General features: G+C 47.9%; 6 protein-coding genes and 1 long non-coding RNA gene across 28 annotated transcripts; 5 read left to right on the top strand and 2 right to left on the bottom strand.

The window, feature by feature from the left end:
• Window positions 1–16,239: 16,239 nt before the first annotated feature.
• Window positions 16,240–25,213, bottom strand: SLC38A5 (solute carrier family 38 member 5). Of its 4 annotated transcripts, none has more exons than XM_057538974.1 (16): window positions 25,091–25,213; window positions 23,604–23,657; window positions 23,449–23,524; window positions 22,990–23,174; window positions 22,826–22,899; window positions 22,163–22,255; window positions 21,958–22,036; window positions 20,169–20,251; window positions 19,805–19,863; window positions 19,581–19,703; window positions 19,290–19,369; window positions 18,743–18,843; window positions 18,369–18,484; window positions 17,417–17,561; window positions 17,220–17,323; window positions 16,240–16,720 (listed from the first exon to the last, which is right to left on the bottom strand). In XM_057538974.1, the coding sequence occupies exons 2-16, from the start codon at window positions 23,654–23,656 to the stop codon at window positions 16,619–16,621; spliced, it is 1,473 nt and encodes a 490-aa protein (XP_057394957.1). In that variant the 5' UTR covers window position 23,657; window positions 25,091–25,213; the 3' UTR covers window positions 16,240–16,618. The 4 variants fall into 4 exon arrangements, with proteins under 4 accessions (XP_057394957.1, XP_057394956.1, XP_057394959.1 ...); XM_057538973.1 differs by lacking the exon at window positions 25,091–25,213 and adding an exon at window positions 24,011–24,110; XM_057538976.1 differs by lacking the exon at window positions 25,091–25,213 and adding an exon at window positions 24,011–24,108 and having other exon boundaries at window positions 22,990–23,105.
• Window positions 25,214–31,209: 5,996 nt separating this feature from the next.
• Window positions 31,210–47,006, top strand: FTSJ1 (FtsJ RNA 2'-O-methyltransferase 1). Of its 11 annotated transcripts, none has more exons than XR_450839.2 (15): window positions 31,210–31,477; window positions 33,041–33,210; window positions 33,486–33,555; window positions 33,654–33,744; window positions 34,091–34,169; window positions 35,587–35,639; window positions 35,725–35,778; window positions 35,865–35,967; window positions 36,070–36,153; window positions 36,856–36,959; window positions 37,049–37,246; window positions 37,463–37,504; window positions 42,400–42,453; window positions 46,215–46,367; window positions 46,773–47,006. XR_450839.2 is itself a non-coding variant. In XM_057538831.1 (13 exons), exons 1-12 carry the CDS (start codon window positions 31,338–31,340, stop codon window positions 37,493–37,495), a joined length of 1,179 nt encoding a protein of 392 aa, XP_057394814.1. In that variant the 5' UTR covers window positions 31,210–31,337; the 3' UTR covers window positions 37,496–37,504; window positions 40,022–40,131. The 11 variants fall into 11 exon arrangements, 9 of the variants coding, with proteins under 9 accessions (XP_057394814.1, XP_007180346.2, XP_007180345.2 ...); XR_450837.2 differs by having other exon boundaries at window positions 46,250–46,367; window positions 46,773–47,005; XM_057538831.1 differs by lacking the exons at window positions 42,400–42,453; window positions 46,215–46,367; window positions 46,773–47,006 and adding an exon at window positions 40,022–40,131.
• An 8,655-nt stretch (window positions 47,007–55,661) lies between these two features.
• Window positions 55,662–76,053, bottom strand: LOC130706486 (uncharacterized). The gene is made up of 3 exons (XR_009006711.1): window positions 75,902–76,053; window positions 58,026–58,255; window positions 55,662–57,757 (listed from the first exon to the last, which is right to left on the bottom strand). It is a non-coding gene; the product is annotated as an uncharacterized LOC130706486 (long non-coding RNA).
• Window positions 66,117–76,186, top strand: PORCN (porcupine O-acyltransferase). 4 transcript variants are annotated; one of them, XM_007180293.2, is made up of 15 exons: window positions 66,117–66,262; window positions 66,928–67,100; window positions 68,335–68,527; window positions 68,852–68,895; window positions 69,282–69,463; window positions 69,545–69,675; window positions 69,790–69,807; window positions 71,030–71,044; window positions 71,144–71,269; window positions 71,430–71,530; window positions 72,595–72,671; window positions 72,765–72,828; window positions 72,945–73,030; window positions 74,063–74,173; window positions 76,050–76,186. In XM_007180293.2, exons 2-15 carry the CDS (start codon window positions 66,965–66,967, stop codon window positions 76,149–76,151), a joined length of 1,386 nt encoding a protein of 461 aa, XP_007180355.2. In that variant the 5' UTR covers window positions 66,117–66,262; window positions 66,928–66,964; the 3' UTR covers window positions 76,152–76,186. The 4 variants fall into 4 exon arrangements, with proteins under 4 accessions (XP_007180355.2, XP_057394678.1, XP_007180356.2 ...); XM_057538695.1 differs by lacking the exon at window positions 71,030–71,044; XM_007180294.2 differs by lacking the exon at window positions 69,790–69,807.
• Window positions 76,187–77,440: 1,254 nt separating this feature from the next.
• EBP (EBP cholestenol delta-isomerase) lies at window positions 77,441–81,520 on the top strand. Of its 4 annotated transcripts, none has more exons than XM_057538696.1 (5): window positions 77,441–77,574; window positions 78,465–78,828; window positions 80,142–80,178; window positions 80,304–80,434; window positions 81,062–81,520. In XM_057538696.1, exons 2-5 carry the CDS (start codon window positions 78,528–78,530, stop codon window positions 81,283–81,285), a joined length of 693 nt encoding a protein of 230 aa, XP_057394679.1. In that variant the 5' UTR covers window positions 77,441–77,574; window positions 78,465–78,527; the 3' UTR covers window positions 81,286–81,520. The 4 variants fall into 4 exon arrangements, with proteins under 4 accessions (XP_057394679.1, XP_057394680.1, XP_057394681.1 ...); XM_057538697.1 differs by having other exon boundaries at window positions 77,455–77,574; window positions 78,517–78,828; XM_057538698.1 differs by lacking the exon at window positions 77,441–77,574 and adding an exon at window positions 77,840–77,868.
• Window positions 81,521–84,192: 2,672 nt separating this feature from the next.
• On the top strand, window positions 84,193–97,207 carry TBC1D25 (TBC1 domain family member 25). 2 transcript variants are annotated; one of them, XM_057539129.1, is made up of 6 exons: window positions 84,193–84,421; window positions 86,017–86,126; window positions 87,417–87,571; window positions 94,885–95,012; window positions 95,153–95,341; window positions 95,610–97,207. In XM_057539129.1, exons 1-6 carry the CDS (start codon window positions 84,305–84,307, stop codon window positions 96,969–96,971), a joined length of 2,061 nt encoding a protein of 686 aa, XP_057395112.1. In that variant the 5' UTR covers window positions 84,193–84,304; the 3' UTR covers window positions 96,972–97,207. The 2 variants fall into 2 exon arrangements, with proteins under 2 accessions (XP_057395112.1, XP_057395113.1); XM_057539130.1 differs by lacking the exon at window positions 84,193–84,421 and adding an exon at window positions 84,731–84,889.
• Window positions 97,208–104,885: 7,678 nt separating this feature from the next.
• On the top strand, window positions 104,886–108,512 carry RBM3 (RNA binding motif protein 3). 2 transcript variants are annotated; one of them, XM_007180298.3, is made up of 7 exons: window positions 104,886–105,011; window positions 105,617–105,736; window positions 105,977–106,083; window positions 106,731–106,836; window positions 106,925–107,018; window positions 107,498–107,583; window positions 107,919–108,512. In XM_007180298.3, exons 2-6 carry the CDS (start codon window positions 105,634–105,636, stop codon window positions 107,556–107,558), a joined length of 471 nt encoding a protein of 156 aa, XP_007180360.1. In that variant the 5' UTR covers window positions 104,886–105,011; window positions 105,617–105,633; the 3' UTR covers window positions 107,559–107,583; window positions 107,919–108,512. The 2 variants fall into 2 exon arrangements, with proteins under 2 accessions (XP_007180360.1, XP_028021801.1); XM_028166000.2 differs by having other exon boundaries at window positions 107,501–107,583.
• The last annotated feature ends 6,873 nt before the right edge of the window (window positions 108,513–115,385 follow it).

Here is a 115,385-nt window from a genome sequence, read left to right on the forward strand (position 1 = left end):
AGATTTGAATGAAAGGCGGGAGGAACCGTAAGCCAGCAGATAATGGGCTCCTGGAGAAGGGCAAGAATCAAGTCTCTCCTTGGACTCTGGTCACTGTGACTCAGGTTGGAGCCATGGTTGCTGGGCCAGAATTGGGTCTACCCCCTCCCACAAACACTCTATGATAGCTGCAGGGTCACAGGTTGCTGTCCACACAGCAGCCCTGGGGCCGGGCCTGGGTCTGGGTCTCCTAAAGACCTCAGGAATGGGGGACACTGCCCGAGAGGACCTTGCTCTGGGAGACTGAGAAGAGCCTCAGAGAATCACCACTCTGTGGAGCTCTAGACCTGGGAGTTGGCATCGACTGTGACAGACAGGTGGGAAAGGAGGCGTGGCCAGGGGTATGGACAGATGTGGACACCCGCATAAACCCTCCCTGACCACCATGTTCTGAGGCACAGCCTTCCTCACAGGGGTGACCCTCCCCGCAGAGCCAGCTCCTGGGGGCTGCACGGTGAGGGCATCCCAGTTTACCTGAGTCCCCACCTACTCCTCCAAGAATAATAATGTCTTGCCACTCAGGATCATACCTTTGCATGAGATGGGTCCCAGGCCCAGGAGTCTGCATCCCAGGCCAGGAACAACATCTGCAGGAATGAGGGAGGTGTGGTCCACTGGGGTCTCCCCCTCTCAGCCCACCTTCCATAATAACCATAGAAAGTACAATTAATATTCATCTTATGTTTGCAAAGTGCCTGGGCTGATGCTAAGCATCTCATATGGATTCTCCTGTTTATCTCCACAACCAACCTCTGAGCACAGACACTATCATCATTATGATACTATAGATGTTACATATAGCTAGAGAGAGAGATTGTAATGAGAGACGGAGACACAGACAGACGTCCAGCTTCTTGCCAGAGTTCCTACAGCTGGCATGTGCAGGAAGAGCTGAGTTTGGAACTCACCGTGACTTCAGAGACACTAAGGAAATAGGTATGTATTTGGGGGGTGGAGAGGCTTGAATGAGCTCTGAGTTCTGCCCCAAATCTCAGGGTGAAGAATGTGGAGTCATTTTTCCAAGACAAGGAACCCTAGAGGTGGAGCGTGTCCAGAGGGAGAGGCAGGTTTGGTGGTAGTGAGGGCAGGGGAGGACAGAGATACACAGGGTGGGTGGAATAGGGGCTGGCAGAGAGGCAAGGGAGACCCAGGGCCAAGTGTGGGTTATCACAGCCTTCGGCGGGAGAGGGTGCCAGGAAGGAGGGCATGAGGGGTCAGCTGGCTGGGGTCAGAGGTTCCCCAGAACTGTGAGGACACCCTGCCTGGCGCTGCAGGGAGAGGTGGGTGCTGCCCAGGTCAGTGAGGTCACTCTACCTGTGCATCAGAGGAAACAAATTCTATTTTACCCCAGTACTGTTCTTCTTTACTCAAATTTAATATTCTGCTAATAGACACTGCGTACCTTATTCTCTGTGCAAATACGGAAGAGGACATCCAAAAGAGATACAGAAGGATTTGATTTTTCTTTCTCCCAAGGAAGATGGGATCCACGAGCTGGATTCTTCAGCACAGGAGACGGGTACAGGGAAGGATGGCTTGAAAACACTCTGGGGTCATGACAGGGAGCATTTTCCCTTAGGTTCCCTAGGTAGATACAGCTCCTTCCTTCCTCCCTTCCTTCCTCCCTCCCCTTTTCCCTTCCTCTCCTCCTTCCCCCTGCTCCTCCCCCTCCTCCTCCCCCTCCTCCTCCTCCTCCTCCATGTGACAGATCCAAATTTTGAGATGCAGGGAGACTATGGTTTTGCCCAACCCTAGAAGTCAGCCTGTATGTGGCCCCCAAGTACACCCCCAATCAGCCTCCTCCCCGCATCAAGCCTGGGGCCCAGTGTGGACACACGTGCTCTTATGATGAGGGTCCAAAATGACTTTTTTATTAAATTTCCAGTCTCTGTTTTGTTTCTCTTTCAATAATTTTTAAAACCGGTTCTAAAGCAAAATCCTGGGAATTCCCTGACGGTCCAGTGGTTAGGACTCCGCGCTTTCACTGCTGAGGGCCCAGGTTCAATCCCTGGTTGGGGAACTAAGATCCCACAAGCCGCACAGCGCAGCCAAACAAAAAATCCTATTCATAGTAGAGAACTGGGAAAATGCAAGGACATGTGAGAGAGAAGAGTACATCCATCACAAGAAAACAGTTCTGAGCTTTATTCACCAAGACCCACAGTAAAGAACACATTTTACAAGTGACTCTAATAAAACAAATGCTTCACAGAACAATACTGACCCTTAATATGTGATACTCTCCAATATTTTCTATTCTGTTTTATGATGTGCTATGTTATTTCATTCTAATTCATTTAAAATGTGCAATTCTGGGCTTCCTTGGTGGCGCAGTGGTTAAGAATCCGCCTGCCAATGCAGGGGGACACGGGTTCGAGCCCTGGTCCGGGAAGATCCCACATGCCTCGGAGCAACTAAGCCCGTGCACCACAACTACTGAGCCTGCGCTCTAGAGCCCGCAAGCCAAACTACTGAGCCTGCGCACCACAACTACTGAAGCCTGTGCAACTAGAGCCCGTGCTCTGCAACAAGAGAAGCCACCACAATGAGAAGCCCGCGCACCACAATGAAGAGTAGCCCTTGCTCGCCGCAACTAGAGAAAGCCTGTGCACAGCAACGAAGGCCCAACACAGCCAAAAATAAATAAATAAATAAGTAAATAAAATGTGCAATTCTATTCAGGATCCATAAAATATTTTCTTGACCATGAGTCACAACCTTTGGAAAGTCTTTCTCCAGGGTCCCAGTGTGTGTCCACCAGGTGACTTGCTGCTCCGGGTCCTGCAGGGAAGGTTCAAGGAAGCCTCATGATGTCCCTCTAATCCAGGGTCCCCTGAAAGGTGCTGACCTGGAGGCTTCCTGCTCCCCTGGCACAGGCCTGACCGGGGGAGGGGTGTATGGAGGGGTAGGCCATCCCAGATGTCTGGGAAAAACACTCCTATGTCTCTTTTTTACTCTCACAGTACTACCACACCCACAACACTTCTGGGACGTGTGGGGGTTTTCCCCATACCAAAGCAATTCTCTGTGTCATCAGCTGGGTGTCCTACAATTCAATTCAATCCTGACACTAATGGGAGTTAGCACAGACCCAACAGGTTAAGAGCTCAGTCCCACAAGACTGCCCCTTCCAGCTCAGATGCCAGCTGATAGTCCCAGGTTGTCACCTGTACTTCTGACCAACCAGCTACACATCAGAGGTTCCCATGACCCCCTTCTCGAATTCAGTCATTTGCTAGAATAGCTCACAGAACTCAGGGAAACACTTACTTACATTTACTGGTTTATTATATAATAAAGGACATGATAAAGGATACAGATGAACAGCCAGGTGAAGAAATACCTGGGGCGAGGTCCGGAAGGGTTCAGGGCACAACAGCTTCTGTCCCTGTGGCATTGGGGTGCCCAGTCTTCCAGCATGGATGTGTTCACCAACCTGGAAGCTCCTGGAACTCCATGCTATTGGGATTTTATGGAGGCTTCCTCACATAGGCATGATCAATTATTAACTCCATTTCTAGCCCTTTCCCTTCTCTGGAGGATGGGGGCCTGGGGCTGAAAATTCCAAGCTTGAAATCATAGCTTGGTCTTTCTGGTGACCAGGAGCCCACCCAGAGTCGCCTCATGAGGACAAAAGGTGCTGCTAGTGCTCTTATCACATAGGAAATTATGTGGGTTTTAGGGGCTCTGTGCCAGGAATCAGGGGCAGAGACCAATATATATTTTTTCTGTTATTTCAAAGCAGGCATCATCCTTTTGGTGGGGAGGGATACCAGCTCAGAGTAGATTGGGTTATAAAGAAATGACAGGGCTTCCCTGTTGGCGCAATGGTTGAGAATCTGCCTGCCAATGCAGGGGACATGGGTTTGAGCCCTGGTCCGGGAAGATCCCACATGCCGCGGAGCAACTGGGCCCGTGAGCCACAATTACTGAGCCTGCGCATCTGGAGCCTGTGCTCCGCAACAAGAGAGGCCGCGATAGTGAGAGGCCCGCGCACCGCGATGAAGAGTGGCCCCCGCTCGCCGCAACTAGAGAAAGCCCTCGCACAGAAACGAAGACCCAACACAACCAAAAATAAATAAATAAATAAAACTTTAAAAAAAGAAAAAAAAAGAAATGACAGACAATCAGAGTTTATTTCTCACTCATGCTGCCTGCCCACCGCAGGTAGACTGGGGCTCTTCTCCACATTATCAACACCCTCATGCTAGGTCCCAGGGACACAGAGAAGCCACGTGGGTGGCCCGGCAGAGACAAGAGAGTGGCTAAGCATGAACTGTCTCATCAAATGGTCAAGTCTGACCCTCGAAGGGGTGAGAGAGTGCAGTCCTCTGGGAGCAGAGAGAGCTAGGATATTTGTGAACATTCTAAAGTCAGCCACAAGGTGGGTGTGACATCATAAAAGAGTGTGGTGTGGGAGAACTGCCTAACCCAGTGGTTCTCAATGGGGGAGAGCGGGTGTGGATCTTGTCCCCTAGGGGACATTCGACAACGTCTGGAAACATTTTTGGTTGTCATAACTTGATAGGGGGAAGGTTACTGGCATCTAGTGGGTAGAGGTCAAGGATGCTGCTAAACATCTTACAATGCAGAGGACAGTGTCGTCCCCCACCCCAAGAAAAATTATCCAGCCCCAAATGTCAATGGTGCCAAGGTTGAAACCCCTGGCTAAAGGAATGCTATTTAAATGGAAAGATTTCAGGCATTAGACAGAGGCGATCTCTCAGCGAGGGTAGGCAAGAACGAGAATGGTACAGTTTTTCTCAGTCAATTTATCACAAGGCACTTATTAGGCCTTGACTGTGTACAGAACTCTGTGGGAAAGGCTGACAAGGTAAGAGACGGGTTCCTGTCGTCATCTTAAGGGAGAAAGTTGATGGTGAATGTGTCCTCTTGTTCCCACTGCTCTGAGGGCCATCTCAGCTTAATGTCAAGGGTGTCTGCTTATGGATCTGTTTCTCAGCTCTCTTTTCTGTCCCGCAGTCAATCTGTTGATCCCTGTGCCAGCACCGCCCTATGTCAGGGACCGTAGCCCCACAATATTACTGGCTGTTCAGAAGGCAAGTCCTTCCTCTTTGTCCTTCTTTAGGTCCTTTGCACATACAGGTACATTTTAGAATCTGCCGGTCAAGTTCCAGGATTGAAAAAAAGGGTCCCTGTTGGGATTCTGACTGGAATTTCATTGAATTTGTCGATCAACTTGGGGGTTAATGACATCTTTATGCTGTTGAGTCTTCCCACCTAAGAACCTGGGTTTTGTCTCCATTTTTAAGAACTTTCTTAAGTCTTCCATAAAGTTTTATAATTTATTGCATCCACAGTTCGCACAGTTTTTGTTAGATTTATTTTCTGTTATTGTCTCTATTCAGAGATGTGGCCAGACCCCACTCTCCAGTTCACAACTGAAGGAACTGTAAAAGAGGACAGATTTATTCTTCCATTAGAGACAGAGGGCTTGGGGTGCGCTGCTGGGGGCAGATGCCATTTGCACTGAAAGTCAGCCGACCAACCACACTGTAGAAGAAATTCTATGGGAACCACGGTAATCATATTTCTACTTTCAATGCAACACTAGACTTTAGAAATCTGGAAGGTACTGGGTGGGGGACAGAGGCAGAAAGGAGACTGAGAGACAATGAGAAAACTACACTGGCTTCATAATATTACTTTGGATTTAGTCCAGTTCACTTTATTTTGTTGACTTAATAAATTAAGATTTATTCTCCCTTAGGGAGACACATGGTCTTGTAGGAACACAGTTTTTGAGCCCATGACATAGGCCAATGATGCTTTGGACAACATTTTATGTGTTTTACAGTTTTATCTGAATATTATATTCATAAAATGCATGGATCAAGGTATCACCCGTTCAGACTCTTCATAAGTGGGTAGGACATCTGAGTATCCTGTTGGCTTTGGGGTGATTAGCCATGGAACAAACAGGCTGGAAGCGGTCCCCTCTCTACAAATGTGTTTCTCTCATTATTACTGTGGAGGCTGAAGGTACCTCAGGCTCTAATTTGCTTCTTTCTCAGCATTCCCCACACCTATCCTCGGGGCCCTTCCCAGGTAGCAGGTAGGGATTTCACTGTCATTAGAAGTCATTAAAGTGCCGTCCACCCCGTGTAAGGGTGTCGAGGACCCAACTAGCCCTGTAGTTCTGGGGGTAGTTCTTGCTCTTTCTATCCGTTTACCCTCCACCTACAGTTTCTCTGGATATACTCTTAACCTTCTTAGTTATTTCTGCCCGCTCCTTTTGGCTTCTGGTTCTCTTCACCCTTGTAAATCTTATCTGAACTGCTTTCTCTTTTTAGGAATTCTTCACAATTTCTGGTTCCTGGATGGCACCTTTCTTCTTTTCCAGTACTTTAAGAAATGTTTCCATCATTTCAGTGGAGCAGTGGGGAGGTAGACAAGTTTGCTTGAACAGCCGTCTTCAGATAGTCTTTAAGGGTGTTTTTTAAAGTTCCTAGAGAAAAAGTGGGTTTCGTTTTATTACATTGTGTTCAGAGAATGTCCCTTGTATTCTTCTACATTTTGCCAGGAGTGGTGCTGGTGGTGGTGGAATTTATCAAGATTGTATTTATGGCCTATTATGGGTATTATACAGAAGGTTGGGCAGATTTTTCACTTTCTTTAATGAGCAATTCTTGGAGTTTCATCTTAGAGACGAAAGTGATTGATAACAGCCAATCTGTGAGGTGTGGGAGGGGAGTCTACAAATGAACCTTTAAATTAACTTAACCTGATTATTCTAAGGCCCACTCCTGCTGTTTCTCCCTTTTGATTCTAAGTTTGGAGTTTTTCAGAGGCTTGGTTACAAAGCACAGCTCTTGCCTCTGGTGATTTGAGTTGCGATATCACCTCCTCAGATTTCTCTACAAGTCTGATCCCACCTTCTTTCTATCTCCCAGGAGTGCCTCAGTATTTCTGGTGCCCACAAGCACCGTTTCCTGTTTTCCTGGACTGTTAAGAATTTATCCTTAAAAACACTTTTCCTCTCAAATCAATGGGATGTTGGATGGGATGTGAGGTGGGCATATGAGCTGTGTCTGTCACCTTGCTCCAATTGTCTCTTTTTAGGTGTGTTGTGTCACTATATGAATGTAATTTTTCTCCATTTTATTTTCTAAATGGTTATTATTATTATTATTATTGTTATTATTATTATTATTACCTATAACAAGAAACATTTGATTTGCTCAGGATCCTGTGGGTCAGCTATTTGGGCTGGGCCAGGTGGTTTTTCTGCTGGTCTTGCCTGGGATCACTGATATAACTACAGTCAGCTGGCAGGTGGGTTGAGGCCTCAGCTAGGATGAGTCCTTGCTTCTTGTGGTCTTATCCTCCAACAGGCCAGCCTGGGCTTCTTCACGTAGCAGGCTTAGGTCCTCTGAGACCTGCTGCTTCCCCAGGCTCTGCTCTGCAGGTTCCCTTGCACCAAGTTTGGTGCAGGACTCAATCTGTTTTATTCTCCAAAAAAAAATTCATTTCACAAGGCAATGGTTACAGGATACTTTATTGAAGATTTCATAGGGAAGACTGGTAGAAGTGAAGGAAGTATATATTTTACAAAGCTAAGCAGTTCACTGCAAAAAATCACCTGAACTTCCTTTTTGTCCAAAAATATCACCCTTAGTTATTCTACAGCTGGGTTCTTCTATTGCTTTCCTCTATCCCCAATCCTCAAAATGTCCATTTTCTTATTGGGACAATTTTACTCTCTCCAGACCTGGGTCCTCCACACTCAACACTTAACACTGTCTTAAATGCTCTTGTTTTAGCTCAGGTTCCCAAGGAAACAGCCTTTGGGCCATATAGGACATCTCCAGACAGACTATACATAGAAACCCTGCTTGGAACAGTGCGTGAGAGGGAGGAAGAAAGGAGAATTTAACTGCCTGGCTCACTCCCAGTTTCTTTTCTTATAGATCAAAATGTACTCCATAGCCATTAACTCCCCCACACTTGCATCATCTGGCCACTTGGGCAGCTGTTTGGGAAGCCAGATCTCACACTTTGAGGTGTAGTGTTTCATACAATCCAAAAGTGGTGGGAGGAGCCAAAAGTGGTGGGAGGGGCCAGAAAGTCCAGGCGTGCTGCTCATTTGCTTGGCTTTACAATGGCATTTAAGGGTGAGAGCTAAATACTCCCAGGCAAGTCCTAAATTCACCTGGCAGTTGGAGTAGCCATCTGTGCTAGCTAATTGCCTGTATCCGAAGGAAAGATTAAAACTCCTGTCTCTGAGACTAGCAGGTGCTTACAGCCTGGAGCCAGGCGCCTAGGCTAAACTCTCAGGTGACAGGGAGTCAGGGCGCTTATCTCCCTCAACATCCACATTTCAAAGAGATGGCTCCAAGGCTTTTAAGAAAGACATTCCTGGCTTATGGGCTGGCAAGAGGCTTATTTAGCTTTTAAAAATATGTACATACATATCAAAGGGGAAGAGGAAGTATTCACAAATACTAGGTTTCTCAAGGAAATGCTTGATGAAAAATGAAGGGGAAGTGTCTTTCCCTTTTGACAACAGGGAAAATTCAATTTTGTGTTTATTTACCCTAACAATTTTCCCCTTTGGTTATTCTTTTATAGTTACACTAGTATTCTTTAATTATCTCCATTGCCATTTCTGCCTTTCTCTGGATAGTTTACAGTGCCTAAATATCCAGTAAGTCCACAGCAAGACACAAAGTAAAGCAATCATCAGAAATACAATAGAATGAATTTTAAAGTTTAAGATAATACTCATCTTGGGAGAAAAAAAACCTTAAATATGTCATACAAATGATGAATGGTTAATGCAGATTCTTTATTGAGCAAATGTGCAAAAATTCTCCTTCATCGTACATTAATTGTACTGCTGTGCTGTCTTTAATGCTTGTGCTTTCTCTGTCTTAAACCTTCCGAGACTCTGCGTGCCTGAGACTGTTTTTATTCCGCCTAATATAAAAGTTCCTTTCTTTCAACTCTTTGGAGTTACTACACCACTGTCTCCTTGCCTCCACAGTGGTGTCTGAGAGATCTGATGTCAGTCTAATTATTCTTCCTTTGTAAGTAAGCTACTCTTTCTCTCTGAAAGTTTTAAAAACAATTTTTGCTTATCTTTCATAATTTTACATTTCACTGTGTCTAGGGGTATGTAGAGGGGGGATAGGGGTGGGGCTGTTATTTGTTAGAATTGCCTAGCCCAGTGGGTGGAGGGAGTGCTAGGGAAGGCATGGTTAGTTACCAGTAAGCCTGACTGCACTTATTCTATGAGCTTTCCAACCCCACTATGCCTTGATGTAACCATGCCACTTTGGACTGGCACTGGACCAGCCCAGCCACTTTTCTGCTCTGTGGTGTTTAAAGGACAGGTAATGAGCCTTCTAGAAAATATGAGGAGAAAAAGGGATGCAATTAGAAAACTCCATCTCAGCTTATCCTCCATCTGTGGCCTCTGGCCTTTTCCCACAAACCATCAAGAGTTTTGCTGCTGGGAGCTGTTCTGAAATCCAACCACCTTCTCACCTCTTCAAGGTCACACAGCTGGTAAGTTGCGTGCGAAGCCAGAATTTGAACCCATAAGTTCTGGCTTCAGAGTTTGCACTCTAAAAGGCTAATGCTCTTAATTATTCTATAATTCAACCATTAATTAGCATCTCTATCCATCCCTTAAACAACACAAGAACTTCTCTTTTCTTTCTTGTCCCTCCCCTCATCTTCCATGCTTATATTACCTGAAATTGTAGTTCAAGATTGTAATTTTTTACTTTTCTTATTTTTATTTTTTTTTATTTGTTATTTTTTGGCTTCGTTGGGTCTTCATTGCTGCATGCGGGCTTTCTCTAGTTGCGGCGAGCGGGGGCTACTCTTCGTTGCCGTGCACGGGCTTCTCAATGTGGTGGCTTCTCTTGTTGCAGAGCATGGACTCTAGGCGTGTGGGCTTCAGTAGTTGTGGCACACGGGCTTAGTTACTCCGAGGCATGTGGGATCTTCCTGGACCAGGGATCAAACCCGTGTCCTCTGCACTGGCAGGTGGATTCTTAACCACTGCGCCACCAGGGAAGTCCCAAGATAGTAATTTTTAAAATTTACAATCAAACTTATTTAGATTTTTCAATAAATTTTATTGTTTTCCACATCAGCATTGCTTTACTGGAACCCCCTCCTCCCTCCTAAATCCATTTTTTTTCTTCTTGCTGGATCACATACCTTAATCATACTTTCAGAAAGGGTATGTGTATGATGAACTTTCTGAAATATTTTTGCTCTCGTCTGGAGTATTTTGGCTGAATCTAGAAATCTAGGTTCAAAGTTATTTCTCATCAGCTCTTTGAAGAACTTTTCCATTATATTCTCTCCCTTTTCTCCCTGGAAACTTTCAGGATTTTCCCTTTATCTTCTGGGTTTTTATCTTTAACCTAAAATTTTTATTTCGTGTGTGTATGTGTATGTGTGTGTGTGTTTGAGTCATGGTCAGAATTTAGTGTCTCTTTTCAGTTTGAAGATTCATTTCTCTCTTCAGCTTAGAAAATTCTAGAACATTATTTCTTCATGTATTGCCTTCTCTCCAGTCTTTCTATTCTCTATGTCTGGAACTCCTATTAGATGAATGTTGAAACTTCTGGCATCTATTCTCCATTTCCCTTATTTTTTTTTCCTTTTATACATTCTACTTCTTAATCCATTTGTGCTATACTGTGAAGTAATGCCATTACCCGAACACATTTTTTTCATTGGTTTGCTCCAATTTCTCTTACTGATTTGTAAAAGCTTTGTTATATATTAACGATAGTTGCTTTTAATTTGTTGCATATTGTAGGAGAATAGAATATGCCACCCTAAAATATGCCTCTCTGGCATAAAGATTACTTTAAGCTGATTATTTTGAGAAACAGCGGACACTGGAGAAGTTTTAGAAGGAGAGAAGTTACTCTTTTGTAAGGGAAATTTACATTTATAAAGGAAATCTCCATTTGTAAGACTGTCACCTTCTCTGTGCTAGGAAGAGAAGGATGACTGTAAATCACAAGAAACTCTTATCCATGAAGAAAGCACTGACTTAAATCTGCATAACAAATCTTATCCTTGTTTACCATACTTGCCCTGGTCATTTTCCCATACCTTGCCTCTCAACCGGAAGCCCCAAACCCCTTTTTCCTTTGTTTTAAGCCAAGTTGCTATGTGAATCCAAGCTCTAGCCATCGCTTTGAGTTACTCATCCCTGAGTCTCTCCCATCTGTATACGATTTACACATATTAATAAACTTCCACTTGTTTTTCTCTTATTAATGTCTTTTGTTACAGAGCCCCAACTAAGAACCTAGAATGGTAGAAGGAAAAGATCTTTTTCCTCCCCTACAACGTTTCAACATTTTCCTGCAGATTTGCTTTTCAAATGGTTGTCTATGGTGTCTTTTGACTTAGGTAACACTTTAATTTTTACATCTTAAATATGTCAGATTTGTTGCTCTTACCCTTGGTGTAATGACAAGAAATGCCATGCCACCTCAAGATTTATCATAATATTTTCCTAAATTTTCTTCTAGTTCTTTATGACTTCAAATTTTCACATTTAAATCTCTAATTTTTCTTGAATTTATTATTTTATGTGGTAAAGGTAAGAATTTAATCTTTATTTTTTCCAAATGGATGGACACTTGTCAAACTATCATTTACTATACAATCTGTCTTTTGCCCACTGTTTGGAAATGCATGTTAGAGTTTTGTATATAGGTCAGCTTACTTTATCATCTTTCTATTTTGTTTCACTAATTGTTTCTCTGTGTATTAGTTTTCTCTTGCTGTTATAACAAATCACCACATACTTAGTGGCTTAAAACAACACAAATTTATTATCTTATACCTCTGTAGGTCAGAAATTCAAAATGAGTCTCACAGGGCTAAAATCAAGGTGTTCCCAGGGCTGTGTTCCTTTCTGGAGGCTCCAGAAAAGAAACCATTTTCTGGCTTTTTCCAGCTTCTAGAGGCTGCTCACATTCCTTGACTCATGGCTCCCTTTCCACCATCCATGAAGCCAACACATAACATCTCTCTGACCCTGCTTCTGTCATCACATCTCTTTCTCTGACTCCTGCTTCCATCTTCCACTTATAAAGTCCCTTGTGATTACCTTAGACCCACCCAGATAATCCAGGATAATCTATTTTAAAAGTTTAGCAACCTTAATTCCACCTGCAATTTTAATTCCCCTTTACATATAACAACATATTCACAGGTTCTGGGGATAAGGCTATGGACACCTCTGTAGGAAGAGGTACTATTCCAGGCCCCTTACTGATTTTTAAGTACATCTCAGCATTTGTTAAGGCAAGAATACCCTACTATTCTTTTGCAAGTAAATCTTAGTTATAAAATAAATAAATCCTGGTGATGTAATGTACAGCATGGTGACTATAGTTAATAATACTATATTGTATATTTGAAAGTTGCTAAGAGAATTGATCTTTTTTTTTTAAATAAATTTTATTTATTTATTTATTTTTGGCTGCGTTGGGTCTTCATTGTTGTGCGTGGGGCTTAAGAGAACTGATCTTAAAAGTTCTCATCACAAGAAAAAAAATGTGTAACTATGTGTGGTAATGGATGTTGACTTATTGTGGTGATCATTTCACAGTACATACCAACATTGAATCATTATGTTGTACACCTGAAACTAATATAATGTTATATGTCAATTATATCACAATTAAAAAAAATTCAGGCTTGTACATCTGAGTATTTCCTCAAAAGAATAAATAAAAATGTTTCATAATTGTCTAAACTTCAAATAATTCATAAAAACTAAAAATAATTCTTGGCTGTTCCCATATATTTATTCTTCTGCCACTTGGTTTTCCACTGGCAAACTTTAGAATCAATATGGCATAATCCAAAAAAACCCAGTCATAGTCCAAAGAAAATCCCACCTGGATTTTGTTTAGAAATTGCATTAAGTAGAAAATTGCAGTACATAGAAATTGTATAAAATAGATATCAGAAATGACACCTGGGGACTTCCCTGGTGGTGCAGTCGTTAAGAATCTGCCTGCCAATGCTGGGGACACGGGTTCGAGCCCTAGTCCAGGAGGATCCCACATGCAGTGGAGCAACTAAGCTCGTATGCCACAACTACTGAGCCTGAGCTCTAGAGCCCACGAGCCACAACTACTGAGCCCATGTGCCACAACTACTGAAGCCCGCGTGCCTAGAGCCCGTGCTCTGCAACAAGAGAAGCCACTGCAATGAGAAGCCCACACACCGCAACGAAGAGTAACCCCCGCTCACCACAACTAGAGAAAGCCCGCACAGCAACGAAGACCCAATGCAGCCAAAAATAAATAAATTAATTAATTAACTTTAAAAAAAAAGAAATGATATCTGTACAATATTGAATCTCCTCATCCAGGAATAGAATATTTCTGCAAATTTATTCCTATTTTATTTTCTATTCTTGAGTTCAGTTTTATAGTGTTGTTACTACAGTCATGCATATTTCTGATTCAGTTTATTCTTAGTGAGGTTTTTTTTTACCATTTTATTGTTGTTGTAAATGGAATATTTTCCCCCGTTATAATTTCTATCTGATTATTGCCAAGAGGTAGGAATACAAATTGATTTTTGGATATTTATTTTGTGTCCATGCCAACTTACTGAATTCTGTTTCTAATTCTAATACTTTTGTTGATTTTCTTGGACCTCCTAAGTAGATAATCTCATCATCTGAAAAAAATATTATATTTACCATCATTTCAAAATACTTAACCCCTCTTATTGCACTGGGCATCATGTCCAGATCAATATTGATGAATATTTATTAATAGTGGGAATAGTGGGCAATGAACACATGAGGACTGAGATTTAAAACATAATACCATTTACAATTGCTGCAAAGAAAATGAAATACTTAGGTATAAATCTAATAAAACATGTATAGAACTTGTATGCTGAAAACTACAAAACATTGAGGAAAAGAACCAGAGAAGACTCAACATAGTAAAGGTGTCATTTTCCACGCTTTGATATACAGACTTAATGCAATTCTTATCAAAATTCCAGCAATATTGTAGCTATAGACAAGATTATTCTAAAGTTTATATGGAAAGGCAAAGGAACTAGAATAACTAAAAACAATTTTGAAAAAGAATAAAGTGGAAGGAATCACTCTACCAAATTTCAAGGAATCAGAACTGTGATGTTGGGGAGAAAATAGACACATAGGTCAATGGAACAAAATGGAAAACCCAGAAATAGTTGCACACTGATTTTTTTACAAAATTACAAAAGTAATTCAGTGGAAGAAGGATTGTCTTCTTAAGAAATGGTGCTGGAGCAACTGGATATCCATAGGCTTCCCAAAAAGAACATTAACCTAAACCTCATACCTAATATAAAAATTAATTCAAATGGATCATAGATTTAAATGTAAAACATAAAAATTTAAAACTTAAGTATGATGAAGAGTTCTTAAACATGACACAAAAAGCACAACCCATTCAAAAAAAAAGATAAATTAGACTTCATCAAAATTTAAGTTTCACTCTGCAAGAGACCCTGTTGAGAGGATGATCTCTTTGGGTGGTGTTCAATATGAAGATTTACATTTTTAAGGCCAGGCACTGGAATTTCAAGTTAGCATTTATTATTAAAAAGCAAGCTTGTTGGGCTTCCCTTGTGGCGCAGTGGCTAAGAATCCACCTGCCAATGCAGGAGACATGGGTTCAAGCCCTGGTCCGGGATGATCCCACATGCTGCAGAGCAACTAAGCCCATGAACCACAACTGCTGAGCCTGCGCCCTAGAGCCCGCAAGCCACAACTACTGAGTCCCTGCACCTAGAGCCCATGGTCCACAACGAGAGAAGCCACCGCAATGAGAAGCCCACGCACCGCAACAAAGAGTAACCCCCGCTCGCCACAACGAGAGAAAGCCCGTGCGCAGCAACGAAGACCCAATGCAGTCAAAAAATAAATAAATTTTTAAAATAAATAAATTTTTTTTAAAAAAAGCAAGCTTGTTGTGCTTAACTTCAGTGGCAGTAAGGAAGGAACAGTGAAACAAGGAGTATACAGAAGTAATCAACTCTAGCCAACTGCCCCATTTCTAAATATGGAGAGGAGAAAAAAGATTCTATAACTGTAGTGGCTTATATATGCATAAAAATTATCTGAGAAGACAAATGAATGTCTCTTAAACACTTGAAAACTTCTTTCATAAAGAAACACATGTGAATTTGAACAGCAATACAATTTTCACCTATTGGGGGGCAAAATTCCATGTTTCATAAATTAGGATGTTGGCAAGGCTGTGGTATAATTGGCTGATGGGAGAGCAAAATGGCCACCCTGGCTCCTCCTTGGACCTGTTATGCTTGCTCCTACCTCAGGCCCTCTGCACTTGCTGCTGCCTCTGTCTGGAACTTTGTCTAAATAACCATGGGACTTGCTCCTTCTAGCCAATCGAGGACCCAGCTTCTTGTCCTTTCCTCAGTGAGGTCTCCCTGACTGCCCCCACCCCCCGCCACCGCCCCCGGCATCACTGTCATCACTCATTTTCCTCATAGTGCTTATCTTTATCAGGAATGATTATCTGTTTTCCTCTCTCCTACTAGATCAGAGATCAGCAATTTTTTCCTGAAAAGGGCCAGATAATAAATAGCTTGGGCTTTGTGAGCCCTATGGTCTCTGTTGCAACTCCTCAGTTCTGCTGCTGTAGCACTAAAGAACCATCAACAATGTGTAAATGAATGAGCGTGACTGTGTTTTAATAAAACTTTATTTGCAGACACTGAAATTTAATTTCATATTAATTTTCAAGGGTCACAAATTATTCTTTTTATTTTTTTTCAATCATTTAGAAATGTACAAACCATTCTTAGCTTGGGGGACATACAAGAAGGCAGTGGGCTGAATTTTGCCTGCAGGCAATAGTTTGCCCTTTCTTGTGTTAGAACATCAACTTCAGGGGTTATTGTCTTCTTGATACATTGCTATATCCCCAGCACCTAGAGCAGTGCCTGGCAGCCAGTAGGCTCTCAAGAGATATTTCCTGAGTGAGTAAGTGAACAGATCTATGAGTTGGGTAGCGAGCTACTTAACTGTGGAGATATGGGTGAACAGATGAGAGCTGGCAGTCCTACTCTTGGGGCCTCAATTTACCCCTGTGTGAACCTAGGAAAGGTCCCCCAAGAAGTCCTAGAAAGAGATAAAAAAACTGAAGCCAGAGTTGCAATTCAGCATCTTTATTCTTCCCCTTTAGCTCGAGGGTGATCCTGACAAACAGCTTCTGCCAGGAGGAGGCAGAAAAGACTGGGTTGGGCAGGGGCTCCCCAAGGACCTGGCCTCCCCCTCCTCCCGTGGGGCTGGAGTTGGGGTTAGGGCCATGATCCAAGCTCGGCATCCCCTGGGGAGGAAGGGAGAGGACCACTCTTCAGCCTCTGTAGCCCCCTACCTCCAACAGCCATGTTGATGGGAAACAGCCACGTTGATGGGAACCAGCCACCTCCACACTCCAGGCAGGAGGGACCCGGGAGAGCAGCCCCATCTTACTCCACGTGCACAGGCACATGCACACGGGGGCCCAGGTGGAGCAGGGCTTGGTCAGTGTCCAGATACATGGCTCTGGCCTGTGGCCCAGTTGGCAAACATGAAACCTAGACTGATCGCCATGAAGAGGACCCCCAGGATACCAAAACACAGAGCCTGTGGATGTGAGGGAGAAAAGATGGAGCTGGTTGGGTACCTACACCCAAGCTCCTCCAAAGGATGTTCCTCAAGCCCTCCACCCCCTCCAGAGAGTGCCCCGTTCATTCATGACCCTCCTTTCCTGCTCCCTCTCCTTCCTTAAAACCAGTGCCTTCCTGTGAATCCTCCTTCCATCTTCCTAGAACCCTTCAGGGAGTACTCTCCCACATCCTCCTTGAAAACGTTCCAACCCTCTTCTGAGAGTGCTCCTTCCATCTGTCTGAAGAATGTTTCCACTAAGCCAGCCCCCTTTTGAGTGCTTCCTGTCTTCTTAGACCCTTCTTGTGCTCTGTCTGCTCAGGCCCTTCCTATGACAATCTCCTTCATTCTTCCAGACCATCTGCCCCCCTCCCCACCAAGCCTCCTCTTGAAAATGTTCCTTCAACTTCTAGCCATCCTGGAGTGCTCCCTCCTCAGAATGCTCCCTCTTTCCCCAGCCCTCCCCTGGAATGCTCACCTGGATCTTGGGCCAGGAGTAGAGGGGCTCCACCTCAGAGGGTACAATGCGGAGGTAGAAGACGCTGGGAAGGATGAAAATGAGGCTGGGGGCTGAGGTGGACCCTGAAGGACAAGCAGGAGGGACAGAATCAATGTAAGTTTGGGGTACAAGGTCCATATTAGGTGGGGTCTGGGACTGGGGTTGGGGGTACTGACCGATAACCCCAAAGATATCCCGGATAGTTGGCACGCAGATGACGAGGACATTGACCAAGACAAGGAGGATCAGGGCTATGGCCACATGGCGTGGCCAGCTGAAGGCCTTGCTTGGGAAGAGCAGCTGCTGCAGAGCCCGGCGGATCTGTGACCAGAGTAGGGTAGGACACAGGTCAGGGCTCAAGCACTACCTCCCCTTTCATGTAGTCATCTGTCTTTAACACCGCCCTCAGTCTGAGATCCCTGATTTCCCCTCCATCTGACTGTCTCTCCACCCTGTCTGACCATCCTTCTATGTTTCCACCTTCTGAATGAGCATCCTGACTCCCTTCTGTCTGACAACCCATGACTCTTCCTTCTGTCTGATCATCCATCTATTCCTCCACTCACTGTCTGAAATCTTGTCCTCCTCCTCTATCCAACTATCTCTGCCTCCTCCTGTCTGACCACCCACTTGTGCTTTCACCCTGAGATCCCTGTCCCTCTCTCTCCATCTGACAACCTCCATATCTCCCCCCTCTGTCTAGTCATCCCACCTCTCCGTCTGAGAGCCTTGTCCCTCCTACACCTCACTACTCCTGCCTCCACCCTTTTTCGGGCCATCCCTATTTCTCCATCCTGAATGTCTATCTGTGCCTCTTCCCTGTCTGACCATTCCTGCCTCCCTCTTCTGTCTAGCCAGACATCTGTGCCTCCTCCTTCCAACTGACTGCCCCTGTTCTCCTGATTCTTTCTGCTCTGCCATCTATGTCCACCTTGTGTCTGACCATCTATTTTTGCCCTCTCTGTCCATTTGACAACTCTGCCTTCCCTGTCTGTCCGTCCCAACCTCCTCTATCCATCCATCCATCCACTCCCATCTCTACTGTCCATCCAAACATTCCTGTCTATGCCCCCTACCCATCCATCCATGTCCCTCCGCTCCATGGGCCCACCCTCGCCCCCAACGCACAGGGAACAGCACAACTGGCACAGTGAGAGTCACCGCAAGCAGCACGGCTAGGCGCACACAGAGGATGAGCAGATCCTGCTGGCTGTACATGTGCAGCATCTCCGCCTCCACGCTGCCTGGGACATGGAACATGGGATATGGGATGTGACTGGAGCACCAGGACCAGTGTCCCAGAAACATATATGTGTGTGTGTGCGCGTGCACACACACACACACACACAGACGGTGACAAAATCTCCATGTGTGATGCGTAAAGTCCCTTTTGAAACTGATAGGTCTGAGGGCATGGAGGGAAAGTGCTCAGGTTCCTTCCCAGCAGTCTGCTCAGTCCCCACCCCAGCTCTCTACCCAACCCTGGCCCCAGCCCCACTCACTGTAGAAGGTCAGGTAGCCAAAGGTCGCTGTGAGTGCATACATGCAGAACATGGCCCCAATGGACACGTTGGCCACGGCCTGCATTCTGCGCTTGGAGGGCCTGAGGTATAGAGGTCATAGAACTGTCATGCCCAGACCCCTGGACTTGGTCCAGGCCCCTCAAAACCAGCCCCCATCCTCCAGAGTCCCCTCCTCCCAGAGCTGATGTTCAGCTAGTACACACTGGGATGCCCATCTCTGCCTCCCTTGTACTAGCCACACCTCCCTTCTCTGTCCATCCATCTTACCCCATATGACCATCTTGGCCTATCTCTCCACCCATCTCTGCCTCTCTCTTCCATTAGACTGTCACAGCAAAAATCCCAATTAGTAAACAGTCACTGCCCTGCGTTCCCCAAGGCCTCCTGGCCGCCTCAAACCCCTCCCTTGGCACAATCTAGCCACAATCAAGCTACAGCACAAGGACTGTTGTAGGGCTTATCAGACATTATGACTATCACCCCACCTGCTGCCCCATCACGCATGCCCACTTGCCTGCCCACTCACCGGCAGAGTTCTGTGTAGATGGGCAGCACCTCAGGGTGGCAGACAAAAGCAAAAGCCATAATGGGCACTGTGTAGAACATCTGGGGGAGTGGCCCAAGTACAAGAGATTAGAGCCTGCAGGGTTCAATCCTCTCCTCCCCATCCCCCCAGCCCCACCACTGCCCTCCATATCAGACACATGGAAGCCCCCAGTGTTTGATACCTGGCTCCACTCTGAGCAGAGTGCACTGTGTGACAGAACCAGAGGACCTGAGTGCGGTGCAAGGCATAGACATATGCCTGCACACCAACCTGTGAGTCAGCTGTGAACATCTGGGCCTCACAGCTTGTGTTGAGGCTTGGGGGGCTCTTCCTCTCCACTGCTGTCTCATTGTGGCCTATAGCACAGCCAAGCTGGAACTTCTTATAGATGACCTGAGGGAGGGAGGGTGTGGAAGTGAGGTCATGGGGAAGGCTATGTCCCAATGCCCCAAACTCCCTCCACACTTTTTCATGTCCTTCTCCCTCAGACTCACCGAAATGAGGAAAAATAGCATACAGGTCAGAGAGAGACCACTGGTATACCCCAGGTAGCCTGCAAGGGGCAATATATGGAGCCTCAGAAATCAAGGGACCCCCCCAGAGCAAATATCAACCCCCCAGGCTGGCCTTCAAGGCCCCCTCACCCCAATTTTGCCACACTTTGCACAAACTTCTACTTCTACCTGGACCACCCCCCCACACACACACACACTTAGCAAACTCCTATTCATCTGTTAAAACCCCACACCAAACAAGCTCTCCTCTGGTATTCCATAGCCCTTGAAAGTGGAGATTCTTTGAATCTGGCTCCCCTTCTCTAATTCCACCATCCAATGACCAACGCAGGAAGCCTCTTACCCAAGTGTCTCATGAGGGCCAGTGGCAGGATGATTAACACACTGACAATGATGATGAGGAGGTTTCCCTTCAAGAACCAGTCCCTAAGGAGACAGGTAAACATAGTGACTAGCTGCCTATCAAAGAAAACTGTCAGGCAGACGTTCATAGAAGACAGCTGGACAGAGAGGTTTCTTCATGCAGTCAGGAGAGATGGGCTGACCCTTCAGCTGTGAGAAGTCATCCAGGTGGTTACAGAGACAAATGGCACAAAATGATTGACGGAAACAGCCAGACGGATTATCGGACTGTCAGTCACACACAGTCAGAGGGATATAGCTGGAAACACACACACAGCTGGACAAAACTGTGCCATCAGACCTCAGATGGACATACAAGCAGATGAGCAAACAATACCCCACATCAGCCAGACTCACATAGTCCAACACAAGGTACCAGACACAGAGAGAGTCATGACCCTGGTATGTCTGATAGGTAGAACACCAGTCTGATGATCTGGTAGGCAGGCAACAATGCAGAGTCAGACAAAAAGTCAGAAACACACATGTGTGGTTGTTTGAACAACTCAAGGTTTGTTGAGCACCTGAAAGTGGCTGGGCCGATTTGGCCACACAGTCAAAGATGGAAATAGAGACAGAATCAGCCAGCTGACCACTCAATTGGAACCAAGCTCAAAGAAAGAGCAGGATCTGTACAGAGGTTGGAGGGAGGTGCCCAGGCAAGATAGTCTGTTAATACAGAATTGGCTGAACAACTGCTCATTTATTCAAAAGAATTTTATTAAGTGCTTACTATGCTCCAGGTATTCACACATTCTCTTTCTACCTTAGACACACAGTTACACAGACCTAAACTAACAAAGCACCACTGGTCATATATACAGTGGGAGCTAATTATAATAGTTAGACACACCTAGTCACGTAGACTGTCAGCTACCTGGATGGTTTCAGGATCAAACCAAAGATCTAACAGGATACACAGAATCAGCTATCATATGCAAACAATTGAAAAGATTCAGCCAGCAGATGGATCCAGAATTAAACACACAGTCAGCTGGATACATACTCAGAACAACAGGCAAACATACATGGCTAGAACCATAATACAGAAGGCATATACAGTTGTAGTTGAGGATCACACACAAACAGCCAGAAAGAATTTGCCAGAACGATGGTCATCAAGTTAAACACAGAAAGTTAAACACAAATCACGTATACTTAGCTGGCACCACGGTACACTGCACACACACGTGCACATACTCTCTTGGAGTCAGTGACCATACACTTATAGCTAGACAGATTCAGTCAGCCTAATGGACCCAGAATCAAACAGAATCCACTGGACAGAGAAAGTCAGAGTAAGCAAATGTCAAACACACATGGTTGGAGGCACAGTATACAGGACACAGCTGTAGTCAGCTAGCATACAGATGGCCAGAGAACCTGCCAGTATAAGAGTCACAGAATCAAACCCACGGACAGAGTTTAGGTCAACTGGATAGGTACAGCCACACGGTCAACATCAGAGTACACTGCACACACAGAGTCAGCCAGAACGGTCACAGAAATCAACACATGGTCTTACTGGACTCCTACAGCCAGAGCAACAGTCACACATACTACTGGCATCACAACACACAGGAATCGCAGTCTGAACAAACTGGCCTGCCCAAATGTCTCAAAATGGAAGACCTGGGGGTCAGCTGGACACACAGTTGAAGCTAGTAGCCAGACCTCACGGGCAGAATCAGTGGTCTGTGGGCCAGAGCCAAGGGGTGTTGCACACTCACCCCTCAGGGTCCATGTCCAGGAAAGTGCCGATAACCAGGGGGAGTTCGGATTTGATGATGAACAGGTAACTGGACATGGCTGGTGCAGGTGGGGGGAGGTGTAAGCAGAAGGATCCCTCTCATCTCCCTCCCACCCCAGCCTGGGGAAGCCCACCTCAGCCCACCCTCTTCCCACAAGCTGACCCCCACCTCCCAGAGTCCTCACCCCCAACATTGTGCAGACAGATGACCGCGGCCACCACTACCTTCCCCACAGGCCCCAGCGCCCTCTGTCCCAGCTGTTCATAGGCTCGGATGCCTGGAGGGGAGGGGACCAGAAAGGAACAGGTTGTGGGTCGAGGAGGCCAGGCCAGGGGTGAGTTGGAGGCCAGAGAGTCTGGGAGCTGGGGAGCTGGGGCTTGGGCTAATTGGGCCTCATTGCTGGGAGCTGGAGGTGAGGACTAAGCAGTTGGGGTTGGAGTCTGGTAGGTGGATCTGTGACCAGGGAGAAGGTTGGGGGCCGGATGTGGGTAGTTGGGGTCTTGGGGCAGGATATGGACTGAGGCCATGGCAGGAGTGAAGTCTGAGAGCTGGGGGCTGAGGACCGGCAGTCTCAGGGTTGCGGGGCTGGCTTCCATGGATACGTGTGCTGGAGACTGAGGGGTGGGGGCTAGAAGTGTAGTGGAGTGGTCTGGGGTAGGGGGTCTGGTCTGATGGCCAGACTGAGGGCTGAGGGTTGCGGATTGGGAGCTGGGAATCTGGGAGCCCAGATGAGGTCTGAGGGCCAGGGTGCCCTCTGAGGTCTGGAGCCCAGAGAGCTGAGCGTGGTGTCTGGGGTCCTGGATCCAGGATCTGGGGTCCAAGGTCTAGGTTGAGCTCTGGGTCTCACCTACAACACCAGCACAGGTCAGCAGGAGATGGATGGAGTACGAAGACAGAAGAGCGATGCAGAGCAGCAGGGCCCTGTGGCAGATGGCACTGCTTGGACTTGGCCCCCAGGCCTCCCGCCTGCCCACCACACCCCTCCCCCACCCCAGACTGCCTAGGACTCACAAGAAGAAGAGGACCCCTGTGTGGGCCATGGCATAGGCCAGCCCCAGGATGCCGCTGCCCATGATGGCGTTGCTGAGGTTGAACACTGACATTCCAAACGATGTCTTCCCCTCGAACTGCGGGTAAGGGGCAAGGCCCGGGCACACATGGGGAGGGGGACCAGGGAAGGAGACCAGTGCCGGGGCCTGGGAAAGACTCGGGAAGAAGCGACTGGGGCAGAGGAGAAGCCCAGGAAGGGCCATCAGAGGAAGGAAAAGGATTTGAAGACGAGCAGAGCTGGGAAGGGAAAGGCTAGGTGAGATTTTAGAGGGGAGCAGCTGGAAGTGGAGAGGAACAGGGAAGGGTGGGGCAGCGACCAGAGGCAAAACAGCTGAAGGGAATAACCGGGAAGAGGGAGCAGTAGGGGAGGGGCTGAGCTGGGCAAGGTGCAGCTGGGACAGATCCTGTGGGGTCACTCACATCCATGAACTGGGCTGGCTTCCTCCCAGGAGAAGGACTATGGCTGGGCAGGAAGCCCTCGTGCTCCTGCCTGTAGCTAGAATAGGCAGGGAAATTGAGGCTGATGAGAAGGTAATTCTGATCCCTGACCTCAACCCCTTGGGTCCCCGACTCACTCCACAGCACCCCCAGGGAGGGCTCCGTTCATCTTTGGATCCTGCAGTTCCATCCTGTGGGCAGAGAAATGGGGTGGGGGGCTCAGAGATGGAGCAGGGGGACTTACAAAGTGGGGAGAACTAGATGAAGGGGGTCGGGGGGGGGGTCCGATAGCGACGGACAGATAGATACAGAAACAGAGACACAAAGATGAGGTGAGGGGAACAGGAACAGAGGGATTAGAGAGACGGAGATAAGTGGAGATAATTGGAGACAAGAGGGAGAGGCCGACAAAAAAAGAGATGAGAGAGAGAGAGAGAGAGGGACTCAGGGGAGAGACGCCAACAGTTACTCACTGAGACATGGAGAAAGAGGGCAGCAAGAGATAGAGGGGTAGAGACAGAGACAGAAAGAGAGAGATACCGACCCCTCAGCAGATGAGATGGCCATTTGGAGCTGGGATAGCCTCTCCTCCCAGACCCCAGACTCACTCTCTCTTGCTGTCTGTCTCTTCCCTTCCCCGGTCCCCCGCGCACCCCCCTCTTCCCTCCACCCTCACCGCGTGGTCATGCCTCTCACTCCTTACAGGGACACGTGTCCGCCTGACTGCCCCACCCCTCCTAACGCCCCCTACCCCCCTCCTCCCCGCCTGGGCCGCCAGCCTGAGCCCAGAGCTGATGCAACCTGTTGGAGGGGCTGAGGATGGGAGGCTGGCTCAGCGACCCCAGCCCCCCACCCCCTGGACGCGGCAAACTGCTCTCTGCCACAACTCTGAATATTCTCACTAGAGGCCAAAAGCAATTCCCCAAACTGAACCCCCCTCCAGGGATAGAAGTGACCCAGGGACCCTCATTTAATCCCCCTTCTAGGGACTAGAGAGGTATTTTCTGGGACCCTTGTCAAGTCTTAAACACTCCTATTCCAGTAGAAGTCACTTTAGAGACACTTCCAGACTTGAGATCCTTTCTGGGCTTGGGGTGTCTCAGGAACATGGCCAAGCCCTAATTTCCCCTCCTGAAGAGAAGCTGTCTCTGAGACAATCATCAAAAGCCCCCTCCCAGGGCCTGATGTGTTTCCTGGGGTGGGGTGTCTCTGCAATCCCCACGCAAGCCTGGAGCCTCCCTCTTCTGGATGGAGTGTCTCTGAAGAAGCCCCCAGCCCTGAACTCACTTCCTGGGAATGCCGTATCTCAGAAACCCCCATTCAAGGTCCCCATCATGACTAAAACTCCCTCCAGGAAACCCCCTACCCAAGCCCTGAATCCCCTTCCTGGGTCACGGAAGGTTCTCAAGGAGCCCCATCGTCAGCCATGAGCACCCTCTGGAGCCTCCCACCCACTCCTGAATTCATTTCCTGGGATCAGGGTACCAAAAGGATTCCCCCTCCCATTCAATTTTGCACTAGTGCTAAAAATGCCTCCAGGGAACCCCTGAGCCCTCTCCCAGGACCCCCATTCGTGCCTTGGGGACTCAGGAGCCCCCCTCGATGGCCAGCACCCCCTCCTCACCTCCCTGCTCCTCTCAGCTCCTGAAGCGGCAGCAACTCAGAACTAGGGCTCTGGGACCCCGCCGGGCGGCAGGGCTCCCGCTCAGCCAGACCCTGCCTTCGCCTGCCCTCTGACCAATCAACTCCGCCGGGCTTGCTCGGCGGCTAATCAGCACTGCCCGGGCCCCATCTGGCAGGCGGATTTTTTTTCCTGTAAAGTTTTAACTTTAATTCAGTTTCCCTCTTCTGGTTCTGGGCAGGGGGAAGTCGTGGGGGGGTGTGCCTCCCTTCATCTGAACCCACATGCAGGGAAACAGAGGTTTCGGGGGAGGTGAGGGAGATGGGCTGAAAGATCAAGGGAGTAGATCCACTCCTAGAGAGAGGGACAGACAGACAGAACTGACTCAGGGGTCAGACATACAGTGGGATGGGATGGATGGCAGGAGGAGAGACAGAGATAGGAAGAGAAACAATCCCAAATAGAGACAGGCAGGCAGAAGAAACAGCACAAGGACAGACAACAGGAGGGGACAGAAAGACAGGGTGTGAGGGAGTGGTAGACAGGCAGAGGGGCAGTCAGCGAAGAAAGAGACTCAGAAACGGTGGGCAAGGAGAGGCTCTCGCAAGCTCCTGGATGAATGCAGATGGACAGGTGGACACCGCCAGACACATCCCCAAACAGAGGTTAGGAACAGACACGCTGGCTCAAAGGGACAGAGCAAGTGGCTGAGGCAGAGAGACACACGGAGGGGCAGGTGGCAACAGGCAGAGAAAGTCAGATTCAGGCAGAGGAGCAGACAGACCTGGGGACAGCAGTGGGACAGGTGCAGGGAGAGGCACGGCCAGGCCACCAGAGGCTGACCTCAGACAGACAGCCCAGCCGAGAGAGGACCCTAGATCTTGGGGGGGTCCCCAGAGGGAGGCAGGGAGGGCACTTGTAGTTGGGCGGGGAGTGTGGATACACACTGTCTGCAAACTAGGCACACCCTGAAGTCCTGGACCCCAGCCTAGGCATTGGGTGGAGCCTGTCCACACCCTAACGGAGGAGCCCCACTGTCTGTCTGCCTGTCTCTCTTAAATAGGGGTCTGTCAGTTGACTCCATTCGGGCATGTGACAGGCATGTCTGCGTCTCCTGCAGGAAGTCAGGCGGGGTGGACATGGGGTCCAGGCCCAACTCGACTGGGCTGTTTGAGGCCCAGGTGGACAAGAGGCCTCTGTCCCGGCCCCTCCACCCACCTGCCCGCCCCCCCACAGGGAGCACAGAATTCCCGGAAAGGCCAGGGGCTGGCTGGGACTTCAAAGCTAGCCTGGAGGCTCCCACCCCACTCGCAGTGGGAGGAGGGTGGGATGGGGCGTTCACTTCCGCACAGCAGGAGAGAGACTCCCGCACACTCAGAGATCGCAGCCCCATCCAGGGGCTTAGAGATGGAGGCGGGCTCGCCATCACCCACAGAAGTACAAACTCGCATGCAGACTCCCAGCCACACACAGAGAATACAGGCTGACCAATACGAACACGCGCAGACGGCACACGGAGAGCCCAGGCCATGGGACAGCCACATATAGCCACACAGGGTGACTTAGTCTTATAAGTATCATCACCCACTGAGCCGCACACAGAGATCACAGACGGATGCAAGGATAGGCTCACACTGCTTTACAGCCACTACAGACTCACAGACATCATCACCCACGGACTCACAGCCACACCAAAGAGAACCAACAGGCAAATCACACACAGACTCACAGCCACACACAGAGCCAGAGCACACAGACAAATATGATTCCACAGAGCCGACAACATCATACACAGGCCCAGCATCTCCCACACACACGATTCCAGGTTCAGATGGCCCTGGAGGCCAACGTCCAGGTTCAGCCTCTATCATGATACCTCCGTGCATGTGAATTTGTGTATGAACTTGTGACCACATACAGCTCTGGTCACAGAGAGAGAGGCAACCGCAGGCAGACACGATTGTACAGACAGAGAAGCCGCAGTTACAGACACATGCACAACTGCATTCAAGCAGACAGGTGCACACAGCCGTGTATACACAGCTATTCACACAAATCAAGTCAGGGAAGACATGCACAGGGAAAGCATATATAGGCGCACAAACTGGAAAAACAGGGATGCAGAGAGTACACTTACTATCATTACAAAGACGAAATGCAGAAAATACACCTAAAGCTGCATGAAGAGGAAACAAGGGAACATACACTGCCACCAAAAGAAATGCCCTTAGGGAGCACACACCTGTAGCCACTCACCAAGGAGAGATGCAAACACACAGACATCGGAGACACACACACAGAGGAGAGACAGATTAACACACTTCTCACCCACGAGCATTACAAAGGAGACACATAAGCACCCAAGGAACACACACGCACAGCCCCATGTAGATGAATTGTGCAAGCAGATGGGACCAACACACAGTTGTCAAAAAGGAAACACACGAGTTGGATAGGCAGCGACAGACATAAGACACAACCAGGCAAGTAACATAGTAAGACACACGTGGAACTCACATACGTGTGTTTGTTGCTGGGAACATGTACAGGTAGCTGAGATACCCTCAGGGTATTCATACACAGGCGCGCGGGCGCAAGCCGGCAGGAGCACACACACACACACACGCACACGCACACACACCACTCCCCCGTCTATCCCGGCCTACTCCGTGATCTCTCATCTCTCTCCTCTTCCCCCCTGAGAGCCATTAAACATCTGTGCTCCAGGCCAGCCAGGGAAAGAGACACCTGTCAGCAGAGGCCTTGGCCCAAATGACTAAGGGGCGGGGGGACGGGGACTGGCTAGGCAGGTGTCTAGATTTCAAGAAAAGTTTGAAGTGTCCCATCCAAAGAACTAGTGAAACTTCAACAAAAAACAGATGCCCTCACCCACCACCTCCCAGCAGCAGCTTCCTCTGATCATTGTCTTCCCCTCCAAGGGCCAGCCCTGCCCTCCCGCGTTGCCCAGCACAAGGCCACCTGGGCACACAGCTGGAGGTCAATGAATGCTACTTATCAAGTGTCATATTATCATCATTATTTTTATTTCTGCCGAGTGAACTCTTCTAGGGGAGGGGCAAACCTTCATCCAGCTCTGCACCCCATAGCTCAGCTAAGTTTCAGGGCATTGGAAATAGCAGGTGTTCCACATATGCTGGTAGGAGGAAAAACAAAGGGAAAGTGAAATCTGGCTGCAGAGGCAGCCTGCTTTAGAAGGAACAGATGTCTTTAAGCTTGACCGAAGCCTTGAGGCCGTGCCAGGGATAAGAACGCTTTGTTCGTTCATCAAAGTAGGGCCCTTTCTCAGGGTCATTTAAGGCTTTTGTTGGTTCATTAAAGCAGACCCTCGTGGGACATTTGGGATTCCTGTCGAATCTATTAAAAGTCAGTTTAGGATCTTGTCAGTTCTTCTAAGCAGACCCCTGCTTTTCATTAAAACACTACTCAGCAGTCTTCAGGGGAGGGAGCCACGGAGCAAAGCAGTTAACAGCGCGAGCTTTCCCAGCTCTGCCACTTAGGAGCTGTGTGGCCAGGAGCAAGTTTCGAAACCTCACTGTTTCAGCTTCCCGCAGGGCTTACTACTGCCTAACTCAGGGCCATGGGGAAGATTGAATGAATGAATACAGGTAAAGCACTAAGAACAATGCTTGACATACAGTAATCGCTCAATAACATCTTTGTGAAAGGAATTAATGAACTCTTCTCTGCCAGTGAAGGCATCCCCCCACTGAGCTGGGTTTGGATTCTAATCTCTCCTTTCATGCAAGCTCCCCACGGATAACTCTTCCGTCCCTCAAAGCAGCCCCTGGACTGCAAGGCTTTTTGAGTCACTGTCTGGTCCCCTGCGCCTGGACCACCCCCGTCTTTCCTTCACGTGGTAAGATGCCCTCCGGCACAGGGCCGGCCTGGCAGCTCCCCTCTCCTTGACCTTTTCAGGAGGCTGAGGGGAGGACACCTTTACACTCAGTGGGGTGCTGGGTGGGAGCTGCAGGCGGACACCCCACTTCGGGAAGAGCCTGGGGAGTTCAGAGCCTGGCTCCTGTCCCCCAATCCCCCCAGCCCTGCTGGAGGAAGCAAGTTTCTTTGCAAAAAATTAAACATCCTCTTTGTGAGAGGCAAGAAAACAGGAAGCGTCCCACAGGGTGAACATGGGCCCCCAATGCCTGGCACCCCCTCCTCTCTGTGGAGCAGCGCCCCGTGGCTTGAACCCTTGCTTTCTCACACTTGCTCACCTCTGCAGGGGAGCCATGTTCCCACCGCCCCCCACAATGCCCTTGAACTCCGCTGACAAGCTCTGGCTTCCTCCCTGGCTCTCCAGGGTCTCTGCGCGGCTGTCTACACCTCCTCCCAGGGCCCCACATAAATGCAGAGCACACCACTACGGAAAGAGTGAAGGAACAAAGCAACAAAAGGGTGAATTCAGCAAACATCTATTGAACACCACCTGTGTGCCGGGCCCTACTCTAGGCGCCAGGGAGGCAGCAGTGAACAAAACAACAGAAACCCCTGCCTAGCGAAGCTCACATTTCTAAGGAATGATGAATCTATCGTTCAGTTGTTTGAATACTCGCCAAGCTCATTCCCACTTCAGGGTCTTTGCACTTGGTGTTCCCTCTGCCTGGAATGCTCTTCCTCCAAACATTCCTAGGGTGTGCTCCCCTTCAGGTCTCAGCTCAAATGTCACCTCGTCAGAAAGCCTTCCCTGACCACACTGTCTAAAATAGCAATTCAACGCCTGTTACTCTCCAATCCTTTCACCCTCCTTTATTATCCTTCATAGCTTTTATCACCACCTGACATAACATATTCATATACTTAATAGTATATTTACATTTAGTACTTTAGTAAGTAGATATATATAGATACTAGCAGATTTATATATATATATATATCAGCATATACATTTATATCAGATATGTATATTTTATACATAAACTATACAAAAAAGCATAAATATATATTATATATTTCCACATAATGACATATTTATATTTATTATATTTATTTGCTAATATATAATTTACATACTAGTAAATATTAGACATCACTATATATTTCTATATCATCACATATGCAGTAAATGGCATATGTTTACACATCTAATATATATATATATATTCTCCTTTGTCTCCTTTTCCTCATCTGTAAACTGGGGAAAACACAGCTATTATTAAAAATGAAATTATGTAAACTTATAATTAACTAAATTAGATTTTTAAAGGTGATAAATACTCAAAACTCATCACTTCTTAATTATTATTTTACTACATTTCATTATTTCTATGCTCCTGAGATCATTCATCCCTAGTTTAATTGTACTGTAGAAATAATACACAATGGTGCACTAGTGCATCTCTTCCAGACTCTGTGTTCCGTGACTACACCTTGGTAAGTTGAAATCTGACAAGATGATAGTATGTAAACCATGGAAACTGGCAAATGTTAGAAATCAGGGCTTCCTCTCCCTCTCCACCTAAAGAGCTGATTGTTAACCATTTACCAGCACACCACTGAGAGCACTCAGAAGAGTGCCTGGCACATGGTAAACGCTATAATAAATGTTTCCATTACTATATTTGCTTGTGCACTGGGTCGAGATGCAGTCTTTTTTTCTAGGTCCGAGTTAAAAGTGTTTGAAGAACACAGAATTACAGACAGTGTGCGGAACTACACCTATTTAATCCTGCCAATGACCCTCTGTGGAGTCTGTACTACTTGTTACCCCATTTTACAGAAGAAGAAACCGCAGTTCTGAGACGGTAACAGTCAGAAGGCGCTATCAATTAGCAGAAGTGGGATTTGAAATTGCAGCCGAGCAGCTTCTGCGCGCTCGCGCACTTAATTAACGCACTCTCCTTCCTCTCAAATTCGCTACGCCAGAGGTAATTGCACTTCGCGGCGCGCGAAAAATAAATACGTGCCGCCGTGCGCGTTGTATCTTGGGAAATGTAGTCCACAGGCTCAAGGAATACTGTTGTACAAGAAGGGAGGGGCGGAGAGTACGTCGATTTTCGCCTTGTAACAAAAGAACAAAGTCAGTTTTCGTGCCTCGCGACGTTTCGGCCATGCCTTGCGCGACTTCGGCGGCTTTACTCGCGCCCGTTGCATGCTGGGAACGGCAGTTCGCCCGACCGGCTACGTCGGCGCGAGATGCCGGAACTCACGTGGTACGATCAGGTCGGGTCCCCGCTTCGCGCGAGTCACCGCGTTCCACGATGACAGGCTTTCCACGCTCCGGTCGCCCTTAGGCATGTGCGACAGACATTCGGATCAACTAAGAATACAAACTGAAGCCCTACGACTTCTCACCGGTTTGCGCTCTCGCCGAGGCTCGGGCTGCTGGAGGACCGGCCTCCTTCGTTCCGCTTCTCCCCACTCCGAAAGTTTAAGGTAGGCCCTGGGGCGCGGAGGACTTGGGTCCCGGCCAAGACGGTTGAGGCATGCCTGCGCTGTCCCGCCGGTGAGGGAAGGAGGCAAGTTCGCCCTCGGCGCTGCAGCTGCGTAGTCCGGGCAGCTGGCACCAGGTAGGCTCCAGACCCAAGGTTTGTCTGGAGAAGGGGCCCACTCATGCGGGATGGTCTGGGGGTGGGCGGGGGGCGCAGAGGTCCAGATACCGGCGGAGCCGGTCTTGTGGTCCCAGTGGGGACTTGGGCTTTCAGGTAATGATGAGGAAGGACCGGCGGTGTAGCCAGAGGGCTGTTAATGGGTGGGTGTGGAGGTTTGGTGGGCTGCGTGGGTGTCATAGAGGTCTGGTGGGAGTGTTATTGGGGAATCAGTGAGGGCTAAAAGGCGTGTTTTAGTCGATGTGTTCAAGGGGGCCAGTGGGATGTGTTCGTTAATTAATGAGGGGATGGTAGAGTGGGCAACTAGAAGATAATGGGAGGCAGGTAGGAGTGTGATCCTTGAGGGACTGATGGAGGTATGATATTCAATGGGTTAATAAAGAGTGGTGGGGCATAGTGATTGAAAGGATAATGGTGCGGCTGTGGAGGAAATAATAGAGGCCGGTAAAAGTCATGATCAAGGAACTAATGGGAGTAGTGATCAAAGAAGAGAGAATGAGAGGCTGAAGGGGTGTTGTAATCAAAAGATTTTAGTGGGTGATGATGGTATGATCATTGAAGAATTAATAGGAGCAGAGTGAGCAAAGAGGGGGTAATAGTAAGCTGTTGGGTGTGATCATCAAGTGATTGTTGGGTGGGGAGAAAGGTGGGCAGTGAGGGGAGAATGTGGAACTGATGTATGATTATCAGGGATTAACATGAATGTGTGGTAGGGAAGGGTTACAGGGGGGCTAGTGGTGTGATCTATGAAGGATCAGTTGGAGGGCCAGGTTAATGGGGACTGATAAATCATAGTAATTGAGAGCTCGATGGGGGACTAATAGGCCATGATTCTCCAGGCATTAATGGGGGGGTGGTGATAAAGATGTAGTAATAAAGGAATTATTGGGGGCCTAATCTCTTCAGGGGGGCCTAATCTCTTCAGGGGAGAGAGATGAAGGAGGTGGGGAGTGCAGTGAGGTAGTATGAGGATAATGGGGTGAAAGCAAGGGATTAATGGGGGGCTAGTAGGGCTGTATGACTCTAGGGGTAATGAGGAGAGCTGGGAAGACAGTGAGATGTTATTGGGGATAAGGTGGGCAGAGAAGGGTTGATAGTGGGGTTTAATATGTGGTGTGTGAGTGGGAGGTGGACAGGGTCAGTAATAGGTCATCTATGAGATAAGGGTTGGGTTTGTGGGCTCTTTGGGGGAGATCTGTGGGGTTAGTGATGGAGCCTGAGAGCTCAGTGGTGGGGTCCTTCAGGCTCAGTGAGGTCATTGGGGTTAGTGACTGGGCTCTAGCCTTCCCACCTGTTGAGTGAGCTGTCACACGGGTCAGATGAGCCCGGTTTAGTTTTTGTGGTTCTCGCTGCCCTGCAGAGGTAGGTGATGGCCCACTTACTGATACAGGGCGGCGTCAGCTTGCTGTTGGCAGGTCCCTGGGCAAACAGTGTGTGAGATGGGACGGACGTCAAAGGACAAGCGGGATGTCTACTACCGCCTAGCCAAGGAGAATGGCTGGCGTGCCCGCAGTGCCTTCAAGCTGCTACAACTTGACGAGGAATTCCAACTCTTCCAAGGTCCCCACTTGGCGGGCGAGTCACTGGGGGATGGGGTGGGCGAAGGGAATAGACAAGTGGGCTAGGTCTACAGAGCTCCCTGTGGTAGGTGGGCTGACTTGGAGGGTCTATGGGGCAGGGGCCAGGCAGGAAGATGGGCAGGTACGCGAAAGGAGCTGGGCATCTAGGCAGCAGATAGATACGAGTGCTGCCCAGGGGAAAGGGGTGAACTTTGCAGGGTCCCAGGTTGGAGAGGTGGGTGCAGCTGACCACTACACCTTCCTGTGTGTGCTCAGGTGTGACGCGGGCAGTTGACCTGTGTGCGGCCCCGGGCAGCTGGAGCCAGGTGCTGAGCCAGAAGATTGGGTGAGTGTGGAGTCCCAGATGGGAGGGTGGGAGGGCAGGTTAGATGGAGGGTGGACCAGGAGTGATAACTGGGCTGACATGGACCGTGTTGTCCACAGGGGCCAGGGGTCCGGCCATGTCGTGGCCGTGGATCTTCAGGCTATGGCTCCACTACCAGGTGTGTTACAGATCCAGGGGGATATCACCCAGGTGAGAGCATGGCTTGGGGTGTTGGGGTGTATCCTTGGCAAAGGCCCCCCAACCTGGGGGCTACGGCAAGTGGAAGAGAGAAAGAGAAAGACAAACAGACTGAGAAAGACAGACAGAGATAGAGTAACCGAGAGAACCCAAGAGAGTGTAACAGCAGAGAAACAGAGCCAGCCTGTCGTCATCACAGAGAGACAGCAAAAAATGATCCCAGAGATGGAGCCTGGTCTTAGGCAAAGCCTGAGAATTTGGCTGACCCACGGGCTGCGGGCCAGGGCCAAGGGCAGGTGGGGTTAGAGGGCTGTGGAGGGGGTGCCTTGGGGCCACTCATCCTCCCTCTCTTCCATAGCTGTCCACTGCCAAGGAGATCATCCAGCACTTTGAGGGCTGCCCCGCCGACCTAGTGGTGTGCGACGGGGCTCCTGATGGTAAACAGCAGGGATTGGGGGGCCAGGCGGGGGCCCTATGTGTGTCCTTCTCTGTATGTCCCGCCTCTGTTGGCTTCTTTTACTGCCTCTCCTCTCCACTGTCAGCTGTTCCTACATCTAGCAACTTCTCCCTACTTCTGTTTCCTATTCTCTGCCTCTGTCTTCTCCCTCCCCATACTCTACCATTTGGGTTTTGTCCACCCTTTCATCTTCTTATTGCTCACCTCTCTGCAACTGTCCAATTCCATCTTAGTGTTCACTCTTTTTCTTTTTTTTTTTCAGTCAGTTAGCCATCCATCCATTCAGCACATTTACTGAGCACCTGTTTTGTGTCAGGCACTGTTGTACATGTTGGGAAAATATTTGTGAATAAAATTCTACTAATCTCTGACCTTATAGAGCTGGTGTTCTAGTGGGAGCAGACAGAAGAGAAACAAGTGATTGAGCTATGTAGCCTGTCAAAAGGTGATAGGTACCATGGGGATGTCAATGAAAAGGAGAGGGAAGAGGGGAGTACCTGTAGGAATTTTAAATAAAGCTTGGAAGGCCTCATTGGCTTTAGCACAAAAACCTAAAGGAGTCAAGGGAATGGGCCAGGGGCACGTCTGGAGGAAGAACAATCCAGGTAAAGGAATTGGCCTATGCAAAGGCCCTGAGGTAGGAGGGTGCTTGGCATGTGTGAGGAATAGCGAGATCAGTGTGGCTGGATTGGAGTGAGTGAGCAGGAGAGTTGTAGGAGGTGAGAACAGATCCTTGTGTGGATCTTTCTGGGCCACAGTGGTGACTTTGGCTTCTTCACTGAGATGAGAGCGTGGGGAAAACCATGAGAGGGTTGTGAGCAGAGGAGGGCCGTGCCTGACTTGGGTTGTGACAGGATCCCTCTGGCTGCTGTGAGCAGTGTGAGGGGTGAGACCTGGGGAGGGGAGGCCGCTGCAGTCGTCCAGGTGGAGTTGAGAAGATTTGCTAATGGCTTAAATGTGGGTGTGAGGAGAGAGTGGTGGGTGGGTGTGTGTCAAAGGTAACTCGAAGGTTTTTGGCTTGAACAATTGGAAGGATCAGATGAGATGGGAAAGATGATGGGAGGAGCAGGTTTGGGCAGGAAGATCGGGAGTTTGTTTTTGGATGTATTGAGTCTGAGATGTTCGTTCTGATCTGAGTCTGGAGTTAAGAGGAACAGTCTGCACTGGAGGTAGAAATGATGATAACAGTATTCGCGCCTGAGGTTGTTTTGAGAATGAAAATGAGTGCCTAAGGGTTAGGAGCTCAGAGTACGCATCTAGTTGGCAGATAGTATTTGCATGCAGAACCTTAGCAGTAAGAGAGCCTAGGAAATGTTTTTAGCGCTCTAACCTCTGGGAGGTTAGAATGGGAGCATAGCTAGACTGGATGGCCCCCTAACACTATTCTCTTGCTGCAGTAACCGGCCTCCATGATGTCGATGAGTATATGCAGGCCCAGCTCCTCCTAGCCGTGAGTAACCCTGGCTGCCCCTGCCTCGGTTTGGCCCCCTCCTGGCTGTCTCCACCTCACCCTTAACCACCTGTCCTGCCCATAGGCTCTGAACATTGCTACACATGTCTTGAAGCCAGGGGGCTGCTTTGTGGCCAAGGTAAGGCTCGGGGAACCTGGTAGGGGGTAGAGAGGGGTCTCCAAAGGTCATCTTCATGCCTCCATCTCTGCCTCCCCACCCTGCAGATCTTCCGAGGCCGGGATGTGACACTGATCTACAGTCAGCTGCGTGTCTTCTTCTCCACCGTGCTCTGTGCCAAGCCCAAGAGCAGCCGGAACTCCAGCATTGGTCAGTGGGGTGGAGGGGCCAGGCTGGGGGGTGCGCATCTCAGGGACCCATCCGCACAGGGTGGTGGTGGCAGTCGCCCCTCACTCTACCTTATCCCCACAGAGGCCTTTGCTGTCTGTAAGGGTTATGACCCCCCTGAGGGCTTCCTGCCAGACCTGACCAAACCCCTGCTGGACCACTCTTACGGTGAGAGCCAGAGCCCTGGGCCCCATCCCTGGGGAGAGTCTGTCCACCAATGGAATTTATGTTCCAGGAGGGCCCTCAGCCCCACCCCCTGGTGGAAACTCTGCCCCTTAGGGGAATTCTGTCCCAAAAGGATCCTCAGCCCCACCCTCTGGAAATTCCACCCCTGTATGGATATTTTGTTCCAGGAGGATCTTTAGCCCAGTGGCCTAGTGGTAACTCTTGGACCTGGTGAAAATTCTGTCTTGGGAGGATCCTGCGTCCTACCCCAAGGGAGACTCCACTTGCTTGCGGAGATTCTATACTAAGAAGACTCAGTCACGCCCCAGGTGGAAACCCCACCCCTGTGTGGGAATTTCATCCTGTGAGGGCCTTCAGACTGGCCCCTAGAGGGAGAAAGCACAGAGCGGCTCTTGTGGCAGGCACACTTGAGTGAGACAAAGTCCAGACAGTATATGGCAGGTGGGCATAAGTGCAATCGGAGAAAAGTGGGTTGTGGGGGGTGGTGTGTTTTAGAACAGGTGATCATGGAGGGCTTCCCTGAGGAAGTGATCTGAACCAAATGAAGGATTTCTGATAAAGGAGGGCAAGAGTAGCTGGTGGATATGTTGGGGAGGCCTCGGTACCCATCCTGGGTGCAGCCTGAGTCACGACTGGTCCCAGACACCCCAGCCCTGTCCTGCCTCATCTCTCCCTGCTTGTCAGATCCAGATTTCAACCAATTAGATGGTCCCACCCGCATCATTGTACCATTTGTGACCTGTGGGGACCTGAGCGCCTATGATTCGGACCGCAGTTACCCACTGGATGTAAGCGCCCAGCCAATAGTGGGTGGATGGGGGGTGCTGTCCTAGGTTCCCAGCTCCTCACCACCCGCTGCCGACATGTGTCCCTGCAGCTAGAGGACGGCTCAGAATACAAGTATACTCCGCCCACGCAGCCCCCCATCTCACCACCGTACCAGGAGGCCTGCACCTTGAAGAAGAAGGGGCGGCTGGCCAAGGAGATCCGCCCCCAGGACTGCCCCATCAGCACAGTGGACACGTTGCCCCAGTCCCTGGCCGCCCCACAGCGCCACACCCTGCTGGCCTCTGAGGTCTGGAAACATGGGCCCAGAGCCCTTAATGCCCTTTCTCTGTGCCCACAGTGACCCCCTCCTCGTGTGCCTCCTTCTGCCCCAAATCACATGGTTTCTGGGACAAACTTCTCTTCCCTGCCTCCCAATAGCTATAAAAATCAATGGGTAAAACCAAGTACAGTGAACGGAAAAGCTTAGCCAAGTATCTGAGTCCCTTCTTTTTTTCTTGGGTAGGTGGAAGACAGTGAAATGAACCGTTCGCCTTAAGATGTTAAGGTAAATTTGCCTTTTTGTCTAAGAATTTGAGTAAATGGCACCTTTAAGAAAAAACTGAGTAAAATTTCACCTTTGAAACTTTTACATCAACTGGTAAGATTTCAGTCAGCAAACCTTTACTAAAACACCTGATCTTATGTGCCAGGAACTGCTTTAAGGATTTTACATATTGAGGCACTCGGTAAACATTTATTGAGCACATGCTGTGTGCTGGGCATTGTTCTAGGTTTGAAGATAGAGCGGGGAACAACACAGGCAAATATCCTGGCCCTCAGAGCTTCTAGTTTGGGAAAGAGGTGATAAGCAGTAACACAGTCTAAATGCAGGAGTTTCCACCCACACATACACAAACTATTTATCTTGATCTCTCTATATATGTATACACACACACACACACACACACACACATAAAATGTAAAAGTAATATGGGATATGAAGAAATTTTTAAAGCAGGGTAAAGAGATCAAGAATTCTAGGGGATGGCAGTTTGCAGTTTTTAAAAAGGTTATCATGGAAGGTCTCACTGAGGTAATGTTTGAGCAGAGACCTGAAGAAGATGAAGGAGGGAATCGTGTGTTTATCTAGGGGAAGAGCATTCCAGGGAGAGGAAATAGCAAATACAAAGGCCCTGAGGTGGAACCCTGCCTGGTATGTGAGGGAGCAGTGAGGAGCCAGTTTGCCTGGAACAGTCTGGGCTAAACCTATCAGTGCTGGAGGGCTTCTCATCCTCAGGATACCACATCAGAGGACATCCCTGTCTGGCAATGGCTTTGCAGGTTATTCAGACCAAGTCTTCCATTAAAATAAGAAGTAAAAAAGACATCTTTTAAAAAATGAAATGGCAAATCACAATGGGAAGAGATATTTATAATCCCTATATATAGTATCCTTGATATTTAAAAAACTGCTATAAATCAGTAAGGAAAAGAAAATATGAGAATGGCCAGTAAGCACATGAAAAGCTGCTCATCAGGGAAATGCAGGCTAGAACTAAAAAGATTGACAATACTAAGCGTCTGGAAGGATGTGCAGCAATTGGAACTCTTGAAGACGCCCATGGCAGCATATAATGGTGTAGCCACTGGAAAATTGTGAGGCATTATCTGCTAAAGCTGCATGTGTGCCAGTTGCACTCCTAAGAAGTGAGTACTAGAATGTTCCTAGCCAGCACTATTTGTAGTACCCCCAGACTAGATACAGCCCAAATATCCATCAGCTGTAGAATGGATCGTTAAATCCTGGTTTATTCGCAGTGGAGAGCTACACATCAAAGAGAATGAACGTTATATGTTTTATGCATTTTTCTGTGTGTTATGGTTCACAATGAAAGTAAAGGGAAAAACTTCAAAAAAATGTTAGTAGCTGAGCAAACAATGATTATAGTAGAAGACAGTGGGGAAACATTTTGGTTTAAAACTTCCTTTTACTTTGACCTTTAGTTAGCTGGCAATCTGATAAGGACTCGGAAGCTGTTTGCTGTCAGGAAAACCAGAACTTGAGTTGATGAACTTGTTTTCAAATATCTCATCAACCGGTCCTGAACATACAAGCTCCGAGTGGGAACCTGCAGCAACCACCAGGAACACAGCGAGGAAAGAAGCATCACGGAATGTCCGTCTGCACTGCAGAGGGGATTCTTGAGTGGGGTCTTGCCTCTTCTCTAAATCTTTCCAGCCGTGTCCTGATTATGTCCAGAATTTACCCTGAGAGCGGGGGTTCTTAACCTGGGTAGAAGTCAGGGTTATGTGTGGATTTGATGGAGGGAAACATTACATCTTTATTTTCACTAATATAAGTGAAATTTTAGCTATACTCCCGGATCTGAATGCTGGCATCAAATCACAATAGTAAAAGCAGTGCCTGCAACTTCCACCAATACAGATCACAGTTACTTTTTTATGTTATGTTACAGTCGTTGCAGGCATCTTAAAATATTGTTCACATTGGTCACTACTGTGAATAAGATCTTAAAATTTGATGAATTAATAAAAAAAAGTTCATATAGCATCCCAATGTTGTTTCATTTTAACATGGTAACTATTTTTCTAGTTTTATTGAAATATAATTGATATAATGTATAAGTTGGAAGTGTACAACATAATGATTTGATATATGTGTATATTGCAAGATGACTACCGTGGGTTTAATTAACATCTATCACCTCACATAGTTACAGTTTTTTTTTCTTGTGATGGGAAGTTTTAAGATTTGCTCTCTTAGCAACTTTCAAATATACAATATAATATTGATAAGTATAGTCACTATGCTGTATATTACATCCCCAGAACTTATTTATAACTAGAAGTGTTGTACCTTTTGACCACCTTCACCCATTTTTAGATTCCACATATAAGTGAGATCACACAGTATTTGTGTTTCTCTGACTAATTTCATTTAGCATAATACCCTCAAGGTCTGTCCATGTAGTCACAAATGGCGGGTTTCCTTTTTTATGGCTGAATAATATTCTATCATATGCATATACCGCATTTTCTTTATTCATTCATCTGTCAACAGATCCCTAGGTTGTTTCCACATCTTCGCTATTGTGGATAATACTGCAATGAACATTGGGGTGCAGATAGCTCTTTGAGGCAGTGATTCCATCTCCTTTGGATATATACCCAGAAGTATATATTTGGGATACGGGGAATACTGGATCATATGGTAATTCTATTTAATTTTTTGAGGAACCTCCATGCTGTTTATTTAGTTTCCATAATCCTGTGTATTTGAGTGTATGTGTGTATGTGTGTGTGTGTATGCACATGCACACGCATGCTTTCAAAAATACTCTATGAAGGGGTCCACAGACTTGATCAGATCAGATGCCAAAGGGTTCCCCAGACAAATTTTTTTTTTTTTTAGCTGTGCTGCGTGGCTTGTGGGATCTCAGTTCCCCGATCAGGGATTGAACCCAGACCACGGCAGTGAAAGCCCAGAATCCTAACCACTAGGCCACCAGGGAACTCCCCAGAACAAATTTTACGTTAAGAACCCCTCTCTTAAAGGAATATCAGAAAGTCTGCCATGACTGCAGTCCTGAATTTCTATATTTTAGCAAACAGGAGCTGACAAACACCAGCTACATGGGCAGACCCGGTTTCCACAGCTTACTCGCTTATCTTTAGAAAATCACTGTTCTTTGTCCACACACCATCCATTGACCTCAGGACTACTGACATCCCAGTCTGTGACCCCAGGTGTTTCTGTACCTGACTTTGAGACCCTGGGAGTGTCCATACTGAGTCTAACCCCAGGGGGCCCACACCACAGCTTGTTAACCCAGGAGTCTTATCACCCACGTCAGTATGACCACAGGAATGTCCACACCCCAGTCTGTGTGACTCCAGGAATGTAAAACAGAAGTATCCACACAAAAGGTGGTGTGTCCACACCCATCACCATGTAAATTCAGCAGTGTCCACACTAGAGTCAGTGACGCCCCAGGAGTGTGGACAGCCCAGTTTGTATAATCCCAGGAGTATCCACGTCTCAGTTCCCAGAAGCGTAAACACACCAGCCTTTGGGACCCTGTGGGCATACTCACCTCGGGCTGTGTGTCCCTGGTGTCCACCCCCATCTGTAACGTCAGAAGTATACACCGAAAGTCTCTCTGACAGAGCAGTGTCTAATTCCCAGTCTGTGCAAACCAGTGGAGTCCACACCCCCAAGTCTGTGGCCGAGGAGGGGCCCACCCGGCCTAGGCCTGCTTTCTGAGCTCGGGAGTGCCCACTCTCCACCTGTGTGGCCCTAGTCTTGCGACTCCAGGAGTGTCCACGCCCTCAGTGTGACCCCAGAATTTTGCACGCCAAAGTCAGTTTGTAACCAGAGGTACATCCGTCCCAGCCCGTGTGTCCCCAGTGGGGTACTTACTTTAGTCTGAGTGACTCCTGGAGTGTTTCCACCCCAGTCTGTGATGACAGGAATGTTTATTCTCCAGTCTTTGTGACCCCAGGCTTTCCGCAACACAGCCTGTGTTACCCCCAAAGTGTACACGCCCTGGTCAGATGACTGCAGGTTTGTCAATTGCTAAGACTGTGTAACAACAATGGGTGTCCATTCCCCTATCGCTGTAACCCCCAGGGTTATCACACCTCAGTCATTGTCACCCCCCAAGGGTGTCTGCAGTGTAGTCTGTGTCACCACAGGAGGGTATACACTCCAGTCTGTGTGACACCTGGAGTATTCAAAATATAGTCTGTGTGACCCCATAAGCGTGCATATCCCAAAGCTTCTGACCGCAGTGTTGTAAAAACTCAAGTCTATTTGACCACAGGGGTGCCCACTGCAAAGTATGTCAGTCAGCAGCAGTGCCCACGTCCCAGTCTGGGTGACCTCACCAATGGTATATGTCAGGTTTTGTCACCATAGAAATGTCCACCCCCTCTGTCTGACCCCAGGAGTCTCCAGATGCCAATGTGTGTCCTGAGGGAAGCACACCCCTGGTCTGTGTTGCGAAAGCACTGTTTGTTTACACCCCAGTCTGTCACTGTTGCCTTTCCACCTGCCAGTCAGTGTCCCCTAGGAGTGATCATTCCTCAGCGCTTGAAACACCAGGAGTGTCCACACCCCAGTGTACGTAACCCCAGGAGCACCCACAGTCAGCCTGTGTTTCTCCAGAAGGGTCTACACAATAGTCTGCATGACCCCAGGATGATCAGCTTTCTGTGTGACCACAGGAGTGGCCACCACCCAGTCCACGTGTCCCTAGGACGGTACACCTTTGGCTGTGTGATCAGTGAAGTCTCTATGCTCTGGGTTCTGTGACCACCAGGGTGTCACTCCCCAGCCTGCAACTCCAGAGCTTTCTACCCTGTGTGGGAGCGAGGAGTGTCCCCACCTCAGTCTCTGACCCCACAGGCTCATTTACTACGTCATCCCTGTCACCCTAGGAGTAGCTGAACTCCGGTCTGCGTGATGCCACAAGCGTCCACATCCCAAACAAGGTGAGCAGAGGGGTGTCTACACTTGAGTGCGTGTGACCACAAACATGTCCTCCCCTTGTCTTTGTGACCCCAGATGGGTCCGGTGGGTTTTACCCTGGCTGTGTCCACATCCCAATGCTTGACTACAGAAACGTCCACAGCCCAGCCTTTGTGACCCCCAGGAGTGTCCACCCCACAGTCAGAGTCCAGAAGTGGCAACGGCTTAGTCTGGGTGACTTCGGGAGGTTCCACAGCACAGTCTGAGTGGCACCGTGAGTGTGCTCATCTCAAACTGTGTGATCACAGAGGTGTCCACACTCCAGTCTCCGTGGCCCAGGAATGTCCACACCTAAGTTCCTGTGACAGAAGCAATGTCCAATCTCGAGTGTATGTGACCCAGTATTGTCCAGACCCCACAGTTGCTGGCACAGCGTGTCTGTGCCCAGTGCCTGTGGCCTCAGGAGGGTGTGCTCCCATCAGGGTGACCACAGGAGTATGAAAGTCCCATGCCTGTGACTGCTGGTGGGTCTACACTCCAGTCTGGGTGACCCAGGGGAGGATACCCCCCATCTGTGTGACCAAAGGAGTCTCCACGCTCCAGTGTCTGTGACCCATTCAGTGTGACTAGAGGAATGCCCACAGCAAATTCGGTGTGATCACACCACTGTCCACCCCCATCTGCCTGTCCTGAGAGGCATCTCTGCTGCGGTTGGTGTGATCCCAGCAGAGGGCATACGGCAAGCAGCATGACTACAGAGGTCTCCTTCTGGATAAACACAGGCTGACTGGGGGTCCTCCTGGTGTTCCATACACTGGGGCGTGGACACGCCTGCCTGTGATACTCCAGCAGTGTCCACGCCCCAGTCCTTTGACTACAGTGGCTCCCCAGTGTATGTGTCCTCAGTCATGTCGTTGTCCCAGCCTGTGGTCCACACCCCAAAGTTTGTGACTCTGATGGTGCCCGAAGTTGAGCCTGTGTGAGAAGGTACCAGATCATAGTCCTTGTGACTCCAGGAGTGTCCACCCACCAATCTGTAGGAATCTAGGAGAACACATCCCAGCCCATGAGACTTCAGGAGTGGCCACACCCCATCCTGCGTGACCACACACCAGGCTGTGTGACCCCCTAGAGCCTCCACACCCGAGTGTGTGACCCCAGGAGGTCCACATCCCAATCAGTGTGACCCCAGGATTGCTTACACCCAAATCTAGTGACCTCATGAATGTCTACACTGTCATCTGTTTGATCCCAGGAGTGCCCACACCGCAGGCTATGTGACCCTGGGAGGATCCATACACCAGTCAATGTGACCCCAAGAGGGGTTGCATCTAGAGAAAGTAATCCAGACAAAGGGGAAAAGCCTGTGCAAAGGCCCTGAGGCAGGAGCATACGTGGCACATTTGAGGTGGAGTGAGGAGACCAGTGGAGCGGAATCAGAGTGAGCGAGGCGCAAGTGGCAGGAGGTGAGGTCGGAGAGGTTACGGGGCCTGGTTCTGTAGGGCCTCTCTGGCCACGGGGAGGACTTTGGCTTTTTTTCTGAGAGAGATCTCAGAGCAGGGGTCTGAGCAGAGGAGGGCAGTGGACTGACTTGGGTTGTAAAAGGACCCTCTGGCTGCTGTGAGGACAGACTGGAGTCCTTAAGTCAGATCAGAGATCAGGCTGAGCCATGGAGGGCAGGGGCCCCAGGAGCCAGGACCATAACCACTTGACAGGTCTCCCCAGGGGGCTGTACATTCTCCCCGGGACATATGGTAGCCCTCCTCCTGTTCCCCAGAAACACAGGATATATTGGGGAGAAGTCATGGCGATTGAATGAAGTTGACCTCACTGTGGGACCTCAGGCCAGCCTTGCCTTTCCCTGGGCCCTGGGTTTCTGCCTTTGGCAGATGAGTATAATAATTCTTGCCCTGCCAATCTCTCCAGCATCTCTACTCACCTATTCTCTCCAACCACACTAGCCTCCTTGATGTTCCTCAAACACACCAAAGCATTATTCCCACTTCGGGGCCTGTGCGCCTGCTGTTTCCCCTCTGCTTGAACACTCGTCCCAAGATATGTACATCGGTCACAGTTAACATGGCTTCCCCCTTCGTTTTCTTTTCTCTGCTTAAAGATCATCTCCTTAGGAAGCCTTCCCTGACTATCCAAAATAGCACCTCTGTATCCCTGCATCCTGCTTTGTTTTTCTTCATAGCACTTAGTACATCCTAATAGTATATTATATATCTACTTGTTGAGTCAGCCAGGGCCCTGCAGTGGGGGTGGAGGGACACAAAGCACACACAGGTGGAATTTCGAAGAGACCTGAATGAAGGGACCATTACGGAGGTGCAGAGAGTTCAGTAAACCAGTAAGGTTGCTGAGCAACCCAGGGACTGGCATCAGAGGGGTGCTGCCACCATTCCTAGGCCTGAAGGGGCAGGAAAGGGAACAGTGTTCCCGAAACCCAGGAGAAGCTGGAACCCAGCCCCAGCCAGTGAACACCTGGCTTTCTCTGTCCTTGTGTTGTCCAATCACCTACCGGGGTCCTTCATGGCTGATGAAGTCCACACGGGGACACAGGGCAGGACAGGGAAGGAGGGAGAATGGATTGCCGGGGGTGAGGGGACAAGTAGAATATCCAACATGTTAGTTTAGTGTTTTCCATTGCCTATTGAATAATACTGAGCATGGGAGGTCCCTGAAGACAGGTGTTTGTGCCTGTTGTGTTCTCTTCTGTGTTTTTAGTACCTAGAGCGGTGCATGGCACACTTAATAAGTACTTGTTGAAAGTATAAATGAAACAAAATAATAGATATAAATGTATAATGCAAAAGTGAAAGGATGAGCCACAGACTGGGAGAAAATATTTTCAAAATGCATTATCTGACAAAGGACCAGTATCCAGAATATATAAAGAATTCCCACAATTCAATAATAAGAAAACCAACAACCCAATTAAAAAATGGGCAAGAAGTTTGAACAGATACTGCACCAAAGAGGAAATACAGATGGCAAATAAACATGTGAAAAGATGCTCAACATCATTAATCATTAGAGAAATGCAAATTAAAACCACAATGAGATATCATTATACACTTATTAGAATGGCAAAACTTAAAAAGACTGACCATACTAAGTGTTGGCGAGGCTGAAACTCTCCTATGGTGCTGGTAGGGATGTTAAATGGTTAAGTCACTTTGGAAAACAGTTTGGCAGTTTCTTATAAAGTGAAGCATACACCTACCACACAACCCAGCAATCCCACTCATAGGTATTTATCCAAGAAAATGAAAACTTATGTTTATACAAAAACCTATACACAAATATCTGTAACAGCTTTGCAATCACCCCAACCTGGAAACAACCCACGTGTCTTTCAACTGCTGGCAAATAAATAAAGAAACTGATACATCCTCACTTACTACTCAGCAATGAAAAGCAAACTACTGATGCATCCAACATAGATGACCCTCAAATGCACTAGGCTAAGTGAAAGGAGCCTGAATAACAAGGTTACATACTGTCCGATTCCACCTATATGGCATTCTGGAAAAAAGCAAAACTGGGGGGATAGCACCCAGATCAGTGGTTGCCAGGGAGGGGTTAGGGGTGGAGGGAGGGGCTGACTTCAGCGTGGCCACACAAAGAACTATTTTGAAGTGAGAGAACTTCTCTCCTACTAGTGGCAGTTAACCAACTAGTTTTGTTTGTCAAGCCTCAGAGAACTGTATGCTACAAAGGAGACATTTTACTGTATGTAAAATATACCTCAGTAAATATGACTTTTTTTTAAGTGCAGTACTTTGCAAGCAGTAAGGAATTCTATGTCTACAGGACGGGCTGTGATCGTGCCTGTTGTTACTCCTCCTCTCCATCTGGTTTCTGCACAAACACGTCTCAGGAACGCATCTGAGGAAAAGGAGGAGCGGTAGCCATCCTGCCACAGCTCAAGGTAGCGCTTTGTTTGTTGACTGTTAGGACCTGAACTGTGTCCCCCTACAGATTCATGTGTTGAAGGCCTAATGCTCAATGTGACTGTTTTTGAAGATGGGGGCTTTAAGGAGGTCATAATTAAATGAGGAATGAGGTCATAGGAGTTGGTCCTAATCCAATAGGACTGGGGGGAGTCTTATAAGAAGAGGAAGAGACACCAGCGAGCTCTTTCCATGCATACATGCACAAAGGAAAGGCCATGTGAGGACACAGTGAGAAGGTGGCCATCTGCAAGCCAGGAAGAGATGCCTCACCAGAAACCAACTCGAATGGCACCTTGATCTTGGACTTCCAGCCTCCAGAACTTTGAGGAAATGTGTCTGTTGTTTAAGCCACCCGAGCAAACTAATACTTTGCCTCTCAGTTTCAGATCTGACTCCAGGAGACTCATTTTGGCCATATCTGAGGACAGCGGGCATTCAAGTGAAAGAACAAAAATTCAGCACGGTCTCCCTGTCTAGTTGAACGGGGCTCTGAAGCTCAGAGAGGGGATGTGTAGCCAGAGAAACGCAGGGTGAAATCCACAGCACTCCCACAGATCGGATTCTGGGGGCTGTATCCACAGGACCTCCTCAGCCACACTGCAAGATGAGTAAGAATTGTTGGGGGTAATAAAAAAATTTTTTAAAAAAGAATTGTTTGGGGAGTTTTCAGAACCGCCCTAAGCCTCCTTCTAAAGCCCCACCCAAACCTGGTTCACGCCAGGCTGTTCTCCCACATAACACGCATGCAGTTCAGAGGCACTGGTGCCGTGGTTTGGGAGAGTAGCTGTAATGGTGTCGTCTCAGGCTTGGTGGCAGCCCAAGGTTAGAGACAAATGTCTGAATCTCTCTAGGTGGCAGGGGCTGGGGAAAGCTGGGGTGGATCATAGATCACAGACCGCATCTCACAAGAAAGTTCTGCCAGACGCAGGAGCTGAAAGCAATTACCAGCCAGGCAGAGTTGGTGATTGAAAGCTTCCAAGGGTGATTGGGTGTGCACGCCCACATGGACGTGTGTGTGCACAGTGTGCATTCCAGCATGTGTGAAATTATTTGCATGCGTGCCTGGTGTGCTTATGTCTGTGTGTGCACATTTACAGTGTTCACACATGCACGCATATGTGGTACATGCATGTGCATTCAGGCTTTGCTGGTTTGGGTGCAGGTGTGTACGTGCATTACACAGGTGCGAGTGTGCACCTGTGGAGATGCTAGGGTGCAGATGAGCCCAGCAGCGACACGGGGGCCTGTACCCTGATCAGGGTGCTAGTGAATAGCAATAGTGTACACACACCAGGATGTGCTTATGCAGGAGATTTCGTGTTCAAACCCCTATTACCATGGGCGCAAGCCTGAGTGTTTGTGTCTGTGTGTGTATGGGCGTACCCTAGGGTGCACATGCGTGGCTGTGTGTAAGTGTACAGGTACAGAGGAGCCCATTGGCCCAGGCTTGTGTGTGTAGTGTCTGTGCTTGTATACCCCGGGTGCCGGTGCATTTGCCAGTGTGATTGACCAGGTGCACACATGGGGCTGGGCCTGGGTGTCAGTAAGCACGTACCCCTGAGAGCCTGGGCCTGGCCGTCTGTGCTCATGTCCCCTGGGGGGTTCATGAAGGCACATCTGTGCCCAGGAGCCTGGACTGTGATGTCTGTGCACGTGTACCCCGGGCACCCATAAATGTGTGTGTACACAGGTGCATATTGGTCCATGGGCCCTGTATAAATGTGCCTGTGTGTGTGTGGATGGGTGCAGGTGTGCCCACAGTCCTGGGCCTCACTATCTGTGCATGTACAACTCTGGGGGCCCATGCACATGTGTGTGCCTGGTTTCATGTGTGGACATGGGCCTCGGTAAGGGCATGTGTATACGTGTATCCCTAGGGGCCCATGCATGGCATGTGCTCAGGTGTTCAGATGTGCCCATGAGCTTGGATCTTGGTGTCTGTGCACATGTCTCCTTGGGGGCACACTTATGGCATCTGTGTGGGGGACGGGCGTGCTGCTTCCTTTCCACCTACACCCGGCTGGGGATTGTAAGAGAAACCAAGAAATGTGCTTTCTCTAGGAATCCAGGTTTTGGCAGAGGCCGGGGAGTGGAATTCAGGACCGTTTTGCTTTTCTCCAACCTTGTTACTTGGGACAAAGCTAGAGCTGGGAAACCGCCCCTTCCTTCATTCAGCCGAGTTGAGCACAGTGGTGGGCTCTGGCACCCTGGAGACGATGTGACCAAACTCCAGACTCCAGGAAAGATGAGCAATGCTTATAAGCCTCCATGATACAAAGCAGAAGTGCCAGCAAGCTGCTCAGATCAGGGAGCAGAGACTCAGGTAAGGCTTCCTAGAGGGTGGGGTAGGAAGGTGCAGGGAAGAGGGCCCAGGGCAAGGGAGGGCCTGGACATGCAGGGACAGGAAAAGGGAGACAGAAGTCAAGGCAAAAGCCTTGACTCAGAAGGCCAAGGCCTAGGAGCAGGAAGGCAGTGTTCATTCGGTCAGGAAGCCGCATCTGGCTCTCTCATCGCTTGTAGGAGACCCAGAGGCCAGGCCTGGGAGGGGCCTAGAGATGGATTAAGGTTGGTAGGTGGGGGAGTTGTTGATCTGTCCCTGGAATGGGCAGCTTACACTTAGGAAGCTGTTTAGGGTTCCCAGGGCCACTGGGGCCCAGGTAAGCCACCATCCTTCCCGGGCCTCAGTATTCTTTGCTGTCAAATGGCTTGCCTGCTTGCAGCCCAGGCCCAGGGAAGCATTTAGCCTGAAATAGTAGCCCACAGACAGTGAGCGGGCAGAAGAGCGGCTCCCCAGCGTTGGTCCACTGTCCTGCTCCTCTGCTACCTTTGAGTCTTCACACCCTTCCTCATGGGGCAAGGCTCGGAAATGGGCTGAGGGAGCCATGCCCACTGGCCTGTCGGCAGTAGGGAGGCCAGGCCTGGCGGGCCAGCCACCCTGGGCTAGGAGGGGGCAGCTCCACCGCCAGCCCCAGTCCCCCACCAACTTGCCCAGACAGAGAGGGGGAGGCACAGGGACCCCCAACCCTCCTCCTGGCTCTGGCTGGGCAGGGGGACTGCTGCTCCTGAATTCCAAGGCTGGCCCAAGTGTACGGCAGGTTTGCAGAGAGCACAGAGGTCTCCCTTCTAGTCTCAGCACCCTAGCCCTTCACCCCAAAAAAGCCCCTCAGGTGTAGTGTCAGGGCCCCCACCTCAACCCCAAGCTGAATGCTTTCTTCTAGATCCTTTTAGTAAGGGGGTCACCACTACTGACTGTATAATATTGGGGCAGCAGGCCACCGTGCACAGCTGGGCAGGCTGTGCCCTGACCAGGGACACCCGGCCAAGGAGGCAAGTGGGGACGGAGATGCGGCCTGGGCTCCTCTTGCATCCCTGGGTCCTGGCCTGGGGCCATGTCTGTCAGGAGGAAGGGGCGTCCTTTCCTGAAGTTCACAAACGTCCTAGGTGAGCTAGTGGCGCCCCTCAGCGTCCAGGTCTCAAAAGCAAAGAAGTGAGGAGATAGATGAGTCAGAAAGCGGATATAACCACAGGGGCTGGGCATGCCTCAACCCAGGAAGGCCTCTGAGCTGCAAAAAGTCTCAGCCAATGTCTAGTTCAGTGCTATGCATTGTCAGGAAAAACTGGGGGAGGCTTTTAAATGGGCAGAACTATTCCCAGGTGTTGTTTCAATGGAACGCTGGTGTGTCTAGGGGACATTTATGGCTTATCTGATCCATAGGGGCAGCACCCTTGTCTCTGGCTGAGCCATTTTGAAACTCTACAGAGACAGGAGTTAACATGTGCAGAACTGAGGAGTCCCATTATTAAACATGCAAGTGAATTTTGTCCTGTCAAGATACGAGTGCTTTCTACCCTGTAGAAAGGATGACTTCAAATATCCTAGGGCATCAATTGGCAAATTCATCTATATATATCTATTCTGCGGATTCTCCTTTGAGCTGATTGTAACGTCTTAGCAGTTCTCATTACTAAAAGCCCTAAGTAAAATCTTTGACGTGTGTTCACTTTATATGTGTATGAGTCGTGACATTACCATTTTGGAACTTTTTCTTTAACCGCATCTGCCAGGTCATAGTACAGATAAGGTACAGAGGTGAGAGGGGAAGGGTCTTGCGTGAAGGGAGGCTCAGGGGCTGGGGTGGGGAGACAGCTGAATCCGGGCCATCCTGGGCTCTGCCCTGCTCCTGGAGGGGGAGGGGCTGTGCTTTGCACAGGGTGTGGAAAAGGGGGGCTGTAACACCCCCCAACCCTGAGGATGTGGAATGACCCTCTGGGGTGAGGGCCCCCCCTGTTGGTTCCCACCTTCAGTGCTGTGCCCTGATTCAGATCTAAGGCACAGCCAGCTCCCCATCCCCGTCCTGGACAGTGCCAGTTGTGTTGGGCTTATTCAGGACACACAGGTGCTGAAATGCCCCCTTGCCATCCTGGGCTGCTGGGCTGGTGACACCAGTGGGAAGGGCTTTATTCTCAGGCAGGTTGTTTCAACAGCTGAGTCTCAGCTGCCTTATCAATGAAATGCAGGTAATTATGGTTCCTGCCTTACAGTGGTGCGGAGCAGATTAACCGAGATAATGGATGAGAAGCTCTTTAAATAGTCCAGCACAGAGCAAGGACTAAATAAATGTCAGCTGCCAGTCATTAGGTCTGTTTGCAGAACTTCCAATGGCAAACATCTTAGAAAGGATGCTTGGGACCCCTTCCAGATGCTGGCCTAGCAGGGCCCAGCTTCTCCATCCTGGGCTAAGACACCTAGCAAGTGCTCCCTGGGTGATGGATCAGTGAGTCAGATCCCTGGCCAGCGAGGATGTGTCTGGCTCACTCTCTCTGGAACCCCTGTGGCTACCACCCAGGGGATCCTGGAGCCCAGAGGACAAAGCGGGGAGGAGCACAAGGAAAGATGAATTCCCATCAGGTGACTGTGGGGCTCCCTGGGGGAAATCACCTCTTGGGGCCTTGGTTTCTCCATCTGCACAATGGGCACGTTGGAGTTGGGAATTGGCTGCTGAGGACCTTTGCAGCCACCTCTTAGGGAGGAACAGATGGTCTCCAAGAGCATAACAGCTGGAAACTGAAGCTCCCCCCCACCCCAGGCCCTGCTTTCAGAGATAAAGCACTGCAGACCAGAAGGGGAAAGGCACGCCCTTCCACAATAAGGAAGCTGCTCAGCAGGCTGAGAGGCAGTCGGCCAAGAGCCCAAGTGCCCAGGTGCGCAAGGCTAATGTAGAGGAGATTTTGGTCCTTAGGTCACTCCTGAGGCCTGCCTGGGGAACTTGCAGGGGCTGAGGGATGGACTCAGTAAACCTCATCTCTCTCAGCCACCAGAAATTCTGCCTCTCGTGACAGGTATTTTATACTAAAGTGTCAATGTCTTCCAGAAGCGGTGAACGTGTTTGTGGCAGAGGCTATCTGAAGAAGGCAAAGCCTCACTGGAAACGATTTAATCTAATGGTGGAATTTAGGGCAGTGTCGCAATAGGAAGGAGAGGTCTCTGGGGAGACTTCCAAGTACACAGTGGATCTAGAGGCCCCAAGGCAGCCCAGGAGGAAAGAGAAATCTCTTTCCTATCTTAGGTCTCCATGCAAGGCAGATGGCCCTCCCAGGCACTTCTGTTCCCTTCCTCTGAGGGCTCTGTCTGTCCAGCTGTCAACCTGTCACTTCAGTTCTGCTCCAAAGCTGTTGAGTAGATGTGTATTCATCAAGCATCAATTTCTAACACTGAGGAAGGAGCTTCCTAAAGAGGGAGGTCTGTTCTTCTGGATGATTACAGGTAAGTTCTGTGTGGGAGGGTCAGACGGGAGGCTCCAGGAAGCAGATAGGGCAGGTCAAAACATTAGAACACTCATCACCCGCTTTTCCACCCACCCACTCACCCATCACCCAACCACTCACCTAGCCTTGCACCCATTCATCCACCCATCAGTGACCCACCTACCCACCTATTCATTCATCCACTCATCCATCCACCCATCCATCCACTCACACACCTACCCAACCATCCACCCCCAACCCACATAACTGGAGACCGTTATGGATCCAGCCCATACCATGCATTGGGAGCACAGAGATGAATCATGTCCACCCCCTGCTTTTAAGCAGCCCCCGGTCTAGCTGGAGAGACATCCACGGGCATACCTCACTGCATGATTCTGTGATCAATTCTGTGGAAACCCCAAGAGAGAGGAGAAGGAAGGGCATTCCTGGAAGTGGGCACAGCATGGGTAAATTTTGGGAGGTGTAAGAGAGATGAGTATGGTTGAAGAATCAGGTGGATGAAGGGCCGAGGCAGAAGTTGACACTGGAAAGAGGGGGAGGGACCTTTCATTCCTGACCCTGGGAAGCCAGGGGTGACATTTGAGCAAAAGAGCCAGCACCCAGAGAGTGTAGCCAGAGACCTTTGGGTGGCCAGCCCACTCTTGCTCCAGGCCCCAAGGAGCCATGTGTGTCAAATCCAGCCTGCAATTCAAAGAAACAAAAAGACTCCAAATCTCAGAAATGATGCCTTTGTGGGAACTGTCTCTGAGATGGACGGACAGATGGACGACGGATGGATGCATAGACGACTGGTTGGTGTGCAGATGCAATCGTGAACTCTGGTTCATGCCACGTGCTCTGGGGACATGTGTGAGGGACCCAGCATGGTTGGGGGCATTAGGCATGTGCATCCCAACGTACCCGGCTCTGCAGAGCTGGGGGGCTTGCAGGATGCACGGCCGCATCTCCAAGGGAAGAGGAGGGAGGGGAGCGCTGGGCAGCTGTGCTGGTGAGCATCTCTAACCAGGAAGTGGAGGCCACTCCTAGCTGGGGCTCTAAGAATTTCCTCGACGGAAGCAGCTTCTGAAATCTCCTGAGTGTAGCTGAATTTTTATCTAAGAAACCATCCGAGGCCCCTTGTCAGGAGCATTGGGCTCCGTTGGCTCTGTGGGACGGCGCTGTCTTTCACAGGGACCAAGAGCCAGGAGGACAGTGGAGGATGTGCCATAGGGAGGCCTGACACCTGGAAGGCTGCAGCACGGGGGTTTGCTCAGACAGGCCCAGTTAGGAAAAGCCCACAGCTTTAACAGCTCGACATGAGGTCCGTGCAGTCAGATCTTGGGGCACCAGAGGGACCCAGGGTAAGGGACAGTGTACCAGGGGGCCCTGGGGAGCCAGGAGCTATGGAGAGGCCCAAGCGGGCTCTGGAAGGAACAGGAGCAGCAGCCTGCAGGTGGGGTGGGGCAGGAAGCTGAGGGCAATAGGACCGACTGCAGGGTGAGCGTCAGTGTCCCCCCCAGATCCAGAGAGTCTTCTTGGCAGCCCCATTCCAAGCGTGCTCCAGGCAGGCAGAGGCCAGCAGCACCTCCCCTCCTTCACCCACATTAGTCAGCTGCTTGACGGAGTCCTGTAGTCAGCCCTCCCTGGACATCCCCTGGAAGCCCAGCCCAGCGCAGCCCAGCACAGGCACTGGGGGCCCCAGACAGAACAGATGTGCAGGCCCTGCCTAGTGGGGAGACAGGAGCTTCTGTGTGACAAGGCTTATGAAGGGAGGGTCAGCCCAGGGCCTGGGAGTGCCAGAGACAGGAGTCGGGAAAGGTTTCCCCCACCTCGCAGGTGATACCAGGCTGGATCTTGAAGGGAAATCAGGAGAGCTCAAGGGTGAGAAGCAGAGGAAGGGCATTCCAGGCAGAGGGCATGGCATGGGCAAAGGCAGGGAGGTATGAGAAGGGAAGCAGAGAGATGGGAATAAGGCATGCTCCTGGTGACAGGGTCTGTGAGGGACCAGGCTCTGCGACCCAGAGCAGCTGGACCAGGGAAGATGAAACCCTTTGGGTCGGCCACCATGGTTTCCAGTTCCCACCCAGCTACCAACTCTGGGGGGGACTTTGAGGAAGTCACTTAATCTGTCTAGACCTCACTTTTTCCATCTATTTAATGACATTACTGATGCTCTAGGCACAAAGCCATTTAATTAAGAGCCTGTGGACCAGAGGTTTCAAGGAGCCCTTGAATTTTCAGCGAACTCTGTAAGTGCTGTCAAAGCCCTCCAGCCAAAGACCCCCAGGAATACGCCTGTGCTTGAACAAGTTGGGTTGACTGCTCGTTGCAACAAGAGACAGCTCACACTGTGGGGAACCGTGGGGTGTCTTAGTAAGAGGGTGCTAGAGAGGATTTCTTCTAGGATTTGGGCTGGTGTTAGGTGATTTGGGGGAGGGTTTAAGGAAGCAGGGCTTTGCTCTGGATTGGAAGTGGAGTGATTCTGTGATTGCGTATCAGTAAATCTTATCTAGAAAGAGGGAAGATTAAAGTGAGGCTAAAGTTGTAATTGGTAAAGAAGCAACATATTAGCCAGGTTAGGGGACCACTTGGTCATTTTTGTGGCTCGGACAATCCTCACGCTCTGTCTGTGTTCAGACGTGATTGTGGAGTGGTCTTGTTTTTGTCTTGATCTATGGCAGCTGCAGAGTGGCCTTGTCTGAGTCTGATGTGCTATAAAACTGTTCACATTCAACGGGAGGACACCAAGTTCTGTTTGTGAGTTGGACGCCAGCTCCTGGATATGGGGCCTGCTTTTCTCTTTCTCAGTGTGCTCCTAAGGAGAGGGCTTTAATCAGATTTTCTGGGAGATCTGGGATCTCACAAAGAAACAAATGCTTAATTTCTAAAATCGCCTAGAGCCCAGACAGGCTTTGAATCGCCTGTCCAAGATGGCCCCTCAGGTGGCTTATCACATGTGACCTCAGTTGCTGCCTCCGGGAAATGAGCGGCTCTTATAGCAGCATCAGGTTTGTGGGGGAGGGTGCAGCCACCCGCAGAGGCTCCGACAATGTTGGTGAAATTAAATCACTCTGTTAAAACCAGTCTTTGTGGGCTTCCCTGGTGGCGCAGTGGTTAAGAATCCGCCTGCCAATGCAGTGGATGCGGGTTCGAGCCCTGGTCCAGGAAGATCCCACATGCCATGGAGCAACTGGGCCCGTTCGCCACAACTGCTGGGCCTGCGCTCTGGAGCCCGCGAGCCACAGCTGCTGAGCCCGCGTGCCACAACTAATGAAGCCTGTGTGCCTGGAGCCCGTGCTCCGCAACAAGAGGCCACCGCAATGAGAAGCCCGCGCACCACAATGAAGAGTGGCCCCCGCTCGCAGCAACTGGAGAAAGCCCACGCTCAGCAACAGAGACCCAACGCAGCCATAAATAAATAAATTAATAAATAAATAAATAAATTAATTAATTAATTATTTTTAAAAAACAGTCTTTGTGAAATTAAAGCCCTCAATCTTAAAACCAACATGGACCATTGAATGGCAACAAGAAAGACTCTTTGGTTTCTCTTGTGAATAGCAGCTTTTCTTCTTCGTGCTTTTAAAAATGTCCTTTTTACAACTCCAATGCCGGGGAATATGACATCTAACAAAAATGCATATGTGTTTCTCTTTTGCCCCAGCAATCCCACTTCCAGCAATTGGCCCTAAAGATACACCTCCGACAATGTGAAAATACATATGCACAAGGTTATTCACTGCAGCATGATTGATAATTGCAAAATATTGGCAACAATGTCAGTTCCTATACATAGACAGTGGTCGAATAAACGGTGGTACAGTCACACAAGGGAGTCCTATGCAGCTGTAAAAAGATCAAGGAAGAAAGCTATGGGTGGATGAGGAGTGATTTCCAGGACATACTGTTAGGTGGAAAAAAGCCAAGTGCATAAAAGGGTATGCAACCCTTCATGTAATAAACAAGATGATATAAGAAAACATATGTATATTTGCTTACCTTTACAAAAAAGAAACATACGAAGGCTAAACCAGCACATACTGAGATTGGTTGCCTAGAGGGCTGGGTGAGGGCCAGCTAGAAGAAATGGGACAGAGAAGTGACACTTCTTGTTGTCACAACAAAATACTTGTTGATAAAGTTCTGACTTTTGAAACCATGTTAATGTTTCACATACTTAAAAAAATAAATGAAGTTAACAAGGATGGGGTAAAATCCTAAAATGGAATACAGACAGAAACAAAAGAACCTTAATCATATTTCAAACACAGCTTCACTGAAGGCAACCAGGAAGAACTAACTCAAGTAACTTTTTTTTAATATCTTGAACCGTCCTTTTCAAGGTTAAAGAACCCAGAACATGCCATCGTTTTCACAGCTGTACTAAAACACATTTCCCAGGTGGTTGATGCTTTAGAATGTATATGTGTATTCTCCTTTGTTTCTGATAGTATCTGAAAGAATCACTTATTTTGTACTGGATCCCATTTATACAGTTCAAGGGTAAAGTTGATATGAAAAAATTAACTTACTATAAAGGAAAACTCTCTGAGTGAAGTTCATCCAGTGCTTTTGAAGAACCCTTAAGACTGCAAAGGACTGAAGTGCCTAATAAAATTATGTCTCTATTCTTTGCTCCAGTTAGTTTTAATTATTTTGCTTTGTTTGAAAGTTAACATTGCTGGAGTGAAATTTGGCCGAAAAGGAAACAAGGAAGAATCAGTTAAGAACACACAGGTATTATTCTGACTGTAGATGGTAGCAGCAGGCTTCCATGACCATAAACTTGGGAAGTATTTTTGGGAATTACAAAATGAGCGTTCAGTGGGACATCATATTTTGATCATCTGGGCAGAAGAGTGGGAGTTTCTTCAGAGAGTTGTGGTCGTCTTAGTACCTTGTAGTGAATTTGGTATAAAGCCGGGATCCTAGGCATAGGCCTGGGGATGTGATGGTCCATTGGTGTCAGCTCAGGGCTCTTGGTGGAGGCTTCGTCCTTTCCCATGTTTGTTGTATTACACTGGCAAGGAGTTGTTTTAACTAGTCTTCTTCCCTTTTCAGTATATTTCTATTTGTAAATTTTATTCAGGGGTGATTTCATAGCACAGGTTTGGAAATATCCACTTTCACTTTGGTTTTCAGTGATTTCGCTGTCCTTGCCCCATTGCATGTTCGAGGACTTATCCCCGAACTGGCAGCACACCCTTTTCCTGTGTGTTTCATCATAACTGTGATTAAGGGCTAGTCCTCAGCACGCAGACGTTTTACATTCAAATGCCAGTTTAGGATTCCACATTTTCAAGTATACACTTGCAGTCAGCCATGAGAACGACGTCAGTTTTCCATTCTACACTGAGAGCTCAGCAGAATTTGCCATTTGGTCATTTCCTGTAGCACAAGCCATTGTGCCAATCTGGGTGTGAAAAAGGCATGTGCTCCAAATCCTTTCCTTAGGACAAAGCCGCAGAGGCATACCACCGACTAGATTCTCCTGTTACAGCTCTTAATCCAGCGAACGCTGTGTCGGGCTCACCTTCCACGGGTCGGGTTGGAGCCCACCTGTGGCTTGTCGGTGGGACTGCATTTAGAGCTGTTGCTGAGGGCTCGTTTCCATGGACTGTAAGACAAAAAGATAAGGAAAGAGGTACATTTTCTACTCCCTTCTTACCCATCTTTGATCTTTGTAAATCCCAAGGCATTTTTACATTCTTCAATGCTGCTTTTAGAGCCGCTTTCGTTGTTGTTGTTTAATAGTATATTCCCACTGCAGCCAGTTAAGGACATGTAAATAAGTGATGGAGAAGCAAAACGAAATTCCAGACCAAGCTTTTCCATTTACCATGAAATTGGTTAAAAAAACAAAATGGTGCTGATTTCTCACATACCATCTGGGCCACATCACTCCAAGGAGACTGTCTGTGTCCCTCCCAGCATGTCTCTTTCGCGTGGGACACCCACATTCCCACACACCTTCCGAGTCATCCTGTTGCTGTCTTAACATTTGTCCCATGGTCTTCCCACCTTTTCTTCAACACGGTCAGTTCATATAAGGTTGTGTTATGTTGTCATTTATCTTCAGTTTTCTTACTTTCTAGGAACTTCCTGTAGAAAAGCCCTCCAAACAAAACAAACCTTAATTGACTAAATAAAGATAATGCGTGCTCAACTTAGGATAAGCACTACAGCAAAGCATACGCAATCTACCAAGCTTGCAAGACCAGTTGAAGCTGACTCAGAAACCCGAACACACAGCTGATTGCCAGCGGGCTTCTTGTTGCCCTGGTTAGAGTCAAGCATCTGCTTCTTCGCCGGCGCCCAACACACGTGCTGGGCTCGCAGGTGATTGAGATGCACATAGGAGGGCGCTATAGGACGGGCTAGCTGACCTGGCTCCTCTTCACGGGACTGGTAACTCAGACCTGAGCGTGGCCCTGGCTTTTGGCACAGAGCAGAGAAAGGAATGAGTTGCACCTGATCTTGCAAAGCAAGTTTGCTGTTTTATCAATAGTTTGTTGTAGATTTCAGGGATGACGGATTCTGATGCACTCGTTTTATAATGTTTTGGTCACACCAGCTCTTGATGCCTTTCCTTTAAATGAATTGTAGACGGAGGCATTTAGCTTCTTTCTTAGCCTGTTTTTTGTTGTTGTTTGTTTGTTTGTTGTTTTTTATCACAAGCCGATTGCCAGCATAATGGAGAGGAAACCAGATTGGATATGGACTCTTTTTTTATGCCTCTTCCAGTGTCATGTTTATATATCCAAATGGACATTATCCTCTCAGATTATTATCTGGCACTAATTTATAACTGTTACATTATCAGAGACGATAGCAATATATCAGTGCCCGGGATACATCACAGGCCTGTATAGATGTATGTCTACACCTAAGGGTAAATGAATTTACTTATCAGGTTTTACACATCAGTCTCTAATAGAGATTTTAAAAACCCAACGAATTGGCCTATATCTGAGTATACAAGTATCATTTCTCCATGCATTATTATATGCCTTCCCTCTAATTAATGACTGAGTTGGTGGAAAATGGCTGTTTTATTCGTGGTTTTTTTGTTGTTGTTGTTCTCAACTTTAAAAGTAATCTACCTCTTAAAATTTGTAGTTTAATACTTGTTTGGTGAATTTGTGCCACTTTAACCCTTTCACTATCATTCCCATTTTGTTACATTTCTGTTATGGGGACTTTATGTTGAAATATTGTATAAAGCGTTTGTAGCAGTTTAAAAATAAAATATTTAAAATTATTTAAATTGTTTTGGACGCTTCAATTGTGTTATACATGATTTACATTTTACATTTTGTTTGAGTTGTTAATCTGGAAAGTGTTCTTGTATTGAAATTTGCTGTTCGTAATTTTATTGTTTCTTGTTGGAGAGTGATATAAAAGACTATTCTGATGAAAACATTAAAATTTACAAATTGACATACAAAAGGGGTTGTCCGTTGATTTTAACCAACGTAGCCTTGAGAGAGAGAGAGAGGTTAATTATAGACAGACAAGTTAAGAGTGGTGTTTGCTATTTTTCCCCTTCCAGCATGAAATAAATCATATGAGCTTGTCAGATGTACAGAAAGTTTTCTTATGCTGTTGCTAGCAAGCACTTAATAACAGGGGGGAATTCAAATGATGCATTTTATATCATTGCAACCAATAAAAAACTTTCTAAAAGCTGTGAAAAAAAAATCCTACCAGGGATTGAACCCGTGCCCCTTGCAGTGGAAGCACAGAGTCCTAACCACTGGACCTCCAGGGAAGTCCCAAACTGAAGTAACTTTTGAACAAGGTATCCATCAGGCTACAGACAAAATGGACTGTAACAAATACCTCTAGTTGGTAGACTTCTCTTCCACAGTGAATCAGGTTAGTGAATCTGAAACTACTGAATGTGTACTTTAGGACTGAGCAAATAAGTAAAATTCTTGTGGCTAATGAGAATCAGGTTTCTCACTGTTGGAGAAGGGAGTTACAAACAGAAAGGGAAACAGAGAAAGGCTCAGATGAACACTCTGGTGTTGGATTGGTATTGTACAGTAGATGTCAGTAGGAACTCATGGATTTTAATGTATAAGTAGGAAGATAGATGTGTGTATGGATTTACATACATATGTGTATATGGATTCACAACATATACGCATCCATATTATATCCTAACTCTGTCCACGGAGAGGGCCCAGAATCAGCAACACTACAGAAGCAATGAGCATTTCTAGTGCCCAGATCTTGGTGTCCTAAGTGCCATTATCCACTCAAAGAAAACGAAGCTTCTTTGGAGAAATGTCTGAGTCCAGGGCCAGGACTGGGAAAGTACAAGATGAGCCTGAAACATCTTGATGTGATCTAAAGGAAAGATGTGCTTTAAAAAATGATGGAGACATGCCAAAAGGACACAGGAGCCAGCTCGAAGAGACTCCCACTGGCCAAAACTAGAACAATTTGAGCATTAAAATAAATAATCACAGTTCTTTTAAACAAATGGCGTTGGGAAAACTGGATATCCACATGCAAAAGAATGAAGTTGGGTCATATCATATACAAAAATTAACTCACAGTGGAACAAACATATAAATGGTAGACCTAAAACTATAAAACTCTTGGAAGAAAACAGAGGGAAAGCTTCATGACATTGGATTTAGTAATGATTTCTCGGATATGACACCAAAAGCACAGGCAACAAAAGAAAAAAATAGGTAAGTCGGCTATGTCAAAATTAAGAACTTCTGTGCATCAAAGGACACAATCAACAGAGTGAAAAGGCAATCCATGGAATGGGAAAGAATATTTACAAATCATATATCTGATAAGGGGCTAATATCCAGAACATACAAAGAACCCCTACAACTCAACAACAACAACAACCATTTTCAAATGAGCAAAGGACTTGAATAGACATTTCTCCAAAGAATATATATAAATGAGGCCAATAACCACATGAAAAGATTATAAACATCACTAATCATTAGGGAAATACAAGTCAAAACCACAGTGAGGGGCTTCCCTGGTGGCGCAGTGGTTAAGAATCCGCCTGCCAAGGCAGGGGACACGGGTTCAAGCCCTGGTCCGGGAAGATCCCACATGTCGCGGAGCAACTAAGCCCGTGTGCCACAGCTACTGAGCCCGCGTGCCACAACTACTGAAGCCCTTGTGCCTAGAGCCGGTGCTCTGCAACAAGAGAAGCTACCACAATGAGAAGCCCACGCCCTGCAACAAAGAGTAGCCCCCGCTCGCTGCAATTAAAGAAAGCCCATGCGCAGCAAAGACCCAATGCAGCCAAAACTAAAATAAACAAATTTATAATTAAAAAAAAACAAACCACAGTGAGATACCACCTCATACCCATTAGGGTGACTACTATAAAAATAAATAAATAAATAAAATAACAAAAAATAGCAAGGGTTGGTTAGGATAACCTTGTTGGAACTCCTGTGCACTGTTGGTTGGAATGTGAAATGCTGCAGTCATTGCAGAAAACAATATGGTGGTTCCTCAGAAAACTAAGAATAGAATTACCATATGATACAGCAATTCCATTTCTGGACATATAATCAAAAGAATTGAAAGCAGGGTCTCAGAGAGGCATCTGTACACCTGTGTTCATAGTAGCATTATTCATAATAGCCAAAAGGTGGAAGCAACCCAAGTGTTCACCAATGGATGAATGGATAAACAAAATGTAGCATATACATATAATGGAATATTATTCAGTCTTTAAAAAGAAGGAGATTCTGACACATGCTACAATATGGATGAACCTTGAGGACATTATGCTAAGTGAAATAAGCCAGTCACAAAAGGGCGAATACTGTATGATTCCATTTACATGAGGTACTTAGAGTAGCCAAATTCATAGAAACAGAAAGTAAAATGGTGGTTGCCAGGGGTTGGGGGACGAGGGAAGGGGAGTTGATGTTTAACAGGTATGGAGTTTAAGTTTGGAAAGATGAAAAAAGTTCTGGAGATGGATGGTGGTGTTGATTGCACAACAATGTGAATATATTTAATGCCACTGAACTGTGCACTTAAAAATGGTTAAGATGGACTTCCCTGGTGGTGCAGTGGTTAAGAATCTGCCTGCCAACGCAGGGGACATGGGTTCGAGCCCTGGTCCGGGAAGATTCCACATGCTGAGGAGCAACTAAGCCCATGTGCCACAACTACTGAGCCTGTGCTCTAGAGCCCACGAGCCACAACTACTGAGCCCGCATGCCACAACTACTGAAGCCCGTGCGCCTAGAGCCCATGCTCCACAACAAGAGAAGCCACCACAATGAGAAGCCCGTGCACCGCAACAAACAGTAGCCCCCAATCGCCGCAAAAAAAGAAAGCCCGTGTGCAGTAACGAAGACCCAATGTAGCCAAAAATAAATAAATAAATAAATGTATTTCTTTTTAAGTGGTTAAGATGCTAAACTTTATGTTATGTGTATTTTATCACAGTTTAAAAAATTATGTTCAGTGAAAGAAATAAGACACAAAAGATTTGTGATTGTATGATTTCATTTATATGAAATGTCCAGAATAAGCAAATCCAGAATGAGATTAGTGGTTGCCTAGGGCTGTCAGGGACAGATAGGGAGTGAATGCTAACAGTCACAGGGTTTCTTTTTGGGGTGATCGAAATATCCTAAAATTAGATTGTGGTGATTTTTGCACAAGCCTATAAATACACTAACTACCATTGCCTTGTACAACTAACTTGGGTGAATTTTATGGTATGTAAATTATATCTCAATTAAGCTACTTTTATAACTACATAAAGAGAGTAACTGGGACTTCCCTGGTGGCGCAGTGGTTAAGAATCCACCTGCCAATACAGGGGACACGGGTTCGAGCCCTGGTCCGGGAAGATCCCACATACCATGGAGCAGCTAAGCCTGCACGCCACAACTACTGAAGCCCCCGCACCTAAAGCCCGTGCTCCACAACAAGAGAAGCCACGCAATGAAGACTAGCCCCCGCTCACCGCAACTAGAGGAAGCCCACGCACACCAACGAAGACCCAACGCAGCCAAAAATAAATTAATTAATTAATTAATTTTAAAAAGATAGTAACTGATTTTAACCTGTAAATTATGAGTCCCACACTGATACAAATAAACAAATGAATAAATAAATACATGGGGAAGAAGAGAAAGCTCTTTCTCACAGTAGAATCCCAGCTATACATGTAAAAGAAAATCATCATATGGCCACCATCATAGTAGTAATTGCTTCAGGCAAGAATCACCAATGGATGCTAAACTGGTGAGTGGAAGTTTGACGAAAAATAGGAAAGCTACATAATCTCAAAGTATGTCCCTACAAGATACTTATTAATTACAAAGGGGAAAGAGTACATTTAGGTGGAGAAACCTGGAAAACACCACCTTAATCGAATGATCAAAGCTAATACCAACAATTTGGAATTAACCAATGCTTTGTGCTTCCGGATACACTGAGGAGAACACAGCGTCACTTCTGTGGAATTCCTGCCCAAAATGCATAATCCAAATCTAATCTTGAGGAAACATCAGATAAACCCAAATTTAAGGACATTCTTCCAAAGCACTGACCTGTGCTCTTTGAAAACATCAAGATCGTGAAAGTTAATGGAAGATGGAGACATTGTTCCAGATTGAAAGAGACCAAAAAGACCTGATAAAGGAATGCAGCTCATGACCTAGGATTTCCTTTTCCTAGGAAATAAAAGGACAGTATTGGCACACCCACTAGGATGGCTAGAATCAAAGAGTCAGATAACAAAGTGTTTGTGAAGACGTGGAGAAATTGGAACCCTCAAACTCTGCTGGTAGGAACGTAAGAAAATGTCCTTGTTCTTAGAAATTTTATACTGAAGTATTTAATTGAAAGGGCATCACACCTGCAACTACAATCAAATACTTTAGAAAAAATTATAGATAGATAGATAGATAGATAGATAGATGATAGATAGAGATATACTGAGAGAAAAAGAGACAAAATGAGAGAGAGAAAACATTCTGAGGCTTGGCAATTTTTTTTTTGTCAATCTAATAAGCAAAGAATGGGATCTCTTTGTCTTAATTTTCATCTTTAATTACAGGGAGGCCATTTAAAATGTCCTAGAAACTATAACCCAGAATGACTACAAAGGCTATAAAGTCTGACAGATATTTATTGAGTGCCCACTCTCTACTAAGCTCCAGCGGTAAAAATATGAAACATCACACCTAGTAGATATGAAATCATATCTGTTGTTTTAATTTTGCATTTCCCTGATAAAGAGATTGAGTTATCTTTTCATATATTATACATATTGGCCATTTCAAGTGACTTCTGCCGTGAATTACCTATTCATGTCTACTGTCCATTTTCTAGTGTATTGTTTGTCCTTTTCTTATTGATTTGTAGATGCCCTTTATATGTCCTAGAATCTAGAGACTAGTTCTTTGTCACACACATCAAAAGACTAGATGGAAACAATCAAGTCTGTGAAGCTCAGGGTACACATAGTGAGGATCTTCCAGTTTTAAATGCCAGGTCTTGCAACCAAAGGAAATATTTCTTGCTTGTGCTGTGGGTCATTGTTGACTCGATTTGAGTATGTTTGAAAACTGAGGAAAAAATTAGAATGAAGTCTAAGTCATAAAATTTATGGCCTGTATTCTGCTGTTAAGGAAAGGAATTAACATTTGTGCATCTGGCCTATGTAATTATCCATTACAGTTGACCACTGAACAACTGGGGGGGGGGGTTTCAATCCGTTTATAATTCATAGCCGGCCCTCCATACCCACAGTTTCTCCACATCCCAGGAATCAACCAAACAAGGACTCTGTGGTACCGTAGTATTTACTATTGAAAAATATGCACCTATCAGTGGATTGTGCAGTTCAAACCTGCGTTGTTCAAGAGTCAACTGTTAAATATTTTTCATTTGTAATATATGCATATTCATTTATGAGTTAAAACTCCATTTAACTTCATGTTAACATTTTTTTAAAGAGAGGAGACATGCATTTCTCTTCAATTGCCATTGGTATTTCCAAGCAAAGAACTGCTAATCCCACTCTTTTGTTTAACAGAAAGGGACACTGAAGCCCGGGGAGTGGGCATGGCTTGCCCAGCTCCATACAGGCAGGCATTAATCTGATTAGAACCTGTTTTCCTTAGCTCCTCAGGTCAGGGTGGGGTCCAGCTTGACCTTGGCTTCCTTCTCCCTTCCACTTGATAGCTAAGTAAGTATGCAGTCCGTGCCCAATAAATGCTCCTTTGGAAAAAGGCCCTTCATCAGCCTAGGGACAGAGCGGAGTGTCCAGACACTGCAGGGTAGGGTAGGCAGACAGCAAGTGCTGCATAAATCCTCAGAGTTGGTGCAGATAGGGCCCAATACAAACCATTGTTGGGGACGCTGTAAGTGCTTTATAAATGCTCCCAGTAGGTGCTCCGTACTAGCCTCCGGAAGGAGTCCCTAAGGGAAAGCACAGGCGCCTAATTCTTGCTCCTAGGTGACAGTCAGTACTGGTGTTTCTGGCCGGTCCCTGGTGCTGGAGAGGGTTGGAAATTCCCATAGTTCCTTCACAGGATGGGAAAGGAGAGACCTCGGTTTATTTTCCCATCTGTGAAAAGGGGGCACAACAGTGACACGAAGACGTGCGCGGGTGGGCAGTTTCGGGGGCGAGGCCGATGGCTGGGGAAACGGACTTTCTCTCCTCCCTCCCCCATCTTTCCCATCTCGGCTTCCAAGGATTAGGAATTTGGCGTTTGGACAGTTTGTTCTTGGACGGCCAGAAGACCTCCCGACGCGACCCTTCAGGGACTGGCACATCAAGAGGTCGGAAAGGTGCGGGATCCAACGTTCCACGCGCCGACGTCCTCCCGCGCCCGGCTCCTCTCAACCTCGCGCTCCTCCTTCCCTCAATCCTCCCGCTCCCCTCCTCCTCCGTCCCCGCCCCGCTCCTGTCCTCTTATTGGCCGAGCGGGCCGGCCGGGCCTCCCCGGGATTTAAAGGGCCCGCTCTCCGTGCCGCCCTGGGAGCCGCAGCTGGTCCCGGCCTTGCGGCCTGCGGGGGAGGCTGCCCGGAGGAGGCGGCGACGGTGGCGGCGGCTGTACGTCCCCGGCCCCCTGGACCGCAGCTTTCTTACTGCCAGGTAGGTCGCCGGTAGTGCACGTGCGGCTCTCCCGCTTGCATCCTGAGCCGGCCTCCCCTTGCGGGTCTGCAGCGCGTGTGCTAGGGCCCCCTCTCCATCACCTTTCCAACTCTCCCTTCTGCTGTGTCCCTTACCACCACCTCCACCTCCCTGCAGCCCCCGGGCCTGGGCAGGGCTTTGTTGGCGGCCGGGAGAGGCCGGGTGGGGGTGGGATGGGGCGCGCGGGGGATACAGGACACCCCCCACATCCGTTCAAGGAGAGATGCACACGGCCCCCAAGTGTCACAGGATCTCCCTCTCTGCCCTCCACACTGAGTGACTCTACCTCGGAAACCAGGGAGCCCCCCAATTTGATATACGGGCCTAGAATGTACACCATTCAATCACTATCGGACCCGGACTGTTCCCAGCATACAAGAAACACAGGTCCTTCATTCACCGCAGGTCATGGGCTGTGTGTGTGCACCCAGAACACCCCCCACACACAGCTGGTGGCTCAATCTGATGTACCTGACACTCACACCCTCCCCCAGCCCCCCAGTACCCTGTCTCTACAAGGGCTGGACAGCCCCAGACTGAAATCTGAGTGCTCAAGTCCATCTCTTGAGCATCGTCTGCCCCGTGGACATCCCAGCTAAGCTCCTTCTATGTCCCCCCTCTGGCAGGTCTATCCATCTGTCCATCCATCCGTGGGGGTCCACAATGGCCACCTTCAGCCGCCAGGAATTTTTCCAGCAGCTGCTGCAGGGCTGTCTCCTGCCTACTGCCCAGCAGGGCCTTGACCAGATCTGGCTGCTCCTTGCCATCTGCCTCGTCTGCCGCCTCCTGTGGAGGCTTGGTAAGTGCCTGCCACACCATGGGCCCCCACGCCAGGCCAAATCACACCTACCACGTTCATCCATACCAAGCCCCACTTTATCCTGCCACATCTTGCTAAGCCAAGCCAGGCTCATACACGTCCAGCCTACCACAGCCCACCAGGCTAAGCGCCATTCTACCACACCACGTCCTACTAACCCAGCCGCCCCATGCTACACCACACCAAGCCACATCCTGCCATGCCAAGCCATACCTTTCCGTATCCCTGGGTTCTGGGACTGTTGAAAGCTGAGGTTCTTGGATCTTGGGATCCTGAAATGCCTACATCCCAAGGTTATAAGATTCTGAAATGCTGATGTCACAGGGTTATGGAAAGTACCATGTATCCCAAAGTGCCGTGTTATAGAGTTTGGGGATTCTGACAAGTTGAAATTCTCACATTCCAGGCTTCCAAAATGCTGGCATTCTGGATTTCTGGAATCAAGGCATGATAAAGTCTCTGGATTCTAGGATTCTGGAATGTTTCCACAAATCGTGGCAAGCCTATATCCAAACAACAAGATCCCAAGTACCCGAGATTCCTATGGGATGCTGAGAATTTTGGAAATCTGAGATTCAGAAGTTCTACGCTTTCTTTTTTCTTGTTCTTTAATTTTAAATGGATGTTTTATTTTTTCCCCAGGTTTATCATTTTGAAAAGTTTCAAAGTTACTGAAAAGCTAAGTTGAAAGAATAGTACAATGAACACCCATATATGCATCACCCGATTCTCCAACTGTCAACATCTTGCCACATTAGCTCGCCCTATCTACCTATCTATCTACCTATCTACCTATCTATCCGTCCATCCATCTGCCTATCTCTCTATCATCTTCCTGAATCACTTGAATAACCTGCTGACACTTCATCCCAAATCCTCTTGCGTGTGTCCCCCAAGAGCAAAGACATCTTCCCCCCACAGCCATAGCCTCAACCATCACCCCTCAGGAAATTTAATCTTGATGCCATATTATTCAATATGTTATTCAAATTTCCTCCAGGTTCCCAAAGTGACCTTTATAGATGTCTCTTTTCTTTAAACCCAAGCCCTGCCACCTCCCCAGCTCCCCAACACCTGCTTTGGGCCCCCTGCAATCCCACCACGTTCCAACCTCTAAGCCTTTCCCTGAGCTACGTCCTCTGCCCAGGCTGCCCTTCTACCAGCCCTGCTCTAATTCCCTTTCTTGTTCTCTCTCTCTTTCTCTCACCCAAAGGGTTGCCATCCTACCTGAAGCATGCAAGCACCGTGGCAGGCGGGTTCTTCAGCCTCTACCACTTCTTCCAGCTGCACATGGTTTGGGTCGTGCTGCTCAGCCTCCTGTGCTACCTCGTGCTGTTCCTCTGCCGACATTCCTCCCATCGCGGCGTCTTCCTCTCCGTCACCATCCTCATCTACCTACTCATGGGGTATGGGTGTATGTCCTCATCCCCACGCTGTCAGCAGAAGGGCGGGGGGATCCCCAGGCCGCCCCTCCTGAGGCTGTCCAGGACAGGGAGGACGTGGGGTGTTTCTGGAGGGGGTGGAAATCTGGGAGACTTGTTCTTTCCGAAGGCTACACAGAACAGGCTGGACTTGAGCTCCCCCTGGAGGAGGGAGCCCTGGAGAACTATTCCTCCATGAGGTTGTGCAGGGCAGGGAAGGGTATACCCTCTCTGCACCTTGGTTTCTCCCCTTTGTGGTATCTGAGGCCAGGGGAGTCATAGGGCCAAGACCACCACCTTTTTCCTCAGTGAGATGCACATGGTGGACACCGTGACATGGCACAAGATGAGAGGTAGGCAGCCCTGGCCCTCTCCCCTGCCCCAGCCCCTCCAGCCCCACTCCACATCTCCTAACTCCCCCCACCCTGTCTTTCCTTCCCCACTTTTCTCCCTCATCTGCCTAGCCCACTGGACACACAGCCCTTAGAATCCCCTTACATCTGTGTTTCTCTCTACCATGTCTCTTCCCCATCTGTCTGTCCCATCTCATGTCCATGCCTGACTCTCTTGAGTCAGGACATCTGCCAGTCCTGGGCCTACCTGCTCAACTGCCTGTCTGGCCCCATGCCCACCTCTCCACACTTGCTCTTCTTTCTTACCGCCTCTCACCTGGTGTTCCCCATCCCCCCATGCTGACCTGCTCTCTGCTCATCCACTTGACCATGGGCACCACACCTAGGGGCCCAGATGATTGTGGCCATGAAGGCGGTGTCTCTGGGCTTCGACCTGGACCGGGGTGAGGTGGGTGCAGTGCCCTCGCCCGTGGAGTTCATGGGCTACCTCTACTTCGTGGGCACCATCGTCTTTGGGCCCTGGATATCCTTCCACAGCTACCTACAGGCCGTCCAAGGCCGCCCGCTGGTGAGGTCCTGGGTGGACGGGTGGGCAGGGACCATGGGAAGCCACCATCGGGCAGTGTTCATGGAGCCTTGATCCCCACAGAGCCGCCGATGGCTGCAGAAGGTGGCCCGGAGTCTGGCGCTGGCCCTGCTGTGCCTTGTGCTGTCCACCTGTGTGGGCCCCTACCTCTTCCCGTACTTCATCCCCCTTGATGGTGACCGCCTCCTTCGCAAGTGAGCACAGCCTTCGAGGCCTCTGCCCAGCAGTGAGGGGGTTGGGGAGGGACCTGGGGTCTCCCCAGCTCTGAGTTGTCTCTTAATGCTTCTGTCTGTCTTCTGTTACTACAGCAAGAAACGCAAAGCCAGGTAAATGAGGGCAGGTGCTGAGGGCGAGTGGGGCTGAATGGGGGTGGGTGCACAGTCTGTGACTGATCGGTTCTGTGAGTCTGAGACTGTCTGACCATCCACCCGGTGACTAGACAGAGACTGAGTGTCTGTGGCTGTGGTTTGACCAAGATTGGCCGTATGACTCCGTGTACAGTGGATACTCCGTCACATACTGTGCCTGGCTGTCCGTCTGTTCTGCTATTTCACCACCAGAAGCAAGTTATGTGACTGCAATGGGGAGCCACAAGTATGTGTTGGTTGGTGACACTGACCTGTCTGTGACTCTAGCTAGGGGTTCGTATAGGTTGTTTACCTATCAGCCAGGGACTCCTGTGTGGGACTGGAGTTCTGGCTGTCTGGCTGGGCGGTTGTCCACAATGGGAGTATGTGGCTGTCGCTGGATAGGATAAATCTGGCTTGTCTGTAACCCTGGCTGGGAATGGGTCTGACTGTCGCGTGTCGTGCGCATGTCTGTGATGGATTCTGCCTGTGGGTCTGCCTTCTCTGGCTCCTTGGTATTGTCTAGCTGAGGGGCAGAACCGACCATCCACCCCTGGTGTGACTAGGATTTCATCCAGCTATTTGACTGTATGACCTTCTCCCCTACTTATTGGCCGCTGATTGTGTCTGATGCTGAATGAGGCTCTGAAGGGTGGAATGACTTGCCCAGTGTCACCCAACTAAGCAGCCAGGCACTAATCCCAGGCCTGAATCCAGAACCTACGCTTTTTCCAGTGTAAGATGCTGCCTGTCTTTGACCGTGTCTGATTGTACAACTGACAGGATGACTATCTGAGTGCAGAATTGTGTGTGCATGCATAACAGGGTGCTTGATGGTCTCTGTGCCTAACTAAAGGACTTCCGGGTATCTTATGGTCACCGAATCAGGTCCGAGAACTTGGAGTCTGATAGTATGTGTGTCTGGCCATGTGGCTGTGAGGTCAGCCTCTAACAGTCCCTGGGTCTGGATGTCTGGCCACGTGAAGCTGCAGGACCGTGTCATATTATAGGGCAGCTCACACATCCATTTGAGCTACCTGAAACTAACTGATGGTGTACGGATGGACAGATGTGTGGGACTATCACAGCGCACCTCTTTTGCCGCTATATTTGTCTGTCTTGTTGATGAACAACTCAGGCCAGCCTCCAGGGCCTCTCTGACTCTCTTTCCTTTCTTCTCTGCTGCCTTCCTGACCCCTAGGGGCACCATGGTAAGGTGAGTCTACAGAGAGGGGCCAGGGATGCTGGCACATGGTGGGGTGTCATGCTGGGGCCTGGGCGTGATGCCTCTCTCTCCCCGGCTCCTTTCCCGCAGGTGGCTGCGAGCCTATGAGAGCGCTGTCTCCTTCCACTTCAGCAACTATTTTGTGGGCTTTCTGTCCGAGGCCACGGCCACGTTGGCGGGGGCTGGCTTCACCGAGGAGAAGGATCACCTGGAATGGTGGGGAGGGCTGGGGAGCCCCATCTCCCACAGGGTGCTGCCTAGAGGAGCTGCAGGGAGGAGGGGGGTGTTCCCGGGGGAGGGAACAGCCAAGAACAAAAGTGTGGCCGTCAGGTGGGTTGAAATCCCAAGTGAGTTTGCGTGTCTCTTTTGCCCATAGGGACCTGACGGTCTCTAAGCCACTGAACGTGGAGCTGCCCCGGTCCATGGTGGAAGTTGTCACAAGCTGGAACCTGCCCATGTCTTATTGGCTAAATAACTGTGAGTCACCAAGTCACCACTCCAAGAGAGTTGGCAGTCCTCAACCCACACCCCTTTCACACATTCATACAACAAGCTGAAGATAGTAGGGACCAAAAAATCTCCCAAATCCCTGCCCTTGTGGAGTTGACATTTTTGTGGGGGTAGCAGTATAATAATAAAAATAAAATACACAATAGTTCAGGTAGTGATAAGTGCTATGGTAAAAAAATAAATAAAGCAGGTAAAGATGATCTGGGAGTGTTAGGAGTGTGTGAGTAGGGGTAGATGCAATTTTAAATACATCATCCAGAGCAAGTCTCACTGAGGAGTTAACATTTGAGCAAAGACCGGAAGAAGGTGAGAGAGCAATCAATGCAAACATGTTAGGGGAGGAATTTAACACATGGAAGGAACAGCAAGTGCAAAGGCCCTGAGGCAGGCGCATACCTGGCACATGTGAAAAACAGTGAGGAGACCAGTGTGGTGGGATCAGAGTGAGCGAGGGGACCGGTGGCAGGAGGTGAGGTCAGAGAGGTTACAGGGCCTGGTTCTGTAGGGCCTTTCTGGTCACGGGGAGGACTTTGGCTTTTTCTCTGAGAGAGATCTCAGAGCATGGGTCTGAGCAGAGGAGGGCCATGGGCTGACTTAGGTTGTACCAGGACCCTCTGGCTACTGTGAGGACAGACGGGGAGTGGGGGAGGGCAGAGTGGAAATGGGGAAGAGAGGTCAGATTCTGGATAAACTCTGAAGATAGAACTGACAGGATTTGCTGAGTTTGGTTATGGGCGTCAAGGGGCGGGGGGGGGGGGTGCAGATCAAGGGTGATAGTGAGGCTTTTGTCCTGAGGAACTGGAAGGGTGTAGTTGACACTGGCTGCACTTGGGAAAGACTATAAGGAGGAGCAGGTTGGGAGGGAAGATCAGGAGCTAACTTTTAGACAATGTGAAGTTGGAGGCCATTATAAAGAGACTTCATCCTGGGGGCCCCAAGAGGTTGTGGGTATCCTCACCCTGCCCTATGGCCCTCCAGGAAGGGCAGGGGGGAATCTCAGGAGACTCTTGCCCCACATCTCCCCCCTGCAGATGTTTTCAAGAATGCTCTCCGCCTGGGGACCTTCTCAGCTGTGCTGGTGACCTATGCAGCCAGTGCCCTCCTGCACGTGAGCAGGGCAGAGCGGGACCAGGGTGGTAGCTGGATGGGGGTGGTAGGGCCTCCTCATCACTCACCTCATTGCCCCCCACCCCCACCCCAGGGCTTCAGCTTCCACCTGGCTGCGGTGCTGCTGTCCCTGGCGTTTATCACTTACGTGGAGCACGGTGAGGGCGGAACCCAGCCCAGTAGATGGGATGGAAGGTTGGTGGCGGGCTGGAACCACGGTCCCCTGAGGCTAACCTGACGCCCTTACCTCTCCCCCGCCCCGCATCTGCCCTAGTCCTCCGAAAGCGCCTGGCTCGGATCCTCAGTGCCTGCATCTTGTCGAAACGGTGCCCACCAGACTGTTCACACCAGCATCGCTTGGTGAGGGTTCAGCCTAGGCAGCCTTGTGTCCAACTCTCCAACTCTCCCCCTCAAAAATGACTTCTGTCTCCATCTTATATCTGTCTCAGGGTGCCCAGCTTCCTCTTCCAGTGCCCGAACCACCCCCATAACCTCACCTCTATTCACTGGCATCCATTTATCTAACGAACATTTATCAAGCAACTGCTATATACCCACCTAGCGTTTATTTTCCCCAGTGAACATCTGTTGAGCACCTGCTGGTATCAGGCACTGTTCTAGGTGCTGGATACACAGTGGTGAACAAAACAGACCAAAGTCCCAGCCCTCTGGGACAAACATTTTAACAGGGGAGACAGTAAATAAAAAATAAGTAAAGTATAATAGTTTGTTAGATTGTGATTAGTGCCAAGGAGAAAATACATAAGAGAAAGAGAAAGGGAAGTATCAGGGGCTGAGTGGTTTCAAGTTTAAATGGGGAGGTGACTTTTGAGTTCTTTAACTGAAGGAGGTGAGGGAGGGAAGCATTCCAGGCAAAGGGAACAACCAGAGTAAAGGCCCTGAGATGGGAGAGGCCCTGGAATATTTGAGGAACAGCGAGGAGGCTGGTATGGCTTGAGCAGAGTGAGTGAGAGGGGGACAGGTGGGCCCTGTAGGTCACAGTGGGGATTTGCTTTCGTTTGAGTCTTTTTTTTTTCTCATTCTTTTTGCAACAAGAAGTAAGGAGAATTTCAGATTTGCCTCCCACCCGACAACCAATGTTTATCACCGTAAACCCCCAGCTCAAAGCCCCACCCACCATTCTTCCTCCTCTGCCTGAATACTCACATCTCCCCCAACCTGGACGCTCTCATGCTAACAGTACCCTCATCCTTGGATACCCCTTGAGCTCCCATAGGAGGATCAGAACCATCTCTTTCCTACCCTGGGGGTGGGTGCCCTGGACATCCTCATTCCTGTGCCTTGTGCGTTTCCCTGTGTGCCCCTGCCCAAGTGGGGCTGGGGGATGGTGATTAGGTCCAGCTGCCAAGCATATCCATATGTCCCCCACAGGGCCTGGGGGTGCGAGCCTTAAACCTGCTCTTTGGGGCCCTGGCCATCTTCCACCTGGCCTACCTGGGCTCCCTGTTCGATGTTGATGTGGACGACACCACAGAGGAGCAGGTGAGGTGGGGCCCTGGGCTGGGGGTTACCCAGGGATGTGCTACCTGTTCATGGGAACCATGAGGACAAAGGTGGGGAGGCCAAGGCATGGGAACCTTGTGTCATCTGTCTCCAGCTTGTGTAGCCACTGCTCCACCGTCCTTCTGTCCCATTGTCCCTCTGGTTGATTCATACTGTTGGGTCTTTTACTTGGGTGGAGTGTGCAAAATACATTTATTTTACTTATAAGATTTATTTTCTAGAGATGGAGTGCAAAATCCAGGTTTCACTTTTTTAAAAGTTAATTATTTCATCATATTTTTATTTAGGTAGAATTCGCAAGATTTCTTTATTTAATTTGTTAAAAAAATAGTTTTACTTACATTGATTGTGCAAATCCTGGATTCTACTTAAAAAGTGTATGTTAAAATGTATATACTAGTTTTATGCAGGTGGAGTGTGCACATTCCAGGTTTTACTCCTTTTTAAATGAAAAACAATTTCAAAATAATGTTTATTCATATGGCACTAGCAGGATCCCAGTTTAGCTTCTCTTTTAGTTCATTTTTTTTCTTTTTTTTTTTTGGCCATGCTGGGCGGCTTTCAGGATCTTAGTTGAACCCTGGCCCCCGCAGTGAAAGCACCGAGTCCTAACCACTGCACGGCCAGGGAATACCCTGAATTAACTATTTAAAGTTTTAATAAAAATAAAACAAAAATTTTATTTAAAAAGAAGCAAAACCCAGATTTTGCACATTCAACCTGAATAAAAAATTTTAAATTGTTTTTAATGACAAAATATAAAATAATATAAAGTTTTATTTTCAATTAAAATTTTAACTAAGGGAATTCCCTGGCTGTCCAGTGGTTAGGACTCGGCGCTTTCACTGCGGGGGCCAGGGTTCAATCCCTGGTCGGGGAACTAAGATCCCTCAAGCCACGTGGCATGACCAAAAAAAAAGTTAATGCATATCACGTGGTCAAGATATTCAGGGGAAAGTCTTATTCCTGCCGTCTTACCCCCACCCTCTTACAGGTAACCACTTTTATTCATTTTATTAAACTATCCTTCTAAAATTGAAGCATAATAAGCAGATATAAAAATATATTTTAATTCCCTCCCCCCTGCTTTTTACCCTAAAGGTAACACATGAATGACACTGTGCTGCATGTTGCTTTTTTCACATAATTCCTGAAAACCTTCCACATGAAGACATAGAGTGTCCTCGTTCATTTTTCCCATTGTGACACAATGTAGTTTGTCCCTTATTGGTGGACATCCAGGTGATTCCCACTCTTTTCCTATGGTAAGTGGTGCTGCAGCAAGTAATACCCTCACATCCATGTGGATTCACATAGGTGCAGACAGAGCTGTAGGATCTAGTCTTGACAGCAATGGAGAAGTTACCTTTTTGCCCTCCCACCAGCAGTGTGTGATCGTGCTTGATGTCCCGACAACAGAGTGCCTCTCAGACCTCATGGATATGTTTGCCAGTTTGAGTGGAGGAAGATGATGAGTGAGGCTGAGTATCTTTTCGTATATTTAAGAGCCATTTGGGGTTTTTTTTTCCTTTACTGAAAATGGCCTACTCACCTCCTTTGCTAATTTTTGTCTTTTTAAAAAATCAATTTCTAGGAGCTCTTTATATATAAGGGAAAGTACAGGTCAGAGAGTGGGACTGCCTTGTCTTGTTTTTTAAATTTTTGAAAGAGAAGAAAATACAAAAGAAAAAAACTAAATCTGCTTACCTTTCATATGTACCCAATCTCTTCTCTGGGGCCTCACTCAGGGTTGCAGTGGAGTCACAGAAACGTCCTTGAGCAAAGGATAGGTTTTCCTGAGACCTTCTTTGTTCTTGCTGAGTGGGACCGACCATCACCGCTTTCTCTCCCACAGGGCTACGGCATGGCATACACTGTCCACAAATGGTCAGAGCTCAGCTGGGCCAGTCACTGGGTCACTTTTGGATGCTGGATCTTCTACCGTCTCATAGGCTGAGGCACATCTGTGGACCCTCACAACTCTCTCAAGACCCCTTCTCAGGGTGCCAGCTCTGATGGGGGATGAGGGAAGGCCCTCTCTCTAATTATTGACCCTCTCTCCATCCTTGACCCCCCCAACACCCATACACACACACACACACACACACACACACACACACACCATTTCCATGCCTGTCAATCCCCACCCCACCACAAGGCGGGAAGGGAGTGGTCCCTGCTGGGGCCTAGGGGCGGGGGATGCTTGGGGAAGCAGAGAGGGGGAGATCCAGGGCCTCCCCGCCTTCCTTGTCCCTTTTTATATACAGTTTGTTATTATCAAATAAAAGTAGGAAGTATACAAAAGGCTCACTCTTCACTGCTCAGTGGGGAATAGAAGTGAGTTAGGAAGGGGGCACAGCATGGATAAAGGTTTGGAAGCTAGAAACCATGAAGAGGGAGGTTGTGATTGGTTCATGGTTAATTTATTATCATTCATGATTGGATGATGAGCCTGAGGATAACACTGCTTGATTTGAGTGGGGCCAGGACAGATTGGATACTTGGATGTAGGGGAGGCCTGATACTAATTGGCTGGAAAAACTGAGGGATCCCCATTCGGTTTGGTTGCTCTGACTGGGACAGAGGAGGGAAAGACTGATGAAGAGTTGATGCTTATTGGTCCTTAGGACTGAGGGGTGTGGGTTCTAATTGGATAGGAGGCCTGGGTTGGATCTGGATACTGACTTAGTCTGGGTGCCCACTGGGTTACAGTTATGGAGTTCTGATTGGTTCTTTAGAGTTGGCAGGGGGAGATTGAGGGTCTCCATGCCAATTGGCCAACAAGGCTGAAGGGCCTGGGTTTTGATTGGTTCTTCTGACTTGAAGTCGGGAGAGGTGAAGATGGCCTGAGGGAGAGGCAGAGGCAGCGTGTAGGATTTGATCTGCCTGTTGTATTAACAGCTTCCTTGCCCTTTCGGGGATTAGGATTGAAGGTTGGTCTGGGAAAAGATTTCGTTGCTCTGCCTTTTAAAATGAGGGCAAAGGTGAGAGGACACAACGCAATGCTGATTCAACAGCACAGAAACACCCGATTTCCGATGTGATTGATAAGGGGATAGGAAATTGAAGCCGCGACTCGCTGCAGGTTGGCTTCCACCGAAAACGCCCACCAACCTTGGCCCTCCCAGCCTCTTCCACGCCTGACTGGGTCTCAACCAACAGCGAAAATGGTACCAACGCGTGAGGGCGGGGTCGGCGGCACAGAGAATTGCTATTGGTTGGGAGCGGCACTGGCCTCCTTCCCACCCCCTCCATTGGCCAGTTCCGTAAGGCGGAACCTGTGAGGGGTTGGGTTTGAACCAGGGATATTTCGGAGCCAGCGAGCGATCCTAAAGAGACCCCGGAGCCGGTGGGAGAGGCCGCTGCAGCCGCGCTGCTGGGTGAGTGCCCTCCGCCTGGCCTGCCACTCCATCCCTTAGTTCTCAATTGCTAAACGGCCAGCCCTCGGCGCGCCTGCGCGAGACCCTCCCCTCCCCCCCGCGCCGTCCCACCACCCCCGCCACCCCCACGCGCCTGCGCAGGACCCCCGGCTACCGCGCGGTCGTCCGGACGACAGAAGATCCGCCTTCTCATTGGGCAGCTGAACTAGAGGATTCTAGTTCTGATTGGTGGTCTCTGTATTTGACCCTCCTTTTTCTCTTTAGCGCCCCGCGCAAGGCTCCTCTTTGTTGCAGGTTAGCCGCAGGCTGAGCAACTTCGGGACGGGTCGGGCAGTCCCACACACTGAACCTGAGGGTTGTGGTTCTGATTAGTCTTCTCTCTTCTGTCCTGCAGTTTCCAGGACTACGGGGAGGGTAATAGCTTTCCGTTGCATGATGCAAGACAGTGACCCCTGCAAATGGGACCTTACCTGGTCGTTGTGTCTCCCCCAGCCGACTGTGACCCCTGAGGGCGGGGATCAGGTGGCTCCCCCACCAAAGCGTGACCAATGAGGGCTGGGACCTAGTCTGATTCTTGTGTCTGCCCACCAGACTGTGACCAATGAGGGCAGAGACTAGGCCTGGTTCCTATCTTCCCCAGCAAAATGACCAATGAGGGCTGGGACCTGTTCTAGTTCCTGTGTCTACCGCATCCTATGGCTCCCGGAGGGCTGGAACAAGCTTTCAGTCTTTCTGTGGCCTTATAGTCATGTTTTTTAAAACAATAAATAATTAGATTATTTTAATCGTGTCTGTATTAATTGGTTAATTGAGTCCATTTACATTTCTTGTCATAATAAACTATTTGGATTTGATTTTATGATCTTATTATGTGCTTTCTATTTGTTCAGGTTTTTCCTTTCCTTTTATTCTCCTTTTTACATATCCACACACCTCCATCAGCCTACAAAGACATGACCACCAATGCCAGCCCCGTGCACCCATACTGGCCCCGGCACCTGAGGCTGGACAACTTTGTGCCTAATGACTGCCCCACCTGGCATCTCCTGGCTGGCCTCTTCTCCATCTCTGGGGTCTTAGTTGTGACCACATGGCTGTTGTCAGGTCATGCTGCGGTCATCCCACTGGGGACTTGGCGGAGACTGTCCCTGTGCTGGTTCGCAGTGTGTGGGTTCATTCACTTGGTGATTGAGGGCTGGTTCAGCCTCTACCACGAGGACCTTCTCGGAGACCAAGCCATCTTGTCTCAACTCTGTGAGTCCTGAGTTCTTCAGTGTGCTGTGGAAGGGAATTTCCTGGGCAGGGATTGGCTTAGATGTTTACCCACCCACCAACTCTTTTCCATTCATTTTAAATAAAATTTTTAAATTTATTTAACTTTTTGTTGCATATATATTCACATGGATCCAAAACTAAACAATTTAAAGAGGTATGCAGTGAAAATCTGCCTTCTATCCACCAGGTTTCCCCAAATAATTGCATATGTTTCTTTTCAGGGTTTTACACATAAATTACACACATAAGCCTCAGTTTGCTCAATTGTAAAAGAGGGATAATAAGTCATATCCAAATATATGTAAGACACTTAGAACAGTGTTTGGCAGATAGTAGATGCCATATAACTTTATTATCATCATCATCATTTTTATTTTTTCTTTTGTGTAAATGGTAACATGCTATGTACACTTCTGAACTTTACTTTTTTTAAATGAGGACACTTACAGAATTATTTGACTTTTCCAGTATTGATAGCATTTTCCACCAATATTTTGCTGTTACAAACAATACTCCTTTTTGGCCTCAAGAATAAATCTGCTAGAACATTCTTCTGCAAGTCTCCGTGTGGAGATCTGCTTTCATTTCTCTTGGGTAAATATGGAGGAGTGGAATGGCTGGGTCACATGGTAGATGTGTGTTTACCTTTATGAAAAACTGCCAAACTTTTCAAGAATGGCTGCACCAAAAAAAAAAAATGGCTGCACCATTTTATATTCCCACCGGCAGTATATGAGAGTTCTAGTTTCCCACATCCTCACTGACACTTGGTATGGTCAGGTGTTTCTTAAATTTTAGTCCTTCCAGTGGATGTGAGTGATATCTCATTATGGTTTTAATTTGCTTTCCCTTAATGACTAACAAAAGTTTGAGTAGCTTTCATGTGTTTACTGACCATTTGGAAATCCTCTTTTGTGAAAAACCTATTCCAGTCTCCTATTTTTACATTGCGTGATCTGTCTTTTTCTTGATTCTCTGCTCACTCTTTCATTTACTCATCTGTTCACCTTCTCTCTCTCTCTCTCGCTGTCACTCACTCATTGGCTACGTCCCTCACTCCATCATTTACACCTGCCTCATTTTATTCCACGAACATTTATTGAATACCAGACAATCACAGCAACACTTATTGTTCTGTGTCAGGTTTGCACACATTATCTTGTATACATATATTAACCCTAGAGTCCAAACAACTACCCCATTTGACAGATGAGGAAACTGAGGCATGGGGAAGTTAGTCTGAGTTCCTTTTCCTGCTGATATTCTTCATGTATGTCTCTTGTCTTCTTCAGGGAAAGAGTATGCCAAGGGAGACAGCCGATACATCCTGTAAGTGTTTGCCTCTGTCAAGGGAGACCTGTGTTTTGGAGGGGTGGTGAGTCAGGGACCACTAATGGGGTGCCTTGTGGGGAGAGCACAGTGATGCCAGTGCCCCCCAATCCTTTCTCTTGCAGGAATGATACCTTCATGATATGTATGGAGACCGTCACAGCTTGCTTGTGGGGACCACTCAGCCTATGGGTGGTGATCGCCTTTCTCCGCCAGCAGCCCCTCCGCTTTGTCCTACAGCTTGTGGTCTCTGTGGGTGAGGAGAGGGCCCACACTGGGTGCTTGAGGGCTTAAAGGGGGAATCCACAGACATGGGGGCATCCCTGCGGGTGGGACCTCTCAGTGTGCCCATCCAGGGCTGAGTCAGACTGAATGACAAACTCCCTGAGGTTCTGGAACAGCCACGCCCCTCTTGGCCTGCATTCTCAAGCGAGGCGGGTTCATTTCTCCTCCCACTCCATCACAAAGTCTCCCATGAAGGTTACGGTTACATGAGGTGGCCCATGATGGTGGGAAGCCCCCGGATCCTCCAGGATCAAGATTCTGAGTTTCCTTCATCTGAGATTCAGTCCTCTTATGTTCTTACTTTGTTAACTTTCTGGAAATGTGAGTTCTCTTTAGTCCTGGAATCCTGAGCTGTCTTGAATGAAAGAATTTTGAGCTTCCTTAAATTCTAGAGATATGAACTCTCCTGAGTTCAGAAAGTCTCAGCTTCTGATTTCTGGAAATCTCACTTTTCTGTTTTCTCAAATCCTCAGCCGTATGATTGCAGAACTCTTATGTCTCTGAATTTGGGAATCCTGAGCTCTGATGACTTGGAAAATGGCTTGGAATTGTTCCCCCTCCTTACAGGATTTCCTTCTTCCCTTTCTATCTCCCACAGGTCAGATATACGGGGATGTGCTATATTTCCTGACAGAGCACCGTGAGGGATTCCAGCATGGGGAGCTGGGCCACCCGCTCTACTTCTGGTTTTACTTTGTCTTCTTGAACGCCCTGTGGCTGGTGCTGCCCGGAATCCTCGTGCTTGATTCTATAAAGCAACTTGCTCGTGCCCAGAGCACGCTGGACGCCAAAGCCACAAAAGCCAAGGGCAAGCAGAACTAATGAGTGATGAACTGGGCTTGAACACTGGCTATTGAGGAACTCTCCACCTGCCAGAAGATTCCAATCCTTGCTCTCACAGGTTGGAAGGACAAATCGAATTGATCTGTCAAACTCAGGCTGATGGGTGGACAGGGGGAAGAAAGGAGCTGTGTGGAGCTACAAAGGTACAAGAGAACCTTGGAAGTCTGTGATGGGGACAATTTTTTTAAATCAGGAAATAAAGATCTTGACCCTATACTGAGAGATCTTTAATGACTAACCCCAGAGATGCCCCATGACTGACCCCATAGACCCCTCCAGCACTCATTCCACAGACCACCATTCTCTCAGCCATAGACTGCCATCATCATCATGTAGACCTCGAATCTATGACCTCACAAATCCCCATCACTGACCCCACAGATTCCTCTGATGGCTGATTAGATCCATGAATCACACCTGTCAGCTCTTTTAAGGCGTGATCATCCACCCACACCCTTGGCGTTCTCTCCAGAACACACCTTTCTTTTTGCAATATGGACAGGCTGAGAATTTTCCAAATCCCAGTTCTTCAGTTTACTCAACCTCTTGTCTCCTGATCAGGTACCCCACAACTACCCCATCACTAACTCCATAGACCCCTCATTACTCACTCCAAAGACCCCCATCACTACCCTAACAATCCCATCACTCACACCAGAGACACCACAAAACTCACTCCACCACCCTCCCATCACTCACACCACAGACACCACAAAACTCACTCCACCACCCTCCCATCACTCACACCACATACTCCATCATTAACAACTAAGATACCCATCACTCTCCCCACAGCCTTTCATTTGCTCCATAGACAGACCATCATTCACCTCACAGACCTCTGTCACTCACACCACAGACCCCATCACTCACCCCAACAGACCTCCCATCACGTACAACTCCAAGACTCACCTCATAGACTCCCTATCATGTGTCACACAAACCCTCTCACTCTCCCCACAAACCCCCTATCATTTACCCCATAGGCCTCTTATCACTCACCATACAGATCCCCTATCACCACCCTATAAACTCCCCATAACTCACCCTGCAGAATCCATCACTTACCTTACATACCCCATCACTCACCCTATAGATCCCCAATTACCCCACAGATCTTCCATCACTTACCCCATATCCTATCACTCAACCCCACAGACCACCTATCATGTACCCACAGATACTCTTCACCCTATAGACCCCCATCACTCATCCTGCACTCTCTGTCATTAACCTCATAGACCTTCAGTCATAAAACAAATGGGTACTTGAGGAATTTTGAGGAGATGACAAAGAATGAATAATAAAACTGCAGATACCTGGAGACTGGCTCCAGGTAACCTGTGCAGAGCAGGACTTCAGTTTAAATCCTGGTTCCGCTCGAGCCTACAGTGTAGCTTTTGAGAAATGCCTCACTGTTAAGGCCAAAGCCGTGCTTCACTTTCTCACCTCAAATCCATCACTTACCTCATGGTTTACTTAAGGCATGCTGGCCTCCGTGCTCTTCCTCAGACACACCAGGCACAGCCCCACCTTCCGTCCATTGCACTGTCTGCTCTCTGTGCCATTTACTATCCCTTTAGTCTAGAGCATGTTTTCCCCTTTCATTCAGTGCTTTCATCTGTAAAATGCTGATAATAATAGTACCTATCTCATAGGGGTTTTATGCAGATTAAAGGAATTAATATATTTAGACTATCTGGCATACACTTTGTTGAATGGAACAATGAACAAATGAAAGAGAAAGTTCTCCCCAGCACTATGGCAAGGACCTCCTTTTTGAATTCCTTGCTTCCAGTATCTTTCCTTCCAGGGCTCTCTCCACAACCAAGACAGGGACATCTGATCACATCATACCCCCGTCTAAGACCTGTGCTCCAGGGCCCGTAGGATAAAACTCCAAGCTCTAGGCTAATGTTTTCCTCATTCCACCCTATGGTAATTTTAATGAGAAATAGACTTTCAAACTCCCTGTTTCCATCAGAAAATCCAGCAGTGCCACAGAAGTGTTTTAGAATTGCTGACTTCTCTAAAAAGGTAACGTTAAGGGTAGCATCCATACAATACTGCAGCAACAGCTGGAGTCCAGGTAACTTACAGGACTCCTTTGTGAGAAATTACATCTGTAAGGGCAGCCTGTATTCTGTCCAAACCATATAGATGTTATACAGTAAAGTGAGGAGAATGCCTTTTTGCGTTTTGTGGCACATAAAGTTTCTCAAAGGAGTCTAAGCTATGTCCAGTATTCAGCTGATATTTGGTGGACACACACCATTTAATAACAGGACCGATCTCAACGTGTTGTAATGATTCAATAAAAACAAAGGCAAACTTTAAAAAGCTAGGACCTCCAGAGAGCATACAAATGGCTTTTTTGGGTAAATTACTTATTGAAGTATAACATGCGGGCAGAAACTGCAAAAATCATAAATGTACAGCTCCATGAATTTTCACAACGTGTAAACTATTTTTTAAAAGATTCTGGAAAAAGAATTATTCTTCGGTTCAGCGGATTCATTTGAAGTGAGGAGCACAAGCGTTTGAAATAGATGACATCATCTCTAAGCAGAGACGCGAGGCGACTTGGGGCGGGATGTGGAGCCTTGACGTCGTGGCGCAGCAGCTTCCTTTCCCCGCCCAGTTTTCTCGCCCGAATAAGTCGTCACTTTAACACGCACCTAGGTGAACCCGGAAGCAAACTGCCCAAACAACCAAACCAAGGACAAGGGCGGGGCGGGCCCTCAATAGGCGCCTGCACACTGGCTAAAGTGAGGCAAAATGCCCGGCTTTGGGGGGCGGGGCTCCTGGCAACAGCACACTGTGCGCACGCGCAGAGGCGACCTCCACCCTGTGCCAGGTGGGGGGGTGGGTAGGGTCCCGTGGCGGCCTCTGCGCCTGCGCCCGGGCGCAAGGTGGGGCCGCAGGCGCCCGCATTCTGGGGTGTGCGCAAGGGTAGGGGGCAACGGTCAGCTGTCACCCGGAGGCGGGTGGTGGAGGGATGGCGACGGCCTCTGGATCCTCGGACTTGGCCGGCTCCGGAGCGCCCCCGCCTGGTGGGGGAGCCCAAGCGGCAGCTGAGGAGGAAGAGCGAGAGGTGGTGCGGGTCCGAGTCAAGGTGAGGCTGGCGGCCAGTCGTCCAGCCCGCCCAGAGCTCCCTGGGGAAGGGAAGGCGGTGGCTGTCTTAGGCTGGAGGGCGGGACCTGAGAATTGGGGTGTTACGTGAGGGGCGAGGCTTGAGGGCAGAGTGATGGTGGCGTGAGTGGAGGGTGGGGGAGAGGCTGGACCTGGGAATGCGAGGGCAGGGCATGGGGCGTGAGGACTGCAAATGGAAAGGTAGAGGCCTCTGGAATGGATGGGTGGAGATTGTGGGTAGAGAGGAGGGGCTATAGGGCTGGAGGAGGGGCCTTAATAGTTGAGTGGGGCCTTGAGAAATGAGGGAGACTGTTGCTGTCTGAAAAGGAGCCGCTGACATCAGTCAACATATGTGTTGAGAGTGCACTTTTGTGCAAGTCCCCACCCTGGATGAGCGGACATACTCGTCGGGGAGACAAACAGCTCAATAAATGAGATGCTTCAGACACTGGTAAATGTCATGGGGAAATGACGAAAAAGGTTCGGAACTAGGGAGTTACTTTAGCCAAGGTCGTACAGGGAAATTCCCAGAGAGGTACTGAAGGAGCAGAGACCCAAATAAAAAAGAGTCAGGCATGTGCATGTCAGGGGGGAAGAGTGTTCTAGACAGAGGGAACAGCAAGGGCAAAGGCTGGGAGGTGGGGATGAGCTTGGCATGTTCCCTTAGGTTCCCATGTTGCTGGAGCCCAGAGAGCGAGGGGAAGAGTGGTAGGAGGTGAATCGGAGAGGGAAGAGAGGGGCAGGTTGTGAAGGGCCTTTGGCGTGTACTCTTGAGTAAGAAAGCTGTTGCAGTGGTTCCAGCAGGCAGTCGGTGATGGTGGCTCAGACTAGGGTGGTGGCACTGGTGGTGATGAGAAGAGGGTAGATTCTGGTGAAAAGTGAACAGATCACTTCAATGTAATAGAGGAAGCTCAAAGGTAGAGGTTTGGGAGTTCAGAAAAGAGAAGATGCCTGAGCTGTGAGTGAGCCAACTGAAGAAAGTGGGAAGGACGTACCAGACTGGGGGATCTGCATAAGCAAAGGCCTGGAGCCTGAATATGTTCAGAGTAACTTCCAGGAGTTTGGTAGTACCAGAGTGTAAAGTTCAAAAAAGCTGACTGGAGAGAGGCTGGCTGGGGTCCTATAGGTCCACCTGTTGGGGATCCTGGGGTTCCCTTTGAAGAGATTTAAGCAGGGGAGTGTTGTAGATAGATGTGCTAGATTGGTGGCAGCGTGGAGGACTGGTTTAGTGAGGGCCAGACTGGACATGGTGATCCAGGCAACCATCATTGAGGGGATGTAGAAGAAGCATTGGGTGCCTGGACTATTGCAGTAGCCCCCTCACTGGAACACTCCTTTCTCCTTTGTCCCCCACATACTGTTCATAGAGCAGCCAGAAGGATCCTGTTAAATCCTGAGTCAGACCACATCCCTCCTCTGCTCAGAACCCTCCCAAGCCTCCCCCACCCTCCACTCAGAGCAAAAACAACAGTTCTCCCCATGGCTCAGAACTCCCGCCTTGATCTGTTCCCTGCCACTCACTCCATGTCAGCATGGTGATGTGACCCCTGATGGCCTACCCCTGTCTTCTCTCCCCAGAAATGTGAGAGCTTCTTGCCACCTGAGTTTCGCTCTTTTGCTGTGGACCCCCAGATCACCTCACTCGATGTGTTACAGCACATCCTCATCCGAGCCTTTGACTTGAACGGGTGAGTAACGGGATGCTGGGGAAAAACCAGTGGGCCACCCACCTCGACAGCGGTTGTTTGGCATTTTTACTGTTGTTGTTTGGTAAAGGGGGAGGTTGTTTTATTATTATTATTACTATTATTATTATTATTATTATTTATTATTAGTATTAAAATAATCCCACAGTGAACAAACAGCCACATACATATCTTGGAATATTTGGGGAAATCTAGTCATAGGAGTAATATTGCTGAGTTAAACGGTGTATGCTTTTTTAAAATTTCAACAGATGTTTCCAAAATGTTCTCCAGGTAGGTATTACCAATTTACAGTCTCACCAGCAGCACATAAAATTCCTGTTTCCCTCACACCCTCACAAACACTGGCTACTAGAAAACATTGGAAAATTCGCCAACCTGATAGATGAAAAGTAGTGTCTCTTGGGGGCAGGTGTGATGGTTATTTTGTTGTCGTTGTTATTTTGGACGAATGCACATGGTAACAAACTCAAAGAATATAAAAGTGATGGGTATTTAGGATGTTTCCATGGTTACAGTGGTTATCACACAACATACTTCTTTGCATAGTTGCACAGGTGTATCTGAAGAATAAATTCTTAGTTGTTATTTGACTTTTTGTGCATAAACATTTTTTGTTGTGAAAAATAACATACAGAGTGCTTTTTTTTTTTTAATGGGATTTATTTATTTATTTATTTATGGCTGTGTTGGGTCTTCGTTTCTGTGCAAGGGCTTTCTCTAGTTGCGGCAAGCGGGGGCCACTCTTCATCGCGGTGCACGGGCCTCTCACTATCGCGGCCTTTCTTGTTGTGGAGCACAGGCTCCAGATGCGCAGGCTCAGTAATTGTGGCTTACAGGCCTAGTTGCTCCGCGGCATGTGGGATCCTCCCAGACCAGGGCTCGAACCCATGTTCCCTGCATCGGCAGGCAGTTTCTCAACCACTGCGCCACCGGGGAAGCCCCAAGATTGCTTTTTTTTTTTTATGCACAAGGCTGCTTTCTTCCCACTTCTATCCCTCAGCTACTCTGTTACCCTCCCTAGAGGGGACCACATTACCAGTTTCCAATGTGCTCTCCAGATACAAGCAGGTGTGTATCTGCTTCTGTTTGTGAAACAAAATAGAAATAAACGATCTGACCTCAGGCTGCCTGAAATCCTTGGCACAGTGCCCAGCACACAGTAGGAAGTTGTTTTCAAAACCATCTATCCTCCTCGGCTTCTTTTGGAAACTGTCCCAGAGGCCTCCAGGGCACTGGGGCACTGAAAGCTGCCATGTCTCCTCTGTCCAGGAAGAAGAATTTTGGTATCAGCTACCTGGGCCGGGATCGGCTGGGGCAGGAAGCTTCTCTCTCACTCCTGTCTGACTGGGACCTCAGCACGGCCTTCGCCACCGCTTCCAAACCTTACCTGCAGCTGCGTGTAGATATTCGGCCCACTGAGGATAGTGAGTACCTGGTGCCTCGCGGGCACTGCTCTGGGATGCCCCCCTTTCCCCGTGGATGACTCCACTCCTCACAATGCACTCCCTCACAGTGGGCTAGGGAGCAAGGAATCCTGGGTCCAAATCCTGGCTTGGCCACTGGCCCTCAATTTCTTTATCTGTAAAGCAGAGATAATGGTATCTTAGGGCCATGATGACGATTAAACAGGGAAATTCATGTAAAATGCCTGGAAAGGTGCATAGCTGCATAGTGAATGCTCAGAAAGTATTAGCTCTAATAACAATAATGATCACATTTATTATAGCATATAATATAGTAATATATAATTGTATAATGCAATATAATAATAGAGATACAGTATTATATGTTTCAGTTATAATAATATTGTAAATATAACAATGCTGATTATAGTCATGGTAATTGTATTTATTCATTCACTCACCCTGCACTCATATTCATTTGTTTGTTCCTTTTATCTCTCAGCCACTTCCAGTCTTCTCATATTTGTTCCCCTAGTCTTACCTGTACTGGTCCCTGGGAGCCCACAGATAAATTAAGACACGGTCCCCAAAATTTGATTATGGAGCATACATTAGAAAATAATAGTGTGTCAGTGTTAAAGTTCCTGGGTATGGTAACTATGTCATGGTTATTGAAGGAAAATATCCTTGTTCTCGGGAAAAACACAGTTAAGTATTAAGGGGTAAAGCATCATGATATCTGCAAATAATTCAGCAAAAAAATAAATGTATATATATGGAGAGAGCAAGATGAAGCAAATGTGGCAAAAATGTGAACAGTTGGGGGAGCTAGATGAAGGACATATGGATGGTCAATGTATTCATCTTTTAACTTTGTCATAGATTTGAAATTTTTTAAAATAAAAAGTTGTGGAGTGGAAGACACGGTTCCCAGCCTCGGGGAATTCACAGTGCCTATTTGGGGTGACTGAGGCATTTTATTTTACTTTATTTATTTATTTTTAATATTTATTTACTTATTTGGTTGTGCCAGGTCTTAGTTGTGGCTTGCTGGCTCCTTAGTTGCGGCATGCATGTGGGATCTAGTTCCCTGACCAGGAATCGAACCCGGGTCCCCTGCATTGGGGGCACAGTCTTAACTACTGTGCCACCAGGGAAGTCCCGAGGCATTTTATTGATGTCATAATAACATATAAATAGCTAACATGTGTCGAACACTTGGGGCCATTCTGCACACATAATGTTTATTCATTGGATTGTCAAAACAATCCTACAGGGTAGGGACAATCGTTATCCCCATGTTATAAATGGGGAAACTGAGGCTCATAGAGGGGACGGGACTTGTTCTATTCCTACCGTTGTCTTATTTCCCAAGCTGCTGCAAATACACGAGTTTGTTTCTGAATTCCTGATCCCCTTACACTGATCTCTTTGTTCAACCCTAAGCCAATTCTATGTTGTTTTAATCATGTAGCTTTATGATATGTTTTAATGTTTTCCTTTTAAAATTTTTTGTTGAATATTCTCATGCACTTACTGTTCTTTTTTTTAAAATTATGTTATTTATTTATTTATGGCTGCGTTGGGTCTTGGTTGCTGTGCACGGGCTTTCTCTGGTTGTGGCAAGTGGGGGCTACTCTTCATTGTGGTGCATGGGCTTCTCATTGTGGTGGCTTCTCTTGTTGCAGAGCATGGGCTCTAGGGTGCGTGGGCTTCAGTAGTTGTGGCACGCAGGCTCAGTAGTTGTAGCGCACGGGCTTAGTTGCTCCGCAGCACGTGGAATCTTCCCGGACCAGGGCACGAACCCATGTCCCCTGCACTGGCAGGTGGATTCTTAACCACTGCACCACCAGGGAAGTCCCACTGTTCTTTTCATTTAATAGAATTAGCTTATCATTTCATTAAAATCCTGATGGGAATTTGATTGGAGCTGCTTTTTTTTTTTTTTTTGGGCTATGCCACGCAGCTTGCATGATCTTAGTTCCCTGACCAGGAATGGAACCCAGTGAACCTGGGCCCATGGCAGTGAAAGTGCCAAGTCCTAACCACTGGACTGCCAGAGAATTCCCTGGAGTTGCACTTTTTAATGAAACTGTTTTTTTTTTTTAGCCGCACCACGTGGCTTGTGGGATCTTAGTCCCCCGACCAGGGATTGAACCCAGGCCCTCCACAGTGAAAGCACAGAGTTCTAACCACCGGACCGCCAGGGAATTCCCTAATGAAACTAATCTTTAATTATCCAGTAAATACATTCTCCTTATTATAAATAATGCTGAAGTCTCCTGGAACCACTGTGCCTAATCTTTTTATTTATTTATTTATTTTATTTATTCTATTTTTGGCTGCATTGGGTCTTCGTTGCTGCACGCAGGCTTTTCTCTGGTTGCGACAAGCAGGGGCTACTCTTCGTTGCAGTGCGCGGGCTTCTCGTGGCGGCTTCTCTTGTTGGGAGCACGGGCTTCAGTAGTTATGGCACACGGGCTCAGTAGTTGTGGCTCACGAGCTCTAGAGTGCAGACTCAGTAGTTGTGGCTCACGGGCTTAGTTGCTTCGTGGCATGTGGGATCTTCCTGGACCAGGGCTCAAACCTGTGTCTCCTGCATTGGCAGGCGGATTCTTAACCACTGCACCACCAGGGAAGCCCCCACTGTGCCTAATCTTGTTCCCCTACCCTTTGCCCTGCAGGTGCTACTTTGATCAGTTTGATGTGTAACCTTACAGGTCCTTTATTTATTCACACACACATACACACAGACAAATTAGTCTACATATAGAGATACGTAAGTATATTCATATTTGTATATGTACACAGACGGTATGTGTTTAACATTAATGGTATCATGCTATACATTAATAGGTAAGTAAGTGTCCAATCGATGGAGCTGTTACAAATATTATTAATGGAATTCTTGGGATCGTGTTCATGACTGTGAAAGCAACAGGCATGTTGTGACCACTTAGATGGCCCAGTCCCTCTTTCAGGGAAGAAGTCAGTTTCTGTCACCTCTACAGTTGGAAGATTACCAAGCCTAGACCATCAACCAATCTGTGCATTTGTGATATGAATCCTCTTTCTGTCATATGTATTGCAGATATTTTTTTCCAAGCTTATCTTTTTGTTTTATGGCTTTGTTTATGGTGCTTTCTTAGTCCTATCAAAAACTAAAATTCGTATGCAGTCTTATACATATATCTGTCTTTTTCTTTATGATTTCTGAATTTCTCCTTACTTTGGAACATCCTCCCCATCCACAAGCTTATACAAATATTCTCCTACATTTTCTTCTAATATGCTTATTATTTTCTTTTCTATATATAAATCTCTGTCAGCATTGTGATTAGTAGACCTAGCTTTAAAAAAAAAATTCCAGACAAATAGGTATGTCAGCATCATTTATTAAATAACCACCTTTTCTACACTGATTTGAAATGCCACTTTGGTCATGTACTGAGTTCCCATATGTCCTTGGATTTATTTCTGGTCTTTCTATATTGAATTCCACCAGTTGGCTCTGTTTGTCTCATGCTATGCTAACACCAGATTTTTATCACAGTGGTTTTGTGATACATTTTAATAAGGCAAGCATTGCCTTCCTCCCACTATTCTTTTTTTTGGCTCTCCTTTTTCTTAACTATTCTTAAATGTGAATTCTTTCATATGAACCTTAAAATAATTTTATCCAGTTCCAGGAAAAAACCCATTACATCACTGATTGGCATTGCACAATATATATAATTTAGGATTTGGGAGGTTTGACAATTTTATAATAAGGAGGTGCAGTACGTCTAGTACATATTGTGTAATACTGCAAGAAGGGCCTGGGGCAGCACCCCATAATGAAACTTGCATGTTTCTTCAGGGAAGTGTGTGCATATTCACACTTAGTGGGTTACATAAAGACTAGATATAGGGCTTCCCTGATGGCGCAGTGGTTAAGAATCTGCCTGCCAATGCAGGGGACACGGGTTCGAGCCCTGGTTCAGGAAGATCCCACATGCCACGGAGCAACTAAGCCCGTGCACCACAACTACTGAGCCTGCACTCTAAAGCCCGCGAGCCACAACTACTGAAGCCCACGTGCCACAACTACTGAGCCCATGCGCCACAACTACTAAAGCCTGCGCACCTAGAGCCCGTGCTCTGCAACAAGAGAAGCCACAACAGTGAGAGGCCCGTGCACCGCACCAAAGAGTAGCTCCTGCTCACCACAGCTAGAGATAGCCCACGCACAGCAACGAAGACCCAATGCAGCCAAAAATAAATAAATAAATAAAGTAAATTAATTTATTTTAAAAAAAAGACTACATATAGTCACACGTCAGTTCGGATCCGGTTTTGCCACTAGATGAGTTTGGGCTTGTAGAAATCCTTTGTCCATTTTATTAACAGGTTCTTTCTTTCTTTTAAAAGTCAATATAGAATATCTCTCTTTTCCTGTCATGTTTTTGGTCTTTTTTTTTTTTTAACCCACTGAGTTGTACACTTTATTTATTTATTTATTTTTTAATTTGGTTGCACCGGGTCTTAGTTGTGGCTCACGGGCTCCTTAGTTGCAGCATGTGAACTCTTAGTTGCGGCTTGCATGTGGGATCTAGTTTCCTGACCAGGGATCAAACCGGGGCCCCCTGCATTGGGAGCGCCGAGTCTTATCCAGTGCGCCACCAGGGAAGTCCCATGTTTTTGGTCTTGAGCGGTGCTTTTTCTGACATTCACATGGCTGCTCTTGCTTTCTGCTTGTGTTTGCCAGGTATACCTTCATGTTTCTTCAATTTTTAACCTTTCTTTGTCGCCTAGTTTTAGTATGTCTCTCACAAAATCTCCATAGCTGGATTTATGCTTTTTTACACAATTGACAGTGAAATCTTTTGACCTCTTTTCCCCTCCAGTCTCCCCCACCCTCCCTAGCCCTTGAAATGGAAGCTTTGGAACACTTCTCATTCTCATTCTCCTCCTGCTCCCTAACCCTTAACTTCTGGGCTTTGCTCAGACAGTAATTTTGTTTCTTTTTCAATTCCAGGCTATCGTTATCTTTTCTTTAGAGTCAGTCGCTTATGTTCCAGGAATCCTAACGTAACAATGTCACAAACTCCCAGTCACAGTCTCTTTGTCATTTTATGTTTAACTGTATATATTAAAAACTTGTGGCCTGTCACCATTTACCCTCCCTTTTGCCTTCCCCCACCCACCTTGAGCCCTTGTAGTCATTCAGTAGTCATTTCTTAGAGAACTTCTTTGTTCTCCTCCAGTAAGGTGCATGGGTTAGATGTATGCTAATGATCAGAAACTTCAGTCGTGGTGGATACGTACTGGGTTGGCTGGATGTGGGACCCTTGGATCTCAGGCCTCTCTTGTCAGTACTCCGTCGGTGCTGCAAGCCACCGTCTTGCTTCCAGAGTTGTGGAACAGAAGCCCATCGGCAATCTGACCTTCTTTCAGTTGTAAGCAGCCTGTTCTTCGTCTTTGGAAGCTGGCAAGAGTTTGTCTTCATTCTTAGAATGTGGGCATTTCGCCAGCAGGTGAATAGAGTTGGGGGAGCCCGTGGTCTGTGCTGTTCGTTGATGCATCCTATCTGAGACCTGCCGAGCCACTTCTTTATCTCAGGGACAGTTTCCTTCATATCTGGGTAATTCTGTCTCCACCTGACCCCTTTGCTCCTCCTGCATTTCCTAGGGTTTGCATGTCAGGTCTCCTGGACTTGTCCTCCAAGTCTCTCTGCTTTCCTCTCAAATCATCAAGCTTTACCTCTGTGCCTTGACAGGGGCTCCTCTCTTTGGTCTTTCAGACCATTGGTGTGACCTTCTTCATTTTACCTGTTGAGTAGTGCAACCTTCTTCATTATATGTGTTTTCATGTTTTAGAAAGCCCACTCTGGCAGCTGTTGGGAGAGGGTGCAGAGGGGCAAAGGGGAGGCAGGGACTGGTTGGGAGGCAGTTTCAGGTGAGAGGCGTGGTGTGAGCTGAGAGAAGAGGTGGAATTGAAGTGTGTTCTGCATGCAGAAGCTATGGAGCTTGGCGATGGTTTGGCCCTGGGAGTTGAGAGAGTAGGAGGCGGCAAGGACATCTGTCAGGTGTGGGACTTAAGCAACTGAACAGGTAGAGACGCTGTTCACTCACATGAGGAGCAGAGGAGGAGGTTATGTCTAGAGTGGATCTTGGGCTCCCCTTTTGGACCCCTTAGGTTTGCATGGGACACCTAAGGAGAGGCAGTGACATCCACTTGTGGCCCAGGGTTTGCTTCCCCCTCAGCTCTGTGGGAGAAAGTATAGTGGACTTCATGGAAATGTTGCTTAGGGGCAGCATTTGCCTGCAAATGACAATGGCTTGACCAAATCCCAGTTGATTTGTTTCGTATAATAGAGTTTGAAAGCCACTGGTCTTTGCTGTTGTCAGCTTAGCAGCTCTGTGGTGCCAGGGCCGACATCTCTCAAGTCTCTCGAACTTACTCAGGTGGCCACTGCTGCTTCAGCCACATGACATTTGAGGTGGGAAGAAAGGATGCAAGGGGGAGTAAAGAAGAGAGAGAAGGGACAGACTTCTGCTGATGTTGCAAGGGCCAGAATTGGATAATATCAAGCATAGCATTGTTTCTTCTGTCTAACATGCATGGCATACCTGTTCCACAAATACTTTTGCTAAAATTCATCTGGGCCCTGGAGTAAGGTAAATGAGATTCACATCCCAGCCCTCCCGTTTCCTTGGCCACTTACTAACTGTTCCAACCTGTTTGTCATGGTCTGCAAAATGAGAATGATAATGGTAGTCTATATCAATTGTGGGAGGAGGGCTAGCAGGAATATAAGATTAAGAGTTTGGGCTCTTGAGCTTTGGGCCTGGCCTTCAAATTTCGGCTCTTTCACCCACTTGCCGGGGGGCCTTGGGCAACTTCTAGTCCTGACTGTGCATGTTTCCACATAGAGTGGCGATAATAACAGTGCCTAACTTAGAGGATGGATGTGAATATTAAATGAGTTAATATCTGCAAAGGGCTCAGAACGCTTCCTGGCACTTAGCCGTATGGAAGTGTTGTCTACTGTTCTTATTGTTTATATTGACGTTAAGCCCTGTCACAGTGCCTGGCACATAGTAAGTGCTTGACAAATATTACTTTATATCATTAAAATACTACTATTAGAGTCTAACCAGCCATTCTGTGAGACAGTTTCCACAAGAAGATTATTCATGGTTTTATCTTTTACGTGATTGGGATGACATGGGAAGGGAGAGGGGAGTGGCTCATTGCCCTGTGGGTGGCCTGGCTTTGGAGGGAGAGGAACCCGGCCCTGAGGTCTGGGGTTCTCATCCGCATTCTCATACGGCGTCATTCTGTGTGCCCAGGCCCGCTGCTGGAAGACTGGGACATAATCAGCCCCAAGGATGTCATTGGCTCCGACGTGCTGCTGGCTGAGAAGCGGTCATCGCTGACGACAGCTGCCCTGCCCTTCACACAGTCCATCCTCTCTCAGGTGCTTTCAGGGAGCCCCGGGGCCCAGCTGTGATTGGAGGGCAGGGCATCCCTGGCACCCCCGATTCCGAGCATGCCGGTGGGCACCTGCCCCTGGCCTGCCCAGCTGAGCGGTGGCCTCCCTCCCTCCTTCCTTCACAGGTGGGCCGCACCTTGTCCAAGGTCCAGCAGGTGCTGAGCTGGTCATATGGGGAAGACGTCAAGCCCTTCAAGCCTCCCCTGAGCGATGCGGAGTTTCACACATACCTGAACCACGAGGGCCAGCTCTCCCGCCCCGAGGAGTTGCGCCTGCGGATCTACCATGGTGGCGTTGAGCCCTCCCTGCGAAAGGTGAGCCTTCTTGGTCACTCATTGGATCCATCACAGCAGTCATGAATAGCTCAAGAGACACATGCGGTGGGCCACACTCTCGGGGATGGCGTGGAAGTATTCCAGCACAGCAGGCTTACCTTCAGGAGGGGCTAGGAGTCAGAGGCAGGAAGGCAGGCTTTTCCAAAGGAGGGCAGAGGCCCAGGGTGGCTGGGTGGTGATGGAGCCACACGAGGGTGTGGCAGCTCATCTGTAGACCCTCAGCCTCATCCCTTTCATCCCTGGCCAGGTGGTGTGGAGGTACCTTCTGAACGTGTACCCAGACGGGCTGACAGGCCGCGAGCGGATGGACTACATGAAACGCAAGAGCCGCGAGTATGAGCAGCTCAAGAGCGAGTGGGCCCAGCGAGCGAGCCCTGAGGACCTGGAGTTCATCCGCAGCACGGTCCTCAAGGACGTGCTGCGTACCGACCGGGCCCACCCCTACTTCGCGGGGCCCGAGGACGGCCCACACCTGCGGGCTCTGCACGACCTGCTCACCACTTACGCCGTTACCCACCCACAGGTGTCCTACTGCCAGGGCATGAGCGACCTGGCCTCGCCCATCCTTGCCGTCATGGACCACGAGGGCCATGCCTTCGTCTGCTTTTGTGGCATCATGAAGCGCCTGGCTGCGAACTTCCACCCTGATGGCCGCGCCATGGCCACCAAGTTCGCTCACCTCAAGCTGCTGCTGCGACACGCCGACCCTGACTTCTACCAGTACTTGCAGGAAGCTGGTGCCGACGACCTCTTCTTCTGTTACCGCTGGCTGCTGCTCGAGCTCAAGCGCGAGTTCGCCTTTGATGACGCTCTCCGCATGCTGGAGGTCACCTGGAGCTCGCTGCCCCCCGACCCTCCCGAGCATGAGGTAGAGCTCGTGGGCCCCCCCAGCCTTGTGGCGGACACTGGCTTTGGGGGCCACAGGGGACGGCCCGTGCGGCAGAGGCACATGCTGAGGCCCGCCGGTGGAGGAGGTGGTGCTTTTGAAGATGCTGTTGACCACTTGGCCGCCACCAGCCAGGGGCCTGGTGGCGGGGGGCGTCTCCTGAGACAGGCCAGTCTGGATGACCTCCAGCAACTCAGGGATAACACAGGCCCCAGGAGGGACCTCCTGGTCCAGCTGCCCCACCCAGCTGCCCTCATCAGCTCCAAGTCTCTCTCTGAGCCCTTGCTGAACTCCTCAGACCCACTGCTTTCCTCCTCTTCCCACCCTGATTCCCCATCGTCTTCATCTCCATCATCCACCCAGGACGCCTCTCCCACTGGTGACGTGACTGCAGGATCCCCCTTGATGCCAGAGGTGGGCTCCCCACAAGACCCTGGGAAGTCCCTGCCACCCCCACCCCCACTGGGCCTGCCCCCGCCCCAGGAGTTCGGCCGAGGGAACCCATTCATGCTCTTCCTGTGCCTCGCCATCCTGCTGGAGCACCGTGACCACATCATGCGCAACGGGCTGGATTACAACGAGCTGGCCATGCACTTTGACCGCCTCGTGCGAAAACACCACCTGGGGCGCGTCCTACGCCGGGCCAAGGCTCTCTTCGCTGATTACCTGCAGTCAGAGGTGTGGGACTCAGAGGAGGGGGCCGAGGCCACAGCCCCATCTTGATCAGACTCCCTCCAGCCCACTATCAGCCCCACCAGATATCCGTTCTTTGCCAAGAGGGCCTACACATGAGACCCCACCTCCCTGCCTGCCAGCCCTAGACATGGGGGAGCATAGTGCCCTCTCTCCCCAGGTCTGAGAGTATGGGGCTCTGCTTCAGTACTGCCCCATGGCAGCCACGGCCTCTTTTTTCTGTTTTTGTTGTTTTGTCTTTAACAACTGTACTTTGCACACATGAAGGTCACTGTGGTCTGTGTATTTCTCCGCCTTCTCCCTGGTTTTTGTTGTACATGGAGTCCCCAGGGCCTGTTTACCTGCTGGAGCTGAAATACTTCCCATTTCAGGTGAAGGGCGGCTCCTGCTTCCCCAAGTGGCAGGAGAATGGATGCTGAGAAATCAGTTCTAGAAGGTGAGCCCAGGTCGAGGACTGCTTGAGGAGGCCTGAGGCTGTTTTGTGGTACATCTGTCTGCCTGTAAGGGTCTGGATGATGTCTGTGAATGTATGTTTTTAGGACACGCCCTTGAGTGAGGGATGGGAGAGAGAGTTCCTGATTCAGAAATACAAAGACTGAATTACAAAGTATGGGCTACTTAGAAACACTGGGCCAGCTACCTCTAGCATTCCACACGTCACCATTTCTAGGATCCAGACCCTTCTCTGTGAGTCTTATGCACTAATGCTAGTGGTCCTGGGCAGGGGTCTAAGGTTCCTATTCTTGTCACTTGCTTTGGGGACAGCTTAAGGGACTGTGGCCTTGCCATGCCTCAGGCTGTCAGCACTAAACTGGGTTTCCAGCTCATGGATACCTCTCTTAACCATTTCAACAATAGGAACCATTTATTTGCCTTCTCCGTCCCACTACTGTGGACAAACAAATCAAGCACTGATAAAGCTCAGGCCCTAAAAGGAGTCACCTACCTATGTGGAGGATAATGATCCCAAAAAGTTCATTTTTCCCACTTACCTTCTCAGAAGGCAGATTCTCTCACAGGCCGAGTGCTGTCCCTCCACAGAAGACATGGCAGATGATGGATGAAGTAACTTGGGGTCCTTCAGGTCGTGGCCTCACTGTGCCAGGTTCTGGCCAGAAGTTGCTGCTCTAGGCAATACTGACAGGTGAGGGGCATGAGGGCAGCTATCCTCTCATCTGTCTCTCCCAAAACAATGTCATATAAAGCTGGAGTTAACTCTTAAAAGGCTCCCATCACCCCCCAGTGTTGGACAGGAGGCTGACCACTCCTCAGATGAGGGCTCAGTCACCGGAGGCAGGACAAGACCATTCTGTGCCTAGGGTCTCCAAGACTGTGGGTCTAACAAGTGCGGATAAGGGGCTCAGGCACCCTGGCCCCAGGGGCCATCCATGATATGGGAGAATCTGGCCCTCTGAGGACCTGAAATGTCCCCTTTGTCAGTAACCAGCTGACACCCTCTGGGTGCATTCTGTGATTTATGAGCTTAGATATTTGAGAAGTCAGACAAGTCAATTCTGTGTATGGCAGCTTGGGACCTCTGAAGGCCAGAGGAGTCCTTTCTGTGAACAGGAGGCTCAGATAACCTGAAGGACAGAAATCTCTATTAGTTTCCGAAGTTACTTGGGACTCCTGGCTCCTGCTAAGATGGCAGACAGCACAAGCCACTGATTCCCTTGCCCAAAAACTACTCTGGAGAAACTACAGAGGGAAACATGAGTTTCAGAAACTAGCACAGATATTAAGACCTATGAGGAGGTGGAAGGTTATCTTTAACTGACCTGTGTTTTGAGTGGTGGATGGCTGGAGGCAGCAAATACAGGACAGGTTAGAGAGTTAAGTTCTGGCTGGTGCCTCTCCCCCATGTTGAGTTGCCTGCCCCCTCACTGCAGAAATCATCCAAACCACTGGTACAGGTGTCTGGCGGGGGGGCTAGTATCAGGGTATCAAGCACCCTGCTGAGGGGAGGAAATGAGCAGCCAGAGGAGTGATTACTCCCCCACTATCCCCCTCCAGACACCAGGGCTAGTGGTAACACCTGGGAGATGACCCCCCTCTTAGGGTTTAAAGATGAAACCTACCAGCAGAATTGTTGGGTGGTGCGATCGTAGATGGGAGTGAGAGCTCTGCGTGTGTGGCGCCTGGGACTCTCCACCCTCTGGCTCATCTCCCCTCACACGCCTTTACCCCTTGGACTCCAGGTGATTAACCAGAGTCAAGTCTGGCCTTCAGCCTTCCCTCAGCACAGTTACCAGCCAGAACAGCTGCTCACGTCAGGGGAATATGAGCTCACTGCCAAAAGAACAAGACACCCGGGCAGTATAACGACCTCCAGTGAAAACTAAACTGGATGTATTAGTTGTCTATTGCTGTATAACAAATCACCCCCAAACTTAGCTTAAAACAACAAATATTTATTTTCTCAGTTTCTGAGGGTCAGGAGTCTGGGAGCAGCTTAGCCATGTGGTTTTGGCTCAGGGTCTCTTCTGAGGTTTCAGTCAAGTTGTCAGCCAGGACTGCAGTCAGCTGAAGGCATGACTTCGCTGAGCGACCCACCGCTAACATGGCCCACTCACAGAGCTGTTGGTAGGAGGCTTCAGTTTTTCACCACGTGAGCCTCTCCGTGGGGCTCCAAACAACACGTGGTCCCAGCAGGCAGGCAAGAGACCGTGACCAAGACAGAATTGCAATGTCTATTATAACTTAACCTCAGAAATGGCATACCATCACTTTTGTTGTATTTTCTTGGTCACATAGGCCAACCCTAGTAAAACATGGAGGGGAGCCATGCAGGATGTGAACATCAGGAGGCAGGGATCATTGGGGGCTATATCAGACTGGCTACCACACTGGGTGTCATACAGTATCTGAAGCAGAAGTACTGGGACATACAGATGAAGACTTTTAAATAAGTATAATAAGAGAGAAAATATAAAACAGGAACAAGAAATAGAAAAAGGACTCTAAGGTATGACTATGATGGTAGAAAAAAAGAAACAAAAATACTGTAAATGGAGAAGATGAAATGAGATGTCAGAAGTTTTAATATAATAGTAAGTACAAAAAATATTTAGAACACCACCCTCAATGGATTTTGTTTTTTAAAAAAAAGTCCAACTGTACACACCCACCCACCCACCCACAGGGGATGTTGAAAATGAAAGGATGAAGAAAATATATAGCAGACTAATCAAAGCCCAAAGAAAGCTGGGAGAGACATCCTAATAGCTAACAAAATGAAATTTCAGATAGCAAAACACAAAGAAGGACATATACTCCTCAACAGAATATATGTCTACCATAAACACATATACTCCTAAGGAGACCTGAACAATACAGTTTTAAGCTTGATATATAATTTCATATATATGACACACGCTCCTATATAACCCTCCACTTAACAAATGGAGAAGACTCCTTTTATGCTTACACTTAATTACAAAAAATAGACCCTGTTAGGGCACAAAGAAAGCCTCAATGAATTCAAAAGTATAGCTATTAACCATATTCTCTGACCACAATGCAATAAAATTAGCAATAATGAAAAGCAATAAAAAAAAAAAAAGGCCCCAGGAGTTCCCTGGTGGCCTACTAGTTAGGATTCTGGGCTTTCACTACCATGGTCTGGGATCAATCCCTGGTTGGGGAACTGATATCCCACACAGCACGGCCAAAAAAAAAAAAAGGTCCCCATTTTTGGAAACTAGCATTACTAAATAACCCCTGGGTAAAGGAAGAAATAAAGGAACTTTAGAAATACTTAGAACTAAACAGTAAAAACACTACATGCAAAATTTCTGGGACACAGCAAAATCAGTTATTAAAAGAAAATGCATAGCTTTAAGTACATTTATCAGGAGAGAAGAAAGGTTGAAAAATAAATGACCTAAGCATTCAAATCAAGAAGTTGGGAAAACAGCAGAGGAACAAACCCATGACTCCATGAGTCATGAAGGAAATATCGTTAAGGAAGGAAATAAGTGCCAAAGAGAATTTTTAAAGTAATGATAAAGAATAGCAAAATGAAAAGCTGGTTCTTTGAAAATATTAATGATAGGCCTCTGCCAAGACTGCTTTAAAAGAATGTAAAATACAGCACAGAAAAAGGGAAATTATAGACACAAAAAGGCTCAATATTGGAAGCTAATACATTCGAAAACCTTGATGAAAGGCTTAAGTTTCTGAAAAAATTAAAATGTGCTCAAACTGATGCAAAAAGAAATTGAGAAATATAAGTTTTAAGAAAATTTGAAATGATAGTTAAAGACACTCCATCTCATTGTAACAAAAAGCTTCAGGCCCAGACCCAGATGGTTTTGCAGATGTAGTTCATCAAACTTCCAAGGAACTGCTAATTCCCAAATATACAAATCGTTCCAGAAAATAGGGAAAAAGCAAAAGCTGCCCAACTCATTTTTTGAGACTAGTATAGTCTTGATTCTAAAACCAGATAAGGAAGATACAAGACAATAAAGTTATAGACCCATTTCACTTATGAATATAGATGCAAAAATTCTAATAAAATATTAGCTACCCGAGTTCAACAGTGTTAGTTTAAAAAAAATTACAAGTAGGGCTTATCCCAGGAATTCAAACATAATCCAAATTAGAAAATTAATGAGTGAACTACCACATTAATAAGGAGGAGAAATCATATGATAGTCACAAAGCAGAAAAAAATATTTGATAAAATTCAGCACTTGTTTATGATATTAAAAAAATAACTCGGCAAACAAAATAAGAGTAGACGAGAACATCTTTGACTTGATAAAGGTTATGTGGCAAAAACAGCAAAAATGCCCAATAGAAAAAAACAAAAACAAATTTTTTTAAAAGAAAACAAAAACAACAAACAAAATGCCTAATAGAGAAAATTTAAACACATTTTCCCTCTAAGATCAGGAATAAGGCAAGGATGTTCCCTCTCAATATTGCTACTTAATATACAGCTGGCCAATGCTGTAAGGAAAGAAAAAGAAATGAGATGTAAGTTTTGGAAGAAATTGATAAAAACCCATTTGTAAATGATATGTCTGACTACCTTAAGGAACTAACAATGACCAGAAAAACTGTTAGGACCACTAAGAGAGTTCGGCAAGGTTTCCAGATCAACCTATAAAAACCATTTCTCTACAATAAGAAAATAAAGTATCTAGGAAAGAATTTAACCAATACAAAAGACTTCTATAAGAAAAGAATTGGGGGCTTCCCTGGTGGCGCAGTGGTTAAGAATCCGCCTGCCAACATGGGACACAGGTTCGAGCCCTGGTCTGGGAAGATCCCACATGCCGCGGAGCAACTAAGCCCGTGTGCCACAACTACTGAGCCTGCACTCTAGAGCCCGTGAGCCACAACTACTGAAGCCTGCATGCCACAACTACTGAAGCCTGCGCACCTAGAGCCTGTGCTCTGCAACGAGAAGCCGCCGCAGTGAGAAGCCCTCGCACCGCAACGAAGGGTAGCCCCCACTCGCCGCAACTAGAGAAAGCCTGCACGCAGCAACGAAGACCCAACACAGCCAAAAAATAAATAAATAAATAAATAAAATCTATTTTAAAAAAAATTTTAACTCTAATAACAAATACTGTAGGTGATCTGAATAAAAGGAGACATCTCATGCTCTTTGCTGGGAAGATTTCGTGATGTATTAGCTATGTATTGGTAACAAATTACACCCAGGCTTAAAACAATAATCATTATCTCAGTTTCAGAGGGTCAGAATTCTGGGAGTGGCTTAGCTGGGTGGTCCTGAACCTGAGTCTCTCATGAGATTGCAGTCAGGATGTGGAAGGGGGCTGCAGTCATCTGAAGGCTTCACTCCACTTCCAAGAAGGCCCACTCACATAGCTGTTAGCAGGAGGCTTCAGTTCCTCCATAGGGCTGCTGCATGAAGTACCAGGTACCGTCCCACAGAGAAAGCAGTCTGTGTGAAAGCAGGAAACCGAAGTGCCTTTTATGACCTAGTTTTGGAAGTGACGTGCTCATTCTGTGCATTACAAGTGAGTCAGAAGTCCAGCCTACCCTCAAGGGCAAGGGAACTCGGCTCCAACTCTTGAAGGGGGCATTATCAAAGAGTTTGTGAACATATCTTAAAACCTCCACAGGTAATATTATTAAGATATTATTTTGCCCCAAATCTATTAATTCAATGCAATCCCAACAAAACTCCCATTAGTTTTGTTTGTTTTTTGTTTTGGCCACACTGCACAGCTTGTGGGATCTTAGTTCCCCGACCAGGGATCGAACCCGGGCCCCAAGAATGAAAGCACAGAGTATTAACCACTGGACCGCCAGGGAATTCCCACAGATGGAATAAAAACATAATGCTGGTTGAAAAAAAGAGTAAAAAAAACCAAAAACAAATGACACTACCATTTAAATTAAAAGCATACCAAGGGACTTCCCTGGTGGTCCAATGGGTAAGACTCTGCGCTCCCAATGCAGAGGGCCTGGATTCGATCCCTGGTCGGGGAACTAGATCCTGCATGCATGCTGCAACTAAAGAGTTCGCATGCCGCAACCAAGAAGTCTGCATGCTGCAACTAAGATCCTGTATGCCACAATTAAGACCCGGCGCAGCCTAAATAAATACTTTTTTAAAAAAGCATACACAAAAACGCACATTTTATATGAAATCACACCAAGAGATACACATTAAACCCAATAAAATAGTTAACTGTGGGAGGAAGAGAATGATAGTTGGGCGCAGGAATAAAAGAATAAATAAAATGAGAGGCTTTGCATAGAACAACCATGACGATGTGTCACGAACTGTGAAATATGATCAGAGCTCAGACACTTTGAGAGGTAAATAAGTACCTCTAATTTTTGCATGGGGGCTCAGATTATCAGAGGGCTAAGACTAGCATGTATGTGGACAATGTGAAATCTCTTCACGTCCATCCTGGGCATAGAAGTCTGGATATGGCAAAAGCCAGACAAGTCCATTTTGTGGATGCATACCATACTGTACTCCAAAAGTTAAATCTAGTCCGTGTTTGGGGTGCTGACCCTTAGCAGGCTGGACAAGTCCATTCTATGGATGACATATTTAGAGTCTCTGAGGGCAAACTAACCCATTCTTCCTTGATGGGGAGTTCAGAAACGAAAAGTCTGTTAAATCCATTCATTGTGAAGGTAGCTCAGACACTCAGAAGGCTGAACAAGAACAAACTGTGGGGAGTGGGCTCAGACACTCTTTGCTTTGGATAAGTCCATTATGTATTGTGAAAGTCCTTTCTGTGGATCAAGGGTTCAGCAACTCTGAGTGACAGCAAATAATCGTTCTGTTGGATTGGGATTTACTCCTTCTGAAGATTGAAGCATCCTCTTCTGTAGAAGGCACCTCAGGCGGTCCACTGGTAGGGAATTCGAGAAACTGGCTTCAGGAGGCTGTCAGATAAGGATGAGGGCTGAAGTTATAAATGAGAAGGAACGATGCCAGGGAAAAGGGTCCCATAACAGGTGGCTAGATGTTGGGCACAGAGAAGGAAACGTAGGGGTCAGGGTCAGGGACTAAGAAACAAAGGGTCTGATGTTAAGGACTGTGAAGGGCGATGACGTCAGGGACAGTGGAGAGATAAAACATCGAGGCCTCGAGAGGTATGAGGTTAGAGGACTAGAAGGTGAAAGAGGTTATCAGAGGACGGTAATTATGTCCTCAGGGACCTAGAGGAAGACGTCAAAACCAATGGGGGAGACAACGTCAAGGATGGTGAGGGTGATGTCCGGGACGGAAATGGGTGTTACAGCGAAAAGGCTCGTGCGTGTAAGGGATGAAGACGGCTGGGGCCTGTGGAGAGACGCTGATGTCCGGGGGCACAAACTACACAAACCTCGCCTCCATTCCCGGAAGCGTGCTGAGCGCATCGATCCCTTTGCATTGCCGTCCCTTCCTCCCACCCCGCCCCCTCACTGGCCTCAGCCAATGAGCGCGCACGCCGGCACGCGTGGCGGACGATCCGTGACGTGACGCTACGTACGCTTTATCAGGAGTCTTCCCGCGCGGCGCCCTTCCCAGTCTCTCGGCTTCTTGGCGGTAGCTGTCTCTTCGGCCTTTTACTTAAATTCCAGGTAAGCAGCGTGTGTTTTGCGGAGCGACCGCTCCTCGCCCCACTGACGTGTGCCACGCCGGGCGAGAGCGAGGTGCGCGAGTGGGGAGAGTACCGGCTTCTGACACGTAGGCTTGGGCTTCTTCGGGGCGGGTGGGTCCCGTGCTCGGAGGTGACACTTTTTGGTTGGTGCGAGGCTGGCGCGCTACATCCGAGTGCGAGGAAAGCCGGGAGGGGCTGGCGGCGTGGCTGGTGGCGGTGACCGCGCGACAGCGGAGATCTGGGTGGGGGTGGGGGTTTTCGTACGTTACCGCCGCCATCTTGTTTTGCGGGTGAGGAGGGAGCGCAAGGGTGTTCTGGGCATGCGCGGCCGCACAAAATGACGGGCGCGGTGGCGGGGGATGTTGTGGGCATGCGCGAAGGCGGCCCCCAAATGGCTTCCTCGCTGAGTTCGCCCCGTAGGTTCCCGCCTGTTTGGCCTTTCTGTGTTTCTCCGTAGTTACTCCTTATTTTGTTCCTTTTGTCTCTTCTGTGTTCTCTTCTCTTTTTTTTATCTTTTCTCATTTCTCCAATCTCTTTCTCCCGTCTACACTGCGTCTTCTACTCTTCTCCATATTCTTCCCACAGGACTTGAATTTACCGCCATGTCCTCTGAAGAAGGGAAGCTCTTCGTGGGAGGGCTCAACTTCAACACTGATGAGCAGGCTCTGGAAGACCACTTCAGCAGCTTCGGACCTATTTCTGAGGGTGAGACATGGGCCAGACACGTGATGGGGGGCGGTGTGTGGAGGAAAGTCTGGGGCCCATGCGTTTCAGGAAACAGGAAGAAAGGGTCAGGACCCCAGGCCTTTACATTAATGCTCTCCTGCTTTTGTCCCTAGGTCTAAGACTGAGAACTCAATAACTTTCCATTGAGGATTGGTGGGAGGAGGGTCCAACACGCTTTGCCACTTGTCCTCTTAACTCTCTCCCCTCTCCCTTTTCCAGTGGTTGTTGTCAAGGACCGGGAGACTCAGCGATCCCGGGGTTTTGGCTTCATCACCTTCACCAATCCAGAGCATGCCTCAGATGCCATGAGAGCCATGAATGGAGAGGTGAGGCCGCCTACCTGCATAGGGGCCCTGCTCCCATCTGTCACTTCGACCATTCTTTCTGTTTTTCCCTCTGTGTCTGCTAGGGGCAGCGCGGCCACCAAGCTCCGCAGTGCCCACTCACAGGAGCGTGACTGCCTTCTGTTCTAGGGGGTGGAGGGCAGCGGCAGACAGAGCCGGGCTGCCTGGGAGGCGACGACTGGTCCTGCATGAGGCCGAGAAGCCACCTGTGGATGGTTGACCTGCTCTGGGCTTAGGTAGTAGAGTCTGCAGACCTGTGGGCCTGGCCCGGAGAGGACCTCGTGAGTCTTCTGGGATGGACTCTGAAGCCTCAAACCAAGAGAGGTGTCTATCTAGCCCTAATAGTCGGGCAGCTTAGAGGAGTGGGGAGGAGAACTCAACCTGAGTTCAGTCAAGATGTAAGTAGTAGCAGGGGGAACACGGTGGATTCAGGTCATTTTGTGGGATTCTGTAGCTCCTGATAAAGCCATTCTGGTCAAAGGAGCTTGTTCTGGAATGTGGCACCCAGAAGCTGGTGCCCAGCAGGAATTTCTGGGCTCTTTTGCCCACCTGCACAGCCCGCTCTTACCTCATCCCTGCTCTGTTTGACCACCAACCCATCCATCCTCCTTGTGTCTCCCCACACCTAGTCTCTGGACGGTCGTCAGATCCGTGTAGACCACGCGGGCAAGTCGGCCCGGGGAACAAGAGGGGGTGCCTTTGGGGCCTATGGGCGTGGTCGCAGCTACTCTAGAGGTAAGTGCAGTGGTAAGTTTGATCATGGGATATGGAGGAGAGTTGCCTGCTGGACAATTGCCATTTGAATATTTTTTATCTGCTGCAGGTGGTGGGGACCAGGGCTATGGAAGTGGCAGGTATGACAGCCGACCTGGAGGATATGGATATGGATATGGAAGGTCCAGAGACTATGGCGGCAGGTGGGTAGCCAAGGGGTTGGGGTACTCTGGTGGTGCTCTTCCCTCTCCCCAAGATCTCAGCTCAGCTGCCTGAGTATTTATACGTTTCTTACTGTGGTGCTACTAGTGTTTGCTTTTACAAATTATAATGAAATTACAAAATAAGTGTGAAACAATAATTTGGGTTAAATATAACAATAAGTTATTAGGTCATAATTGCAATGTACAGTAGACGGTGACACATGTTTATTGTACTGTTTTGATTAATTGTGTGTACTAATGTTTAATATGGTTTAAAATGCTATACTTAAATTATACATGATGGGATTATTTGATGTTTACTTCGTATTCATGTTTAATATATCTCATTTTACACGTTAAAGTTTATATTATAGTACATAAAAAATGTGACAGGATTTGTAAGTGTACGTGGTTTTTAGTATTATCAGAAGGTGTGTATAAGATGTTCCTGTGATACTACTCTGTATGTTTTTTCCCAGAAGCCAGGGTGGTTATGACCGCTACTCAGGAGGAAATTACAGGGATAATTATGACAACTGAGATGAGGCATGCACACCTAATGTAGGTGAGGCTTCTGTGTTGCCACCGAGCAGACTTCTGTGTACCAGTCCTGTCCCTCTCATTTTTCTCCTGCCTATGCATACCTCAACAAGCTCACCTGACACCATTCTTAGGCCTCCCTTCCTCTCAGGTGCCTGTTAAAGGCTAGTCTGCTCTGGCGCGGGGTGGGGGGGGGGGTGTCAAACCTGTTTTGTCTGTAATCATCTACTCCTATCGAGCATGAAAGAGGTGGAGGGGTGTCCCTGTTGTCTAGCCTTTCAGCATCCTCATCAACCCTGGGAAGTGAGCATGTTAGCCTATTCCCAACATCACAATTCTCCCCCTTCTTACTGTTCTCAGATACACAAGGAATAAAACTTCTTCTGATCCAGGACCATCCCTCCAAATGGCTGTATTTATAAAGATTTTTGGAGCTGCACTGAAACATCTGTTTTAGTTACATCAATTTTTTTTTTGAGTAGAGCTCCCAAGGTAGCTTGTTAAAGACCTTTCAGAAAGTTCCATGTGTTTTTTTTAAATTTTTCTCCCATTTAAAGACAAATTCTGAGACATTGTGGAGTCTGGATATTTTTTCCTTTTTTACCAGTTTTTTAGTTCGGGCTCTCAGGAATGTTGGTTCTGGCAAAAAATGTTTGGCCAGACTGATTTTTTTAAATAATGTGCATCTAGGAACATTTTAAACACCTGTACACAATGTTTAATCGTGATTAGGAAGCAATTTCTGACTGTAACTATAAGAAATGAAGAACATGATTACTTAGAGGTGTTTTTTACTCCAGATCTCTGCCTTGATTATATAGAAGTTTCTTAAAAATATTTGTGTGTCATTTTTTTTTAATACTGGAAGAAAAAAATATTCTGTTGTGTTTCATGTAGCGTTTAGGATGTCTTTCACCGAGTTGATTAAAAAGATGAAACCTGAAAACAAATCGATATTGATAGTGCTTTTTCCTTACTCAAATTAAGGTATAGAGGCTTATTACAAATTAAAAATAGAAGAAGGTCAAGAGGGAGACTGAGAAAAAGATTTAGTTAGGGGGTGGGCAGGGACTGCCAAAAGGGTAGAGACCTTGAGTTCGAAGATTGGTTGAGTTTGGGATTGGTTTTGGTATACATAAGGCTTGTGGGAAGGGTGGGGAGTCCAGGTGAAATCCCCTCATGGCTGGAATTGGGTTTCCTGAGATGGTCTCTTGGTCCCTTTGTGATCATCTCGGTGTCACCTTTGGAATGACTGCTTGGGTTTGAATCTCCTTGTCTTCTCTGAGCATCAGGTAGGTGCCCTCCTCACAAGATTGTCCTGAGAATGTAGGCTAAATCCTGCCATAAAGAGTGGTGCCAGCTCCTGAAATACTGGGGGTGGGGGCAGGTATAGTAAACTCACCTTGGTGTGCGGGACACAGGAGAATCCTGGTTTGAAAACAGGGTTCTAGGAGCACAGCCTCTGGGTTCTGATTCCTGGATTCAAATCCAGGCTCTGCTGCTTTCCACTTATTTGACCTTCAGTGAGTCATTTAACCTCATGTCTCTCAGCCTCATGGACAATTTACATTTTCTGTTGGGGGGGTCAAGTGCATTTAATAAGCACGTTTATAGCGGTTAAAAACAGTTGGCAAAGGCATCAGCCACAGGCGTTCAGTCTTCCATGGTGGTGTGAGGGTCTGAAGTGGTAAAGTGGTAGTTCCTCAGTTGTAACTCCCTTTAGTCATGGTTCTGGTGCCTGCATTGGAGCCCCATGGGCTCTATCCCTCTTTAGAGTTTCTGATAAGCTATGTCCTTTGCCTCTAACTGGCAGATGCTGAGCCAAGTACCACCAGATTGTAAGTTTCAGGACATCCTAAACTGCCTTATTCACTCATTCATGGGGCAGGTGTTAATGGACTGAATGTGTACTTTTCCCAATGTGATGGTATTAGGAGGTGAGGCCTTTGTGGGGGGTGATCAGAGTTAGATGAGGTCATGAGGGCTCCACCCTCATGATGGGATTAGTGCCCTTATAATAGTCACTAAGAAAGCTTGCTTCAATCTCCTGCTCTCCACCATGTGAGGATACAATGAGAAGTTGGCAGTCTGCAATCTAGAAAGCTCTCCCCCAGGAGAGCTTGGCCATGCTGGCACCCTGGTCTAGGACTCCAGCCTCAAGAAGTATGGGAAATTTCTGTTTATAAACCACCCAGTATATGGTGCTGTTAAACGGCAACCAGAGCTGACAGGTTACATGGGTCCCTGTATCGTGAGAGTTCCAGTATTGATGGCCTGTCTCCTGTGCCTCCCAGCTAGTTGGGACAGGCCCCAGGACCATTCCTCCCATCCAGTCATGAATTTGTTTTGCCAGGTGGATGGAGACTTGGGAACTTCAGAGACCTGCCTGGCCCGCTGATCCAGGCCCAGGTAAAGGGACATTGTGGCTACTCCTTACTGGTTGAGTACTCAGTCTAAGGCATTCTGTGCTGGGCCTCCAGGGAATTAAGGCTGTGGGATCTGGCAGGAGGACCACTGTTACTCCCTAGGGTGGGGGGCACCTCTGCATCCTACCTCTCAGGAAGTAAAATGTCCGTCTCGCAATGTGGCCTGAGACAGGATCCCATAATCACTAAGTTCCTGCAACAAAATGATCCCCTAAGTGACATCAGCAAAAACCATAAATGTCCTTTCAGAAGGTGCTGTGTAGTAATCCAGTCTTAGGAGGCCCAGTGTCTTGTTTACTTGCTGTAAGGAAAGGGGCCTAGAAGACAGTTTTCTTTGGCACATACTCAGCAATACAATTTCTGGACTTGAGATTCAAAACCCTTATTAAAAGCTTATTAGTCCTCTTCACTTTGACCAGAATCTCACTAGTGTGCATGTTTCCCAAGAACCCACTGAGACCAGAAACACATTCAAAGGTGCTTTCAGAACCTGTGTCCCAAAGCTTGTGAAGACCAGACCCCTGGCCTACAAGTATTTGTATTTTCAATCCCTGGATCTTGCCTACCCCCCACCAAACTTGACACAAACATCTCACAGACACCCCCACCCCCTACCCATTTTGAGGTCCAAAATAAATCCCAAGCCCTGCCCCTCTCACCACATGTGGCAGAAGTCACAGACCCTGCTTCCTAGCTTAGTTTTTTTATCTGCCTCAGGTTCAACATGTGCAAAATGGGAATAATAGTGCCACCTCACAGAGCGGTACTGGAGGTGACGTTTAGAACAAGGTAGGTCTGTGATGCTACCCCCACACCTTGCCCTACATTCTGGTTTTGGGGATGTAAACTTTCAAAAAGCTTATTAAAATAAGTTGCTGTAAATACTTTAGGTATGTAAGAAAGCATATCGGATAACAGTGGGCAGTGTTCCTTCCACTCCTGCTTTCGGAGACAAAGCATGCCACAGTTCCTGCCAAGCTGCATTCCTCTTCCACCTCTCACCCCTCTCCAGGCTAGCATGATCCCTTATAATTCGAAGTGCACAGAGATCTGCGAAACTAAAAGTTGTTTTATTTCAAATTCAGTGACAAGACCTGAAGCTTTTCATAATCTCTTTTTCCCACTTAGTGTGAGTATGTATGCAATATACTGCAGAAGTAATAGTGTTAGGTTATGGAGAACTGCCCTAGAGTCTATGGGACATGGGTTTTAACATAACCAGTGAAGGCACAAAGAAACCTAAGCCTTCTAAATTGTTGAAAACAATCTGTGGCATTGTTCTGTGTAAACATTTCTAATATGCTGTTCTAAATTCAATTTTAAGCTTCCTTCAAGTAAAATTCAGAAAGTTTTCTTTACTCTGTCTACTTAATAGTCGTTCAAGCACAGAACTTGTGGTCTCCATTTTAAACTTTGACTGCAATCCTTAGTAAGTACATTTTTAAAAATTGGGATACAGTCTACCCATTTGTCTATTTAAGTGGAAGAAAGGTTTAATGAATTAAATGTGTAAAATGCCCTGATGTTTTCTAGTTTGTTATATTTTAACAAAAACAGTTGGCTCCAAACCACTCAAATGCTTATGGAGCCTGCAGTTTAGAAAATGCAGTGTGTTTATAATTGTTGAACCTGGATGATAAGTACATGGAAGTACATTAAATCAATACTATTGTAAGTTTGAGATTTTCCATAATAAAAAGTTAAAAGAAAACTGTTAGGGGTGTGGTTTTTTAGACCTTTGCGTTGGCATGGGAAGTGGATGGCATGGTCAGCTGTTTTTGGCTGGCTTGCCCCTGTTCCCCAAAGCCTTCTCCATTGTTACAGGCATTTCTATTCCAAGGGCCTCGAGAAACCCTGCAATGCTAGCTTGTATTTCTTGACATCTGACAATATTTTCCAGATGCTGGTCCTAGGGAATTCCTTGGTGGTCCAGTGGTTGGGACTCTGCACTTCCACTTCAGAGGTCACGGGTTCGATCCCTGGTCGGGGAACTAAGATCCTGCATGCCATGCTGCGGGGCCAAAAAACAAACAAAACCAGATACAGGTCCTAGAACCCCTTCCTGTCTCTCCTCACCAATCACAGCCCTCAGGACCCCTCTGGCTTCTCCAGGCAGATGGACCATTCCTTTGCCCAGCAACAGAGGTCCTGCCTGCCTTCCTTCAAAACCCAGGACCTCTTAGAAACCTTTCTCCTTAAGGGTAAAATGGGGATCATACCCATTGAATGAGTCAAGACATGGGAAACACCTAGAACAGTGTCTGGTAGTTACGTGTAGTCAATAAATGTTAGCAAGCATTTGTTATGTGTGCCAGATAATAATAGTAGGAACACAGCAACAGATAACAACAAATTTCTTTGCTTAGGAATCACATATTGGGGTCTACGGATGATAAAGTCATAAATTGGTACGTGATATAATGATAGAAAGTGACAAGTGTTAAGGAGAATAAAGCAGAGGGAATGAAGAGTGTTGGGGTCTTACACAAGGTGGTTTAGGGAAGGCGACTCAGAGGAGGTGACCTTACAACAGAGACTTGAAATTAGAGGGAGAATGGTAGGGGAATGGTTCCGCCACGGTGCTCTGGCTGCCTAGCACGTCTCATAGGCCACGTAGGCAAGCTGACCTAAGTATTGGCAGAACGCCCTGTGATCCTCGGAACACAGAACACGAGAGGCTACACGGCCATTTCTCATTAACATCCTCTCTACCGAGGAGGCTGCCATGAGACGGTTTCTCATCTCCTGAGGTTCTGGTGAGGTATGAGGCTTTCTGTTCCTTCTCTCCCTCAATTTAAGGTTATAGAACTGCTTAGCATGTACTAGCTTCTTGGCAACACAGTATCCTACCATCTGCGCTGCAGTCATCTGGCCCCTTTTTGTTTGTGTTACCTTGCACGAGGGACATGAACTGGCATCTGTGGCCCTTCTTGCTTCTGCTATCTATGTAAGTAGCAAACATCTGAATCGAACCAGGGTATGTTTCTTTACCAGCCAAATATGTCAGCCTTGCCTTTCCTTGACATCTGGAAGAGGAGAATTAGAGGCAGAAGAAAAAGCAAGTAAGTGCAAAGGCCCTGAGTTGGGAGCTTGCTTGGTGTGTGTGAGGAACAGCAAGAAGGTCAGTGCAGCCAGAGTAGAGTGAGCGAGGGGACTAGTGGCAGGAGGTGAGGTCGGAGAGGTGATGGGGCCTGGTTCTGTAGGGCCTCTCTGGCCACGGGGAGGACTTTGGCTTTTTCTCTGAGAGAGATGGAGCAGGGGTCTGAGCAGAGGAGGGCCATGGGCTGACTTGGGTTGTACCAGGACCCTCTGGCAACTGTGAGGACAGACTTGGGGAGGGGGCAAGGGCGGAAGCAGTGAGGAGGCCACCACAGTAGTCCAGGCCAGCAGTGGTGGTGGCAGCAGTGGATGTGGAGAGGAGAGGTTGGATTCTGGATACGTTCTGAAGGTAGAACCGACAGGATTTGCTGACAGATCAAAAACAAAGGGGGTGGGATGAGAGAAAGAAATTGTTATGAGTCCACACTGGAGAACCTCACACAAAGTAACTTGGGAATTGGTGTTAAATAGTGTAGTGGTTAAGAGCAAGGATTCTGGAGCCAGGTGGCCTGGGTGTAAATCCAACTCCATTGCTTACTGGCTGTGCAGCCTTGGGCAGGTTACTTCATCTTTTTGTCTTCATTTCCTGATCTGTGACATGGGATAATAATAGTACCAACTTCACAGGGTTGTTGTGAGTATTAAAGAAGGTTTTCTATGTAAAATATTTCGAAAAGTGTTTGGCACAAAGTGCTTGTTATCAGTAATATTAGCGTAGGATGAGTAGAAGTGTTTGTTTGCAGGCACAGAAGAGAGTGTTGCAGATCTCAGGAACAATTTGTGCAGTTTGAAAAGGATGTGCAAGAAAGCCAGTGTAACTGGAACATAACCAGATAGAGTAAGAGCAAGGGGATGAAGTTGGAGAGGAGGCCTAAAGAGGTCGGCTTCTCACAGCAACTGGAAGCTGTTGTAGATTTCAGGGCCGATCTACCAGTGCACAAGGTCAGAAGAGAGACAGGAATGGAAATTGACTTGGGACTTGATGCGGGGATGGGAGGTGGGTGGGGGGACATACAGAGAGGTGCGAGAGGGATAGGGTGCTGTTGTCAACACTCCTGGCTAGTTACCAGGGGGTGGTGGTTTCTGGTATCCAGGATAAGAAACAGTCCAGTTCTACTTCCTGCCTGGGTCCAAATGCTAGTTTTAATATTTTCTATGTCTGTGGCCATGGGCAGTAAACCCCTCCAGGGTTCACTTTTCTCATCTTCAAAGTGGGGCTAAATGTTGCACCTACCTCATTAGGACTGTTGTGACAGTTCTATAAGATGGATATTGTAAGAGCTTGGTAAATGCAGGCGGTCACCAAAACCAGGTGAAACGTACCCCAAGAAAGCAAGGATGGCTTAATATTTAAAAAGCAACCAGATGTAGGTCAGTGTATTAACAGAAAAAAATGAGACGAATCAAGGGCTGTGCCCATGTAGCTATATCACCTGAGACTGAGGTACCAAACCCAGGGTCCAGTCTTGCTCAGGCCCTCAGTCTGGCCCTGAATCACTCACTGGGTAAATGGAATTGAGATCTTAAGAGTAGAGTGGGGCTTCCCTGGTGGCGCAGTGGTTAAGAATCCGCCTGCCAATGCAGGGGACACGGATTCAAGACCTGGTCTGGGAAGATCCCACATGCTGCGGAGCAACTAAGCCCGTGTGCCACAACCGCTGAGCCTGTGCTCTAGAGCCCGTGAGCCACAACTACTGAGCCTGTGTGCCACAACTACTGAAGCCCACGCACCTAGAGCCTGTGCTTCGCAACAAGGGAAGCCACTGCAATGAGAAGTCCGTGCACCACAGCGAAAAGTAGCCCCTGCTCCCTGCAACTAGAGAAAGCCCCGCGCGGCAACGAAGACCCAATGCAGCCAAAAATAAATAAATTAAAAAAAGAAAAAAGAGTAGAGTGACTCCAGTTCTAGCCCTGTGGAGTGATTTCTCTTCTGAATCAGTCACTTCCTGGCCTCACTGGCCTTATCCACACATCCATTGTCCAGAGCTTTGTGTATTTGGCTCCTTTTCATTCAGGTTCCAGCTTAAATTTTTGTTTTATTAAAAAATTTTTTATTTTATTGAAGTGTAGTTGATTTACAGTGTTGTGACCAGCTTAAATTTATCTCTCATCCCTGCCCCCTTCGCCCACTGCTCAGCAATGCTAACCAAACTACTATTTTAATGATAGCACCAATTTAAAAAAGTGATCTTATTTATCACTTATCTTTCTAGCTAAAATGGCAGTTCCATTAGAGTGGGGACCTTTTGTCTGAGTTACTGCTGTTTTTCCAGTGCCTGGCACCTAATAGGGGCTTGATAAA

This window comes from Balaenoptera acutorostrata, chromosome X (assembly GCF_949987535.1).
Source record: "Balaenoptera acutorostrata chromosome X, mBalAcu1.1, whole genome shotgun sequence".
In the NCBI taxonomy this organism is placed as follows: domain Eukaryota; kingdom Metazoa; phylum Chordata; class Mammalia; order Artiodactyla; family Balaenopteridae; genus Balaenoptera; species Balaenoptera acutorostrata.

Excerpts from the sequence above, each read along its gene's own strand:
- SLC38A5 (XM_057538973.1), bottom strand. The coding sequence starts at position 24,033 with ATGGCCATCTCATCTGCTGAGGG. Across the intron at positions 23,525-23,603 it reads CTCCCTGGGGGTGCTGTGGA|CTACAGGCAGGAGCACGAGG; the intron begins GTGAGTCGGGGA and ends TGCCTATTCTAG. Across the intron at positions 20,252-21,957 it reads CTGGACATGGACCCTGAGGG|GGACTGGTTCTTGAAGGGAA; the intron begins GTGAGTGTGCAA and ends CTGTCTCCTTAG.
- FTSJ1 (XM_057538831.1), top strand. The coding sequence starts at position 31,338 with ATGTGCGACAGACATTCGGATCAACTAAGAATACAAACTGAAGCCCTA. Across the intron at positions 33,556-33,653 it reads GTGCTGAGCCAGAAGATTGG|GGGCCAGGGGTCCGGCCATG; the intron begins GTGAGTGTGGAG and ends TGTTGTCCACAG. Across the intron at positions 35,779-35,864 it reads GGGGCTGCTTTGTGGCCAAG|ATCTTCCGAGGCCGGGATGT; the intron begins GTAAGGCTCGGG and ends CCCACCCTGCAG.
- PORCN (XM_007180293.2), top strand. The coding sequence starts at position 66,965 with ATGGCCACCTTCAGCCGCCAGGAATTTTTCCAGCAGCTGCTGCAGGGC. Across the intron at positions 73,031-74,062 it reads GTTCACACCAGCATCGCTTG|GGCCTGGGGGTGCGAGCCTT; the intron begins GTGAGGGTTCAG and ends TGTCCCCCACAG. Across the intron at positions 74,174-76,049 it reads ACGACACCACAGAGGAGCAG|GGCTACGGCATGGCATACAC; the intron begins GTGAGGTGGGGC and ends TCTCTCCCACAG.
- EBP (XM_057538696.1), top strand. The coding sequence starts at position 78,528 with ATGACCACCAATGCCAGCCCCGTGCACCCATACTGGCCCCGGCACCTG. Across the intron at positions 80,179-80,303 it reads GGAGACAGCCGATACATCCT|GAATGATACCTTCATGATAT; the intron begins GTAAGTGTTTGC and ends TTTCTCTTGCAG. Across the intron at positions 80,435-81,061 it reads ACAGCTTGTGGTCTCTGTGG|GTCAGATATACGGGGATGTG; the intron begins GTGAGGAGAGGG and ends TATCTCCCACAG.
- TBC1D25 (XM_057539129.1), top strand. The coding sequence starts at position 84,305 with ATGGCGACGGCCTCTGGATCCTCGGACTTGGCCGGCTCCGGAGCGCCC. Across the intron at positions 84,422-86,016 it reads TGGTGCGGGTCCGAGTCAAG|AAATGTGAGAGCTTCTTGCC; the intron begins GTGAGGCTGGCG and ends TTCTCTCCCCAG. Across the intron at positions 86,127-87,416 it reads CGAGCCTTTGACTTGAACGG|GAAGAAGAATTTTGGTATCA; the intron begins GTGAGTAACGGG and ends TCCTCTGTCCAG.
- RBM3 (XM_007180298.3), top strand. The coding sequence starts at position 105,634 with ATGTCCTCTGAAGAAGGGAAGCTCTTCGTGGGAGGGCTCAACTTCAAC. Across the intron at positions 105,737-105,976 it reads CTTCGGACCTATTTCTGAGG|TGGTTGTTGTCAAGGACCGG; the intron begins GTGAGACATGGG and ends TCCCTTTTCCAG. Across the intron at positions 107,019-107,497 it reads TCCAGAGACTATGGCGGCAG|AAGCCAGGGTGGTTATGACC; the intron begins GTGGGTAGCCAA and ends GTTTTTTCCCAG.